Source organism: Heterocephalus glaber, unplaced genomic scaffold, assembly GCF_053883595.1.
Source record: "Heterocephalus glaber isolate CG9 unplaced genomic scaffold, H.glaber_assembly_v1.0 deba00000122, whole genome shotgun sequence".
Lineage (NCBI taxonomy): Eukaryota > Metazoa > Chordata > Mammalia > Rodentia > Bathyergidae > Heterocephalus > Heterocephalus glaber.
Window position 1 is genome coordinate 84916715 of NW_028258138.1, and position 144179 is coordinate 85060893.

The window sequence follows — 144179 nt, forward strand, 5'->3', positions numbered from 1 at the left end:
TTCTGTACTGGTTTGTCCTTCGCTGGATGCGTAGGTTTTTCTCATACCTTGGCTTTTGTGACGATGCCACAGTGAATAGGGCTGCGGGTGTCTGCCCGGGGCACAGCCGAGGCCACAAGAGACTGTGTGGGCCATGCAGTAGCTCTCCTTTTACGTTTCCTTAGAAACCTCCATAACGGCTGCCCGTTAGACACTCGGCCTTCTGCCCTTAACTTGGAGCTGAACCGATCCTCACTCCCACTGGCAAGGCCAGCAGTACCCTCGTTCTGCCCCTCACCAACACTGGTTATTCTTTGTCTTTGTGATAAGTAAGATCCTCTTTGACCCTAAGCTGAACAGCTGCATGCTTCAGCCACTTGTTTGCCAACTGCTGCTCTGCCAGGCACAGCATGGGCAGGACCAGCGCTGGAGACATGGCCACTGGCTGCAGTAGAAGCCCGCTGGCCAAGGGCCCGGCCTGGGGACAGCACGCACACTGCCACCTCCTGACCCACTTCCTTCCCTGCAGTCGGCAGGTGCCAGGCTGACGGGGGCAGCCACATGGGCTACCAGTCAGCCCGGGCGCCTCAGTGGTCCATACGTTGAGGTTCTCAGTGTATGTGAAAATGCCTAGCAGGGTTGCAAAGAGTTGGGCAATTTTTAATATTTACATTTAAAACTACTTTAGAAATACAGAAATACACGTATATAAAAACACAAGATAATTACAGAACCGATGAAAGTTTTTTGTTTTTTTTTTTGGTACTGGGGCTCGAACTCCAGACCTTGCGCTTGCGAGGCAGGTGGCAAACCACTGAGCTAAATCCCTGGCCTGATGAAAGTATTAAATGCAGTGTCCCAGATAATGGGTGAGGGTGTGTCTCCCTCCAGTAGTCTCCATGCGACCTCGACCCACACTCCGTTCACACTCAAGACACTCAGGCCTCACGGTCTCCTCAGCCTCCCGCAATGTTCATCACTGGATTCTTTCCTTAACCAGAAGCCCAGCACAGCGCCTGGTCCAACGTACTGCGATGTTATAAAGGAGGCAAAAAGACAATTTGCAAGCAACCAAAGGGATTTTCAGATGTAAGTTCAAGCCACAGTACTGTTGATTGTCACAGACATCATCTACTCTTACTTCCTTGTTTACTGATGAGAGGAGCTGTCTCCGAAGGCCTCAGAGACCAGAGGTTTTCTCAGTCAGTGTAAGGGATGTGTGCTGGGGCATCGGGGCTGCAGAGAGGGGAGGCCTTGCTGTAGGTGAGGTGGCCCTCAGCGTCGAGAGGCCTGGGCTCGGGCGGCAGACGCGGAGTCTCTTCCTCCCACAGAGCCACGCCCTGGAAGAAGAGCAGGGTGGGCTCCGTGGAAGGGACCCCGTGCCGGAGCGGACCCTGCGGTGGTATCAAAGAAACCAAGGCAGGGAGGTCACTTCTGAAATTCATCCTGAAGGACATTTTCTGGTTTTTGTGCTTCATACAAATGCTCGTGCCCAGTTGTGGTGTTGTTATGTACTAGAAAGCTAGGAATGGGTTACAAGAGGATCTCTATGCATTTTTACAAGAAAAAAGTATTGGCAGGATCCAACTCTCCTGTCCCTGGTATCCAGGTAACGGCCTGAAGGTTTTGTTGGCTTAGGGGAGCGGACCTGGCACCCACAGCTTTGGGAGCAACAGCAAAGAGATAGATGAGGCGCAGCCAGCCGGGCACACAGCAGGCTGAGCAGGAAGGCAGAGCCCCCGACACCCACACACTGTGCACCCCTCCAGGCCCGGGCTCCGTGGGAAGCACAGGGACAGAGGCTGCTGGAGCCCGCAAAAGCGGGGAGGCGGAGCCCAGCCGTGCCCCAGGTCCTGAACGCTGAGTTTCTAACCCAGACTCCGCACACCAGAGAGGTGGGGAGGGAAGGGACTGGTTTGTAAAGGACTTCTACTGACATGTAAGTTGTTGTCTTGTTTTCCCCCACAACTAGTATCACCAGCTTTCTTTTAAAATCTAACTCCAAATTTTGACCTTCTAGAGAAATGCAAAGAATTAATGAAGAAATAAAATTCTTAAGACAGCAACAGGAACGACTTAACAAGGAGGTTCATAGGTTTGTTTCTTATTTGATTTGGTAGCACTTAAAAACACTGTTAATCAGACAAATGTGTTACACAAAATCACACTGGGTTTCTTATGTAAAAACGTATTAGCTAGATGATCTGCAGAGAGGATTTCTATTAACAGTTCACCCAGGATTACACCTTACACTTTTTAATCCAAAACATCACCTACCCTACTAATTTAATTAGTAGCTGAACATTAGCATCATCTAATTTACAAAACACTGGGCTAATTTAACTTGTTTATTTTATAAATTGGACTATAAAAAGGAGAACTGCGGAGCATCAAGTCTAACCCACTTCCTCCCACACTTCCACATGCAGGGAGTAGGCATCAGATGAGCACAGCCCGCAGACAGGCCCTGGGGACAGGGCCTGGCCAGCCGCACTGCCACACCCCCGACAGCTCTGGGCTCAAGTGAGGTGCCACAAGTCACATGTCTCTCACTCCCTGTCACGGGGGAAGGCCCACCCGGCACTTCAGAATCTTACCTCACCCTGCACCAAAAGCCTCATCACTGGGCTGTCTCCTTCCCCGCCCCTACATCACGAGGTCTGATTCTGGGTGACTCCTAGAAGTTTCCAATATCGAGTCCACCTGGGCCAGGGTTTCCCACCATTGAGCATGTGCAGAAGGCTGCAGGGAGCTCCCTGGGGCTCCAAGCAGCATGCAGATGTTTCACATAATGGTGCACTGTGGGTTGGCATGAAGGGGAAACACGCATTGAACATGTAAATCCCGGGGGCTGTGAAGCAACAGGCTCACACTTTAGCTCCATCTGTCATCCTCCAAAAAGACTCATGGAGAGGAAAGGAGGGGAGGGATGACCGTGACAATACTGCAAAGCTTTGTGAACACCCTGAAACCTTGAGTGTACATGTCGGAAGGGTGAGTGTGACCATCTCAAAAAACCATTATTGAAAGGGGGCCCTAAAAGAGCGAGTTGGAAAATGGGTTGAATTTAACGAGATGAGATGAAACCCAGTCTGAGGAGAATGTGGGCCTCAAAGAGCCTGGAAGAGGTGCTGCTGAGAAAGGACAGCAGGTGGGTTTAGTCAGGCTGAACCGGACCTGAGGTGTAGGTGGTGGGGCAGACGGGAGGCACAGAGGGCAGGGAGCCAGAAGCAACCAGGTGAGGGCACTGAGCACCAGCTCCTGAGGGGCAGAGCACTGAGTGCGTCCTCAAAGGGGCACCAGACCGAACCCTCAGGGTCCCCAGGCTAAATACCGAAGAAACCCAGAAGGTCCCTGGCAGGGCTGAGCTCATCCAGACTTCTGCCTCAAGAAGGGGCATTTGGGATCTCCAGCAAATTGTCGTCTCTACCAGTTTCCTGGAAAAACTGCAATGAGATCAGCAGCACTCTACGATGCCCTCTTTCACCTCTCTCTCCCTCACCCATTTCATCAATGTTGAACCCTTGCCCCAAGCTCTTCCACTGCCTTGCCTGGCCTGCCACCTGGCCCTCACCCTGCTGCCCCTGCATGCAACTGCTTCCTAAACATTTCCTGGATGAGGTCTTGGACAGGAACCAGGACAGATTCCCTGACCCCAGCCTGGATGCACTCAGCCTAGCAAGCACCCGCCCCTACATCAGCCCTTCCTCCTCCTCTTTCTCCCTCTGTCCTTCCCTTGCTGGAGTCTTACTCCTCTCCCCCACCATGGCTCCTCGGAGTCCACACCAGAGAGCCTGGTGGGTAGTGTCAGAAGAGGGTGCCCCACTGCTGAGGTGAGAGCCACACAGCGGCCAGCCTCGTCCCAGTGCCTGGGTTCACATCGCCCACTCTCGGCTGTCTGAATGCTCCTGGCTGATAAAGTAGGATAAAAGTAGTCCCTACACCACATGGCTGTCGTGAGCGTCACTGAATTAATACATGCAGTGTGCTTACCAAATGCACAGCATGTTAAACTCTTCATAAATGTTGGTTACTCAATGATATAAGATAATGAGTTTGATTACCGATTTTCTTTATTCCCTGCTTAGACTCCAAACAAAGGCTACCAAGAAACCTTTCGAAGTTGAGAATGACTTTGAGAAGTTCCTGCATAAAGTGGTATGGGCCTTCCTGAAAGTACTTGAGAATTCTCTCTCTAGCTTCTCAGACAGGCCCGGCCATATTTCATCAGTAAGACATGGTCTCACCCAAATTACCACCTGCATATTTAAGACAAACTCTGCTTCACATCTTTGTGACAACTTCACACTCACTTTTTCCACTCCTTGCTTCTGGGCAGGGACAATTTATACAGCTAAAAACCTCATGTGTTCAGTTTGAATTGCGAATGAGTAGAAAATCACAGGTGACTGCAGCTGTATTTTACTTCTCACCAATACTGCAGAGGTGAGTCGGGGCCGACAGACAGGTGGAAGGAACGGTCCCGGTCCCTGCTCAGCAACAGGCAGAATGTGGTAAGGTCCCACGCAGGACTCGGGGTGAGGAGAGGAAGGAGGGACGACTCTTCCGTTTCTCTTCAGCCCCCTGGTTCTGGGTGGTCAATCGGCAGCAGTGCACAGCCCACTGTCAAAAACAAAGCCTGGCTCTCATTGCTGGTGCAGATCAGAATCGGGCCAGGAAGTGACAGAAAACATGAACCACTCAGGAGTTTTCTGTTAAACAGACTATTCTTTACTTCCACAAAAAAAGTACTTCTCCCATTGTTCTTGGTCTGCCGGGCCTGGACACACAGACACTGAGTGTAAGGATGCGCGACAGTGCGTGTGCGCCGTGGACCGCAAGAGTGGTGAGCGTGAGCGGCGAGTGTGAGTCCCGGGCACCTAGGGACTGAGGCCCGGGAGGCCACCTCTGCCCTCGTGAGGGCTGCGCTGCACGACTCGCAGTCTTGGGAGGATCTGCGGACTGAGACCCGAGTGCTGCACACACGCAGCCCGCAACCGGGCGTAAGCGCGGTGCCGGACTCCGAGCTCTTCCACAGGCGGCTCCAGACAGCAGTGAGTCTCACGCAGACCCCGCAGGCCCCGCCCCGCAGAGCCCTGGCTGCCCAACTCCACCCACCCTCCGGGGCTCCGCTCCAGCACCTTTCTGCAGGACGCTTTTCTACAGTGGCCCAGCCCTGTCCTTTCAGACCCCTTTGGAACCCCTCGTAATTCCTACCAATGGCAGGGTTAAAACATAGTTCTTCCCAAGTCACAAATCAAAATGAACAGAGCGCAGCCCTAGCTTAGAATCCACTGGGGGTGGAACCCAGGGCCGCGCGACTGCTGGGCAAGCCCTGCACCCTAGCTACATCCCCAGCCCTTTGTATTTTAGTTTGAGGCAGAGTCTCACTCAGTTACCCAGGCCATCCTTGAACATGCAAGCCTCCTGCACCAGCCTCCCAAGTCGCTGAGATCACAGGCGTGTGCTTGCAAATGTTTAGTCACATACTGTTAAATGTGTGAAAAAGGAATGCGGTGGTGAAAAACATTAAATGAAGTAACAGAGCAACAACGTGCCATTTCATAGTGATGCAGGTGTCTTAAAGAACTATATGCCAAGTACAAATCCTTTGTGGAAAATGACAAGGTATTAAAAAAATAAAGCATTATAAAGATTAAAAAGTCGGGCCTGGAATTATTGGGTTTAAAGACTTAAAATACTTGTCAGCAAGTTGCTTTACACTCTCTTGGGTGTCTGCCTTTGTGCTAAGAATGAAAACGCACCCAAAGTTGATTGAGATTAGACTTGCGGCTTCCTGGCAAAACTGTTGTTCTTTAGGAAACATTACAACCACCTTCGCCTCAGCCTCTCTGAAACAGACTTAGAGGATGAGACCCAACCTTTGAGTTGCACATTAATGAGCGAACACAATCACAGAAAACTGTGATCATTTTCTGGATATTTCAAGTCACAAAACCATTGCTCTACTACCTGGGTACTTCAGCCAAACACCAACACTTTTTGGCCTAAATCATCATATAGCTGAGGAAGGGTTCTTATAACCTATCCACAAGAGCAAGCCATTCATTCACCATCGCCACGAGGCCAGGCATTTTGCCCACTCTCAACAGATTCGCATGGGTGCTCACCAAAACCACTACCAAGCCCCGAGTCCACTGCACCACACAACTGCACACTGCCTTGCACCGGTGCACACACACAAACGAGCCCTGCCACACACACAGAAAGGGGGTGTGAGGCATGGGAGGGGATTCCCACAACACAAAGCCTCTCGGATTGGAGACGTGCGGAGAAGGGTCGGGTAGAGTGGGGAGAAAGTAAGTTCCATCAACAAACTGAATCTTCTGAAGTGTCATCTCATTAATTCCTTATTCTTCTATTAAGTGATAGAACCAAAGGAATGGAAAATGATATCACATGGTTTTTTAAAGGCTTTGAATGAGCCTTGAATTTTTTCCCTACATCTATCCTTTAAAGGTGGTCCTTACCATCTTGATAATTGGGGAATCTCATGTTTAAGTGTCTGAGGGCAGAAAAATCTATGAATCCTTAATCATGTATTATTTTCACAGCACACCAAGGCTCAAATGCACAGAGAATCTGTAGCAGCAGTAACCACAGAGGATTATAAGTCAGAGGAGGAAGAGCAGAATGTGAAGGGAAACCAAAAGTGAGCTCCATTCAAGAAAAACACACATGACTCAGTTGTATCCTCTTAACTGTAGCAGTATGTTTAATTCAAGTCCAGTCTGTGTATTAGTGTATTTCCCCATTCATCTTAAAATCCCAAACTAATAAATCTTAGTAAATCATCTGTCCAGCATCTCTGGCTCACATTGGTTTAAAAAAAAAAAATTTAAGATGGAAAAAATAATCATTATGAAGCATAGAGGGGTTTCAACCATTTTTTGGAAATGCATCGTGATAATAGCAACTGATCATCATAATATAAAACAGAGAGAGGATTAATTTACTGTGGCATAGGAAATCCTGCCAGGTCCTAAATGCCCTAAATAGTTTCTCGGAGTTTTGATATTGTTTAGGCCTCAAGGAAAACCAGAGCTCCGCCTCCAGGTTTGGTGGCGAACAGGCTGTGCTGCCCTGGGGCTGCACTGTGCTCGCTCCCCTGGTAGTAGGCTGCATGGACGCGGGCCAGGAAGCCAGGCAGCACGTCCTCTGGCACCAGTGACACCGTGCAGCCGCCCCAGCCTGCACCGGTGAGCCTCGAGCCCTGCGCCCCGGACGTCCTGCAAAGGGATAGGAACAGATTAGTGCAGGCACCATCGAGAGCCACTGCTTGATGCTTAGAGGACACACAGCCTGTCTTAGTTGAGGACATGGGGCTTGGGGTGCTGTCAGACAGTTTAGGGCATTAACAAGTGTCTGCTATTTCAGAAGGTGATTCTGAACATGATGCTTGCATCTAACGCTCGTCCCCCGTTCTGACTGCGAGTCCTAATGGTCAGGTGTCCTCTGTCTGCAGCGAAGCCCCTTGAGGACTTGTGTGCCAGACTGCGGGAAGCCAAGAAGAGGAATGAAAGGAAGGTGGGCCGCCAGGTCACAGTCACCGTGCACTGTCTGTACGCACAGGGCTTCCCTGGGGGGCTGCTTCAGCTACATCTGAAGGCTTCGTTGTGGCCCCCGGAGGAACCAGACCTCGAGCTGGGGTGGAGCCCAAGGTGTTAGAGGCCGTGGGTCCCCTTCTGAGCACACCAGAAAGAGAACTAGAGAGCCTAGATTTGCTCTGAATAACCCCATCAGCACAGAGCTTGTCATGAAACTCTAGGTAAGTGGCCTGGCTTAATCTCTAGGGGAAATTCTGCAAATCTTTCCCACACCTTCTCCAACTGTTTGACAAATAGATTCTGTTGCCAAGAGGAGAGGTGTCCGACTGGCACAGAAATGGCTGTGCCAGTGACCCCACCGGAGATCATTTTACTCACTATGGCCCACGCACAGCTGCAAACCTGAGCCAAACCAAAGTGAAAGGCCCCACATAACGTGCTAGGACCACTCTCTTTAAAAGATGCAATTTGCCTCAATAGCAGGAGTTAACATATACTTCCAATGAACCCGTCCTAATAAAATTTACTCCAGATTAGAAGCAGATTAAAAACTCCTTAACTAATTTAGTACCATTTTGTTCCTTTCTTCCACCAAAATGAGCTATTTTACTTCCCGGGAAATATCAAGAGAACATTAGCCCTGCTCTAGGATCTTATTTGTTTCCCTCAATGATATTCTTAATGCTTTCTTTTCATCATCTGTCCTATTTATTAAAATATGCCACTCACAGAAAACAGATGCTTAAAGAAAGATTCCTAATCTCTTCCTGTCCCTCAAACATCCAGCTTAATAGCTGAACTAAGCCCAAATTCCTATCATCCAGACTGAAAAATTCTGACCCTGAGATTCTGGAATTAGTATGAGTTCTTAGCTTGGCAGAGGGTTTGTTTAAGTTTTTTGTTTTGTTTTGTTTTCTTTTGTTTGAGACAGAGTCTCACTATGTAGCTCTGGGGCTGGCCTCGAACTCTCAGCCATCCTCCTGCCTCAGCCTCCTGGGTGCTGGGATTACAGGCCATGTTTAAGTTTGTTAATTGGGGGGAAAAGAGTTGTACTATATAGTCACATCAAAAACTATCTCCCGTGGTGGACAATTCATGGAGAAACTGAGATGTCTTTGAATCATCTTTAAAAGACCCTAAAATCTGGGCATCGAGGGCAACTGTGGCTTGGTCTGGAGAAGGACAAGGTGCCCTGTGACCCCATCTGTACCATTTTGTTGAACCCAGTTCACGGAGCCTTGATGACCTTCAGTGGACTAGTCAAGCTGTCTTACACTCCGTCATCTGAACAATCTTTTAAAGCAGTGGTTTCAAAACTGAACCTACAGCAAACGGAGGGCACTGTTTCTAGTCTAGTTGCAGTGCCCATAGGAATCGGGCCAAGCAGGCCGATTTTCCCGAGAGCCCACCAGTTTCCAAGTAAATGGGTTCACTCCAACCCCCAGATCTTCTCTCTCCTCACCCCACCTGCTGCTGCAAAGCAAAATGGTCTGCATGCATCGACCACATGGTCCAAACACCTTAGAGCTCCAATTCCCCACATGCAGCTGTTAGGAATAGCCCCACACACCCAGGGCAGAAGCCCTCCGAAGGTCCCTCAGGCCTACATCACCAAAACTCCCAAGAGACGCAAAATTGGGCAGCTCAGACCAGCCTGAGTCAGAAAAGTAACGTAGGTGACACAGGGTGGGTGCCAACCTTTCCACATTCAAAATGTTTCTGTGAGAGAACAGTGAAATGTTAGAAATACACCTCCTGAGCTATGGTACATCGGAGAGACAATGCACAAGTTACAAAAAACAGCCCTAAAACCCACCAAACTCCATGTTCTCGATTGTGCTGCCTGGGTTGGGGGTGTTGTCCCAGAATGTCCCAGGGGCAGAAGCAGCCTCTGCCTTACACAGCCAGGCAGATGGAAGATGAAGGCCATGGGGAGCTCCCTTTGGTCCTTTGTCACCAAAATGTATATTAATGGAATTAACTGTCCAGGCATCAAGAAAGCCTGCCTAAAATGTCCTACTCTTAAATGAACTGATTTGTCAGTAAAGCTTCTGAGCCGCAAAGGATGCAGGAGACCCAGAAAGACCCATCTGTTCTACAAACCAGGAAGAGGGAGGTGAGAAACTATGCCTTGTATTTCAGTACAATTTCAAAATAAGTAAATATTTATTTATTACAGGAATGGATATTAAATTGCTTCAGGAAGTTCTGAATTTAGGGGCAGATCATAGCCATCTCTCTAACTCCAGCTCTGCACAATTCCAGGCATCTGGTTCTAACAAATGGCTGCTGGATGATTATATTTGCCTTAAAATGTACAAGTATATGTTATACATACATATAAGCAGTTAGTAGTACATTCTTCACCTGGTAAGACTTTCAGCTCTGTTCTCTGGAAACTGGTGAGAATCTCAGGAAAAAATTCCTATGGCTTTCACAGTCAGGATAGAAACAACACATTCAGATTGCCTGAGATTCCAGAAATCACAGCATTCAAATACTGTTCAAACCAGAAAGAGTAAGAAAATGCGCTTACAGGTCTACTCTAGGAGTGGAAGCCACCAAAGGCTGCTGAAGGGCAGCTGCTCTCACCGAACCTCAGCAGTGGGACCCACAGAGAAGCGAGTCTTGTGGAACTCCTTGGCACTGTCCCTCTCTCGGCAAGGTAGCCGAGTGGCACTTCCGGCCACAGATAAGAGCACAGCTATGGACTTGTGCTCATCCTCCCTTGCAACCTGATCAGGAGAACGGGCCCAAGAGGACAAAGCCAAGAGAAGACTTCTGAGGAAGACACAGCAAACTAAATTTTGTAACTGTAGTTCGTTCATTAAAATTGTTATTTGTCCTCCTTAATAGCTTGGGCAATAATACAGCAATGAATCTTCTCTGATTTCAACAAGTGTCAAAACAGAACTAAAAGACATTAACTATTTTTACTTCAATAAATTTCAGGGAACTGGTAATAAATGAGTTGTCTCACATCTAACTCACTTGGTTTCAAAATTTTCTATGTTCCTCAGCAAATCTTTGAAATTTAGCCATTTCTTTAAACTTACCTTTTGTTTACTTGAAAGAGACTTTATAACTGGCCAAACATCAGTTTTTCCTTCATTATTTTGCTTCACATAAAATTCTAACATGAGTTTTTTTTTAAAAAGCAGCCCAACTATGAAAGTGTCATTTTTTTCTTGCTTCCTGGTCCTTGCTTGGGATTCGAAACTGATTTTCTCTTGCAGAGCAGGAAATGGCTCGGCTCCAAGCAACCAGCAAGCAGGAGCCATCCGTTCTTCTCTTCTGGTCTTCTCAGCCCTCTGAGTTGGCTTGCACAACCGAGGGAAGAGCTGCACTTGTCTCTACTGTCTTGGGTATTCCAGGCTTTCAAGTCCTTCTCCATCCACTCACTGACAGAGATATCTTTCCAGACAAATAGGTTCCAAGAAGCCTTCAGAGCCAACAGGAGTATCAAGATGCCACCGTGGATGAGGAGCAAGACTGCCCTGGACTGAGCTCCTCCTTGAGCTCATGTCACTGTCCTCCATCTGCTGTCTCCCAGGATGACCAACTTACTCAGGATGCCCAGCATGGGAGGCAAGACTGGAGGTGGTGTTGTTCTTGAACAAAGCAGCACCACACCAGTGGTTGAGTTCACAGCACCAGTGGTCCACATCAGGCCAGGCAGAGCCCCAACAACTCCTCCACCCACCAAGAGATGCTCACAGGGCTTCAGAAGGAACAGGGTGTGAGAGGGTCTCCACTGTGCTCCAAGCCTTTCCCATGCTTCCTACCCTCCACTCTTCCACCATCTGTCTTCCCAGATTTTAGCCACCCTGTGTTTTATCCCTACGATCTTTCACAGTCTCCTGAACCCATCCTTCTTGCCTTATCACTTCTCAAATATCCACATAAAAGACAGGGCCACTGCTTTTGATGCTGAGGTTAGACTTCAGTTTCCCACAATGTCCGACTGTCCACATGAGAACCACACAGGGAGGAAGGGCATCCTTGGCTGCTCTACTCCCTCCCAGCTGCTGTCCTGGGCCTGGCCTCTTTCACATGGGCTTTCCCAATGCCAACCAACCAGAAGATTGCAGGGTGTTATCTACTGGCCAGGGGGACAGCAAAGGAAACATAAATTATACATGAAGCTTAAGAACCAGGGAACTATTCTGGCCAACACTTGCAAGTTGCTAGAAGAGAATCTTTCAATACAGGAAATTCTGGCAATGGACTAAGTAGAAATTCACTGTGACACTCAGCAGCTGGTTTTCCAAACAAAACCACTATGGAAAGGGGGGTGGACCACCTTACACTGGACACAACTGGGTTTTTTTCTGAAAATTAAAACCATAGGTGAAACAATTTCATTTTTCTAGTCAGAAACACTTTGTCATCAAGAAAGGGCTTTCCCCAAACAAAGAGGGTTTTAAAATAAATAAAGGCGGGTTCAATGCCCCAAGTTCAGCACGTTCTGTGCACCCCACTGTACCCACGGCCCTGGCCAGCCTGCCGTGCTCCGTGCTGAAGCGCCGGCGATGACCGCTGAGGCTTCTCAGGGCAAGGCCTCAAGGCCGAGAGGGCCAGCTGGCTCTCGCGTGTGGCCGCATCGCGGTACAGGCTGGCAGAAGGGCAGGAGCAGCGAGGGCTGGGCTGGCACCAGCTCCTACGGCCCCATCCTGGGAACGGAACCGCTGGGGGTCCTTCGCCCCTGCCCTGCTCCATGATCCTATGACGCAGCAGGATGCTTCAGATGCAGAATCTGGAAGAACGGCTGCCAATGATGTGGCTTCCGGAGAAACGCGGCTTCTCGGCCACAGTCCCAGGAGTGCTCTGAGCCCTTTCTCCCACGCAGCCACTGCCTGGAATCTTCCTGCAAGGCCAGCCTGGCACCACTAACTCGTGCGGCGCGGCGCGGCGCGGCGCGGGCCCTTCCCTCCCGCAAGCAGAGTCCGCCGCAGCCTTCAGGGCCCTGTGCAACGGCCGCAGCTCCCCTGCCGACGCCTCGTCGCCTCACCGCCCATGGCCGAGCCACTTCCGGTGCCCTCTGTGCACTTCCGCCCTCCGCCTCTCGGCTGGCGCGCTTGAGGCTGACACTTGGGCTTTCTTCGAGGCTCCCCCACCTCACCCCACAAAGAGCGAGTGTGGCTGCCCTCCCGGGACAGGCTTTCTGGCAACCAGGGCGCACACTGACGTCCGTCCGCAGTCTCTCATCAGCGTTTGAGTCCGGACAGGCTGTGCGCCGCGTGCCCGCTCCCGGCTGCTAACCGTGGGCAGCTCCGCACCAGCTTCTGGCTGCTTCTGCGCTCGCCTGATTGCCCTCTCAGTTCTCCTGAGGTCAGCGCCATGCCTCTGGGGTGAGGGAGCCACTCTGCTGTCCCCATTCTGTCAGGGTTATAAGGAAGCTCTTTCCAGGTTTTGTGAAAGCATTTTACATGTCTGTCTCTCTCCACCATTTATCCACTGTGCTTTCTTCAGTCGCCTTTGCGCCCAAATTGCCTCAACCATCCCTGGAAGGCACGATGTACCTGCTTCTGAGTCTCCCATCCTGTCAAGCCTAAATCTACTAGGACACTTAGCAGGGCAGCAGCATGGTCATTAGAACATGAGCAAGGAATGGCAGAACCTGAGAAAAGCTGCCTTCCTGTCTCTTACAGTGTCGTGAAGAACTGACTCCAGCCAGGTGTGGTGGCACGCGCCTGTAATCTCAGCACTCGGGAGGACCGCAGTGAGTTCGAGGCCTGCCTGGGCTACATAGTGAGTTCAAGGGCAGCCTGGTAGCCATGACGAGACCCAGACTGGGCGCCTCATGATGGAATACAGCAGGGCTGGAATCCTCCCATCCTACAGCTGAGCAGCAGAGAACAAGACTGGCATGATACATGGAAGGCCCTCACAGAGGAAGAACAGAGGCATAAAAACAAGAACTGAGCTGTGTTCTGTGCATGGACCAACTCCCCAGAATATGTGTTGTTACTGTGTACTGCAAACATGCAGTCATAAAAATTGTAAAAGTAACATTTTTTCAATGTAGAAGACGAGGAAAGGGCTGCTCTTTCTGGCTTGGGTCAAGAGTGCTCCGTGGGGACCCCAAGGTCCCACCCCGCCCGGGCGCTGCTCACCGGCAAATGTCCACCAGCTGGTCCAGCTCGGGGCAGCTGCATTCATACAGGTCCCGGCAGCTGCGGTGGCTCTGGTTCATCAGCTCCCCCAGCTGCGCCACCGCATCCTCTGGGCTGTCCTCGCAGACCTTCCTGAACTGCAGCACCCGGGCCGCCTCGCTGTACACGTGCTTGGCCCGCTGGTAGAGCTTGAAGACAGGCACTGTGGGAAGAGGGAGGGAGCTCAGCAAGACATGGGAAGGACCTTCGGGGCCCCTTCATCCGCCTTCTCACCAACACCTTAGACCAGTGGTGGTGAACCTGTGACCCCCCGGGCTGTGGTGGGCTGTTTGTTACCACTGAAAGCTCTAAAAGCTTCACCATCACTGCCTTATATATGTTCACATGTTAATATACTTACCTATTTATATGCCCTCTTAAATACTGCATTATTATAATCTTAAAAAATAAGAGCCCAATAAAACTTGAAAATTAAATTTTTTTAACTTTTAAAAATTAACTAAAATGGGGAATAACAACTGGGATCTCATCATATTAAAAGCTTCTGCAACAGCAAAAGAAACCACAGAGTGAAGACATAATCCACAGAATGGGAAAGAAATTTTACCAATTATTCCTCAAAGGACTGATATTTAGAATACATAAAGAACTGAAAATAATCAACCCTCCCCCAAATTTAAAGACTCAATCCAAAAATGGGCAAGTGAAATGAACAGACATTTCTCAGATGAAGATGTACAAATAGCAAATAAATATATGAAAAAAATGTTCAACATCACTGGTCATTCAAGAGATGCAAATTAAAACAACACTGAGATTCCATTTCACTCTAGAAAGAATGACTATCATCAAGAAATCAACCAGGGGCAACCCACTTTCAGGTCCCCCTTCTGTCTCTCTTACACAAAAGCTATCTTTTTCTCAATAAATTTTCCTACTCTTAACCTCCATTGTTCCTAGAATTCATTCTTCCCAATTTTAGAGAACCCAAACTCGCATTTTGGATATCTAGCATGTTTGGGAGTTCCATCTCTTCCCCTTCTGGCACAGTGCTGCATGTGTCTCCCCAGCTCCACCTTAGCTGTTGGCTCCTAGTTTGAAATTTGCCAAGATAGTGATATAGGGTACCAAATAAGCAAAATAATCCAAACAAGGGAAATACAACTCCCAACCTGCTAAACATCCAAAACAATAGCTCTCTAAAATCAAAGAATGAATTCTAGGAACAGTGGAGATTAAGAGTAGGGAAAATTGGGCCAGGGATTTAGCTCAGTGGTGGTGCCGCCTGCTTCGCAAGTGCAAGGTCCTGAGTTTTATCCCCAGTACCAAAAAAAAAAAAATCAACCAATAACAAATGCTGGCAAGGCTGTGGGGGAAAAGGAACCCTTCTCTACTGTTGATGGGAGTGTAAATTGGCACAACCACTACAGAAATTAGTATGGAGAGTCCTCAAAAAACTAAAACTAGGGGTTCAATATGACCCAGCTATTCCCCTTCTTGTTATCTTCCTGAGTTAAAAGCATCATACCACAGTGACATATGCATTTATAGCAGCACAATTTGTAATAGTTAAATCTTGAGAACAGCCCAGATGCCCATCAATGGATAGACAAAGAAAATGTGTTTTTTATATACAATGGAGTACTACTTTGCCATAAAGAAGAATAAACTTAAGATATTTGGGGGTCAATGGAAGCACCTTAGAACCATACTTTTTAGTGAAATAAACAGTTTAATGTTTAAATATGGCATTGTTTCTCTTGTGTGAGAAACTGAAAGGGTAAATAAGGACCAAAATGGATGATAGATACTGGAAAGCAGGAAGACATTGTTCAAATGGGAAAGGGAACAAGGGAGTGGAAAGGAGAAAAGGAAGGAAGGGAAAGGGGGGGAAAGAGAATAGAAGGAAAAAAGTGAAAACAAAGCTTTTATAAAGGAGGGAAAGAAGGGCTGAAGGGGGAGGTGAATGGGAAAAAAAGAAGCAAGATATGTAATGTACAGGTGCAAATTCACTACCATGAATGTGATCATTATGTATATCAAAAGTATACCAATAAAATTAATTTTTTAAAAATTATCTAAAATGAGGAGGAGATGTATTTCTCAGGATCCTTCCAGCTCTAGATTCTGTAATTGAAGCTCCCTCCAAGCACCCATATCCCTTCAACACTCCACTGTGCTGTGTTACCTTCTGCACAGGGGATGCCAACAGTGACCCCGCACCATCTACACCTTCAGTTCTACACTCTGCCCCCACAGTCTTACCTGTGTGGGTCCCACCTATGGTTCCCCTTGCCATGGTTCCCCAGGATAGGGAACATCAGCAAGACTCTGAACTTCCCAAGGCAGACTTTCTGCAGGACTCTGTCCGCCTGGGTCTCCCTCTGGGTTCCTCTTCCAAAACTGTGATTCTTTCCTCAGAAGTACTTTTCCATTTTCTCAGAAGTACATTTCCATCTTCCATTTTACCTTCCAGGAAGCCCGAAATCTAACATTTCAGGTTCCAATGCTCCCCACAGAATCTCCTCAGGACTTTTAGAGGCAGTTAAAAGGCAGTCAAGGGTGGTGGAAGTGAATAGTCATCCATTAGGAACTGCATGTTGGTGTCTCCCTGAAGGAGGAAACAGTGAGGACCCTGGCACAGATAACTCTTTAACACAAAGATAGGAGCAAAAGGTGGCTTTTAATGATACCAGAGGCTCAGCAAGTGACTCCTGTCTGTCTCAAGAGCCCTGAATAGAAGTTTGCACTTCCTTATATATCTCTTTTTACATATACAAGGCTTAATTCCATTGGAGTTTCCCTGGGAATATAGCAAGCAGGATTTACACAAAGCAGAGCAGTGGAGAGGTAGGGAGCAAAGAGTTCTGGCAGGATTTTGAGTCCATTTTGCTCCTTTGGTGACAGATTACAGAAGTTGTCATGGCTGCTCAGGTACATTCTACAAAGAGCATAGTTACCTGGTTAACCCATAGCTGCCTAGTAACACAGTTAACCGATCCTTGCCTAATAACACAGCTAACCCATAGTTGCCCAATTCCATATGGAGGGGTGGTCTCCTCTCTCATCCCCCAAAACTTGTATGTTGAAACCCTAACCCTGGATAGGATAGTATTAGGCCCTGGGGATGAGTAGATTTGGCTGAAGTCATGAGAATGGATTCCCAGCATGCAGTTTAGTGTAAGAAGAGAGACTAGAGCTGCATTTCCCCACCATAGGAGGCTGCAACCCAGGCTTCTGCCACCCAAGAAGAGGAATTTTACCTGACACCAAAGCCGCAGGCACCTTGACCTTGAACCTTCAGCCTCCAGAGCCAGGAGAAAGAATGTGCTGTGACCTAAGCCACCCAACACCGTATGTTGTTTTTGTAAAAGTAGCCCAAACTAAACCACCATTCATAGGAACCATGTAAAAGCTTAGTGAAGTAAGGAAATGGCTCAATTCCCTACAAATTATTAATGAATTACAAGCTTTCTTTCAAAGGTTCTAAAGTGAGTCCTATGAGATATTAAATTTAACTACTTACATCAGTGAAATGATGCAAGGGTATGCAACCTTCACTATTCTCTTTCAAGGACGACCTATATTCAGTCACCAAATCTAATCACTCCTTTCCAACATATCTTGTAACAATCCCTCCCTCCCATCCTATCCAAATTTATACTTGCATTCTCTTTCCTACAGATGACTTCCGGTGACCTGCTAATTGATATCTCTGTGTCAGTCAGTGGCTCCCACCTGCAACCTCCCTGGTCACCACTGTCAGATGGAACTCCTAAAACAGCCGTGCTCAAATCACTCCCCAGGACCTTGGTGTCCACCCCGAGGTACACAACTGCCTGCAGTACCCCAGCACTCCTTGCTTCTTCAAGGACTTACTTAAGAGCCCCACAGGGAAATGGCGTTGGCTGCTTTCTGTGTGTCACAGTGTCACCTCTTTCTGAGGGCTCAGATTCCATTTCATGTCCTCCATGAAGCCATGAGGGGCTCCGCTGGAGTCAGTGTTTGGAGTGTGAATTCACCCCGCAGATGCAGTCCACGGCACGTATTTGGTGCTTGTCAAATCTCTCCATAGAAATTATTTCTCATACCTCTGCAGTTTTTGAGCAGCAAGAGACAGGACGCTGGACTTCTAGTCCCAAGCACCCAACCCTAGTACAACCTGGCCTGCAGCACCTCCGGCGCCTTATGATGGCTGTTTCCAGGTGACGATGACCTAGTGGGGCTTTATTTTTAACCACAGTTCAAGATCAAAACTATGCCCATTTGAGCACTGTTTAAAAGAAACAAATGAGGCTCCATTATTTCCCAGCTGGGGAAAGGGGACAGGAGGATTTCTTTTGCTATTAAATCTGCAACTGCTGACACTAAGTGTGAACGAAAAAATAAGAGTAATAAAAAGAGACAGAAATTACAAGCTAAGTGTAGGTGGAGAGAAACACACAACAACATGTTTTGTTCCATCAGTAGCCAGGTCGTGTGAACTGTTTTCACTGAAATAGGAACATGATTAACTTTAGGGCCTGGGTGTCAAAACACCCCAAGGGAACAGACTTGGCAGTCCTGGATCCTGGCATAGGCGGTGTACAAACTTGCGCAGAGGGAAGAATCTCCAAACGGGGACAAGGCGACCTGGGCGCACCTGACGTGGCTCATCTGAGCTGCACAAGATACATTGTGAAAGGAAAGAAAAGGACTTGGTAACAGTAGTTGAACAGTATTATTTTCTAAAACTTGAGTTTGAAGCAAAATGTTTAAAATACCAGCTGCAAGATTCCATGTGTTTTAGTTTTACTGTGGAACTACTTCACCTCCTACAATCACGGACCGAGTCACAAAATCAGACCGTGGGGAGGTGGAGGGCGGAGTACAGCTTCATTCTTGTAAAGCCCGTGGATACAGAAAGCGCCTGTTCCTGGAGCATGATAAAGCGGCTCCTTCCACGCTCAGCAAGCAACACTGTTGGGCGGACAAGTCACAGCACCATGCTCTGCGGGCAAACATCACTTCCAACCGACAGGGCGGTGCAGAAACATTAGATGCCATAAGCCCATCACTTTTATGAACAATTACTAACATTTTCCATATTTGCTTCAATAGACGGTTTGCTGCAGTATTTTCTAATCCCTTATGGATGACTTATATATCTCCTCCTGGAACATTTGTGTGCCTCTGTAAAATAAGAATACTTTTATACATACACACTGTACCATTATCACATCTAACACAATCACCATCGATTTCTTATAACAATAAGGAATAATAAATAATATAAGAAAATGAAGAATCCAGTGCACATTTAAACATTCCCAGTTTTCACCCAGTTTGCATTTCAGTTGGCTTACACTGAGATCCAAACAGAGTCCACACATTATATTTAATCATTATGTCCCCTATGTCTCTTTTACTCCAGAATGTGCAGTGGTCCCGGTATCACATCCAAGCCTCTTTCAGGGCCATATCCTGCAGTGAAAGTCAATCCCATCCCTTACGGAGGGTGTGCTTTTATTTTCCTGTAGGACTATGTGTTACTCTAGGATTAAAGGTTCTACAGTAGGAAGCGAGCAGGGAGATGCTTCCTATACACCTTAGCCCTGGTGCTCTGCTTGAGACTCTAGGATGTGCTGTGCAGACTACAGGGACCCCAGACCCCGGCAGTGTGCAAGTCTGCCCGGCCAGCTCGGATGGGAATGGCTCACATCCCCGGAATGGGAGTAACTCAGGAAGTAAGAGAAAGGGCAACAAGGGCATCTGTTTTCACTTGTGCTGCAGAGATCTTGCCAAAGGCCTCCGCTGACCTGGAGACCACCCTTCGAAGGGAAAGCAGCCGTGTGCTGGCTGGATATCACGAACTTGCTCCGGGCCCAGGACGCTGGCTCGAGACGCTGGCAACCCCTCAGGTCTCTGGTGTACAGATACCCAAAACCAAGGAAATCTGAAATGCTGTCCATAACAGCTTTGTTCCCTGTCCAGCTAACTCTATAACCAGATGCTCCATCTGTCTATAAGCTCTTATAATCCTCAGGAGCAATTCTTACATTAAAGGATGAAGGAGGCGGTCTCTTACTATGCTCACTGTATGGGTGATTACTTCCAAGGCAAATCTGACTTAAGAATCTAACACTAGATGCTATTTTCCTGCAACTACTGCTGGCCTGTCCTAGCCAAGGGAGCCTGAGACTTCAAAGCAGGATATACCACATAGATTTTGCAATGCTGGTTTTCTTCCATCTGAATCTTATAATCCCTGAATCTAACCCCAAAATCACAACACTGATTCAGAAATGTGAATGTTCACAGCCATATTCATTCAAACTGCAGAATAAAGACCTCACTTGGCTCTTGTATCACTTTCCTTGTATAATAACCTCTACTTGTCGGCTCTAACGTTTCCCTTCCCACTGGCTCTAACACTCATGGCCACCTTTTCTCAGCCATGGTGGGCTCCTGCCTTCATCGCTCTTCTGGACCCAGGAAATGTTCTTCCTGTCATGTCACGTGGCTGGCCCCTCCTTGCCATTCAGATCTCAGATGTCCCAGCTTCCAGGAGACCGTCCCTCATCTCAATCTAGAGCAGTGACCCCAGCCCACACGCATTCTCTCCATCCTACTTTATCTTCCCAGCACAGTACTATACAATATTTTCGTGGGTGTCAGTTTGCTCATTGGTTGTCCATCCCAGAGCGAAGGCCTGCTCCAGGACAGCCAGGGGTTCCTGCACCAGGGTATCTCCAGATACAGAGCCAGAAGGAGAGCAGCCTATAGCAGGGGCCCAATACATGTTTGCTCAATGAATGGTTCAGCTCTCTGTCCTTTTAACACAGCTGCACTGAAACTGGGGTGACAAACACTTGTGGGACAAGTGCAGTGGGAAGATAGAGGACTTAGCATTTTTGCAGTGTATATTACCGACATCTTCACCAATCAGTGGGGAGAATCTGCAGGCCATTAGTAAACTCCAGCATCCAAAGGGAACCCCAATGCCCATTATCACAGACCACCAATAATCATTTATAGTTTTGCTTCATCGATGTGATAGAAGAGAGATTTATAAAACAAATAAAATGTGTTTCAAATAAAAGTAAACCAGTTCATTTTTTTCTTTTTTGCAATCTCTATAGCAAAGGAGTGCCTACCTTCTTAAAGTAGATGGCTACAGAGCAATGGTGGTGAACCTCTGGCATGCATGCCATTTGTTTTTCTTTTAAGACAAAAGATGTTAATGTGTGAGTTTTTTTAATTAAAACCTCAGTATTCAGGTTTAATTGCAGTGTTGGCACTTTGCAAACTACAGTGGATTTGGGCATTCGTCTCTAAAAGGTTCGCCATCACTGGTACAGAGGTTGTGATCAGAGCCCATCTGTAATCAAGGACTCTAAGCCAGGACAGAATACTTGGTTGTTTCATTGGTTCTTTAGTGGGAAAGGCTGAGGAGAAACCTCTGGCAGATGAAATGGCCGGGCAGCCCTTTCTTCAAACAAGCTGTGAGGACAGAGGTCACCAGTAGGTGGAGGACGTGCCTGTTCAATCTCATAGGAGTCCACAGGTCTGGCTTCAATTCTGTGTGGAAGACCTAGTGGCCTCCACCTTATTACCTCATCTTCTACTGCAGTGAGGCCAGTAGAGCTGCCACCTAGCAACAGTCACCCAGTAGTTCTTCCTGAGCGCCTGCCCTGTGTCCCATGCCATGCTTCCAAATGACAGGAAAGACATTAAGGAGAATCCTCCACCTTAGCGAACTCAGTTAAACAGGTCAGACAAACCATGTGACCCACCAGGTGAGCAACCACAGCATTTGTCCAAGCGCTGGAAATGCCATGGTGCAGTAAGAACACAGGGCATGGTAGCAGAGGACCAGGACGAGGCATCACAGGAGAGGGGCTGAGCAGCCTCCACAGGAATCTGTTCTCGAGGCTGAGGCTTCACCACCCAGGCAAACGAACAACCAAGGGGCATCGCCAGCCTGAGCCACAAGACATCTTTACATCTGGAAGTTGTGCAAAGGAATCTGGATATCTGTTTTCCTTGAAAGACTGAGGGCCAGGTGGGTGGTGGGTGAGCAGCAGCTGCCCCTTGGGGACGGCACTGTACTGCATCCACATGGCCCTGCCGGCCCTGCCCACTGGCGCTCGGCGCCCACTCCACCCCCTCATCTGCCTGCTCCCCTCTAGCCTCTACATGGGGTGCTGGTTCCACACAGCTCCTGACTCCATGATTTGAGGTCACATGGCATGAGCCATTATAGCTGTGGCAACCAGACACCACCTCCTGTCTCCCGGTAGCCTCTAACCTTTGAGCCCTTTGGATGCTGGAAGACGGCTCTCATATCTTATGTCTGACACACACTGCTAAGATCCACATGTGCCAGTTTTAAAATGAGGGAACAAAATAATAAATCAGAGATGCTTCTGACTCTCAAGAAGCAAGAGTCTACTGAGAAAGAAAAGCCTGCAGTCTAAGAAGACCAGTGGTTCAGTGAGCTGATCAAAATGTGAGGTAGGAAGCAGAAAAGGCCTGAGAATGTAAGTTACAGGGACATAGGGTAGGAACAGGAATGAGGCGATCGGGAGCCATGAGGTGCTTTTGGGTCATCACATTACTTCAATGTGGCTGGAGCACAAGTGAGATGAAGACACGGAAGCAGCAGGGGACGTCATGAAAGAGGAAATGGAAGCCGCAGGCCGAGGTCAGATAACATGGCATTTAAGTTATGCTCTGTAAATAAATGGCTCCTGGCCTCGATGGGTTTATAGAAACTTTGGAAAAGTGAACACAAGCTATGGGCCCATCCCCCACTTGAGCACACAAATATCCACAAAGCCCGTGCAGGACAACACACACAGGGTCCATAAAGCTGTGGCTGGACCCAGGTTCAGACTTCAAGTTAGAGATGAGGAAGCACCACAGGCTTGGGCAATTACAGCAATCAGGGCTCTTGTCTATAACGATAGAAACGTACACCAACTCAAGTCAACAGGAACTTACTTTTCAAAGCACTAGGAGAATCTCCCAGGACTAGTGACACAATCCCGACCTCTATCGGGAGGTGAGAGAGACTGGAGGAGGTGGCCAGGAGCTGAGGGAAGCCGGCAGTGAGGAAGGTAGTCACTGTCCTTCCACAAGCAGAGACTAGACAGCACACCGGTACCTCAGATCTGCGCTTTTAGACATACACAACCCAGCAAGCAAGAGGAGCCGTGCCCTTCCCACATCCAGGTTTCAAGTGACCCAAGAGAAACAAAGGTGACCCCTAGCTTCCACCATGGAGCCAAGAGCCTCCCGTCCCCAGCCTCACCAGAGAGCACAGCAAGACCTCACTGAGAGGGGCCAGGCTCGGAAGTCAGCACCCGCCACCTGGCCCGCAGCAGCAGAGGTGACTCTGTGCAGCATCTCTGTCTTCTCCCCACATAAACCCAGCTTCCGCCCTCCTGCACAGGCTTATTCCTGTGAATGTACTCTGCGGAGTGCGTGCCCTTATTAAAAGAGGGCCCAGGACTCAGCGCAGTCACAGCACCCAGCCCAAGAGTGCGACGGGAGCAGGCGCCTCTCTCTGGGCCGGAAGTCTCTCCCTGTGGCCTCAGAGTGCAAACTGCACACAGGTTTGCAAACACAGGAGCATGTGCAGCATTGGTCTTCAGCCAATAAGCTACAGAGTGCTAAATGCTTTAGAAATCAGACTTAGTCTGGATGAAGACTTCATCTCAGGATAATAAATCAAAACCAAATAAATCAGTATGTTGGTCTGAGACAGGTGGAAAGTTTCATGATGGGAGAGTACAATTAATCATTCCAAGACACCCAGGCCCCTGCACCTTTCCCACTGTCAGGGTGAGGGGTGAGAAGCAGTTGTAGCTTTAGGCGCCTCGGCACAATCACGTAGCTGCACGCTACAGGCCAGTTCCTCTGCGAAACAGAAAGCTGGGCAGGCTAAGCCAAGCCTGGGTTTCCAAGAAGAGCCACCCTGGAGGAGGCCGGAAAATCACTTCAGATTCCACTCCGGGACCCTCCTGCTCCGTGAAGTTATAAGTTAAAAGTCCCTCTTCTGAGGCCCAGGCTCTTTGGAGGAGTTAAGCAGCACAATGGAAAACACTAAATAATCCTCACTGAAGCTGGACTGTGGTTTCAAATTTATTTTCCTACTAATAATATTTTTCATAAATGTGGAGTTTCTGAAATGGACAAACCCACAAAAAATAAACAACTGTTTGCAGCCACATTAGTATCCCATTCCCATGCTGCAAAGACCAAATTAAATTAGCATTTTTACATTTAAAGGGGGAAAAAATCTTTTACTACCTGCTTTTAAAAGAAAAACCACTGATGAAAAAAACATATATATGCATTTTCAACCAAACCACATTAATCCATGGAAAACTACATTCCAGCGGCATTTGTGACTTATTGAAAATCCACAGTTTAATGCCGTTTTGTCCACGGAGTAACAGCATGTTTATAGCTTCCCCTTCTCAGATTTCCAGAGAAGCAAGAGCTAGCACTGTCTGTTTCATAATAAATTTTTCTCCTCTGACCTTGAAACTGTTGTGATGGTTGCCCTCACCTGTACCCCACAGCCTGACAACCCCGGAAGCTGCTGTGAATGGCACAGGACAAGGCAGAGCCTGCTGCCCCCTCCTCTCCACTCTGGGTTCCACCTTCCTCATCTAGGTTCTCATCGCCCTGTGTGGGAACCACTGCACCACCCCGATCTGTTCTCCCCTCTCCAGCAGCCTGCCGCGGACGCTGCGCTGAACTTCCAAATCACCATTCTGATTGTGATTCCCAGATGTTTGGTTACATGTTAATTTACCATGTTTTCCACCATCTGACTGCTGCAGGCTCCTCAATGCACTCAACCCCCTGCCACCTCTTGCAGTGTGACTGGGATGTCCTGTCCCAGCACGGCCCTGAGAGTCCAGAAGGCAACCGATTCTGCAACCTTTTCCCGGGTCAGGGCGGGAAGAGTGACAGGGATGACTGGGAGGAAGGAAATCCTGAGGCCTCCTCTGAACCCCGCACGATGAGCACTAAGAAACAACACCCTAGGCTAGGGGTGTAGTTTGACCCCATCATGAAAGAAAGAACCAAAAAGGCAGAAAAAGAGCAAGAGAAGAAAAAAAGTAAACTATGTGAGGTATAATTGAAAAGTACAGTGAATGTTTACGTTTTTTAGAAAATTATTACAGTACAAGACACATGGCCACAAATCCCACTCAGAATCCTCCCCTCACTTCAACACTTATCCCATTCTTCTCATCACTTTCTTCAGCAGCTCTGGAGTCCTCTTTCCTGAGTGTCTTTAGTTGTGCTGTCACGGCTGCTTCAATGTCCCCAGTCAATTCAAAACACTGCCCTTTCGTGGTCAATTTTGACTGGGGAAGAGCCGGAAGTTGCACAGTGCCAAATCCAGTGAATAAGGTGAGTGAGGACGGTATGTTTTTACAAGCTTCCCTTTTCATTGGATGACAATCGGCAGCAACTGCATTCACCAATTATCTGATCACACTTCATAAAGACCCTCAGGAAAGAGGACTCCAGAACTGCTTCAGAAAGTAGCAAGGATGATGGGATGAGTGTGTTCAAAGTGAGGGGGGTGTGTTGAAGGGGATTCATGGCCATGTGTGTTTTACTGCAATGATCCCCACTGTACCAGTACTACACCTGAACTTTCCAACATTCAGTGAGGTATTAAGAAGATAAAAATGTTTCACTTTCACAAACATCTAACGATCCGTCCCAGTTCTCAAGGTGTTTGCAGTATAACTGGCAACACTCTGAAAAGATAAATGAGGATGCAGGTATGTTTTGGCATCCTGTGATCACACACACACACACACACACACACACACACACACGTGTGTGTGGCTCCTCGGGGACCAAGGTGGAAGAGAGAGCACACCGGCTGAGTGTGCTGTGGTTTCTTCAAATTTGTGTGCATGCGTGTGTCCATGAGCACGGTCAGTGCACACACATCAGCCTTTCTCCTTTCTCTCATCTCATCAAACGATTTTTCCTCTCTTCTTTTCTTTTCATCTTCCTCCTCTCTGCCCCTTTTCCCTTATAAGGTTAAGAATACAGAATAAAGTATTATAGCTTGTTATTTCTTCTGTCAATTATGTAGACTTTTATAGTCCTGCTTGGAACACTTTATACATTCTCAATTATGTTATATTGTGCCATCTTAAATCATGGTCTCTGGGTGTTTTTGCTGTCCCTTCAGTGGCCCTTGAGTGAATACAGGCCCATCTTTGTGGTTTCTCCCACTGCAGTCCTTCCTAAAGGCAATACAAAGAACCATCTTCCTCAAAAATTTTTTTAAAACTACACATTGCCTCTGCCCAGCATGTAGAGTGGTAGCCTGTTACATGCTCATCTGAAACATGCAGTGAATGGCCATCACTGCAACTGTCATGTGGTCAGAGCTGCTGTCCACACACATACAATGGGTTCTTGTTTTTCTTGTCATTGCTATTGACATGTGACAATGTCCTGCTGAAAGCCATAGACTCATCCCCGGAACAAAAAGCAACTGCCCAAAAGCTCCAACTGAGAAGTTCTTACTAGGAAACTTTCTCCTAAGTACTTCGAAAAAAAAAAAAATTAAGAGGCTATAGTAACCAAACAGCTAACATCAAAGATGCTTTTCTGGGCCGTGTCCTAAGACTATCACACTGACAGTCTGTGGCAAAGTGAACTCTTCAAGACGGAGAAGAAAGTGAGCAGCCACAGGACTAATATGGCTTTCACCAGACCAAGTGCAGATAAAATGCCAGGATGACAGAAATGTCAAAAGAGGTCACAGTACGTCTGTCTAATTCTTAAGTGACAATAACTTGGAATTTAGTCAAGAACAATAATCATTGCCCCAGATGTCTGGAAAGAAAAGGCAACTTCGCATTTTATATGAGAAAGTAAATTGGTTCCCATTGGTATCACGGATATTTGATGGGAAGAGACTCAGTACACTGCATGGAGAAGTATGGCTGTCATTAGGGCTGTTCCACATATTCACTTCCCCATCCCTGTGGTAAGGCTCCACCCCTTCAAAGCTCATCCCGCCCATATGATCTGCTTCAGTCAATCAAATCAGGGTGGAGTGATCTGGGTCACATGCTGGTACACTTTAAGAGCCAGTGAGCAATTAGCCACATCCCCTTCCTCTGGCCCACAGGACGACGGGGAGCACAATGGAGTGATATGGAGCCTCCCTCAAGCCTGGTCCCTGTGATCCTCAGACTGAACAGACCTCCTTGCTCCCTTCTTTTGGATATTCAGAGTAAACAAGAAATAAATTGTTGGGACAAGCCACTGAGACACTGGGATCATTACTGAACTAATATCCTCAAGCCCAAAAATAGACATTGACAAGTTTAGGAATGAGAACTTTCTGTCTGAACATACCCATACAGGAGAGAATCACTGCCCAAAAGAAAAGGATTTTTCTGGACTAAAAGTTACTTTATAGACAAAGGAAGCATTTGCTCGTATGGAAGCCTGAAAATTGAAAACAAAAGTAAAAGTAGCAAAAACGGAAAAGATGGCAAGAGGTTAGCTTCTGGGGGAGACAATGATGGTGGGAGAAAATGTCCCACTGATAAAGGGTCTCCGAAGAGCAGAGGGGTGCAGAGTAGACGAGGGGACATTGGCTGTCTTCCTGTCTGCAGAGGCCTCTTTCTACACAAAGCAGGGAGCCCTAAAATCCAGTCCCCAGCTGCAAGGGCCACAGCTCAATTCCCGAAGGGCAGCAATACGACCAGGATGATTTTAAGCAAAGGGAATGCTGAGTAATAGATCCTTGGATTTAAAATTACAGTTACAGTTATAAGCTCGGGGAGAATAAGCTTTCTGGGCCGGGGATTTAGCTCAGTGGTTCCTGCCTCGAAAGCTCGAGGCCCCGAGTTTGATCCCCAGTACCAAAAAAAACCACAATAAGCTTTCTTTTCCTGTTCCTCCTTGGGGTAGCTGAGAATGGCAGGGCCAGCAGCCAAGGAGCCACAGAACTGCAGGGCCAAGAAGGGGACAGGGATGGAACACAGCGGCCAGGGCAGGGGGCCCCAGGGCCACTGAGGCCGAAACCAAGGAGGCGGCTGGGGGGAAGATGCTGGAGGGCCAGGGTCCAGGACGCATCGGGGAGCGGGCAGATTAGTGTACCAAGGGTGACGGGAGACACTGGCTATGCTTCGAGGTCTAGTAGGGACACCCAGAACTGTCGCGGCACACGCATAGTACGACTTGTCTGCCAGCCTCGGGCCCAGGACCAGGACCAGGGCCACCGTTTCCTGTGGTTCGGGTACCACCCAGTACCCGACACGCACAGCCAGTGTGACCCCAACACACCAGTCCTCCGCTCTTCCTGCAGAAGGTGCGTGTTGAGGTGACACACATCACTCACATCTGGTAGAGGAAGGGGTAAACTCAAGAAGAAAGTAGCACTCCCAAGTCTTCTGAGATTTCAGTTTGGCCCATTTTCTCCTAGAAAATAGCGTAGGGCTCTTTACTGTTGGCCTGAACCTGCACATGGTGGCCAGACAGCTGAGAAGTCACTGAAAGCTGGTGGGTCCAGAGAAACACCGGGCTGACAGGGAAAGGAGTGGAGCTAAGAGAAAGCAAACTATCCCAGATGTGGCTTCCAAAACAACTGGAGTATGGTATCTTTCTGCCTGACAGAAAGAGTTATAATTTGATTTATTCTTTTATACTTTGTTCCATAACAATCTATTAATTTATTTCATCTTGTAAAAATGAAAACGACAGATAAAACCCAAGGATGCATTTTACTTGGCTTTATCACTGAAGTCCGTCACGCAGATTTTAAGGAGTTTGGCCCCACGAAGATCTATAAACCCTAGAAGGGTCTATAATTTCCCTTGGAGTGTCTTCTAGCTTTTTATGGAAAACTTTGTACAAAAATTCTTACAAGAACAACAACCAAGTCTGTTGAGAATGGCAGAGTTGGATGCTGAATGTCTACAAGCTATTTTAAAAATCAATTTCCTTAATATCTGAGAACAGTTCCCTGGACACTTATTTTACTGAACTGACCCTTCTTATATTGTAAACTGCCTTCATACTTTTCCATTGCATAAACACAAACCACACTTCCTAGGCTTAGCAGAGACACTCTATGAGCTCTGAAAAGCCCCGGCCCTTCCTTCCTTCGAGGGACTCTTCTACAATGCGACAGCTCACATGTAGCCAGCCTTCCTGGGTCATTCCTTAAATGCAGCGAGCTCTGAAAACTTCTCCTAAAACCAACATACCAGGATGAGAAACAGCCGAAAAGAAACTCTTTATCCTCAAAGTAACCGAAACCCTCATCACCTCTTTGGTCTGAGGAGAAAAACCAGAGCCAAGAAAAGCCAAAGTAAGTTATCGTCACAGGACTGCCAACACTGGCTTGTAAGAGGACAAGAGGAGAGGCCGAAGCCACGGAGAGCAAGGGATGAGCTGCAAGACCTGGATTCGTTGCTTTACTGTTATTTCTGGTTTTGAGGGTTTTTTCCCATCAACTCTAGATGTCTTCCTGAAAATCAGTCTGTTCCAGGTCCCTGTACTTGATTCCAAGGCCATGATCATCACAAATTCAAACAAATGTGCCAACAGCCAGCCAGCACTTCACCAGGAGATGGTCCCAGGCAAAGCTGGTCACACGAGCAATGACATGGCATCCAGGTCAGTGTAGTGCACCCCAGCCAGCCGGGCCACCCAGCCCGGACACTGGCAGAACGAATGCCCCCAGTACACTCCCTTTCACTGGCGCCCGGCCAACCCCTCTGCCCTTCTTCCCACTTCCGCCACAGGCTCCGTCCTCTGTGTCACCTTGACTCGGCTCCTGAGCTTGGTACCTGTGCCCCTTCCCCTCCCACGCCTGCGGGACCCCCGACCACACACTTTAACCCTTTCCCCCTGTAGGCAACAGCTGGCAAATAACCCTCCAGCTATTCCTTGCCAGTCCCTGGGGATGGATCATGGGCATTCTGAACATTTAAAGAACTTGGGGGTTTTATTCAGCTTGTGTTTCATTGGAATGGCCTGTGTGCATTTCTAAATGTAATTATCAGAAATTTGGAAGGAGAAAATAGTTGCGCACAGGCCTCGGGGAGTCCATCTGGCTTAGCAGAAGCTCCAAGCCACACTCTGACTGTGGCTATCTCTCCCTACACTGTCACCTCAGAACCAATGTCTCAGCTCACACTGGTGCACACATGAAGGCTGCCTCACGACGCACACTCATGTCCAGGAGAAGAAGCTAACTTTGGAGAAACGACAGCACCGGAGTCTCTATGTCCCTAAATGGCATGGGTTTCCACAATGGGAAAAGCAGTCCAAGTCAAAACCGAGTGTGCTGAGTGCAGGCACTTGGAACAAAGGGGCAGCGTCACCCTCCAGAGTCCCCTGCCTGGGCACTTCCATGTTTGCCTCCAATCTTCTACTTGGTTAAGAAGAGCATTTGCAAGCTGGGCGTGGTCCCAGCACTCATGAGGCTGAGGCAGGAGGATCACTGCAAGTTCATGGCCAGCCAGGGTTACATCATGAGACCTTGTCTCAAAAATACAAAAACCAAAAACAAAAATTTGGCTTAAGGTCTTTTTTTTTTTTTTGGTACCGGGATCAAACTCAGGTCCTTGCACTTGCACAGCAGGCAGCGAAACCACTGAGCTAAATCCCTGGCCCCTTGCTCAAGGGCTTAACCCAAACAAATAAAGATTCAGAAGGATTAAATTAAAGAGATAAAGATTTTGGTTCCTAAATTCCTGATGGACCTGTTGCTGGGGCTAGATGGTTCCAACTAGAAAGTAAACAGAGTAATGTTAATCTAGGCAACTCTAGAGTCCACAGACGAAGTGATGTTCATAATTTTTATTAACTCATTTATTCATGAAGTAAAAGGGGAAGACCTTTGAGGATAATTACAAAATGGATTCATTCATCCAACATAGATTTATGGAGTACAAATGGAACCTAAGTAATGATCAGAAGTCCAAGTGACGTGGCAGAGCATGTTTTAGGGAAGATGAAGTGGGCATCTTCTGCTATGACAAAGAAGGCCTTGTTCTTTGGGGGGAAAGAGTAAATATTTACATAGCAATACTCTTCCTGTGATCCCTAAAGAACGCTTTATATTTTCCAAGGTATTCTAGGAAGCTAACTTATTCCAAAACCTAAAAGCTGCTGAAATAAGGGGAGGAGCAAAAGGCAGCTGCAGAAAGGAAGGGACCTGGCCATAGTAAAAGGAAAGAGATTGTGAGCTAAGAGGTATATAAAAAGGTGAGAAATTCACTGAGTTTGTCAGAGAGGTAGCCGAAAAGGGGGTAAAGTCCTGAGAAAAGAACAGTGTCATTTTGTCTTATTTAAGAAAAGCTCTTGCTAAATTGCCCAGGAGGGCCTCAAGGTTGGCAATCCTCCTGCCTCAGCCTCCCAAGTGGCTGGAATGACAGGAGTGCACCAGCACACCCAGCTCTAGTGGTGCTGTTTGGGATTTATGGCCCAGAGGCAAGGCCAGGCTTCTAATTAACTCGCCTGGTCTGCCCACAGGTCTGTACAGGCTCGGCAGCTGGGCAGGATAGAACAGAGCACATAACCTGGCTTGACTTTCCTTCTACTTCTTTTTTCTTCCTCCCTCCTTCCTTCATTTCTTCCTTCCTTCCCAGACACAGGCACCCATCACTTCCAACAGAACTGTCCTTGCAGTCTTGACACCCACCACAACCCCGACCTCGGGCTTCGTTCCCGAGCTTGGAGCGAGGCCACAGTCTCCAGGCGGCGTCCATGGCGGCCGGTTCTCACTGCTCTGGGCCCCTGCCCTCCAGGCCTCTGCTCCAGGAGTCCCTGGGACTTCACTCGGGCTCCACTCTGCCTACAATGGCCTGCGCCCCCTTGGTCAGGGAAGACTGTGCCCCCCTGCTCCAGGCACCCAGCCATCTTCTCCCCCATCACTCCCCGTGTCATGGCAGGTGTGACCAACTGTGCACACCCCCCTTAGACGCAGAGTCACCGGAACACAGAGACCACGCATCCTTCTCAGCTTTGTATCCTAGCATTTGTCACAATACCCAATCCAAAGAAATCAGTGCATCTTTGCTTAATTAAAGAAATCAGATACCATCTTAGGTCAACAGAGAAAGGCTGTCCCTCTGGAAGCTCTTCCTATCCAATGCCACCCAACCTCTACGTCCAACAAGCATGTCACTAGCTCCTCGACACCAAGGTAGCAGCCCCCAGGACTTGGGAAGCCCTGCAGTGCTCAGGGGCTCTTGCCAACCTCATCTGATACTGACCATTCTCCACTCTGGACACGATTTCCAGAAACACCTACCTCCCTTCACTTCTCAGGCATGCAGTCCTCGCTTGCTCCTCTCAGCTCCGCACCTGCTGTCTTGTCTGCCTGGAATTCCTCCTGACTGCTGTCTGCCAGAACATTCTTGCTTATTATTTCTCTGGGGCCGATTGCTATCTTCTCAGTGAAGCCAGCTCTGACCTCTCCTTGCTGGTCTCCCAAGTGCTCATGGCTCCGTGGGCCCCTCCAGTACAGCAGTTGTCTTCTTTTGAGTACATCACACAATCACCTCGGAAGGGAGCTCTCCCATCACACCTACGTTCGTGGTGAATTTGAGGTAAACACTGCTCTACCACTTCTCTGGAGCAAGACTGGGCAAACCTTCTCCGCCAAGGGCCAGAGCGTATTCTAGGATTGGTAGGTTTTTCAGTCTCTGTCACAAGTACTCACCTCTCACCACAGTGCAAAAGCAACCATAGCAAATACATGGTTGTATTCTTGTGAAAGTTAATTGTACAAAACCAGGTGGAAAGTCTCCTTTGGGCCATAGTTCACTCGTCTCAGTTCTAGGGACTTCATCACAGTTCATCAAATCAAAATAGATCTGATAATGTGGGAAACTGAAACCTGACCTCTGCCCTCAAATTATTCCCTTATCCTGTGCCCAAATTGTCGGTAGTCTCAGTCTTTTCTTTTTTGGTATCAGGGATCGAACTCGGGTCCTCACACTTGCACAGCAGGCGGTGAAACCACTGAGCTAAATCCCCGGCCCAGTAGTCTCAGCCTTTAAGCAGTTACTCTTCAGACAATCCACAGTCAATACTCAATAACTGGTTGTAAGTCAGGAATCAGTGAGAAAGCAGTTAGGATTCCATTAGGCAGTAAGGACAGCCACCCCAAAATGGAATCGAGAAGCCCAGAAACACCTGGGTAGGCATCTTCTGGCTGTCTGGGACCTTTGAGAATGACCAGGCAGCCACTGGCTCAAGGGCACATGGGCTCTGCATGGCACTGCATGAGCAATGCACAGATTGGACCCTGAAAAGCATGTGGTCTCCTATGGGGTAGACAGCATATCATTTGTGCAATGGGCCAAGCTCCCTTCTAAACCCCTTAAAAGCCCCTAGACAGAGAGGCTCTATGGGTATCCGGCTCAGGACCCTCTCCCAGCCAGCAGGAGCTTTACCTCATTGCCTTTATATCTTTTAAATACATTTGCTTACACCCCACCTCCTCCAACCATGGTTTCATTCTTCATCATCAGTGGACACGACCCCAGTGTCCCAGTGTCTTAGTTACTTTTCTCTCATTGCTGAGACAAAATACCTGACACCCAAATTTAAAGGGAGAAAGGTTTATTTGGCTCACAGTGTGTAGAAGTTTCAGTCCATAATCAGCTGGCTCCAAGGCAGGGCGGCCTGGCAGAGGGGCTTTGCAGAGGAGAAACAGTTCATGGCAAGCAGAAGACAGCAAAAGCAAACAAGAAAGGGACAACCACAGCTCTTCCTGTCCCTTTTATTTTCTGTCCCAGCTACTTAGGGCAGGTAACAGTCACACCCTTAATCCCAGTGCCCTTTAACCTAGCAGTGCATCATGAGTCAATTCCAAGGTCACACACTCTAGATGCAGCCACCTCTGAAAAAGCCCCGCCTATGACTGCCTGAGGCTTTGGGGGACCTCTAGACACAGCCATGACATCCGGTTTCAGTGACAGAGCTGAGCTGAATGGGATGGACATAGAGCCCTAAGGCCGACGCCTCTGCAAAGCTCCCACCCCTAACCTGACTCTAAGGACAAATTAAACCTTAACTACATGCTCTTCACCCTAGTGCTGACCTCCTGAAAATAAGCAAGCTCTATTTCTATGATGAGCATCTACTCCAGGGCCCCATACTGTGCCTCCCACATATACCTGGCTTTCATCTCAGTTTCTGGTTTCATCAGTTATGAAAACAACACTGCCAAAAGAAGCAGGCAATTAGAAATAAGCTGCCAACAACAGTGGGCCACAAGGTTCACACTGAGCAGCAAGATGTCCAGGTGTTCCCAAGTGTTGGTCCACAGCACTCATCAGCACTGCTCCAACCCTGATCTTCACATATAGAGAACGTAATAATCAGAAAAATGGATGGGGGAAAATCAAGTTAGGAAAGGAGATGCTTGTTGAGTTCTGAACCTCTTGAGGGCAGGGATCATTCTTGTTCACCTTTGCACAGACAGAGTAAGTGACACATACTGAGAAGTGTTTGGTGACGATGAATGAATGAATTAGTGAAGCTGTGGCCTGAGATAATTAAGTCTGCCAAGTGCACGCATTGTCCAAATCCCCTCGAGTAGTCTTTAAAATAAGAAGTACCCAGAGGGAGTTGGAAACGCTTTCAGGTGTAAAAGGGAAGACACCCAGGACCTCCTTTCTCCAGCAGACTCACCGTCTCTAGTGTTTGCACTCAGGATTTGGGTTCGCAGTTCCTCCAGGCTGATTCCCAGGCACCTGCAGATCTCCTCGGGGCTGTAGGGCTCTGGGTGAAGGGCGTCGTCTGTGACCAACAGCATGTCTTCCAGGCTGATCCCTAGTTGGGCCTGCACCTCCTCCAGCCGAAGGACTTTGTCCCATTGCAGGCTTTTGTGCTTAGCCAGGAGCTACAAATGGAAATCAAGATAATGGTCAGTCTCCACTTCAGCATTTGATATGTGCCATTTTAACTAGCTGGATTCCATTTTTAGCTGTTTGGTCATTCTGTTTTGTTTCGTTTCCATTCAACCTGTCCAAATTCCCCACCATTGCTTGGCAATGCTTACTGGGTTCAGATGTTTGGAATTAAACATGCCAACATGCCCATATGACTCTCAGGCTAGTTGAGTACTGGTGCTGAAACACATACACACACACACACACACACACACACACACACACGCTTAACTAATACCCCCGCTGATTTTTCTTCCAGACAATACTTTTCCCTCGGGGCTATTTCTTGGAATAATTTCATCCTTTGCTCCCTATTCAGTCCACCCCCTTGCACATCCTTCTGTATCAAGTCTAGAGAAAACTACTTGAATCTCATGTGACCTGGATCCCCAATTTCATTAGAGCGCTTCCTGTTTACCACAAGCCTCTTTGAAAATGGCTAATGAGTTTAAGTGTCTGGGAGTTTGGAGTAAACTCCCAGATTTTAAATGAAAACCTCATTGGTGACCTTATGAAAAATCTCTTCATCAGGTCGCCAGTAGAAGCAGAGCTGTGTGTGTCTCTGCCCTCCAGAAAAAGCTTGGCTTCCAGTTGTGCCCTGAGGCAGCTCTACAAGCAGGGCAAAGCACTCACCAGCTCCATCCATGGGACCCCAGCCCAGATTCCTTCTGCTTCTCTTTCTCCCCAAACCACTGCCAACCCTCAGAACAGGTAACAATCAAAACTGCCGATTTCTCTTGCCCAGATCTAAACAATTCATTGCCTGGGTGTGAGGACAGCAGGTGCAAAAAGAAGTGAGCAAGGGAATGGGAAATTTGTCTTCAGGAAATGTGTGTCTGATTTGCTCTGCTATTATGCTGATGATCTGATTTTCTTTCCTTTCTACAGGAAGCAGGATTTACCAAAGACTGTTAAGATTTGGTTAGGAACACTCACTTCTAAAGAATGTTAATAACAACTTTTCACATTCATTAATTATCTTTTTAATATCCCTGGCTCATACATTTGAAAGAAGTTAATGATTTTAAGGCAGAGCTAAGAAAAGAGACAATAGAATTAGGTTTTCTGTTCAATTATTTTGCAGAACATGGTACCATGTTTAAAAGCAAGGACATGAGCTAAGACCTTTCTTCTGGCCTTGTTTGCTTAACTCATTTAGTTAATGTTGGTTAGCTGTACTGGGTTGATAGCTCTAAACTGACTTATTCATTCATTTACGGAATTCATTCATTCATGGTCTATACTGCAATGTATACAAAACTAATTTAAGAAAATTTATAAAGACATATGTAATATAAAACTAACAAAGAAATACAATATATCTTATATGGAAAGAAAGCTGAAGTCAATAACACTACAATAACACTTTCTAGTATAACATATCCAGAATGTAACAAAAATAATAAAATAAAATTGCTGTGTGATTTTAAAGGTATTTTTAAATTTCTCCTTATTTTCAACAACTCTGTGAGATAGGAAAAGAGAGTATAGTATTTTGCTCCATGTAGGAAATGAGAGGATAGTATTTTTCCAAGATCACCTAACTAGTAAATATCAGAGTTGGAAGTGGAATCCACAACCTACAGCTCTTTCCTTCTTCAAAGCCAGGTTCTCAGTCTCCCAGTGATGCTCATGAGTTCAAATCACCACCCAGGTCTTAAAATGTATTTCTAAGCATGAGCTAAGGTTTGTGCTAGGAGAGAACACTCCAATGACTAAAAACACTTTGACAAATGGATTCCTTCTGGGGGAAGAAAGGGAAAGGAAAACATCAGAGAACATCCCTCATGATAAAAGTGGGCACTTTCTTTTTCTATTAGTACACGTTTGTAGCACATAATGTTCACATTCCTTGTGTGAAGTTGCTGCATGTAAATGACACATCTTAATTCCTTCTTTCATCCTTTACCCCTTGCCTTGATCCCCCCCCTTCCTCTGTGAGAAGGATCTAGCTCCCTAGCTCCCTATATCTACCGTTCATTTTGCTCTTTATTTAGACTTTGGGCTCTAAGAGTCTTTCAGTCAGTTCGGCCCCACTGTCGCCCAGGGCCCACCTGGCCCGGAGCTGTGGTGCGCACAGCCCGCGTTGCCACGTGTCAGTGACATCAGCCCGTGCCGTCCACCAGAGCTGAGCAGCCTGAGCGTCAAATGCACCACACTGAGGGAGGAAAACAGGAAAGCCACTGAAGCCGTTAGAAATTTGGCTGAGGAAGCAGAAAGATGACTTGCAGATGAGGGAGGAGGGTGCCCAAGATTGCTGTTGCTCAAAGACAGAAATTCGTGAGGGAATCCTTCAGTGTGGCCCTGGTGCCTGGCCTACCTTACATGTGTGAGCAGGGCTGAGGCAGGGCACCTGGTCTTTTCGTCACAAGTTCCTCACTCAGAAGTGGGGTAGGAAATCAGAGAAAGAAGTTCTTTGGAACATTCCCCGTCTCCTTTTCACCCCAGGAAATACTGACTGCACTTCTGGGAGGTTCCTGTGCCACTTGGTGTGGACAGGACAGCAGACCACGAGTGCTTCGTTCACAGTCGTGGAAAGAAGCGTCAAGAAAAGGACTGGGAGCCTGACTCAGCTTGGCTTCTCTCAGAAGCAGTCCTGGAAATATTATTAGCCTTTGAGGACAAGGACACTGGCAAGCTGATGCTAAGAAGCTCTGGCAGAGAAGTGGAGAACAAGGCCAACAGGACACCAGTGATGTGGGCAGGCAAGGGGCCTACAGGTGTAAATTCGGATGTGGCCCACCCAGGGCCGGGGGAGCTGGGGCGCCCTTCACTCCAGCCTATCCTCACAGGCGGAAGCCGCTCCCCAGGGTATTAACTCCCTGGTCATCCCAAAACAAACTAAAATACCAAGTGCTCTCCTCCACCCAGGAAAAGGCCCCTGTCCAAGGCTGGCCGCAGATGCCAAGAAGATGTTGCAGGGAGAGTGCAAGGACAGGGACCCTAAGTCAGGAGCACCCACCAGAATCCGCCTTTCTGACTTTCTCCTTGCATTTAGGAGCATTAATCTGTCAACAGAAAAAGTACAAAGTCTTCTCGCCACAGGTCAGAGAAGGGGAAGGGGAAAAATTACTTCTAGAACAGCAATTCATTCCACAAGCTACTTTTCACACAACAAAAGCATCTGTGGTGTTGTTTCTGGTTATACAGTATAAATCACATATGCTTATTGTAAAATTTTCAAGCAACACATAGAAGTATGAAGTACAAAAAAAAAACACCCTAAAATAAATCATCTGTAATCATTCCAATGAGCTAACTACCCGCTGCCATTTTGATAACCCTCCTATCCCACATTTCTTTATGCAAACCTACACACATAGTTTGCCATAAATAGGGCCACAAATTGCTGCTTTTATTGTGGATACTTTCTCATCTTCCCCTTGTTCCAACTACAGAGCCCTTCCCCAGTATTCACCGTGGTTGGCTCTGCCATGACTGTGCACCATTCCTAACCACTACGAACACATTCACCACCTTGACCTTGCCCTATCTTAGTCATCTTTGTGGTCATGTTCTACAGAGTAGTTTTCAGGCCACAGAATCAGCCTGGCTGTGCAGAATGGACCTACTACAATCCTTCTTGACCTTAGCACATCCTCTCCTTCCTCCAAGGCAATCCTGAGCATTGTGCTCAGGATTCCATCCATGCCTGACTCCTAAGAGATATGTGGGAAAGAGCAGAGGCTAAACTGGCCTGCACTTCACTCTTTTAAACACTGTTTTTTTTGTTTTTGTTTTTGGTACCAGGGATCAAACTCAGGTCCTTGCACTTGCACAGCAGGTGGCGAAACCACTGAGCTAAATCCCCAGCCCTTAAAACACTGTTTTAAAAGATTTACCTTAATAAATCAGTTCCTTAGCACAAACAATCAACAAATGGGATCTCTTCTTATTAAAAGGCTTCTGCACAGCAAGAGAAACCACCAGCAGTGTGAAGAGACAACCCACAATGTGGGAAAAAAATCTTCACCTGCTCTTCCTCAGACAAAGGTCTACTATCTCGAATCTATAAAGAACTTAAAAAGATCAGACCTCCCAAATTTAAAGACCCAATCCAAAAATGAGCATCTGAAATGAACAGACATTTCTCAGACAAAGAAGTAGAAATAGCAAATAAATACATTAAAAAATGTTCAACATCACTGGTCATTCGAGAGATGCAAATGAAAACAATGCTGAGATTCCAGCTCACTCCAGAAACAATGGCTGCTATCATGACATCAACCAATAACAAATGCTGATGGGGCTGTGGGGAAAGAGGAACCCTGCTCCACTGCTGGTGGGAGTGTAGACTGGTGCAACCACTGTGGAAATCGGTATGGAGATACCTCAAAGAACTAGGACTGGAAATCCCATTTGACCCTGCTATTCCACTGCTGGGGATCTTCCCCAAAGAATTAAAAGAATCATACCACAGTGATATATGTGCACCCATGTTCATAGCAGCACAGTTTGTGATAGCTAAAACTTGGAAACAGCTCAAATGCCCATCAACTGGAGACTGGATAAAGAAAATGTGGTTTTTTTATAAAATGGAATACTACTCAGCCATAAAAAATGAGAAATTAGAGACATTTATAGCTAAGTGGATGCACATTGAGGCGATACTCTTAAGTGAAATAAATAGGACACACATGTGTAAATACCAAATAGTTTCTCTGGTGTGAGAAACTAAAAGTGTAAATAAGGACTAAATGTATAATAGGTCATGTGAAATAGGAAGAAAAGGGGAAAAGAGGAAGGAAGTGGGAGGGCTAGGGGAAAGGATAGAAGGGAATGGGATTAATATGAGAAAATGGAAAAATAGGAACAAAATCTTTGTAAATAGGGAGGAATGGAGGGGTTGAAGGGAGGGCTGGGCAAGGGTGAAAAATAAGAACCAAGAGAGACTATGCAAAGGTGCAAATTTCCAATGATGAATGTCATTATATTGTATACCTAAAATGTACCAACGATTAGAATGAATAATCGATAATGTAAAATAGGAAGAAAAGGTCCAAAGGGGTAGGGGTAGTGGGAGGGGCAGGGGAAAGGAAAGAAGGGAAAGGAAAAATGATGAGAAATGGAAAAAATGGAAATAAAGTCTTTGTAAATAGGGAAGGGTGGAGGGCGTGAAGGGAGGGCTAGGAATGGGGAAAAAATAAGAACCAAGATGCATTATGTAAAGGTACAATTCCCAATGAGAAATGTAATTGTGTTGTATACCTACAATGTACCAATAAAAGAATTTAATACAAAAAATAAATAAATGAATCAGTTCCTTTCCCCTCACTGGGACAAGATACCCAGCACCCACAACTTAAACTGGGGGAGGTTTAATTTGGCTCACAGTTCAAGGAATTCAGTACATGGTCCATGGCTCCAAAGCAAGAACATCATGGTTGAAGGGCATGGCAGAGGAAAGATGCTCACCCGGTGACAGTCAGGAAGCAGAGAGAGAGAAGAGGAGCCAGGAACGAGAATCCACCCTTCTAAGCTCCAGTTCCTAACAGCACATTCAGCTATAAACTCTTCAATGCACAAATCCACTGGTAAGCATAGTGCCCCAACAGTCCAATCACCTTCCACACATAGGAGACTTTTAAAGGAAATCTTAAATCCAAACCATACACTTGGCTTGAAATTCCCACTAGGTAAAATGAGGCATTCAGTGGCTACTTCACAAGCTATTGTGAAGACTAAATAATAACACAAACATGTAGCACTTTGCCTGGCCCAGAAGCCATACACTAGGAGAGTCAAGTTTCCTTCCCTCTTGACATTCTCCTGCCTCCCTAATGAGTTCTCTCATCTGACTCCTTTTTCTGTGCCTATAAACATATACAAATGTTTCCTTTCCTAAAAAATCCTTAGTCTCCATTTCTCCATGACTCCCAGTGGCCATACTCGCCTGTCTGGGCCTTCACTACTCAGTGACTATGGCTTCCCAAAGATTCTTATCTCCAAAACCACTGGCAAATCCATTGGTCTTCACTTAATCTTTAAGCCATCTTAATCTTTAAGGAATCAATGAGGAACTCAATTACCCAGTGATAAGCTGCTGTACTGAAAAATATGGGATGTGGAAAAAGTGCAGACAAAAACATTCTAGCTCATGAGGTCCTGGAAACCTTCTCATAGTAATGGTATCTAAGCCATGAGGAAAATGGCAACCTAGCCACAGAGGGCCTTGCATTCAAACCTCGCTAAGTCCACTGATAGCTTCCCTTCCCCTGATACTCTGAGACCTACTTCTTTTTTAATCAAGTACAAAGTTTCTGCTGCCAGAACAATGTTTCTAAAATTCCTTGCTAACCACATTAATGGTTCCTCACTATTTTCTGGACCAGCCCAGGTGATACTTAGCACAGCACTGAAGGCCCTGCCACAGTCTGGTTCCACAGAACACACCACCCATTCCCAACCTCTGCCTTGCAATCTGCACGCACCATTCTCTGAAAACTCCACCTAGAGTCTTGGCAGAGTGCGCTTCACTGAATCAACAGAAGGAGTGAAATGGGCTGCATTCTTGAGTACTTGTTTTTCCTCTGATGAAATTCAAGATTGCCAAAGCCCTGAAAATATTATGCCAACTCCTTATATTTTATCACCAGACAATGAACAGGTTCCATATTGACCACGAAGTGACAGAGTGAGTAATGAACAACTCCTGACCAGATCACCCTCTAAAGAATCACTATAAATTCTTCTTCGAGTGTCTGAGGACTACTCATTGCTTCACAAGTCACCACAAAGAGGTCAAGATATGCAAAAAGCAGCAGCATAATTTCTCTTCCCTATTTGACTTCCCATGATACTACTGACTTCACACATTGTCCCTTAATACAACTAAAGGATACTCTCTTTTATAAACATAAAATATTTCTGGAAAATTTTAAGCCACTAAGTATGTGTAAAATTTTGTGCTCATGAAAGATCCCTGGGTACTTTGTTAATTTAAGAACATAAAAATGCACCTCACTTTAAAGTATCATTTATGCAAGTAATAATTATAAATCTCTATTGAGTTTGCTTTGAAATGTTTTTAATTTTAGTTCAAATGCTCTATAAGACTCTGACTTTTCATGAATCTAAATCAATTAGTTTTTGAAAGCTCGTGGAGAGAGACAGAGACAAAGAGGCAGAGAGAGAAAGAAAACTTCAGAATAGAAGAAACTGTGAATATTAAAATGAAACAAATGAAAAGCACCTTAACTGGTTTAGTGTGCTTTCTTGTGCAAACTAGATATAAAATGCGCTCAATTTCAGAAAAGGATTTTTAAAGACTAAGAGGAGAGGAAAAAGAAATGTTATTCATTAGAATCTTGCCCCATGGAGTTGTTCTACCATCTCATTTTCAGAGCTACCCTGATTAGTTATTCCCCACTGACACTTTGTTAGGATTGTCTGGTAACAGAAGGTTTATCATACTGAGATAGGCTTCTTTTCCTTTTTTACATGGAATTTATTTCCTCATTTAATGAGACCATTTTCAAGAAAAAAATAAATTCATTCACATGTTGCCAAAAATGGAACACAGTACAGAGAAAACATGATTTAACAAAACCTCACCCTCTATTCCTAAGCAAAAGCATTTCCCTAACATCAACATCTCTGGGTGCAGCCCCTGTGAGCCATTTTAATTTATTTTCCTTTCGTACAGAACTTTGGATTCCAGTGATTTGCAGTAAGTAACACGGTGTACAAAACATTCTCCACTGTAACAGCCTTTCTCTTTTCTTTCTTCCACATTGTAAAAGAGAGAAAAATGTATAGTATTTAAAGAACTGTGTTTTATCTACATCAGTTGAGAGGAACATATGCCAAAAAGCCAAATTCAGATGCCAATTTCATGAGCAAAGTACCTCTAAAATGGGAGAGTACAGTTAAACTTGGAAGCCATCCTCAAGAATAGAAGGGTCTGGCGTGGATTAGGACCTCCAGCTACTAATGCTTCCAAAACAGATGCCCTTTGCGAGTTGACTCAAAAGATATTCCCCACATGTTGGTAACTGACTACTGAGGTTCAGCTCCACAGTTGTACGCCTTGTCTTTTTCTTTGAAAGACAGTAGTCATACCACAAAACCATTTCCACATCTCCTGCGTCTTTCAGCTCACCTGTGCAACTAGGAGAAGACACCTAATTACGTGATCAAACTTTAAGAACAATGTTGTGTATGTCTGTGGTCTCCTCAGGAAGACAACTCACTCATCAACCTCAAGACAAAAAGTCAACAAGAGTAAGCCCTCAAGCAAATAAGACACTAATCTCTTTCATCTCCTGAAAGGAAGTCTTTCCTCGAGGAGAAAACTTAATTTAACCCTTGTTATTGAAAAGTTTACTGCCCTACTTCTTCTCCATATATGTACTGATCTGATGCTGTGAAGACCTTAATGTTACATCTTTCTTCATAACCTTTAGAAATTATCTCAGTGACTAAATTCCAAATTTAAAACATGTGGATCTTGATTTTTAAAAACAAATGTATATCTCCAAGTTTTCCACAAACAATAACAAAACCTTTTATTTCTCTGGCTCATTGTATCTCTACCCTCCCCAGCTTCACAACCTCCTGGGGTGAAAGTAAGAAGAAAAGTGCTAAGTCAGTCACAAGAGCTAACTACACCTTACACATCTCCTCAGGGGCTAGGTCAGTGCTGAGCACACAGTAAGCACTTGTCATAAAAGTGTGTAATGGAGAAGAATAAATGAGACAGAGTAGGTGAAACAGGGAGAAATCATTCGTGTATTCAACAGATGCTTATCCTGTCCACTTCAGCCTAAGCACTACACCAAGCATTAGGCATATGAGAGTTAACAAGGTAGGGCTGGGGCATAGCTTAGTGGTACAGCACTTGCCTAGCGTGGACAAGGCCATGGATTCAATCCCTAGCACCACAATAAAAGAAAAGAAAATCTTAAAAGCTTGGAAAACGTTAACAAGATGGACACAATCTCAGCTCTCAAGTAAATGCAAATCTGAAAGAGAAGATGAACATTAAACAAATAACTGTGGTAAGTAGCAAAACTGAGAAATGCAGCTTCTATAAAGCATAAAGAGATCCCTACTGGATTAGTCCACTAATTGGTTTATCAGAGTTTTGGGTATGCATGGTACCACCCAAAATGCTTGTAGCCTCAATGGGATAAAAGGGAAAGAGAGGCTTGCTGCTGCTTGCTGCTGCCTGCCTACACTGCCATGGACTGTTTCTCCTCTGTGATGCCATGCTATCCTGCCTTGGAGCCAGTTGAGTAGGGACTGAAACCTCCACAAACTGAGTTGAAATAAAATTTCCTCCTTTAACTTGTGGGTTTTGGATATTTCCTCTTAGCAATGAGAAAGTAACTAAGAAAAAGGGTATGGGAGAAAGACTGAATTCAACTTGAACACGCTCAGTTTCATAGGTCCATGATTTAGAGAAGCAGAGATGATGAATATAAAGTCTGCAGCTCAGCCAAATATTTGGAGATGTTAACTAGGAATTCATCAGTAGAGAGGTGGATGCTGAAGCTATAAGAGGGCAAGAGATCAAGAGAGGAAAGAAGAAAAGAAAGAAAAACAGAAGGCCAGGGCCAACAGCTTGAAGAACCCGACATGTAGGGAGCCATGCAGATTTGGTGGCAGCTCTGAGGGACCAGATCTATTTCCAACATGAAACATGGGCTAAGAGCACTTTGGAAGTCAGTCAGCCCCAGCTGGGTAATGTGAGTTTGAGAGGAATAAAAAGATGAAACTGTTACTCAAGAGAAAATCGATTTCAAGCTGTGGTTGGTGAAGGTTGGGAAGTGAAGTCCATCAGCTAAGTAGGAAAGTGATCAAAAGAAGGTAGAAGAAAGTGCAGCAGTGCTCCTGACCCGGAATCTATTTCTCAGCCTCCAGCTTTAGTTTTCTCCAACTTCCTACTCCTGTCATGTGCCACTCTGGATCTGCCGTGACATTTAATGTCTGTGTGCCATTTCAGAGCATACGCTGACCACTTGATCACCCACTGACCACTGCCTATTCGGTATCCTCCTAACTTAACTCTCTGCTCCCTCTACCTATATGTCCTGAACCCTTGTAAACATCTTCATGCTGTTAGGTACACAACACTACTCCATGAGTACATCCTAAATAAATTATGACTTGACTGGCAAGGGTCTTCTAAGTGTGCAACAGAGAACTGCCAAGACCCCTTCTCTGGATTTCCCTACCAGGTGTGAAGACAATTTCTTTCTGGAGTCAGGGGAGTGAACCATATCTGTATTTCTGGATTGACCAGCAATAGCCCAGTACAAAAATCATGCCTCCGAAGAGACCAAGGCAGTGAAGCCGCCAAGATTTTTGTTGGACAAACAAGACCAGCTGTTGTCAATCCCGTCAGTTGCCCCCAACTGTCTTTCTCCACCTGTAGACTTGACCTATGGCCTGTGCTTCACAGATATAAACTGTACTCTTCTCCTTAGTGCCACTGTACAAGACTCAACTGAGAAGTCCATATAACTTCCAAAGAGCCGGGGGGCGGGAGCGGGGGGGCAGAGGACATATCCACACATCTATGGGTTTACCTGTTTCCCATCTTCAGAATCAGTTTACTTTGTACCCAAAGACCTTCCATGGGAATGTTGCTAACAGAATGTTGCCTTAAAATATGGGGGAAACTACAAACTAAGACAGAATAAGCAGAAGAAAGGACAAGAAAAAGCTACTTCCCATTTCCTGAGTTGCCATATTCGTACCTTTGCAGCCAGCCGACACTCCATTACCCGGATGTTGAAGTGGGAAGTCGCTGCCTTGTTCATTTCCACACAGCTGTTGGCAATCACAAACACTGCTCCACTGGGAAGCCTCACATCAGTTGCCCGGAGAGGACTAAATTCTATGAACTTGGCCTATTGGAAGACAAATGACAGATGAGATATGATTTGTAAAGATCTGAGAAATGTTCAAGCATTTATGCACTTATTTACCTTAACAAAATCTTCCTTCAAAATGCATTCATTCATTTAAATATTAAGTATGGCATCCAGGCACTGGAGATAGAATAATAACCAAGACACACAGCATCCTGCCCTCACAGAGCCTACAATCTGGTGTGAAAGACAGTAGACAGACAAATACAGCTCCAAGTTGTAAGTGTTGCGGTGGTAGAACAGGACAGGATGCTGAACAGAAACTTAGTTGAAGCACCTGATCAGATACAGCCTAGTAAGATCTCCTTTGAAAAAGGGAAATATGACCTGAATCCTAAAGGATAAGCGAGAATAGGGTTGACACAGGTTTTCTTTTCTCAAATAGGGTGTGGAGAAGAAGAAAGAGCATATGTGTGTCCACAGGCCACAATGTAGGGTGTTAATAGAGGTTTGACTATGGAATGAGGCTAGAGTTGGGCACCTGGGGAGGAAGTGGCAAGGGGCTGGGCTGGAGGGGTAAGCTGGGATAAGTGGAAAAGGTCTGCAGATCCAAGGAATGTGGGTGCGGTTCAGTCTCTACCCCTAGTTTACATGACCATCCAGACGCTTGCCATCATGCTTGTTTGTCAAGTCCAGTTCAAACACCCGGAGATTTTCCTTAGTATTAAACCATACACCCTTAGGCCTCAGGTCTTTGGCTCAAGGGAATCAACGACAAATATGCCTAATAAGAAGAAGCCCAGGTGTTCTTGGACTCCAATAGCCAAGTCTGTAGGAATGTGATGAAAAACTAAGAAAAGATCTTAAATAAATGTCTGTTTCTATTTTAGAAATGGGCAGTTTATGGGCAACAACCAAAACCTCTGCTCTGCCAAGAGGAGTTGGTGGCCAAAGGGAAGTGGTATCCAGCAAAAGAATTCACTCGTGGCTTACTGTGAACATTCTTTTTCCCACCACTGAAGCCCAAAAAATGTTGACAGAGAAAAATAATACCAAAGAGTAAATTATAAAATGAGGGGTTATGAATATACGTGGTAAGAGAGCTGACATTTGGGGTTAAACCCAACATGAGAGTATGAAAATGCCATGAGATAAAGTGATTGAGGATATGAGCAAGAAAGGAGGTCTCTATAACTAGGGAATGGAGAAATCTTAACAGTGAAGGCAGGAGAAAAAGAACTAGACACAGGAGAAAAAATAAACAAGGTATAATAGTGATCGCCTTGACTTACAAAGCAGTTGGGAAACAACATCCTACAACAGAGGTTATAACCACCATGCTGGGGATCCCAGAGCCTTCCCCTCCATGAGAACTGCACCCAGCGTCATTTCCAAACAGCTCTATGCCACCTACAGTTCCTTCTTCTGCAAGAAAGGATATGGACTGGTCCATGCCTCCTCCTTCGGTACCAACATAACGCTCGCTCTTGGCACAGATTTCTGCAAGCTCCACCTGAAAAGGGAAAAACTGATTTGTATTGTGAATGTCATCATAATCTATTCCTCATCTACCTCATTCCAGATATGACAAATAGGTCTGAATTCCAGGGACAATTCTATCAATTAATTGCAACTACCTATCAATCAGTTGCCATGTGTTAACAGGACTGCAGAGGTCTATAGAGCCAAATAGGAAAACATGCCAAGATCAGTTAAAAGGTCTTCGACAGGTATGGAATGAGATACTGACTATGCATGCTGTTTCTGACACCAGTAAAAGACTCCAGAGGCCGGGCAGTTTCTCTCATCTTTCTCTACTCCATCTCTCTCTAAACTGGTATCATTCATTTCTGCCTCAGCCTCCTTTGTTTCCCAACCCTGGACAAGTTCACAGTCTTCCCAAAGCCAAAGCGTGTTTCCAGTCCAAAAGTGACGTGACTCTCTGACATCTCCGTTAAATGTAAGAACAGAACTTCTCACCAGACACATCTTCCTCCGGCTAAGAGGAAAAGGCCCAACAGATGAACACAGTTCTAATCCAAACTGAAGACCTCAAAATATCTGTCCAAGAATCTTCAATGGCTCCCTATGGACAAATAATTTCAAACTCCTCAACCTGCATTTCAAAACCTTCCAAACTCTGGCATATGAAATGGTCTTATCTATCTACTCTTCCAGGTAGATATGTCTTCTTGATCATCTCAGACTCATTTATATAACCTGGTGTTGCTTCCTGTCCTCTTCTATGTAAGTCCTATTGCCACTCAATAGCTGGCTTACTGACCCCATGATACAGGCAAGTCACTGGGCTGCCACTCAATTCTTCCTTCATCCCGCAGTCTCCTACCATGGCATCTACTTTCTCTGAACCCCTACAACACTTGTAGTTAGTATCATCTATTTTGATTATTCATCCACGCACTCTTCATTCATTCTTCCAAGACTCTGAAGTTCTGAAACACTCACATAGTTTAGTCATCTCCTGCCTTGTTGGTTGGCAGTGCCTAATACCCACTTAGCATGGTACACGAGGTCTTTAATGACTTGGCCCTGGCTCTCCCACCGCTGGTCCCATAAACCTAAGCACCAGCTACAGGGAATGCTGAACAAATACTGCCAATCTTCCTCACCTCCCACTGCCTTTACAAGAACAATGTTCTGCCCTCCTCCACACCACTCGCACTAGTCAACAATGCAAGAACCACCTCCCTCTGCAACTCACACCACCACCCAAACTCATACCTGCCATATTACTCCTCCTCCACACGCCCTATTTATAATTGTCACCCTTTTTGAACCATGCTTCAAGTGTGGGTTTATCTGTCTCTTATTCTATCAAGCTCTAAGACCCCATGAAGCTCCTTGGCCGGAGCCCACTTACCCTCTGTAAGCTGACCCACAGTGTTTATTATTGTTCTTTGTGTCATGTCTCCATCCCATCTGTTTCCTCCAGAAAACTGAGTCCTTAAACCACAGATAAAGGACCCATTTGTGCCACCCTCTTCACACCAATGCCAAGCATGTAGTAAATACTCAATAAACACCCACTGTCCCCATTTGCTGAGAATAGCTTCCCGATACTTCAGGTGTCATATTTCTTGCTGGCCATGTGAATTCACTAACATTAACTTTGTCTTGTGATGTGAAGTAAACTTGGGATTGTGACATAAGGGGCACTGGACATGGCCCTGTGACCTGTCTGTAATAGGCACATTAAAAATAAATTAGTAACCAAAAGGTCAAAACCCTTGAATTTAAAATAAAGAGAAACAACACAGCCAGATGAAGCAGACCTGGCGCCCACCTAACTGTGACCCTGGGCCAGTGTGGAAAGACCACAGCCACACGGCCAGGTATGTGCCAAGAATGCTGAGTACCTCCTCTGAGCCTCCAAGACACCCGCTTATTGTCATTCTGCAGAGGAGGATGGTGAGGTGTAGACACAGGAAACGGAAGTGCAGGAGGCGGGACCTGAACTCGACCCATTAGACTCTAAGCCGGTGTTCTTCTCAGGCTGAACTCCATTACTTCCTCCAAAAGGGAGACAATGTAACCCATTTTTCACTCCATCAAAGGGGTGTGAGAAGACAAATGAGAATCACCCACACTTACATATTCTCCAGTTTAAGAATTAAAAAATAAGAACATTGAGGATTTTATGCTTATTAATTACTTTTTTTACAAAAAACACTCTTCATATGTGGTAACAATTGCGTACAATAACAGAAATAAGATGTTCATTTATCAAGACTATTTATCTGGACTGAATTCAGAGTGATCCCTTAAAGTCTCCCACAGCGTGGTGTCAAGGACAACTCATAAGAAGGAGGGAAGGAGGGAAGGAAGGAAGGAAGGAAGGAAGGAAGGAAGGAAGGAAGGAAGGAAGGAAGGAAGGATATCTCTAAACCTTGCTGTTACCTCTTATGCTGAATTCTGACACATCCACCCCTAACTGGACAGACAGACTCCAACAGCTCTACACGGTGCGGCTCACTGGTAAAGCATTTGCCTAGCATGCATGAGGGCCTGGGTTCAATCCCCAGAACTGGAAGAAGAAAGGGGGTGGGGACAGCTTTACATGGAGAGAACACAAAGAAAGTGAAAGATAAAAGAAAGGATGAGCCCATCTGCAGCCCCCAGAATGCTTTAGGAATTTTGAAGTAAAACCAGTACCAGATGTCTCCCCGCCCTCAGTTCAAGCCCTAACTCTCCTGCCTACCACTCTGTGGCCTTAGACAGATTGCTGCACTGTTTCGAGTTTTCATCTCTTCATGTACTATTAACACTAGTAATAGTACTAATAATGTGATTTAGTGCGTATTTCCCATCTGCTAGGTACTGTTTCAACTGCTTTCCCTGAATTATTTACTTTACATACAACTCTCTATAAAACAGGGCTCTCTCGGCTTTACAGATGAGGAATCTGATTCGGTTTTTAGATGAGACAAAGCTAGTAATTATACAGGTAAAATTCACACTCAAATTATCACACTGTATTACTATTCATCCACAACATGGGGGGAAATACCCACCTCCCAAGCCACAGAATTACTGTGATAATTCAAAGAATTAAAAACACTTCAAATGGGAGCAACTCACAGTGCTCTGAAGCACTATATGATTGTTAATTATTTTTACAAATGAATAGGAAATTATTTCAGAAAGCAGCTAAGTCTCTGGCCCAAAGTAATTATAATTATTCTGTAATATAGGACCATTTTTAAGTCTTTAGGGCAAGACAGAACTTAAGATTCTAGATGCACCTAGAGGGGCCAGTTCACCAAGGGAATAAGGAACCGTGAAGCAAAGAGAAAAGCGTGTGCCCCCTTTACAGACTTTCAGCCCAACCAAGGGACAGGGACGTCCCTCCCTCTAAACCAAGCCTGCCTGGAGTGAGAACTCCAACTGCAAGCCACCAACTGCCCTTCCCCTGACCTTCACCCCACTCCCAAAGGCAGGAAGCTCAGATGGTTAAGAGATGGGAAGAAACTAGAAACAAAAGTGGAGAAAAAAGTCTCCAACCCTATGTGAGGAAAACATGCTTTGGAGAGTCATCAGAAATCAGACCCACAGCCTAGGGCAGAGATGGCACAACTTGAACTCAGAGCACTGTTCATGGAGCGGCCCATGCAGTAGAGGATGGTGAGCAGAGAGGACGCCTGCTACCCTGGCAGATGGGAGCCGACACAGGGCCTGCCCATGCCTCTTCTGTCCCTGGGGGACCCTGGAAACGGAGCCCTAAGATATCCTCTGAGTCAGACAGTCACTGGCAAAGGCAGAGTCAGCACCCCTCGAGTCTTAGATTAGGCAAAATCTCAGCGGATGCCCCGAGTAAGAGGAGCTGCCAAAACTCATGAAGGACGTGTGCGGAGACGCGGCCCTTGGGACGCTGACCACAGGAAAGGCAGAGCGATCAGGGACCCCAAGGACAGTCATCGTACCCGGCACTGCGGAGCGGGGGCGCTTCTCCTCCTCCGCTCCCCCCAACACGCGCACGCACACGCACGCACGCGCACACACAACAACTAAAAAGGTGTTTAGGGTGCCGGGAATTTGGCTCAGTGGTTCCGGCGCCTGCCTCGCAAGCGCAAGGTCCCGAGTCCGATCCCCCGTAACAAAAAAAAAGGTGTTTAAGCCCTTTCCGTGTTGTTCTGTTTTCTTTTCTTTTCATTTTGTTTCTTTTCTGGCAGTGTTGTGGATGGAACCCGGGGGTGCTCTATGCAGCAACCGAGCTACATCCCACCTTTTTTTTTTTTTTTGAGACAGGTTCATTAAGCTGTCCGGGCTGTAGCCCTGAGCTTGTGATCCTCTTGCTTCAGCCTCCCATGTAGCTGGGATTACAGGCTGGCGCTGCCGCCCAGCTCAGCGACGTGTTTTGTTCTGCATGTACACCAAGCACACCAAGGCAGGCGCCCAGCCACCACCAAGCTAGCCTGGCTCGCTCGCACGCGCGCTCTCTCTCTCTCCCCCTCTCCCTCTCTCTCTTCTTCCAAAATACTAATCTGACAATCATCAGCGAAGACACTATGACTACATGAGAAACTGTGCCGGTGTCTGTGGGCAGCCAACAGTGTTTCTTCTGACTTCCACCCACCAGGCAGTTAGGAGAGACCTGACATTGTCCACGGACCTCCTTTAGCTACTGAAGATATTTAACGAGTGAGTCTCCCCCAGCAGCCTGCAAAGGAACCACAAGCCACAGGGATCCCCACGTTAAACTGCTCCCCCATTTGCCGGATGCTGAGCCTCCGGGTAAAAGGAGACATAGCAGAGTTAGATGTAGCAGTCACTGAACAGGTCTGAAGACCCATGCATGGGCTGCCTAGCTAAGCCTGAATATTTATACAAACAGTAACAATAAAGACTCGAGGTATTAACACCTCGAGTTCACCTGTGTCTAGCAGTGTTCCGATGAGACTGTCAAAAGGAGAACTACACAGGAAGGAAGATGCACCTCTTCAAGTGAGTGAACCGGGCCTGTGGGAACCCTAACTACACAGACCACGGCTGAGACAGAACCAGGCCGCCCCTGCCGGCCACTCCAAGTGCGAGTGGCGAGAAACAGCCCTGTTCGTTCATTTCACTGCAGCATGCCAATCTTTTCAATCGGGTCCTGTGCCTAGGTAAACAGACCAGCCTCTGCCCTCAAGGAGCTCATGATGCTATTGTCCTCGAGTGAACGAGTCTTCAAAAGGAAACTGCTGTGCAAGACAGCTTCTGTCTGCCACTGCAGGGCTGTGCGCCACCTACCTGTCCCCTGCTGCCCACCCCCCCACAGGATGAACCACATCCTAACACTCCTGCACACTCTGCTTCCATGGGGCTCCCCAAAAGGGGGTCCCTGGGAGGAACTGGGGCGGGAGAGGGGTGGGCCCGGGATACTCCTGCCAAGGGCAGTTCACTCTCAGGGTGACATGATGCAGCTTCTGCCAGGCCTGGATCCCAGTACCCGCCGGGCCATTGTGGTTGAGCGTGCTGTTTGTCTGCTGATTAGGCTGGGTATATTTGGGGAAGGTGAAAGGTTAATGGCACTTGTGACTTTTCTCCCCTGGAAATATTTCCTCTATATCCTCCTCCTACAGCCCTTCTCCACCCTACCTTCCAAAATGCCTGCCTGCCCTGTAGGTGGGGCTGCTTTCAAGTTCCTCTTGGAATCGGCCCACCCGTGAGCGAGCTTCCAGCCAGGCTGGTCCCAAGGTGAATCTAAAGGAGACCAAAGCAGACTCACTTTGTTTGGCAACATAGCCGATGACTGAGCTCCAACTTGCAGATGCTTTGGAGAAAAATTATTATTATTATAAAAAGTCTGCCTCATTTAAAAAAGAGAGAGAGACTATTATTTCTGCTTCATACCTCTAATTCAAAGAGATGTAACTCAAAGGAACTAGGAACATTTACTTTTTTTGCTTCAAGGGAAAGTTGTCTAAGGACGACGGCAGCCAATTTCCAAAGTAAGCACAGCAGATACACCCTGATGGTTAAGGCTGAAAAGTTCCAGGAAGGAGATTAGTACAGGAAAGAAAGGAAGGGGTTCAAATAGAAAACTAGAAAGGAACTAGAGAGAAATGGGGGGTTCCTCAAAACTCACTCTGAAAACCTTGCTAAAATCTAGAACCGCGAAGAAGCCCATCTTCAGCCCTTGCGAGTGACAACATCACAGAGGACAAAGTGGACCCTCTGTCTGCGAACCCTGGGGAGAGCAGGGTCCAGTAAGCCCGGGGAGACACGGCCTCCAGCACTCTCCAAGCTGCTCAATCAGGGCAGAAGCGCCTTCCACACTCAACACGCAAGAGGCAGATGCCACACGTCAGGCACAACCTGCAGCCTCTGGGGACAGACCCAGGACCCAAGAGGAGACCTTTGGCACCAAGGCACGATGCAGCATTGCCCATGGAATCTTTGGGGCTGCAGACACAAGGAGACCCTGAGGAGACACTCAGCTCAGGCTTCTCCGATGCCACAGTCGCTGCCTCTCCTGGGTGAGGAGGGACCTTGCTGGTACCTGATACCTCTCAGCTTTCTCGAAATGATGTACAAGCGTGTGTGGCAGAACTGTGACCACACCGACATGAATCTAATAGGACAGAGGACATACACGCTGCTGCCCCTCCTATGGTCTCCCTGAAGCGTCACCTCACCTGAGATGGGTTAGAGGTCACCATCTCGGCCCCGCCCACACCTGCTGGTCCTGACCTGTAGCTGAACAAGAGCCCCAGGCACCGAGCGTGCACAAGAAGCTGAAACACTCTAAGCTATTTCTTGCACTGAGTCTTTCTTGATAAATTAAGCAGACAGGAAAGAATCATATGGGGAAAAAGAGAAGGAAGCTAACAAACGTCAAATACCTTTTAAGGGCAGACGTGCTGTCTTATTTGCTCTCAGAAGCAACCCTGAAATGCCAACACTGTAATTGCTATTGCGTTGAGAAGGAAACTGAGGCTCAAAAAGCTCAATAAACTAAGCTAAGACTCAAAGCCACCCTGGCTCCAAAGTCCCCGAGGTGGCCTTGTGGCTCTGCTTCATGGGACAGAGGTTGTGCCAGGCTCTGGGCCTAGTGAGCTGCTGGTCCATCATTTGTGCACGTGCAGATGCAACCTCCTTTGCAGCAGTAGGAGCGAGGAAGCAGTCGTTTCTGAGTCATCACAGCCTTATCTTCTCCTCAGCTTAAATAAAAGAAAAACCCATCTCTCTGAATGGTTGGGAACTGGGAGATCTTTCCCATTTTCCATCTTCAAACACAAGCCTCAACTTGTCCTTCCCAAAGAGCCCGATGCTCGTCACTGGCCCACAACCCAAGGCTATCACAGTATGAGGCTGACGTCTGTGGCTTAGTAACAATCACAGCAAGCCAAGCGTGGTGGCACACGCCTGTGATCCCAGCACTCCGGGAGGCTGAGGCAGGAGGATTGTAAATCAAGCCCAGCCTGGCAGCTTAGCAATTTAGTAAGACCTGTCTCAAAATAAAAAGCAAAGGGTTGGGGATGTGGCTCAGTGCAAAGGCCCTGGGGTTCAATCTTCAGTGCAGCAAAATAATAATAATAATAACAACAATAGCAGTTTATACATTGCCCTAGATATTATTCTAAGCACTTTTCATGTATTACAATTTCAAATTCATGAGAGAGGTTTTTGATTACTGAATGGACTTTAGCAGCTTGGCCCTATGTTTTTAAGCACCATACTATCCATGTACTCCTAACAGGGAGGGGCTTCAGGGCTGGACCAGGAACCAAAATTCAGGAGGCCCCAAAGCCTCCCCTTCTTACTTGTCTCTCACTAGCACAAGTAACTGAATCCCTTTCAGTGTTCAAATTCTAAAGGAAAAAAAGAGGGGTTCATGGGAGGGAAGCAGACACACATACCAAGTTAACTTATCGGGAAGAGGGAGAGAGAAGCGCCCAAAATAAAAAGTGCTTGTGGGAAGAAAGCAGGAGACAGAAACCTGGCCAGAAGGATGGAATCAGACAGGAATACAACCCGAGTCACTGCTGCTAAATACCAGCGGGGCCTCCAACGCCTGCGGTAAAGGCTGCTGTCGCTTCCTTGGCTGGCGGGTCTCTTATTTTTGCTCTGACCTTCTGAAAACGCTAAGTAATGATGACAATAATGGATGGGTGGCAGGCCTACTCTCTGCGGTTTGGCCAGGCCATCTTGGAACTGCCCGCCCGTGCCCATGGGGCCCTCCCACCCCGGGGGGCAGGGGCTCCAACCTAACTGTGTTTGGGGCAGCCCTGTCCCAGCTCATACTTCAGAACCAAACTGCTGGCATCTGACTGTCACCCAACTTGGACCCTCTGGAAGAAGGTAGAAATGAGGGCATTCAGCAACTAATCATTGTGTTCCCCCAGCATAGCAATAATTCCCATTAACACCTGGTAACTTTCCTAGTATGGACCTGGTAATACAGATACAGTACAGACACAAAGCAAAGAGAAAACACAAGTCATCATCAAACACATAACTCAGTAGACATGTCTGTCTAGGGGAAAGAGTCCATGTAACAGCCAGTTCACAGCCAGTTCAGAGACGTTGACAAGAAGTAGGAGAATCTTTAGGATCAGGAAATGGCAACAGTGTTCAAAGAGTTGATGCAGGAAACCAGTTGGTTTTACTGAGCTGTGTGCAAATGTCATAGCCAGAACATCTCCTGCAGGTCACTGTTAGACACAGTGGTGTGAAATTGGTTTCCGGGTGGCTGCATGGGTTATGTTCCTTCCTGCTATGGTTGGTCCCCATCAGAACTCCTGATGAGGCTTGGTCCCCAGTGTAAGCGTACTGAGTTGGTAAGACCTTGAAGAGAAAGGCATTCACAGTTGTGAGGGACTCCCCATTTTGAACTCTTTAGCATCCAGAACCATGTGCTAAATAAACCTCTTGTCTTTACATAGTATTTAGTCTCTGATATTCTGGTATAGCAAAGGAAAGCATACCAAGTCAATTATGTCTGTTCTCTAAAGAATCCACGTGAGAAACTTACTCTAAAGTTAGCACGCTGGGATATTATCTCTTCCAAAGAACTGAAATGATTCCTCGGTTTTGATAATGAGACCTATGTAACTTTGCATGTTTCCCTTTTTAAACTGGCTTCCAGGAACCTCAGTAAACAGGATTAAACAAAACTGTTATGTTAAGTGATTAGTAGTATATTTTCATTCCTCTTTCCTTGGCCTTGGTTTTCTACTTCTAATTTATTAAGTTTATTAAGTATATATTTTTGATTGCATAATTCCGAGACTTTTCTCTAAAGAAAGATGAGAAGCTGGTACAAGTAAAAGGAAAAACTTGAGACACAACAGGCATGAGGTGAAGTCATGTTGACAGAGGTGATGATGGAGGTAAGTGTGGTGGCGCACGCCTGTGATCCCAGATTCTCGGAGGCTGAGGCAGGAGGAGCACAAATTCAAGGCCAGCCTGGGCAGTTTGGTGACTTAGGATGACGCTGTCTTAAAAACTAAAAGAAAGGGGAAGAGTGAGGATGTAGCTCAGTGTGAAGGGTTCAATCCCTAGTACTGCAAAACCACTGGGGGAAGGAGGATGGTAAGCTATTTTCCCTTGCCAGCAAGAATCTTAATGTTTTGCATTTGCATATGAAAACATATTACAGTCACTGGAGCTCAAGGAATATTCAAACATTCAAACAATTTTTGTTCTATTTGGCTCTTCTAAAAATGGAGCTATTCACACCATTACACAGAGCTGTGGTTTGGGTATGGTTGTCTCCAGAGGGTGGTGTGCTGCAGGACTGGTCTCCAGTGTAGCAGTTGTGAAACTGGAAATCTTGAAGGAGCTAGGCCAGGGAGTATTTAGGTCTTGGGGTGCAGCCTTGGGAGACATCGATGTAGTTCTCTCCAGACCCTGGTCAGTCCCTTGACAGTGGTTGTCAGGGAAGCACCAATGGCCCGGCATCTCTGGCTGCCTGTGCCACTATGTGGCCTCACGCATGCGCTCCCAACAGACTGCGTGTGCCCCTCGCGCATGCGCTCCCAGCACGGTGCATGCGACACCTGGAAGTCCCTCATCAGAGCGGAGCCTATGCTGAGGTCCTGCTCTTGAACCTGTAGAACTGAGAATAAAACTCTTCTTTACAGACCCTGCCTCTGGTATTACAACAGAAACGGGAAGAGACACTTATCATGCTTTCCCAGCCTCCACGATCATCCCTGGATAGGATACAAGGGACGGAAAGAGGGTCGCTGCTTGTCACTTATAGCTTGCTGATTGCTGCCTTCTGCCTGCCCTGCCTTGCCATGGTCTGTTTCTCCTCTGATGCCTTCTGCCATGCCACCCTGCCTTAGAGCCAGCCAACTGTGAACTGAAACCTCTACAAACCGTGAACCAAAATAAACCTTTCCTCCTTTAACTGGGTATTGGAGAAAAGTAACTAAAACAAGCAGTGTTCTGGTTGTGCTGTGTTTCTCTCTGCTGTGGTTTTTGCCAACGCTCTAACATCTGCATTCATTCAACAATTGAGTATGAAGTACCGACCACCAGGAAGGCATTCCTGTAGTTCCTCAGGCTACCGAGGGGGAGAAAACAGACCAGAATGCCAGAGCCTCAGAATGCTATACCCACCTCAGCTTTCAGTGCCCCATCTCCAGGATTAAACTCCAAGGGATACTCTTCTGGGAAACTTTTCCTGCCTCCTGGAACCCAAGTTCCTTACCGTCACACTGCACTGTATCATAAAACACTCTTACAAGTCTCGCACATAACCAGTGCACAGTGGACATTAGCTCTGATTACTGGGCAACCAGAAATCGATGTGCCCACATTAGGGTTTTATATCTGTCAAGTTCTCTGCCATGCTCCCGTCCCAAAATGTCTGCTCGAAAGTCATCCCAGCTGACAGGCTTTCCCTCGCCTCCCTAAATATCTGAAAGCCTGAGCTCTTCCCCACCCCACACACTGCTGCTTCTTCAAGGCCGTGGCCACCCTGCATTATCTGTCTGCTTATTTGATTTTGGTTTCCCTTCCCAACTCCTGTGTGAATTCCATGAGAGAAGGTGTCATTTCACCCCGTTTCGCCCAGTGCCTAGGACAGGGCCTGGCACATAGTCAGTCCTTTATAAAAATGCTGCAGAATCACATGAGAGCAAATGTAGTTTCCTTGCACTGTAGCATTTTAAGAAGGTACAAAGATTTTTGTTTTTCAAAGCCAAGGGCACTCGACCACTAAAGTACAACCCCAGTCTCTTTTATTTTTTATTTGGAGGCAGGGTCTTGCTAAGTTGCCCAACCAGGATTTAAATTTGGCAATCCTCCTTCCTCAGCCTCCCAAAGTGACAGGATTACAGGCAAATATCTCCACACCTGCCTCAGAGATTTTTTGTTTGTTTTTCTTTTTTGAGATACGGTCTCACAATGTAGTTCAGGCTGGCCTTGAACTCACTGCGCAATCCTCCTGCCTCAGCCTCCCAAGTGCTGAGAATACAGGTGTGTACCACTTACCCCTGGCTCAAAGATTTTATTGTAATCACAATACTCAGAGTGATAGCAAGGCCAATGTTCAGTTGTTAAAATTATAGATCATTTGAATTTTAACACATTTTAAAATTCTTTAATATTCTATAATGAGAGTACCTTCCTTTTATAATAATAAAAACAACTTTTAAGGACTGTATAGTAATTCCGGAAGAGATCAAGGAAATCTGGGAGTTATTAAGAAATGTATTTGTATGCATTTAAGATGGTGTGCTGTTTCCTATTTGCACTCATGGCTTTGAACAGCCCCATCTTGTGACCTAGGCTTCAAGACTCAAACTCACACTTGAAAACTGTTTTCTCATTGCCATTATTTTAGGTCAAAATTTATGATTTTTAACTATAACACTTTAATTGGAAATACGTAATTGATTTTAAATTCCTGGTCAACAACAACAAAAATATCTGCTCTACTATACTTTATAACAGCTATATAATGCCTCTCCTTTCTCCAAAGAAGAAAAAATTAGAAATTAGAATATAAAACTGAAAGAGCGTGAGTCCTCACACTCAAGGAGATTATAATTAAGGGTACAAGAGAGGTTTTCCTACCCATCGAGGGTTCTGGCACCTTCAGGACCTCCTCCGCACATGGTAGCCAACCCTGTATCTCATTCCATTCCCATCTGCCTGTGTAGTGACTCCTTACCTGACAGTGTAAGACATGGGGGATAAAATTCAGAAAGTTCAAGTGTGGGGCCCATGAAAGACAGACTTTATCAGTACCATTACGATAACAGATCTACTAAGTCACCTGTTTGGAGCCTATTACCAGCTAGAAGGAAGGCAGCACCTGGCACAAGGGCTAAAGCTAAGGACACCATTTTAACCACCAGTGTGGCACAGATACCAGACTAATCACAGGAGAGGAGAGGGAGATACTGGTGGATCAGTCCTACCTGAAACAGAACTCCTCGATAAATGTGGATAAGTGATTAAATCCTCTGGATTCAGCCTAATTATACAATGATAACATTTCAAGTTGTTAAGTTAAAAAAATTATTATCACTATTACTATTAATGTTATCACCAGGAAAATATCATGTTACAAATGAGACTTCCTTTTTTAGTTCAATTAGACCCAGACTGTCTGATCTAAATCAGTTCTGATTTGGGTCACTGGGGATTCAAAGATTTTTAAAAGGATAGTCTCTGTGATTGAAAGCCTTATATTAGCCCTGAATTAGTCAGCTTTTCTGTTCGTGGGACAAGGCACTCACAACTTAAAGGAGGAGAGGTTTCATTTGGTTTATGGTTCAGAGGATTCAGTCCATGGTTGGCTGGCTCCAAAGCAGAAACATTATGGTGGAAAGGCTTGATGAAAGAAAGCTGCTCAACTCATGGCAGCCAGGAAGCATGGTGGCAGGAAAGAGAGGAGCTAGGGAGAAGAATACATCCTTCCAGGTCATACCCCCAGAGACCCACCTCCAGCCAGGCCCTACTTCCTAACAGCGCATTCCGCTGTGCACTCATCCGTGGATCAATCCACTGATGAGTACAGTGCCCCCGCCATGATCTAGTCACTTTCCAAAAGCCACACCTCTGAACACATGAGACTTTTGAGGGACATTCTAGATCTAAACCATAATAGCCCTAGAGGGAAACATGTCTGCAAAACAAAATGAGAAGTTAGAGGCCATAGTGCTGTCCTATAGCAAATGCTTTAGTCAAGGAGGGAGAACTCCATCTTACAGCTCCAGATTTAAGACACAGCCCCATAAGAGCTCACCAAGTGTCGCAGTGGTCCTGAGTGAGCAAACACATGTGAATGGTTCTGGCCCCAACAAACCAGCTACTCCTTGCCTGTTTTTTCTTTACTAACTGCATGACCAGAGAAACCTAAAAAGATCAAATGACATCCTGACTTCTATCAACACCACCCACCTGTAAAGAAAAAAAAGGTTCACACACATAAGAAAGCACGCAGATGACAGGCAGCCGTGCACCCATGTCAGGGTGCTCTTAAGACCACCTGTTCTTGTGGAAGCTCTGGCACACACCCGACATTCATCCAGACAGGCTGTGGGGTCATTCCTACAGTTATATATACTGCTGATCAACTTCTTTTAATCTAGCATAAAGCTTCAAAGAATTAACCCCGTGTAGGATAAACCCCTTAAAAGATTACAATAATTAGAGATAAAGAGACATATAAATATTTGTGAGACAAACCAAATTCGTGTTGCCTGGTATTCTCCTTGGACTCTGCCCATGTCATTACACTGAAATGTGATATATACAAACCCTGGATCGCTGTGAGTGAAGCATGTGACCTATGCCCACAGTGACAGTTTAAAATTACATTTGCTTTGGTTATTTTTATGTCAGACATCTCAAACAGTTTATTCCAAGCTTAGTACATTTTGTTTCCTAAACAAAGCAATGGAGGAAAGCATAAAAATAGTTAAATAACAATGAAGAATTTTCATTCTTTGAAAAATCTTGAGAAGTTGTGACTTTTTAGTTATCGGTATTTTCATTCATTCCACTAATATGCATTGAGCCTTGTATAAATTAAAATTTAGTAGAATACAGTATTTCTGTCACTTTTGATCAATTTCCCATACCTGTTGTAACAGAACGCTCACCTTTATAAAAGGGAATTTATATCACATACCTAAATATAGGTATTCTTTTGCATAGGTGGCATCTAATTATCTTGTATATACTTATCTTTGTACTTATTTCTACTTATCTTAGTATTAAAAAATAAGAATAACAAGTACAACTGGAGAAACAGAAGCCATATGATATGATTCACTGAGGACATTCATTATAGTATTCTTGGGGAGAAGTTAGTCTCAATCCAGTAATAAGGCAACCATCCGACAACTTCGAAAATGAGGAAATTCGACAAAAAAAAAAGCCTGTATTCTTTAAAAAATGTCAACATCATCAAAGACAAAAAAGGCTGAGGAATTGTGCTAGAATAAAGGATACTACAGAAACATGAAAATTAAATCAATGATTGCTCCCCAAATAAATTTTGTATCAGAAAAAATTTAAAAGACAGAAAAAGAAAACAAAAGAAAATAGCTGGAAAGGGTGCTATTATTGGGGCAATTGGGCAATCTGAGTGTGGCCTGCATATTAGGTAATAACAGAGCACTAATGTTAAACTTCCAAACATTGCGGCTATGCTCAAGGGTGCTTGCTCTGAGGAGATGCACACTAAAGTATTTAGGAGTGATGTTTGCAATTGCCTCTCAAATGGTTCAGGAAAAAAGTAGAAGGATAAAGCAAATGCAACAAAATGTTTATGGTATTCATTGCCTGTCCTTGAACAATTTAGGTATGTTTGAAATTTTCTCATAATAAAAATTTAAATTCTATATTGCCAAGCCATTTAATTGTGTTTGTCCATAGGGATATGTAAATGGGAGCCCGGAACAGAAAAATACAAGAGGAAGACAGCGAGATTTAACATCGTGAACAAGTAACAGTTTTATCCCAAACACTGAAGCAAATCAATGAAAACTTCCAGGTATAAAGGTATTCTGGGGGCTAGGGATTTAGCTCAGTGGTTTCGGCGCCTGCTGCACAAGCGCAAGGACCCGAGTTCGATCCCTGGTACCAAATAAATAAATAAATAAATAAATAAATAAAGGTATTCTGCATTAAAGCACAGGTTTCTATTAAGTATTCCTAAAGGAAATTTACATATTTTTAATTTTTCTGGTAAAATTTTTGCTTTATCATCACATATTTCTTTCCAGGTTTTACACAATTTTTATCACTAAATTTAAGACTCACATCCTTAATCGAAGGAACAAAATATTTATAAAATCTGACAACAATCATATTTTAGTCATGAAAAGAAACATAAATAAAACCTATACAAATTATAAAAATTAATAGGAGCCTTGTCATCTCTTTCCAGGGAAGAGTCCTTCACAGGGTCCAATGTCCTGATTGCTTGAATTTTTGTATATAACTTACAAAGCAGTAACATAATTTTATCAGAAGAAGAATCACAAATCAGTTCTTCTCTGAATATCCCCTAACCACAGGAATCATGACCAATTTTACCTTCCCTGTGACTTACTTAAATTGTAGGAGATTATAGGCTTTGATGACCACACATACAGTCCACAGGCTCTGCTTCCACTTGATTTAAATAAACACAGTCCAAATTAACAAGTGGTTAATAGCCCAGCATGGCTTCTGATGTGGGATATTACCCAAGACCTTTGAAACAATCCTATTTTATTTGCATACTTCGAAAAATTAAATCAGCATATTGATCAAAGAGTAACCTGGGTGGCGCTCATTAAAATCTGTCATTTGAAAGTCATACCCAAACATGCCAAGCTCTCCTGTGTGCTGAGGCCAGACTGACACTGACACAAAACAGGGCACACGGTGTTCACGAGAGTTTTCTAAACTCCTGTTCATCGTGAGAAATGAAACCCAAGAGGATTTCGATAGAGTAGTCCACCCATGTGGAATGAATTTTAGAAAATGTTAATTTTGCCACTCAGAATCCTAGAAAACAAATCCTTCCTACTCTGAAAGACTCATTCCTTAAGAGATTAATTTTTGAAGACAGTTAAAAAGAAAAGCAGTAGAAAGCCTGGCTTTCACATTACTCACTGCAGTAATTTATTATGGAATCTCTTGTCACACAGTGGAATGATTGCTAGGGACATATGATGGAGTTGTGAGATAAGAAAGAAAAACATACAGTGTACCGTACTGGAAAACAGAATAAGATTTTTATCATGAGAATTAGGCAGCCCGAGACAGTTGGCAGTATCTGTGCACCTAACGCTAGCGAGCAGCAAAGGTCTGGAACTCTCAAGCCAGCTGCAGGAGAGAAGCTTCACAATCCAGTGTTTTACTACACAATGATTTGATTGGAAAACCCAAGAGGCACAATTTTCCCTGTTTGATTTTGGCTTTTTCCCCTGGATGCTAATGCTATAACCTAATAATGCTGGCCTTTGACGCCCTGGGCTGCGTGGGAAATGGTACTCCTGCCGCTGATGTTCAATTATAAAGCAGAACCCCCCCATGAAAACTGGGAAACACGACAGAGTTTGGAAACCCACTAGATTCCAGTTCAGAAACACAGAAAGCTTCCTGCATCACCATTCCTGCTGACTCTTTCATCGCCTAACCTCCGAAGTCCCACGGGAAGGAGATAGAAGCCTGCCACTGTCCCGAGGCTCTCTGCGGAACCAGGAACACCTCCAAAGATGGGGGCTGAGAATTTAGTTCAGCAGCACCATGCCTGCCTCGAAAGCACAAGGTCCTCAGTTCAATCCCCAGCACCACAAAACAACAACAACAACAACAAAGAGTATTGCCAGTCCCCTCCAGAGGAAAACTCTGCAAACTAGCAGAGTGGATTTGATCAGAGAAGAAGGTTCAAAATAGCTACTAAATGTTTAGAATGCGCTTAGGATTAAACGTCACTTCCTACACCCTCGTGTTATTAGCTACCTAGAGCAGTGCTCGATGTTGTGATTTTAAATTGGGAATATTTTCTCACCCAAGCTTCTCTTCCTTTCATTCTCCGTCCTCATAAGATAACCAAGAGCAGCCTTTGCCTAGGTCACCCTTCATCACTGTGAGGCTTTGTCCTCCTCAAGTGAGCCAACTCTGAGCAACAGCACTCTGCCCGTGCACTCCATCAGGAGACAAGCTCCTTGCCTGCTCCATAGCTGCAGCCCCAAATCCAGAGCCATAAACAGCACTGAATAAAGGAACAAAGAAAAGCAAAGTTCTTTTTACTGCCCAGTCCCTTCTGGTGCATGGTAATCCTGAATCTCAGGATTAGAAGGAAAAGCAAAAGGCTTCCAGTGACATTAGCCTATTCGTTTCCCAGTGGTGCAGAAATGCCCATCTGCAGAGGGAATCTACCTTTTAATAACTGGAGTGGGAACTGCAGATTGCTGGCATCATCATCCTCTCATTATAACAGTATTCTCCTGATGATAAACATCATTACAACTCACTAGGAGTTAGGCCCTGCACTTCAGACACGTTACACTTACAAGCCAACCAGGGGAATATTACTGTCCCAACTTTAAGATAAAGAAACATATTGGAGAGATTGAGTGACACACATGAGATGACAGCTCTTGAGGCAATGAGCCAGGAGACCAGGCCTTGCTGGACTCCTGAGCCCTGCTTTTCCCACCATTCTGTGCTACGGATCCGTAGCTTCCAATACGTAACTCCCTTTAATTCTACCCTGCACTCTTCATCCCCAAGACGAGCAGTTTCCCTATCTCTTGATCCTTTACCAATTCTGCTGTAATTAAAATTAGGAAGTTATAAGTGCAAGGACCCGAGTTCGATCCCCGGTACCAAAAAAAAAGAATTAGGAAGTTATACCTATACAATCAAACCCTAATTAATCCCCAATAGTGCATCTAAAATATCTGGTATATTCAATAACAAAGGAAAACTTAATCTGTAAAAACTGTTTTCGCTTGGTCACTGATTTGAGGGATATGTAGATAAAATACTATTAAATTACTTTTATATACCTATACTATTCATTAGATAAGTGCAAATATTACAGGCACTAACTTCACCAAAATGTTTCAAAAATATATTATTGTTTTAGCATCACCTCTTGGCATTATCAGCTAAGATTTCACTCCTTCGTACCTTCATAATCATCAAAGGTCTCAGAATAATTGAGTTGGAAAAAGTCACAATATGCTAGCTAAAAGGCTCCCCCACTCTGAGAAAGTATATACTTACAAATACTTACAAATTACTCAATGTGCTTTTAAGAAAGCTACTAAAATTTTCATAGAAAAATACTCAAAAGAGAACATAAAAATTATAAAGACTAAAATTAAATTTCAGAAACAGAAAAATCAGATAAATTAAACTTTCTAAGACTATTTTTTCAAAGATAATAAATACAACCATTTCAAGGGATGTGGGTATTTGCAAATTAGGTCAACATAATTAGTTTTTTATTGTTGCAAAACATTTTAATGAATGCATATCAGTTATAAATGCCATTAAAGCTGATAGTAGTGGCATACTCAAGTGTTAAACTTCCAGCATTATATTGATGTGGAAATATATTTACTGAATTTAAATTTCATTAACTTGAAGACTGTACATTTAAGACAGAAAGCATTTCTAACCATCTGAATATTCCCTAGGTATTTGAGGTGATGCATATGTTAACCAACTTTAATTTAATTATTCCACAGAGTATTCATAAGTGCACTTAGTGTTAAGAGGCAGGAAATAGGCAGCGCAGCTTTAAACCTCTTCAGTGATTTATCATGTACAGTATTTCAGTCTGTCCTCGGAGCCACAGGATGCTGGTTTCCCTCTCAGCACTCACACCCTCACTTTTTGGTCTTCTTGTGCTCTCCTCCCTTTTTATTTCTTCATTTATTTTAATTAAAACTAGGAGCACACAGCCGAGAAATAAAAATATGTGTGGTCAATGCAAGTGCATGGTTGCCCTAGTATCTCCATCTAGTGGGCACTGAGATTATAAAATTCAGTTTAGCCAGTCAATTCCTAATTGTTCAGCATATTAAGCCAAATCATGGTGAGCAAGGAAAACAGGAGAAAGGTAGCAGGTGTTTTCCTGGGGATGGAATCAACAATGTTCATGTGACATTGCTGCATTACTAACAAGTACTTTAAACGCAGTGTTTCAATCTTGTTAAAAATTGAATATAGTTTTTCTGTGTTTTTGTTTTGTTTCCAATTAGATCTAGAATCTTGAAAACTCCATGAAGACTTCATATATAAACATGATTTTATTATTATGTAATTCAAAAAAGTATACAGTGGACTCTCAAGTTATGACTGGCCTGATACGTGAACAACTTGGCTTATGACTGGGATTTTAGTTTTAACTTACAAACAAAGTCTTGAGTTATGGCCCAAATGCTGGCCGCTTGTGCTTCCACATGGTCTCAGATACAGATTTAACCCTTAAAGAGCTCTGGAAGGATCATTACAGCATCCTTTCCTGTGTGAGGTTAATTGAAAAATCCTGGGCCGGTGTCTCTCTGAGGACACTGAGATCTGCCTGGAAGAAAGTGTGGCCTAAAATTACACAGGAGAGAGACTCTGAAGGCAACTGACCAACTTGAGTTACAACCGGGCCTCGGAAACAAACTGAGTTCATAAGTCAAGGGTCCACTGTAGTCTTAAGTGTTGTTTTACCGCTTAGATCACAGACTCTTAAGTAAAATGGGCTTCAAAGACTACTAACGGTCCAAGTTTGTTTGTTTTACTAGTGAGGAAACTGAGACCCAGAGACAGTAAGAGACATCCCTTCACTCATAGAACCAGAGGATAACAGAGCCAGAATTCAGACAGGCAAGCATGGCGCCCCTGAGCTATATCCCTGACCCTACTGCTTCATTTTAAAGATGCCCATAAGAAAATGATACAATCATCTCATTTTTCAGGGGAACAAATTTTTAAGGTTACTATTTGCTGGACTGGCTGCACTTGCTTTATTCTTAGAGGATATATGTGCCCTTCAAGAGTAAAGTCAACCACACTATCAATTACCTGTGGCTCCCCAAGCCCTGCAAGGGCTAAATGAACCCACCCAGGCCCCTCCAAAGGTTTGTGTAGTTTTATTGTTGATGATGCTTGATGTTCTTAGGCCTTAAGGGGAAGTGGGGGCGACAAAAGTGAGATTTGTCATGTTTGTCTGATACAACACGTAGTCCAGAGTTCCACACAGGTGGTCCCGTAGCTAGACTGCAGGGAGTCGCTGGTCTAAGAGGTTGGCAGTCCTATCTCACTGTATCTAGTCCTGTGGGCTGGCACATGAATTATGGTCCAGTTCTCTGAAATTTTCCAAGTGCTAAACAGACACTAGGTCACGTTATTCACGATTCAAAAGTATATATCATACTACAAAGATGCAATCAGAAATATACTCCTGTTTACAACACAAATCTGTCACGATCGTGATTCCTCTGTGTAAACTTCTGAGGATACAAGGACAAACAGGCAGGAGACCAAAGAGCCTTGGGGCCCTCTCAAAGGAGAAGCCGGCTTATTCCCAAGAAATCCCAACTGTGATCCTTGAGCCTAGCAAGTTGTTTTGAAAGTACACCCTTTACTTCAAATAAAATGAAAGGATGTAGAGTATTTTCAAGGCAAGGAGAATAACATTGAACACACATACAATGATATCAAATGTATCTACTTCGATACAACCAAAGTGGCATGTGCTTCAGAATTACTACTTTAAAAGAAGAAAAGTTGGTTTGAAGAGAGGTGAGATTTGCACCATCTGGTAGACTAGTAGTTAACATATCAAGAATTCTCAAGGTAATGAAAAGGTGACTGAGGAATGTTCCAGGAGAAAATGAGCCAAGTAGATACACAGTCAAATCAAAAAAGGCAAACAATCAATAAGAGACACGAAAGAGGGACTCAGGCCCCTAAGAGCGACCCCCCGTGTGATGGTTCACTTGGGTTGTCAGTGTGAATGGCTGGGGAGGTGCACAGGAGATGCAAAGCACTCTGGGAGGGCCTGGATGGGCCTTGGAGTGTGACCCTGGGCACTACGCCTGCTCCCTGTGCCTTTCCTCTCTGAGAAGTTAAAGGAAGTCCTAATCTCACTCTCACTTTAGAAAGAGAAAACTGAAGCATAGGGAAGGCATCAAAAGTTACAGATAGGGGGCCAGGGATTTAGCTCAGTGGTTCCAGCACCTGCCTCACAAGTGCAAGGATCTGAGTTCGATATCCGGTACCAAAAAAAAAAAAAAAAGTTACAGATAAAACTGTAAACAAGGGGAACAAGGCCTCGGTGGCCTTTCCTCACCCGCCTTACACTACAGAAATAACAGGAGGGCCCCATGCCTCTGGGAACCAGGAGGCTGTGGAACAGACAACAGCATTCTGAGTTTGATGGGAGGATTACCGATCCTTATCTCTTAGTTATTTTCAGTGTGCACAATAAATACAGTAGCTAAGAGCTATGGACATAGGTGGTGTACTTAATATCACCTGCATTGTTTCGGTTAATTCTTTAAATACTGGGTATTTCACTTTATTGCTGGGTGCAAATCAAAATTTGGAGGCCTTATTGTGCAGTGACTTTTTAATGATAAGGACCTACAAATCACAACAAAATTCAGAATACAGCCAGGCATACACATGCTTTTGCAGCAGTAGTCATTTCATTTGCAACCGCTTGGAGACAGTGACCCATACGCCTTCAGTCTGCTGTTCCTTAATTAGTCTGGTTTGCCTTCGTTTATGCTAAAGGTAAACATGTATTTAGCCCAGGGAAGGAAATGGAAAAAAAACAAAGGTGACCTAAACAATCCTTGCAGAACAAGACTTCTAATCTCCAATCAACTAGCTCAGTCACATCGCCCAAGTGAACTCAAATAATTCAAAATCATTAAGTAAAAGATTCAGTCCCCAATCCTATACTTAAAAAAAAAAAAATTACAGCCAGAGATACAAATACCATCCCACATAAGTGAGGAGGAAAAGGGGGGTTCTTTTGCAATCAATAAAATTATGTAAATGGTTTTGTATTTACATTATTAACTTAAAATTTAAGACATTTAAACACAGGCCACCCAAGGCTAACACCAAAGCTTCCTGGTTTTTGTACCAGTGAGCACATGGCTTTAGTCCATGTTCACCACTTAATTAAGAGATTCTTTTCAAAGACTGCATTCTGGATTTACCAACTTCTTAGAAGCCAGCTGCTGCAGTTCATTAGCAGGCAACATCTGGCTGGAATGTCTTAAACTACTATTTTCCTTAACTATTATATGGATGAGGTTTCTGTTATTCCAAGCAAACTGAAACAATGCCCTTGTATGGACTTCTAAACATAATAATTAGTGACAGTGCAAATTGGTTTCTGATTTTTCTTATACAGTGTAGCAGACTGCTATTAAAACATTCAAATTATACTTTAAACTTTGTGTAACTGTGAGATTCTTTTACAGTTTACAGTGTAGACATGGCTTTACTTTTCAAGCACAAGGTCTCATTCTGAAGGCCAAGAAATATTTCACTTAAATTTAGCTATATTAAAAAAATAAAATAAAATTATATCCTTAAACTTTCTCAACTAAACAGCCTTTATAAACCCAGGAAGGTGAAACCTTGGACCTCTTTGGCTCAGGACCTTGAATGTTCCACTTATTCTACCTCTGTACCCTGAAGCAGTATGAATTTCAAACCTCGAAAACTCTCCTCTGAAGAGAGTATTAACCCATGTCTACACAACTCATTTGCCCCTGAAATTGCGTTAACTAAATCTGCTCAGGGACTTGAGCAACTAGAACACATCCCTGTAGTCAAATAAGCTCTTCAGAGAATTCCACGAGGCTGTGTGAGAGAGAATCCCTCAGCCTCTGCTGTCTGGTAACCCGGCAGTCTGGCCCCGAGGCCCACTGGAGCACGCCCTGGGCCCCTCTCTGGCCTTTGTGGAGACACAGCCTTCCCTTCCTTTCCAATGCACTTAGGCTGTGCCACTTACTGGGAATCCACTCTGCTTAACTCACCGAGGAGCCATTCTTCAACCCTACTCCCCACGCACATATAAAGCACTCCACACCTTGCGCGAGATGGATGCTCGCTTAACGAGTTTTCTGTTAGAGATCCATGCCGGCCACTTCACCTCCACAAGGGCGTTGAACAAGTCTTCGCTGGTCTAACCTGTGCCGCCCTTGCCACTGCGGAGTGTAGACGGACAGTGCGCCTTCCTCCAGAGGAACAGCCTGCATAACTCAGGTCTTGCCTGTCAAAGACCGTCTGTCACACGTAGGGTGACAGCCAAAGAAGACCCCGCACGACAGGGCCACAGACCTCCCCCACGCGGCACCTCACTCCCCACACCCCAGCACCCGGCCGCAGGGACCCCGCTCTTCCTGCCAGCAGACATAGCCCTAGGGGAAGTTGTGCGGTACGTTCATTTGTATGATTAAACACGCTGACCATTACCTATCTCCTTCCATCGCCACCAACATGGGAATGGCATGGTCTTGTGCACTGCGTGTGTCTAGTGCCTAGAATAACACCTGGCATGGAGCGGGAGCTCTAGAAATGTCACCAAATCGCTGCCTCTAGGATTTGGGGCATCTGTACTGCGGCTGTAAAGCCTGACTTCTCTGGAAGCACCCCTGGAAAACCCAGAATATTCACGCCTTCCAGTCCTACCACCCCAGCTTCCCAGTGAGGGAACAGGATTCTGGACGCCAACTTCGACATCCCCAGCTTCCTCAGTGCACTGCAGCCCTCAGAGGAAGGTTTTCTGCATAGCCCACATTCTGAGTCCCCACTCACATCACTGTGTTGGTGACAAAATGCCGAAGACGTTCACACACAGCGTCTCCCCATCCCACATTCCCGATGGCCATTTCAGCCTTCCTGGATCAACACAATAAACACAATTCGGGAATTCTCCTCCCCTGGCATCAGAGAGGGGAGGAGTTCAATCCTATCCTCCATTGGTTTTTGGGTTTTTTGAGACAAGATCTTGCTAAGTCACCAGCTGCCCAGCGTGGGCTCTAACTTTCCATCCTTCTGCCTCAGTCTCCTACAGTGCTGGGCTTGCAGGCATGTGCCACCAGTCCAACCCTATGCTCTGCTCCTGCAAAGTGGGTCTTTGAATATCACTTGCTCAGCCTTTGATATCATAAATTCAGTATCTATAACCCACCTCAGCCCGGCAGAGGGAGGAGTTCTGGGGAGAAACCAGGCCAGCACGCTGTCCTGCCTAAGGCCTGCGGCTCACTGACCCTGTTTCCACAGTCAGTCAGCGATCTGTGATATCCTGAGAGGCGCTTTGTCCTTCTTCCTGGGGCTCCAAGGACAACTCCAGGAACAGATTAAAAACCAGAAACAGTCTAGGGCAGAGATGGCGAACCTTTTAGAGACCAAGTGCCAAACTGCAACCGAAAACCCATTTATTTATCGCAAAGTGTCAACACTGCTATGAAACCTGAATACTGAGGTTTTGGTTTAGAAAAAACAACTGTACACTAACATATTTTGTTTTAAAAGAAAATCACAATAACACACGTGAACATTGGTTTACCACCACTGGTCTAGAGCAACCTGAATCTGAAAACAGAATCCTGGCTCCCCTGCAGAACACCCCAGTGACTACCATTCTCTTGATGAGACACTTCTGGACTTTTGATACTAAAAACTTCATAGAATGTTAGGATCTCTCAATAATAGGTTTTTGGAAAGCTATTTATGCAGTAAAATATACATTCACATCCTAAAACCTCCATACAGCATCGTTAACGAAACAGTAAGCAAAGTTCAGGGATGCAAGGCGTCAAGAGAGAGAAGAGGCACAGGAATCAGTACACAAAGGAACTACTTGTTTACAACCTCATCGGGGCCAGAGATTTAGCTCAGTGGTGCTGCCACTTGCCTGGCAAGCGCATTGTCCCAAGTTTGATCCCAAGTACCAAAAAAAGAGAAGACAACCTTACTAGTTGATAGGCAAGAAAACTGGTGTGTTTTTCATATGACTTGTGTGTTACTCAGAAGAAATTTTATTGTGTTTTTATAACATTGTGGGAAATATGAGGTTTTTAATTGAGGAACAATGGATTACACTTTTTCCTATTTAAAATAATCAGAAATAGGCCCCTGCTTGATGATTTCGTGCAGATGGTCTGATTTTTGGAATGTACTGCTGCCATGAAATAGAAGATGCCTATGCTTTCTTGGACTCTCTCACCCAAACCCATCAGCATGCCTCTCCCCGGGCCTTTCCGAAGGGTCACAATGCTCCAGCCTGGACTGAGTCCCTCCTGGTCCCTCAGCTTCCGGTTCCCCTAATGTGGTCACCAGGGCCCAGTTACTTTTCTCTCTCTGTCCTATCTTTTCCTTTATTTTAGTAAGGATGTATGCATACAGTCTATAAAAACAAATGGAGCTAAAAGCCTAGAGCAACAATAAAAGCAGTCCCAGCCCTCGCCCAGTGTACACAGACAGACGCTTCCAACTCTGCTTTTGCTTTGAATTGCCAATAATCGAGGACGCTACCTTCTGCTGGCTCCACTCTAGACTCATCTGTTGCTCCCAGGTGACGTAAGTGGGGATTCTGGTGTCTTACAGACTGACACTTTACCCTAGCCCTCCCATCTTGCCCAAAGCTATGCAAAAAAAAAAAAAAAATTGGTTTAACACTTTATTTGGTGTGTTAATTACCAAGACCATTGTTCATATATGAGCCAAACACTGGAAAATGATTGATTTTCCCTCTGGTACAAGTTTTTAAATTTTCCCTATATATAACAATTGCCTGGCTCCCTCAAGTGTATCGTGCATTTGTGCTGGGCTTTCCGTTAGCCACTGCTCTGGAAATACCGGGTTCCTCTGTCCTATACTGGACTTGCCATTCCCTGGCTCCCCAGCAGCTTCTTTCCTGGGTTAGCCCCTAGTTCTGGTGGGCCACAGCCTCCCAGTTTTTATGCTCTGCATGTTGAAAACATTTTATTCTATCCTCATTTGATTAGCTCATTTAAACAGATATGCTAAGCTGAAATTCACTGGCATTTTGAAGACATTTTTCCATTGCCCTCTGTCTCCCATCGGTATCTTTGAAAAAATTAGTTTTCATTCCTGATCCTTGATTTTGCTCTTTCCCTTCTTTTCTCTTGCCCTCTCCATTGGCTTTTCTATGGACACTTGAGTTTCAAACATTCCAGATGATTTGCTTTGATTCAGCCTTCTTCGTTTATTATGCAAACACCCATGGGACCTTACAATCTGAGGGTTCACAGCCTCACTTTTAAGAAATACTGTTTTTTAAAAATGAATTTTCTAACTACTGTTTTGTTTGTCCTAACTAGTTGGAAATTTTCTGTAACTGATCCATAAACTCTTCTCTCATTGTCCATCTCTCTTCTCCTACTTTTTGAATTGGTTCTTCCAATCCTTTTATAGAATTTTTGTTTTGGCTATCATATTTTTAATATCCACAGATTCTATCTATTGTCTATTCTTTTTTATTTTTTTAAATCACATTCCGTTCTTTTTCTAAGGATTAACATCTTTCATCTCTCTGAGAACATCGTGTCTTCTTTAAAGTATTCTTCTAGTCTCAGCATTGTCTCTGTTTCCTCTGGTTTTCCTTTGTTTCTTGCATTTTGGAGGCTTTCTTCTAATATTTGATTATGGTTTGATGCCCTGTTATTTTTAGGAGTGAGTCACTAAGAGGCTGATTAGAAGCTTTGAAAACGGGTTTCTAATAGGGCCACGGAGTAGCTGAAGAGTTCTATGGGAGAGGGGTCGGCAGAGGCGAGTATCTGCAGGTTTTCCCTCGGGGACAGGGACGGCTGTACTTAAACTTCGAAGGCTTAAACAACAATTCCTGCAGCAATCCTCAGGGGTGCAGCAAGCGAGGCTGCCAGCTGGAGCTGCCCAGCAGGAGGGAGCTGGGAATGACACTGCTGGACACAGCACGTCCATGAATCCCCAGGTTCCAAACCTATTTCTTGTTCTGTCTCTTGTGCTGGGGACCCACTGCTCCCAAGTTCAGAAGGTCTCCGCCGGTTTCTCAAAGACTCTTGCACAGAGGTGGAAAAGTGGTCCCAGGTACCAGAGGGTTTTGAAAGTCTAACTAATCGTCGTGGAGACTCCAGAGGGAACCCGTCCACCCACCACCCGGCTCTCCCTCAGCCTCCTGGAGCCAGGCAGTGAGTCAGCTGTGTCCGCCTCCATGCCCTTCCACAAGCACTTGGATTTGACCTTTCCCGTTCTGCCGAGTCATGCACTACCCTCCATGCAGTTTCCATCTTTGTGTCCTGCGGCTCACAGTTATTTATGTCTCCTTGGTTTATCAAAGACAGAGTTCATACTTCCTTTTTTTAATACTCTCTGTTGTTTGGGGTGATTTTTAAGAATAGATTGAGAGACAGAGGAAGAGCAAATGTGTCTTTATTTAGACATTTTGAAACCAGAAGTCTCCAGCCTTTTCTTTTTCATGAGTCTTTGTTGCACCATACTCTTTAGTAAAATTCTGATTCATAATTTCTGGCTTCTGGGTTGTATTTGTAACCAGCCTTTGTTTTGCTGGTTCCAGACATGTGGCATTTAGTTTATTAATGAATTAACAATTTCCACATTTGCTTATCACATCCCATTTGCAGTGACTACTGTCTGCATGAATAGGACATACTGAATGTAAAATAATTGGGAGAGCGTTGGTCACCAACCTCTGGTAGTGCTTGGACTCCTGGCTCACAGGCTGCTTGCCCCTCATCTGTCCCCTGCCCCTCCACCCTGGCCCCTCTCCTCCGAGGGGGATGACTCCGGGGACAAGTCCCCCCACCCCGCATACCATCTCCTCCCTGCGCTTCTTTTTCCCCTGTCCTGCTGGGTTCCTAGCAATGCTGCTCTCTAACCCCAGCTCCTAGAGTGCAGCAGCTTCCAGCATCACAAGGGCTCCTTCCCAGTTGCTACCTTCGACCCTGCACCTCTGTAGATAATTTCCCTATTAAACTTTCTTCCATTGTGTGCTATGTGCCATTTATTTCCTACCAGGGCACTTACTGACACATCAATCGGAAAAAAGATCATTTTCAACTAGTTCATCTGAAATCTCTACAGTTCTTGGGCTTTTTTTTTTTTTTTTGAGACAGGTTTTCACTATGTAGTTCAGGTTGGCCTTAAACTCACTAGATAGCCCAGGCTGGCCTTGAACTCATGGCAATCCCCCTGCCTCAGCCTCCTGAGTGCTGGGCTCTGATTTTTACAAGAGTCACATAGACAGTTGGCACCTAATTAAAGACTGTGCTGCTTACAGGCTTCCCTTCAGTCAAGACTCTGTTTTACTGAGGCGAGGCTGGGGGGCAGACTGCTTTCCACATAATGACGCTGCCCTCCTATAAGTGGGTCAGACCAGCAGAGAAGCCCGGATACACATATTGTGCTCTGTGCTACAGCCACTCGCATCACACACTACCAGTAAAGACATATTTGCTTCTTTTTCCTTGAAAAGCAGACAGTCAGAACTAATTCCAAAAGTTCTTCATCTTCCCTTTCTTTCTTTCTTTCTTTTTTTTCTTTTTCTGAGACAGAGTCTCATTATGGAGCCCAGGCTGGTCTCAAACTGGTGGCAATCCTCCTGCCTCAGCCTCCTGAGTGCTGGTATTACAGTCCTGGGCCGCCACACCTGGCTACTTCTTTTTCTTCAGACTTAACATATTAAAGGAAAAAAATAAATTTCATCAATCCCCCCATTAACAAAGAAATGAAGTCCTGTACTTCAGACTTCCCTCCAAATATCCAATTACCACTTTTTTCATGCACTGCCGATTTTTTTTTTTTTTTGGTACCGGGGATCAAACTCAGGTCCTTGCGCTTGAGCTGACTTTTTTAATCTAATAAACTTTTCTATTTCCTCACCTTTCACGGACTGTTCATCATATTCCTATCTCAAATTGTTCTAGCCAAAGGGTTGTTTCATTTTGTTTCCTTTTTGAGGCAGAGGGTGACTGAAACCAGAGGCTTCAACTGAGCTACATTCCCAGATCCCTTTCAGTTTTTATTTTGAGACAGGGTCTTGCTAAGTTACTAAGTTGCCCAACTGGGACTCAATCCTGTGATCCTCCTGCCTCAGCCTCCCAGAGTGCTGGAACTCCAGGCGTGTACCACCATACTCAGCTGTGTTCTTGCCCAAGTTTTGTTCAACTTTTGTATTGCTATATCAAAGGCTTTGTCTTACTTAACCACTTGGCAGCAACTGGCAACACTGCCATTTGTTTCGTGAAGCATCTCTTCCTTGCTTTGCTGTTGTGCATGCCTCTGGTTTCCCCACTATTTCTTGGACTACTCCTCAGTCTCTTCAGTAGAATATCCTCTTCCGCCCAAGCCTCGCAGGTTCAACTTACTGGGGTTCTGTGCTGGTCTCCCTAATCTTCCCATCTATACATCACCCCTGGGTGGTCTCATCCATTCCTATGGCTTCAAAAGCCGATTTCATATACAACGGTTCTCAAACGAACCATCTCAGACCCAGAACTCTCTCCTGACCTCCACAAATTTTTTTAAAACTAAATACTAGAAGACTCCATCAGGATGACTGTGGATTCCTGACACACAGTATTTCAGCTTCCCCTCAAACCACATTTCCATCTACACTCCTTATTCCAATGAATCACACCAAGCCAAAGACTAGACGATAACCCTTGATTCTTTGCTATTCCCATTCCCCACACTCAGTAATGCCCGAGCCCTACTGATTCCAAGGGCTACCTTGGATCCATTATCCAATTCTCTCCATTCTTACTGCCTCCCCCAGATCAAATCATGTCCACAGTTTATACTGTTATCCTCAAATGCAGACTTTATAATACAACCAGCAGGATCTCTCTCCCTACAGATACAATCATGGTACTCTGCTTCTGAAAGCCTGAGTTGGCTTCCTACCAGTGTTAAGATGAAGCCTGAAGTCTTCACCATGGTTTACAAGGCCCGGTGTCTCAGCTCTTACTGTTACCCTACTACTGTATGCTCCCCAACAAGCCCTTGGAGTTCCTCCAACAAGCCATCATTCTTACTCTAAATATTTCCACAGTCTGTTCCCGCCACCTGACAGCATGCTTACCTGACGTTATCAGTGGGACACCATCAGTATTTCTGACTAACAAACATCTACAACTCCCTGAATAACTCAGTGTCTCAGCGTGGACATGCAGGGCTTTCTAAATGAGGGTTAGATCCACTCCGATGGCATACTTCATTCTATTATAATTGCCTGTTTATTCACCTGTGTTCCCCTGTTAGATCATTACTGGAGAGGGTTAAGAGTTAACATATTCAGGGGCCCGGAATGTAGCTCCCTGTCGCCCTACCTGCCTGGTAAGCACAAGGTCCTGAGTTCGATCCCTAGTATCAGGAAAAACCAGAATACGCCTATTATTACTCCAAAGTTGCCACCAAATAAACAAGGGTGGAATGATGAATATGCAAATGAACAAACCATCAGATAACAAGTTCCCTTTCTCTTCTTAAAATAACAAGTGCGTTATCATGCCCCTCAAGTAAGCCACCGCTCACAAAGTGTTCACTAATGTATACTCGCACCTGACAACTCAAGGAGATTTCTTCCTGAGCCTTTATACTTTCTCCTTCATTTCTCCCTTTCTCCCCACATACAAAAGTTTCAAAGTGAAAGTTGAAGCATGCTTCAAAGAGCCACGCATGTGGTTGACTTTTTCAGAATCTGCCTCATGCCCAGTCTACTCCAAAACCATCCGTCAACTTGGTAGTTTACATACTTGGGGTACACAGAACCCATGGTGACGTTTTATTTGAACCAGAGCATTAATTAAAGCTGAGCACACCTGCTCTGAAACGCAAACTCAGAGATTTACGTGAACTTGTAAAGTTAAGACTTGCTGAATCTCTTGTAGGGTTTGTATTTCCTTTAAATAAGCATTTCCTCTTCCCGATGCAATATTTTTTTAAGTTTATTTCAGTGACTAACCTACTGACATAAACAGATATGCTGCTCGTGCTTTATTACCTGCTCTTTATCCTTTTTACCCACTGCTTGTCAAATATTTAATTTAAGGTTGAGGGTGAAAATAAGCAGGCCCAACCATGCGGCCTAGAATTTCTTACTCTAAATTTAACTTGTTAATGAAGTCATCTCTTCAAAAAGATGCCTTTGCAGTCAAGGTCCACTTAATTCAAGACCATTTTAATACAGTGATACAGAGCTCTGTTCACGCGTGATGTGGAGGCCATGGGCCACCTGATGCAACCACAGTAACGCATCACAGCCGGACCTCCTCAGTTACCGAGCTCACTCCCATATGCAGCCCTGTTAGTCAAACAACATTTTCATTCAAGGGAGACACCCTGCTTTTGAGCTTGAGGTGCTCGTGCCTTCAGAAGGGACACTTTGGGTTTGCTTATCAGGGCTAGTTACCTTGGACAGCCTCATGCCCAGGACTGTGAGGGTCACTAAGCCAGCACAGCAGACCAAAGCGCTGGAGCTGGACAGGCCGGAACTTGGCGGGATAGTTCCATCCACCAGGCAGTTCATCCCAGTCGGGTCACAGAGACCAAAGTGCTCCTGAGGACGTAAGAGAAGGCAGCGATCGTAAGCTCAGTGTCAGATTCCAGGGGTAGCAAAACCTCCTTCCATCCCTTAGGTAACAAAAGCCATCAGCAAACTTCTTACACTATCTATGGACACTAGTTGTGCAATTCAATTTAGTGGAGATTACATACGATACCTGATTTAACAGCTTTTACCCAAAAGGTAAGGTGATCTGGAAATAACTTTTACTCTGTTGGACACAAAGCTAGTTATCCCTTTCTAAAAATCATTTTAAATGTTTTTTCTTGATAATCATTGATTTGAACAAATATGCAAAAATGTAAAGCCATTTTAATTCAACTTGCCACACAGCAAGACAAGAAATACACACTTATGAGCGAGGTAGGTAAACCTCAGCACCAGCCCCTGATACAGTATGATCAAAGTGGAATCCTAGGGCCAGGGATTTAGCTCAGTGGTTTCACCGCCTGCTGCGCAAGCACAAGAACCCGAGTTCAATCCCCAGTACGAAAACAAAAGTGGAACCCTAAGCAGGGGCTTCTCTCCATGGAGCATGTTGCTCCCAAAAGTTCCAAACTTTCTCAATTTTGCATTAGTTACAGAAAAACCTAAGCACTAGGAGATGTAGAGACTTTTCCGAGATCACACATAGAGGGCTGGGAATAGGCCCAGGCTCTGGTTCCCAGTAGAGAACTTCTCCTCTGCTGCAGTTAGAAACCTGGGCCAGCAGCTGTCACCGTGATTTAATGTAAGTCAGCTATCTGAGGAAATCCAGGGGTTTTTTTACTAGAGTTTACAGATACAATTTAGCCATATGGTAGCTATAAAGACTGCCACATTAGAACTCAGCCACAAATGTCCATGCAGACTCCAAACAAGGCAGGGAAACACTATTTCTACAGGTAAGTAAACCCAAATACACAATCAGGGTCTGATTTAAAGATAGAAAGCTCCAGTATACTTACATGGATACCAAAGGCTAGGATGCTTTGAACAATATCATGTTATAACCTTTGTAGTTTAGAATTAAAAATAAATTCAAGACTACCTCCTCCTCAGGAAGTACCATCATCTGCACAAAGTATTCAAACAACTCAAGACCAAAGTATGAATTACTATTATATTACTTAATTATGTATTTCATCAGACATATTATTCTAGGGAGAAATTTCAATAAACCAGTTAGAATAACCGAGTAACAACAGAACTCTACAAATAAAAGACTGGTTTGTTCCCTTAATTTCTGTCCTTTTATCTTAGTTGGCAAAATCTGTATACCACAAAAGAAAAGATTCATTCAGATGTATTTCTCTTCTTGATTTCAGTCATCTAAAAATTTCCTTCCAGAAATACAAACAAATTAGAAGCTGAGACATGGCTGCTGCCAATCCCCTTTCATACAGAACGTCAGGCAGCTTGTTTAAAACAGTAATCCTGGGATGATACTGTACATTTCACTAGAAACTGGTCCATAGGGTGCCCCGAACGTGCATCGTACTTACAAACTTAGCATGCAATGTTTAAATTGAAACATACAACACTCGAAAAATGCAAGTGGGTTGTGCAGATTCTGTGACAGCTCTGTCCCAAGGGAAAACATGTTCAATTTCCTCTAAGCAGATTACCCTCTGAAACTTTCTAATATCTGAATTTGAAGGTTTCTGAACAGGATAACATTTAAATTACTTTTTGCCAAAAGTTCATCGTACAAACCTACTCTTTGCACATAAATTGTCCAACTAAAGAGGATGGCTTAAAGCCCTAAAAGGCTCAAAAGCAACACAAAATGATGTGCATTATTCGGGTCACTTTATCCATGTACTACAAAAAAGCATCTTGTTATAAGGAAGATCAAATTGCCTTTTCAAGGCAAATGCTTCCAAATACTGTGATTCCCACAAATGCATATGACAAGCCAGATGATTTGAAGATTTAAACCCTGCCAATAACTTTTCCCAGAAGTTGTTACCATGTGTCTGGGCTGGGAGAAAGACACACAGGAAAGAGAGAGATGAATTAGGAACCCTAAGGCCAGAGCTGCACAGTTAGAGCACCAGACTGCACATCAGAAATAATTCTGTTGCATTTCTGTCGTAGATATGTCCCTGAGTCCTAGATTATTCACAGCAATGTTTCAGGTAGGGCCACAAGGTAGTCAGGGACATGAGCTCTCTAAAACACACGTAAGTTTGTTTGCTTTTGACCCACGAAGGCAAAATCCACCTTTTCATGTCCTTTACCTATGATTCTACACATAGTCACTCTATCCAAAATACTTACTGGAAAATAAAAGTACCTCTAAAACAGAAAATACTCATTTTTTCTTGTCCTTCATGCTGATCTAATTATGAGAGAAAGTGGAAATATTTCATCTTCCTGTTCTTCTATGTGACATTAGAGATTTTCAAGGTAGCTATTCAATGCTTCTGTGGAACTACTTGCACTGATGTATTTTATCACATCTTCTTCTAACCCCACCTGAAGTAGCAGTGACATAGTAGTTACCACACACTTAAAGCCCAGTATCGCTGAGCACGGTGTCATTCTTACAACAACTCGTCGTTAGGATAGCAGTGACGTTGTTTACAGACAGATCTGAGACTTAGGATACTGTAGCACAGTGGGGTAAGGTCTAGATCTGAACCCGGAGCTGGCCGACTCTAAATGCTACTACAGCCTGCTCCCAAATATCCCAAGAACAAAATGTAAGTAATATCACTAGGCTGTATCAACAGTAAACATGAGCAAAAAATCAAAAAACCAGAGTTTGTCAGCTGCGCCTAATTTATGAACAGCCAGCTATCTGCAAGATCCTGACTGCCCCCTGTGGATAGTACCCACAGACCGTCATTTCTTCCCCACCGTCTGAATCATAAGCCAGCAAAATACAAGAGAAACAGCAGTCAGTACTGAAAGGAGACAAAAATGACATAGCAAACAAAATAAAGCTGACATAATACACACCTTCTAAAGCAATTTACCTGAATTCCTTTAAATCCACACAGGAAATAGTTGTGCCACAGAAGCTTGGTTTTGTCAATCTGAATGTTGTTGACACTAGTACTGAAGTCCCTGCAAAAGACGAGACGCGAGTCATCAAAGCCAGGCCGTGAACTGCGCGATTAGTGGCTGACTGCTGCCATCTAGTGCCGAGACCGTTACCCTGCCACTCTCCTGTCTTGACTTCCAGCACAGGTTCTTCGCAGTGTACCCAGAGCAATGAACACCTCCCGCTACAAAAGGAAGGTGTGATAGCTTCAGCGACTAATCCACTGCTAGCTGGCCCGTTGTGTTTCCTAAACTACATGTTTCAGCAGAATCTACAAGCATTTTCTCTCCCACATGGGCCCTTGTTAAGCTTGGCCCTCTGCGGGCTGCAGTCTGGCAGAGCCCAGCTCAACAGGGGTCCTCACTGCCTTCCTTCCCCACTCTCTCCTCCCATCCACTCCAATCACCTCATGCTTTGCGAAAAAGAAGTAGGGAGCAAGCCAATTATTCTAATGGATTATCAAAAACAAAATTCTCTGAGTTGTGCTCATATAAATTAACAAATGAGTAAATAGCTAAATGAAGGAAAAGAGAAAGCACTTATGGTGAAACTCCAACTAACAGATGTAGAAGAAACAGTACATTCTGTAACTGTTTCAAAAAATAAATCAATAGATGCTAAAATTGGAGAATAGAAATGTGATTTTAAAAAAAAGAAATGTGGAAATCAGTGTGGAGACACCTGAAAGAACTAGGACTAGAGGTCCCATTTGACCCAGCTATTCCCCTGCTGGGGATCTTCCCCAAAGAATTAAAAGAATCATAGCACAGCGATATATGTGCACCCATGTTCATAGCAACACAGTTTGTAATAGCTAAAGCTTGGAAACAGCCCAAATGCCCATCAGCTGGAGACTGGATAAAGAAAATGTGGTTTTTCTATAAAATGAAGTACTACTCAGCCATAAAGAACGAGAAACTAGAGACATTTATAGCTAAATGAATTCATATTGAGGACATACTCTTAAGTGAAGTAAATAAGACACACATGTGTAAATACCAAATAGTTTCTCTAGTGTGAGAAACTGAGAGTGTAAATAAGGACTAAAAGGATTAATATCTAATAATTGATAATTTGAAATAGGAAAAGGTCCAAAGGGGTAGGGGTGGTGGGAGGAGATGGGGAAAGGAAAAAAAGGAAAGGAAAACTTATGAGAAAAGAAAAAAATGGAAACGAAATCTATGTAAATAGGGAAGGGTGGAGGGAGTGAAGGGCACACAGGTAATGGGGAAAAAATAAGAACCAAGATTCATCATGTACAGGTACAAGCACCCAATGATAAATATAAATGTATTGTATACCTAAAATGTACCAATAAAAGAATTTAAGCAAAAAAAAAAAAAAAAAGAAATGTGATGAGAAAAAAGATGTTTACATAGACTTTAAGTATTTATCCCAGAAAATCCGTACTTACTGATTGCAAAGAGAGAAAAACAGTAACTTTATGGTGGAAAAATCTGGCAGACCCCATTATAATCAAATAATCAAAATTAATATCGCCAATAAAGGGGCCTTGTGTGTGTCCTTCATATAATCAATCCACTGAGGACACGTCCATGGACATGTGTGAATTCTTTGTACTGTTTTCACAAATTCTTTGTAAATGAAAAAATACTTCAAAATGAAAAATAGGTAAATGGGTAGACAGATAGATAAACTCCTAAATCAGCCAAAGGATAAAATATGTGAATTGGGCAAGGGTTAACAGGAAAGGGGGAAAATGAAACAATATTCCCCGACTTGACTCCTCTTCGTATGATTTACTAAGTAGCTACTATGTGCCAGTCATTGAAATAGGCACCTTCGATGCATTGTCTTAACTCATTAATATAAATACATCATCCCCTCAAAAAATATTTAATTCCTGACAACTTCAGTGTATAAGGCATGCAGAATAAAATAAAAGCAAGAGGAAAAGGACTTGTCTTTGAAGAGTTTGTAATCTTACCAAGATGACACGAACACAATCATTAGCCAACAGTAGAAACGTCAAGTGATGGGGTGTCTCATCAGAGACGGGATGTGAGGCTGCAGGGGTATTATCTCTGGAGAGGACACGTGTGCAGGGAGCTCAGGAAGGTTGTGTGCTTCTCCCAAGAGACAGCCTGACTCCAGCTCACGAGCTCTTTATTCTATTACCACCCACAGAAGTTAAAATATGTTACCCACCGCTAACAAGCGGTCACAGAATTTGGAAGCAGGTGTGTTCATAAACCTGGTGGGTTCTATTGCTGACCAGTAGGAGACCTTGAAGGTCATGAAGGAAAATAAAAACAGGATGGGAGGGAATGTGTTAGGAAAAGATAAAGAGGCAAGTTGCTTTAGTATGCGGAGCTAGATGAGCAACATTAAGGGAAGAAGTAAAAAGTCCCAACTTCAAGAACTGGAGGTATAGCTTAGGTCGGCTGTAAACACTGCTCTTTACCTATTTCTGTTCATTCCAGCATCCTTATCTTGCACTCTGCTTAGTCTTTTCCAGAGGTTCAAAAACGGGCATTTTCCTACCAGCCCACCTCCCTGCACTGCAACACCCATCAGCTCTCTCCACTCCTGCTCCCATGCTGCAGAAGTCTGAGGGTACACTGCTAAAAATGAGCAGACATGATCCCCTGCACTGATACTTTCTCCTTACACACCTCATTCATTCACTTGGTCTTTCCAGTGCCTACCCTGTTGTACGCAGTACTGGGCAGACCATGCACAGTAACAATAGCATCAATAATGTGAAACACTCACAGATTTGACAAAATATGTACAAGGCATGGATCCTGAAAATAAGAAAATATTTCTGAGAGTGAAGAAGTCCTAAATAAATGCAGAGATAGGCTATGTCCGTAGATTGGAAGATTCAATACTGTTAAGATCCAATTCTCCTCAAAATAATCTATATATCTATATATCCTGTAAAATCCCAACCAAAATCCTGGCATAGACAGTGAGTAGCTGATTCTAAAATTTAAAAGGAAGTGCAAAGCCCATTAGAATAGCCAAAACCTCTCTGAAAAGGATAACATCAGGGGAATTACACTGACTTCAGGACTTCTTATGAAGCTAGTTATCAGATAGTATGATCATGGCATAAAGACAGACAAAGAGATCAATAAAATAATGTCCAGAAATAGACTCTCACATTGATCTATCTTTATGCTAATAAAAGGTGGGAAATAATTGAAGAGCTACATGCAAAAAAAAAAATCTCAACTCTTGTCTTACGCCACATACAAAAACTGAACTCAAAATGGATCATGGGCCTGGGCATAGGTGCTAAAACTATATGACTTCTAGAAGGAAATACGGGGAGGGAATTTCAGTGATCTTGGGTTTGTAGTCAAAAAGTAAAAGCTGTGAAAGAAGAAAAGTTTACAGCATGTCATCAAATTAAAAACTTTCTTTCCTCAAAAGGCACTATAGAAAGTGAAAATCCAAACCACAGACTGGATGAAAATATTTGCAAAACATATATCTGACAAAGGACTTTTACCTCTCTATGAAATTGACTCAGGTTACTTGACAAAGCGTAAGAACTAGAAACATCTGTTATGCATCAGCTAGACTCTGTCTTTTACTGAGGCCAAGGCATTGGAGAAGAGAAGCAATTGTCCCTACAGTCACAGAGCTGATAGTTTACTGAGGTATACAGTAAATAAAACAGGTAAGATGATGCAGCATGGTAAGATGCTCTGGCTGGAGAATTAGAGGTCCCATAGTAACACAGGAGCAACACCAGACCTGACTTTGCTGGAGATGGTTACCACAGAAGATGGTAGGTACCCTCTGGGTCATTTTCATCTTTGAATTGCCCAATATCTAAGACAATGTCTAGCACATAGGAAGTCTTTTGTAAATGTTCCTTAAATGAATAAACAAATATTGAATAGTGACCTTAAATGCTTTTAAACATCAGCTGTGAAGTATCAACAAATTACATGATTTACTGTAGGTTTCATATTTTCTAAGGAGTTCATTTAAGTAAAAGCACACTACCACACCTTCACACACACACACACACACACACACACACACACATCACATACATTAGCATCCTCAATACTCACGGATACAAGGGATTTGTATTGGCCAGTTGGAGAATGTATGTCTCCACAGGTTCCACAGCTATTAACATATCTTGTTCTACAGCCATAGGAAGAACGGAATAGCCACAGTAATCTATATGCTCGCCTAGAAAAAAAAAGCAATTTTTATCACTACTAGCATATGAAACAATAGAAATTCAATCAAGTTAACATAAAAGAAAAACTCGATCAGAAGCCAGGATTTTACAGAAAATAAAAGTGTGGACAGGGAATTACTTGATTTTCTTTTTACTCCAGACATCTGGGCCAGGAACTGCTAGCCATACATATATTAGTGTCTATTAATTTTTGGACTTCTTTTAACCTTCACCTTTTTTCCCTATTTCTAATGATCATTTTCAAAATTTTTGCCATGTGAGTAGTCATATGAGCATCAAGCAAACTAATGTCTCCTTCCACTGTTGCTGTTTTATTAACTTTTAAAAATAGGAACAATTGAGCCTTAAGTACACTCTCCCTCATATTAAGGTTAGCAATTAGATCAGCACTGATATGTCATGTGTAGTGTGCTACGCAGAGCTAGGAAAAAGAAAAGGAAGCTAGAAAAAGATATATAATCTGCACTTTCAATGTATAAGCAAATATAAGGAACAAACTATTCTCTTCATTCTACTTCCTCTACAATTCACCAGTAGGAATTCTTTTCTTATTATACTTTAATGCAAGTTACCATTTAAATTCAATGTTGTTATTCATAAAGGCTGAAACACAAAATAACAAATTCAACCAAATGGGCTAAGCACGCTCATTTATTTCCCTAGTACATAGTTTTATATCTCATTGTTCCTATGGCAGAAATTAATCAACTAGAAAACATAAAATTAATAGAAGACAATTCAACTGTATAATTATATTTTTATTCTGAATATTAGAAGGAACAAGTCTTTTGTTTTATTTACACTGATACGCTCCTAAAAACGAAATAATAAAGTTTTTTTTTAAAGATTAACAATGATTGATGGACAACCAGTTTTCAAAATTATCTTTCTCCCCAACTATCTTTAAGAAGACAATAATAAAAATTAGTAGAAAACACACACTGAGGCAAGCAGACACCTGGGAGGAACTCATTCTTCAGGGGAGACTGCCCGCCACTGCATGGTCTGAGCCTTCCGAGAATGAACAATTCCTCCCTTTGTCAAAACTGATGAGGGGTGGGATTTAGCTCCGTGGTTCCGCCATCTGCCTCAAAAGCACTAGGACCCGAGTTCGATTCCCGGTACAAATCAAAAAAACTGATGAAACAAAACCGCCTGGGTAGGGGTCAGAAAGGAGCAGAAACTGTTGGCAAGGAAGAATAACAAAGCTATTCCATCCTCAGTATTTTAAAAGAAACCCAAACAATGCTTGTAACCAAGGCTGGCATTGATTTCATCCCATGCACTAATCAACCGCATTAGAATCACTGGCAAACCTGCCTCCCACTTTTTTTTTTTTTTTGGTACCAGGATCAAACTCAGGACCTTGCACTTGGGAGGCAGGCACCGGAACCACTGAGCTAAATCTCCGGCCCAACCTCCCACTTTTCTCATCAGAAAAGAGTCAACAAATCTACTAGAATAAGAATTCTTTACCAGGAAAACCCTGCTCCCAAGCCCAGGTGAAGCTTGGCCTGGTCTTGGCGGCCCTCGGTGACAGGGAAGGTAACCTCCTCTCGCTCTGCATTTCCAGGCCCTTTTCCCGCGCTTGTGTTCTTCACTCCCGTCCATGACTCACCACCGCTCTACTCCTCTGTAGACCTCAGCACCAGGTTCTAGCCCCGTCTCCATCCCAAGCCCACTGGAACCTGGAGAACATCCGGGTGACCCACCTCACCCGGGGCCCAGCATCCCAATCCTTTGGTCTTCAAAGAACCTGAACTCTGTGCGCCTGCGTCTATCTTAGGGCCTTGAGACAGCCAATAAAGACAGCAGATAGACCTTCTTGTCGCCCCAATCTTCTCTACCCATGAAACTGGGGCTCCAAATCTCATCCTTTTTACTAAAATTTCCCATTCTGCTCTCTCCATTCACTCTATCCCACTGTGACTCCCCATTTGCTATGCTAAAACACCCTATATTTCTTAAGTCCTCTATTATTTGCTTCATAATAAAACAAGATTGTTTGAGTTGATAAGTTAAACTGGATGGTGAATACATGGAAGCTCTGTACACTACTGCAATTACTATTTTATGTTTTCATTTTCCATGGTAAAACAGGATTTTTAAATCCTCCTTTGACCTTGGACCTCCTTTGACTCCTTTCTGGGCCCCTCATCCCATTTTCTCTCGATAAAACTTGTTAACACTAGAAGTCACCAATTACAATTTTCCCAAAGAGGCTTCTCCAGCCTCCTTCAAGTCTGGGTTGGGTAACATTCCAGTAACTGAGGGCCAGGGATTTAGCTTAGTGGTGCCGTTGCCTGCCTCAAAAACACAAGGTTCTGAGTTTGATCCCCGGTAACAAAAAATGATAGAAAATTTTAAAAATTTTTTTAAACATTCCTGTAACTGCTACTGTAGCCTGTACATTCCTGACAAGTAACATTTAAAAAATATTTCCGCTGTACGTATCTTTGTTCACATGGAACTTTACATGGATGTGAAATAAGTAAATGACATAAACAAGAGGCTGCTCTTATTGGGCCCTTTGCATGGCTGGCAGCCTAAGTGGTCAGCACCTGCGCCAGCTCCAACCAAATCCTAGGGCTCTGCAGGTCAGTCAGGAGGCAAGGGCAGCACGGTGCTAAGAATACCACTGCATTTGCCATTGGACTGTTCATCCTGGGAGGGTGGGGACCGTGCCTTCTTAGTCTTACCATAGGAAATACACAACAGGGCCAGAGGGATTTAGCTCAGTGGTTCCGCCACCTGCCTTGCAAGCACAAGGACCTGAGTTCGATCCCTGGTACAAAAAAAGAGAAAGAGATACACAACAAATTCAACAAATAGAAGAATAACCCAAAGACCTCCTTCTGGCAAGATCTTGTGGGTCTTTTTCTATGTTCCATTCAACTTGTTTATACCACATGAAATATGCTTTTTTGATACGGTGTTTTCCTTGGCTTTCAAAATATCATCTGTGATCATTCATTTCAGCTGCAGCTGGACTTGGTTAAGAGGCACCTAGATAGATGATAAAGTACAATTTCTGCGTACATCTGGAAAGAAACTGGCATGTGTAGACTCTGTCATATTGGTTCTCTTTCTCTGGCTGATACACCATTCTTTCCCGGTCTTCCTCCTCCTCGTCCGTCCTTTTATCCTTACTCTCTCTTCAGGACCAGCTTGCTCTGCTCACCCATTAAATGAGCCTGCTGCCAAGGCAGCAGTCTGCTCTTCTACATTCAGTTTCCCTAAACAGCTGATCTATTCCAAGGGCTTCAATTTCTAGCTATGTGCCATCGATCCAGATCTATACTATCTCTCAGTGAGCATCAGAAACACATATCCAGATGCCTTTCTTGGAATCCAAAGTCATTTCAAACTATAAAATAGATGTATAAGCTCCATCTCCTCTAGCAGGATTCCTGTCTTAGAAAACAGTACCCCGTTGTCCAATATGGAGTTCATCACTCAATCCCTGCAGTTAGACACCTTGTGGCAGAGAACTAGAAGGCAGATCCAATACCTTTCGCTGCTTAGTTCCTTAGCATTGCCTCTGATCTAGTTCAGGGTTCCACTGGGGCCAATATTTAGAAAGTAGTAAGGATTTCACTGTTAAAACAAGAGATCATGAAAGAAGACACAAATAAATTGTTTTTGAAAATTTCAGACTCTAGGCCCCCTTTATGGAAAGGTTAACCTCTTGGGTAGATAAGTTATTATGCAAACAAAAACAGCAGGTATTTGAAAACAGTACTCAAGACAATAACTAAATATGTACACAGAGAGGAGGAATAAAAAGCACTTTCACTTCTTCCTCAGCAAAGTATGTGTTACATAAAGGTCTAAGGTTTGTTTTGGTGGCAAACTTTTTTTGTGTGTGTGGTACCGGTGATTGAACCCGGGTCCTTGCGCTTGGGAGGCAGGTGGCAGAATCACTGAGCTAAATCCCCGGCCCAGTAAATATTTTTATATGGAGAATTTTTTTAATTCTTCCAACTTCTTTCCAAAATGGGTGTTAAAAATTGGCTGCAGAGGGGCCAGGAATTTAGCTCAGTGATTTTGTCGCCTGCTGTGCAAGCGCAAGGACCTGAGTTAGATTCCTGGTACCAAAAAAAAAAAAAAATTGGCTGCAGGACAAAGTGATTCATTGAGTCTACCAAAAAAGTGGGGGTTTTTTATTACAAAGAAGAAAAAAACTTACTCAAGGCTGATTCTGATATGACTGATTTCCTAAAATATCCTTCAAACAGAGTGCAAAACCAGCCTGCAGTTTGGTAAAGCAGTTTCCAAAGGCCAAATCCTGCATTTATTGCACAAAGCAAATGATCTTGCTTAATGCAAAAACAAACTTCATGGTGCACCATGTCAAGGAACGCGTGGACACCACCACTTTCAGGCCAACTTCTGCAGCAGAGTCTTTTGAACAGGATCCTAAAGATGGGGAGACACTGGGCTGGGGATTTAGCTCAGTGGTTCCACCACCTGCCTTGCAAGTGCAAGGTCCCAAGTTTGATCCCCGGTACCAAAAAAAAAAAAAATTGGGAGACATTGGGTGGGCATGGACTGGATGTAGGGTAGAGGTATTCTCTTCCTCACCTCTGGGCAGCCAAAGCCGACACTTACAGCAGCCAGCATGGCCTAACAAGATGTCCTGGAACATGGAAAGGCTCTGCATCTGCACTATCTAACACACTATTGAAAGGTGGTAGGAACAAGTGAGTTTAAGCTTTATTTCACTATAATTAATTATATTTAAATAGTCACACGTTACTACTGGCTCCTAAAACAGACAGTATAAACATATATCTTCAGCCAATGCAAAAATCATCATTTGTGTCTTCTAAGAAGGGACAGTAAATGTCATCATGCACAATATCCTCAGCAACGTCTCCATAATAACCTTGACAATGGATCTCAAAAAATTATAGATAGGCAAGGTACAAGTTGTTGAACAACTCCATATGAAATACACAGGAAAGAGGCCAGGGATTTAGCTCAGTGGTTCCACCACCTGCCTCACAAGCGCCAGGTCCCAAGTTCAATCCCCAGTACCGAAAGGAAGGAAGGAAAGAAGGAAGGAAGGAAGGAAGGAAGGAAGGAAGGAAGGAAGGAAGGAAGGAAGGAAGGAAGGAAGGCGGGCAGGCGGGCAGGCGGGCAGGCAGACAGACACAGGCTTCTGAAAGCCACCTTACTCTAGAATAAATTTAGAAGCTAGCAAAATAGGTTCCACATGGCTTTAAAATAATGCTTCAGGGCCAGGGATTTAGCTCAGTGGTTTTGCCACCTGCCTCGCAAGCTCAAGGACCCGAGTTCGATCCCCAGCACCAAAAAAATAAAATAAAATAATGCTTCATAAATAACATTTGTCTCAACAAGTCTTGTTGAAAATTCAAATAACCTTGCTGAGAAAAGTACAAGCAAATAAATTCAATAGCCTTTTGTGGAAAACACACAATTTAAATCCCATGAAAGGAATTCATTGTCTAGCCTACCTACTTTGCCTTTCTACCTGGGGAAAAAAAAAACTCTCACCAGAAATAATCAAATGATAAAATGATTAATGCTGTTCTCACTTAATGTTTCCTTTTAATCAAACTGCTGGCTGTAATGAAAACTGAAAATAACTCACATGCCATGAAAGAAAACTATTAAGCAAATTATAGAATAACAACTTTTGCTATTCAACAGGTTGAAGTTATTAAAATAATAATTACGACTTACATAGAAACAGAAGAAAATATTTATGATATATTAAATGAAAGAAAATAAAAATGGTATGTAATCTAACTTAAACTATATCAATTACTATATGCATAGGAGATGGACAGAAAAATGCTGCGCATTACTGTTAAACAGCTGTAATTTACTATTAAACTGTAGTACAACTCAAAGATTTCCACAGGAGAAACCAAAGAAAGGATAAATTCACCTAAAAAACTTGAAAAACTTGGACCACACTTTTAAAATCAAGGAATTAGAAGGTCAGGATTCCCCTAACCCAGTAAGTGTGAAGCCATCAAAATTTCTCACTGCAGTCTTAAAATGTAACCTGTGGTTGGGCTGGAGATTTAGCTCAATGGCACCACGCCTGCCTGGCAAGCACAAGGTCCTGAGTTTGATCCCCGGTACCAGAAAAAAAAATGTAACCTGTGGCATCCTCTAAAAATCAATATGAACTATTGGATTTCCAAAACTATATAGATTTAGAAAACAAATGGAGAAAATTAATATTATTGAATGGATTGGAAAAGATGAAAGTAAAGTGTGTCCCTTATATAGCAGTGTGTCTTCATGAGATATTTTCACCAAATATGTGAAATATTCTGTATGAAGGAAAAATTAAGAAAGCAATATACTAGCAAAAATTTGGATCTTACTAAAAGAGAAAAGGAATTTAAGAGAAGAAAGTTTTGAAATACCTATTATGTTGACTCTTCCTGGTGCTCGAACATAAAACTTGGGAATGGATCCAAACTTAGACTTAAACATCTCCTTTAGCTTCAGCAATCTGAAAACAAGAGTAGAATCTTTCAGATTACACATGGGAAAGCCCACAAGGGCCTGAGTGTATAGTCCAGTGGTAGAGTCTTGCTTACCTGCACAAGGCCCTAGGTTCAATCCTCAGCACCGCAGGGGAGGGAGGGGAGAAAGCAAGCAAGCCCGTAAGACACACGTACACACACACACACACACACACACACACATTTCATATAACCGCCACTTCCAATTATTCCAAGACAAAGAAGAAGAAAACTCCAAACTCTTCTCATGACAATTCTACCCCAGAAACCCTAGGACAATCCCAGGACAAACAGTATTGTTACCTCAAAAATCATACAATAGTACAGCTAAGCCCACTGAAGAATTAAAAAGTTAACACTTCTGCCACTGGCCTCGAAAGCGCAAGGTCCCGAGTTCAACCCCCGGTACCAAAAAAAAAAAAAGTAAACACTGACGCATCCAACAGAAAAATCTATTTGCCTCAATTATAACGTGTATAATTTTTCAATGGAGGGTACCAATGGGACTGGATTAAGACCCATCCTAAAGGAACATGACCTCATCTTAATCCGATTACAAGGATGTAATCCAAATCTGCAAGGATGCTAATCCCAATCCAGCCACATTCTAAGGCTCAACTGGACATGAACTGGGAGAAGAGGGGGTTCACAGCTTTCAAGCCCACACAGGGAGTCCAGAGCAAACTAGGTTGGGTATAAGGAGGCCGCGGTTGTAATTCTCATGGGGCTCCTGCTTCAGTGCCAAAATTCAGCACATCAGTTTCCCTTGGCCTACATTCCCTAAAACTCCAGAAATCAAGCTAGATATTCTGCTCGCGTTCCTTCCAGGTCCGAACTTCTTCTAGCAGACTCAATAATGTGATACTGTCAAATCACCTTGAGTCAACCCTGTGCCATCCATTGTTTATACTGCGGGATTACAATATCCCACATTGTATTGTGTCTAAGTAATAATATCAACACAGTGCACAATTATTAAAGCCACCCATATTCAGCAAGTAAGTAATTAACTGGTCTCAGGGACTAATTAGTTGTAAGAAGTGGAAACCCACACACACAAAAAAAAAAAAGTTCAAGGAAAAGGACCCGGGATGTAGCTCAGTGGTGCCGCCGCCTGCTTCACAAGCACAAGGTCCCAAGTTCGATCCCCAGTACCAAAAAAAAAAAAGTTCAAGGAAAAAAATGGAAATTTATTATAATGATAAAAGATATGTTGAATATGGTCAGAAGTTACTCAGGCAGGAAATTAGACCATCACCAGCAACTTTGCTTATACTGGTGTCTTTGCCTCTCGGTTTTGCTACCCCACTCTCTCATCCCTCCAAAGGGACAAGAGCTCTTTGCATGCTGCATGCCTACGTTACCTTCTTGGTTCTGCTTCTCCATACCTTCAGTTTCATGACCTATGGCTGCACTGCACAAGACTTAATAGCTCTAGTGTCCCATACTATCTGTCTCATACATCTCTAGAGCCTTCACTTCAAATTCTCAAAAAGTATAAGATGTTGGGTAGAGTTTAGGTTTGGTACCCATCATGGTGCAATCATGTGTAGTCAGAGGGTCTGGTCATTTGGTACAAATAACGTCACTAACTGTAGTTACATATTGTGATCACCTGGGACCACTCCTCCAGTCGAGGATATGAATGACAACACGAGGTCTCAGAGGAGACAATAACTGCTATCTCCAGCACATCATTCAAGGAACATTTACTGGTTGGGTATGGTGGCACACGCCAGTGATCTCAGCACTCGGGAGCCTGAGGAAGGAGGATCACTGTGAGTTCAAGGCCAGCCTAGGCTACTTAGTGAGTTCAGGGCCAGCCCGTGCTACATAGTGAGACCTTCTCTCAAAAAACCAAAAAAACAATCAAAATCCAGAATTTGTACAAGGAAAGAAAGTATAAACATCAGAGTATAAATTAATGAAATGGACACTAAAAAATAATACAAAGAATCAATGAATCGAAGAGCTGGTTCTTTGAAAGAATATACAAAACAGACAAATCCCTAGCCAATCTTACCAAAAAAATGAAAGACCCAAATAAATGCAATTAGAAAAAAAATAAATGCAGTTAGAAATGAAAAAGGCTAAATCACAAAGGACTCTGCCAAAATTCCGAAGACCATTAGTAACTACTTTGAGAACCTATACTCTAATAAAATGGAGAATTCAAAAGGAATGGATAGACTTCTAGATATATATGAACTACCAAGATGAACCAAGAAGATATAAAAATCCTGAATTCAATATCAGGCAATGAAATTGAAGAAGTAAGAATAATAATAATAATAATCACCAACTGAGAAAAACCCAGATCCCAATGAATTCACTGCCAAGTTGTATAAGACCTGTAGAGATCTGATGCCAATACTCCTCAAACTCTTTAATGAAATTGAAAGGACAGAAATACTCCCAAACTCATTCCTGGAAGCCAGCATTACCCACATTCCAAAACCAGACTAATATCCAACCAAAAAAGAGAACTACAAGCCAATCTCTTTTTTTTTTTTTTTTTGGTACCAGGGATCGAACTTGGGACCTTGCTCTTTCGAGGCAGGCGCCGGAACCACTGAGCTAAATCCCTGGCCCCAGCAAGTGGAACACGCCAAATCAGCCCAAGCCCCGGCAACAATCCACTGGACACCCCCCCTCCCCCGCTCCTCTGTACAGGCACCTGGTTCCACACTACAAAGACACAGAGGACACCGGACCACCAGACCACGGTACTGAGTCCCGCCGCTCCTGGCCCAGAGGTAGGGGCTTCTGAGCCACCGTCTCACTGCTCCTGGTCCAGAGGAAGGGGCTTCCTGGCCACCACCCCTCCCGCTGCTCCCAGCCCACAGGAAAGGGCTTTTGGGCCACCATCCCTACTCCCGCTCCTGGCCCCTGTCCCACCTCTCCCAGCTCAGAGGAGGTAATCCGTGCAGGCGCCAACAGCACCACCACCCCCCCCAGTCGAAATGAGAAAACACATAAATAAGTCTCAAAACCAGACTTCCAGATCACCTACAGCAACCTCAAAGGGAAATGAGATGGAACACTCTGATACTCAACCACCTGGACCCACGGAACTGGCAACAAAAGGGGATCTGGAAAAAATGAAATCAGAAATAATTTCTCAGATAACATGAGAAATTGTGCTCCTAGTGCAAGACATGATTAATAAATCCAGAGAGGAGCTGAGGAACATGATGGAATCCCAACATAGGAAACAAATGGAATCCATAAAACAGATGCAAATACATTTCCAGGACATGAAAAACTCCACTGAAAGTCTACACAGCAGAATGAGCCAATGTTAGGACAGAATTTCAGATGTAGAAGATAAGACTGCAATTAAGGACCAGGAAAAGAAAAATTGCTTCAAAATTATAAGGGAACATGAGAAATCAATCCAGCAGCTGCTAGATGATGCAAAGAAGAATAACATAAGACTGACTGGAGTCAATGAAGAAACAGGAGAGAGTACAGATGACATAAAAAAACTCTTCACAGAAATAATGGCAGAAAACTTCCCAAGCAGGGGAAAAGAGCTTGACATACAGGTAAGTGAGGCATATGGGACTCCAAATAGCCTTGATCAAAAAAAATCTACACATAGGCATAAGATTCCAGAAACTCAACAGAAGAACAAAGTTCTACAAGCAGTCAGAGAAAAGAAACAAATCACATACAAAGGAAAGCCCATCAGAATCACAGCAGACTTCTCAACACAAACCATCAAGGCAAGAAGAGCTTGGAGTGACATATTCCAAGCCCTAAAAGAAAACAGCCTCCAACCCAGATTGATGTACCCTGCAAAACTATCTTTCAAAATGGATGGAGAAATAAGATACTTTCATGACAAACAGCACCTTAGGAACTTCGTGAATACCAAACCAGCACTCCAAAGAATTTTACACAATAGCCTAGGAACTGTCTGTTGAGGATCACAACCACAGGAAGCAAAGTAGAATGAACCCATCTGGCATGACAAGAAATTAAATGGAAAGGGGGAGAACCCAACAAAAAGAAAAAGTCATGGCAATGACAAGTCAATACGTTTCAGTTATAACCATCAATGTTAATGGTCTCAATTCACCAATCAAAAGAAATAGACTGGCAGAATGGGTCAAGAAGCAAAATCCAACAATATGCTGCATACAGGAAACACTTAATTCAAAAGGAAACTCATAGACTGAAAGTTAAAGGGTGGAAAACAGTACTCCATGCAACAGGAACCCGAAAAAAAGCAGGAGTAGCTATCCTCTTGGCAGATCAAGTAGATTTCAAACCAACACTGGTTAAGAGAGACGAAGAAGGACACTACATCCTTGTAAAGGGAAGAATCCAAGAGGAAGAGATGACAATCATAAATATCTATGCACCAAACAGTAGTGCGCCCAGCTATATAAAACAAATACTAACGGACATGAAAAGTCATATATGCACTAATACAATTGTAGTGGGGGACCTCAACACCCCACTGTCACAAAAAGATAGATCAACTAGACAAAAAATAAGCAATGAAATACTAGAACTCAATCGAACTCTTGAACAAATGAACGTAACAGATGTTTACAGAGTCTTCCACCCCACAAAATCAGAATACATATTCTTCTCAGCTGCACATGGGTCATTCTCCAAACTAGACCACATAAAAATAGGGATGGAACCACTTCTTAAGAGATGAATCTGAGCATTCCAGAAAATAATATGCTTCTGTCTAATCATAAGTAACATGCTTACTATTGCATGAGACTATATTACAGAGTTGTTTTCCTTTGCACTATTAGAAGGTTTCTATTCACATAGTTCTTCCCAACTCAGGTGACAGCAAAAGAGTTGTCTGGTCTCTTAAAGGTGAAATGTCTTGCAAATGTTAGCAGATGCATTTTGAGGCTTATGACAGGTTTTACTATATCTTTAAAGTAAACAAGTGACAGCAATATACAAATAACTTAACTTAAGCAGTGGACATTGGTTCCAGAAGGGGGGAAAAGGAACGTTTGAAAACACAGTGGAACTTCATAAAATATACACATCAACAGGGTGCCCAACTCTCCAGTGAGCCTTTCCACCTGGACCAGAGGCAGAACAACAGCTAAAACCTCAATGGTCCGGTGATGCTGTGATGCTCCAGAACAAGACCGCACCAGCTGAAGACATCCCTGGAGGAACAAAATCTTCACCTGTATAGTTCCTCATTGCTCTAGGATTTTTGCTGCAGCTGCTCTCTGAGCATCTGTTACATTTGTTTCTCCCGATGTACTGAACTCTCTGTCCTGAGTAGTCTGTTACATTTGTTTCTCCTCATGTCCTGAATAAAAGGGGGCAAGCTTGGAGGGGGCGGGGAGGGGAGGGCGGTGCGGTTCGTCTTTGTTTCCCAGAGGAGCACTGATCAGGCCCAAAGCTCAGCTTCTTCTCTAAGTCTCATTTTTTTCCATCTTTTCTGTCTAATAAATTAATTCATCTTTTGCTGTTGTGGCTCGCAGGAGGCTATGAATTACTACAGAGGTTCTAGTAACGTCCCCTTTGCCTGTTCCCTACATCTATCTCTCCTTTTAAAACTCCAATTATTCTTTTTTTTTTCCAAATCTTGGGGGTTTTTTTCATTAAGTTTATTGGTACATTTTAGGTATACAAAAGTTACATTCGTCATTGAGATCTTGTACCTTTACATGATGTATCTTGATTCTTATTTTTTCACCAATCCCCTGCCCTCCCTTCACCCCCTCCTCCCTTCTTTATTTACATAGACTTTGTTTCCATTTTTTCCTCTTCTCATATTTTTTCTTTCCCCTTCTTTCCTTTCCTCTACCCCTCCCACTTCCCCTACTCCTTTAGACTTTTTCTTCCTATTTCACATTATCAATTATACATTTTGAATCTTATTTACACTTTTAGTTTTTCAAACCAGAGAAACTATTTGGTATTTACACGTGTCCTATTTATTTCACTTAAAAGTATGGCCTCAATGTGCATCCACTTAGCTATAAATGTCTCTAGTTTCTCATTCTTTATGGCTGAGTAATACTCCATTTTGTAAAAAAAAACCCATCTTTTTATCCAGTCTCCAGTTGATGGGCAATTGGGCTGTTTCCAAGTTTTAGCTATTACAGACTGTGCCACTGTAAACATGGGTGCATATATATCACTGTGGTGTGATTCTTTTAATACTTTTGGGAAGATACACAGCAGAGGAATAGCTGGGTCAAATGGGACTTCTAATCCTAGTTGTTTGAGATATCTCCATATTGATTTCCATAGTGGCTGCACCAGTCTGCACTCCCATCAACAATGAACAAGGGTTCCTTGCTCCTCACGACCCTGCCAACATTTGTTATTGGTTGATTTCTTGATAGCAGCCATTCTTTCTGTGGTGAGGTGGAATCTCAGTGTTGTTTTCATCTGCATCTCTTGAATGACCAGTGTTGTTGACCATTTTTTCATATGTTAATTTGCTTTCACATGTTCTTTGTCTGAGAAATGTCTGTTCATTTCAGATGCCCATTTTTGAATTGAGCCTTTATATTTAGGGGGGTCTGATTTTTTTTACGCTCTTTATATATCCAAGATAGTAGTCCTTTGAGGAACAGCTGATAAAAAATTTTTCCCACATTGTAGGTTGTCTCTTAGCTCTTGGTGGTTTCTCTTGCAGTGCAGAAGCTTTTTAATAAGATGAGATTCCAGTTGTTGATTCTTTGTGCTCAAACTCCAATTATTCTTTAGTCTGCCTGATATTGTTTCCTATGGCACCAAAGTTTTGTGCCTCTATTTCCTCTTTGTTCTTATGAGAAAGATTTAGTTTAGATCTCCAGGTTCACTGGTCTTTTCTTCTGCAGTGTCTAACATGTAAAATTTTAATTTCTGTTGTATCTTGTATTTCTCATTTACATCTTATAATTTCATCATTATGCTCATATTTTCTTCTGTAGCTTTGAATTTATGGAGCATTATATTACCTATTTATATGTCATATCTGTTAATTATTGCACTCTTATAACTTCTGGTTCTCTATTGTCTGACATTCTTCAGGCCATAAGTTGAACTTTTGTGCTTGCACTTCAGTCTAGCAATTTCCCATTGGATGGCATTTTATGAGTATTGCATTGGTGAGTATTCCTTTTTGTTATAGCTCCCTAAAAAATATTGGTTATTTTTCTTCTGGATAGAAACTAAATAACTTGTAGATCAATTTGATCCTTTCAAGTATTATTTTAAAATTATTTTAAATTGGGCATGGGGAAATCTAATGTGAGGGTTAATTTATAGCTAAAGTAGTTTATAGTTAAAAGCCTTTCTCAGGTTGCTATGGTATGGCCTGTGTATTAAAGTGGGAACTTTATCTTTGTCATTCTGTGATTCTGGGAATTGTCCACCTTATAACAAGGCTTTCCCGGACTTTATGTACTTTTTTTTTCTTGTTACCCTCCTTTCTTCATATCTTACCATTCACATAAGCTATTTCTGTGTCAGAAATACTGTTCCAAGGGAAATTGTTTATTTTTTGTATTGGTAATTATCAGTAAGTATGGAAAATCAGCCACGTCCCTATTCACTGTTTTTCTCTCAGTTCATTTTGATTTCCTCCTTTTTGTCTTTGGCCCACGTGTTCTCCCTCTGTATAGTTGCAGGTGAAGTTTACAACTCAGAATAGACCTACAAAATAAAGTCATTTGGTGGTAGGAATGTAGCTTATTGGTAGAGTGCTTATCTCTCATATACCAAGTCCAGAATAGATCCACACAACTCGAGGAAAAAGTACAACATTTTCTGCTTCTTTGAATTTTTAAAATTAATCTTTATGTTATATAAATTTCATTTGTACTTCCTTTTCCAGATTTTTTGTTTGTCTTTTTTTTTTGGTACCGGGAATCGAACTCTGGACTTGTGCTTGCAAGGCAGGTGCCGGAACCACTGAGCTAAATCCCCAGCCCAAGATTTTTGATATTTCTCCTTATATTGTTACTTTATTTCATATTCCTTATATTTCATATTGTTCCTAAATATTGTCTCCACCAACTAGTAAGTAATAGATTAATTGAAAATAGAGAAAAATGTATCAATCTGACCCTTCAGGGCTGTAATAGATCTTTTCAATGTGAATCTTGAGTCTATCCATTCATTCCATCTACTCTGATATATTATAATAGTTTTCATTTTCTAGATTAGAAAATTAAAAGCTACATATTCTGTTAAAATTCACAATAAAATGATGTTAATTTTTTCATTTACTTTTTTTTTTGGTACCAGGGATTGAACTCTGGTCCTTGCACTTGTGCAGCAGGTGGTGAAACCACTGAGCTAAATCCCTGGCTAATTTTTTAATGTTTAGCAAGTAATATCTGCAATTTGTTTTAAAATAATCATTTTTAAAAGCAAAAATGTAAAAGCACTATAAGTTATAAAACTTTATAGATATAGAAGAAACTAAAACCCAAACAATAAAAAAGAGCAAATTATCCCATTACTAAGATAAAATTGTTGTTAAAATTATTTTTTTATATATATATATATATATATTCAGGTTATTTAAATAAATATATGTATAAACCACATACATGGAAGCGTCTAAGTTATATGTCATTTTATGTATGTATATGTCATTTTGCATATTTTAATACATAATATAAATTTGTGTACATTATTAGCAATTTACAATCAATGTATTTTAAAATCTGTGTAATGCTTCATTCCATAAATAAAGTGAAGTTATTTAATATTTCTCCTATTAAAAATAAATAAATAAATAAATAAATCCCTGGCCCCTACAAGCCAATCTCTTTAATGAACGTAGATGCAAAAATCTTCAACATGATACTGACAAACAGAATGTAACAAATCATCAAAAAGATCACACACCATGACCAAGTAGGTTTCATCCCAGGGATGCAAGGATGGTTCAACACACACAAATTCATAAATGTAATACACCACATAAACAGAAGCAAGGACAAAAACTACATGATCATTTCAGTTGATGCAGAAAAAGCTTTTAACAAAATCCAACATCCATTTATGATAGAAACCCTGAAGAAAAACAATTATACAAGGACCTTATCTCAATCTGATAAAAGCCATTTATGACAACCCAATGGCCAGCATCATATTAAATGGAAAGGAGCTGAAAGCTTTCCTTCCAAACTCAAGACAAGACAAAGTTGTCCACTACCACCATTCCTGGTCAATAAGTTATTAAAACATTAGAGCAATCAGGCAAGACAAAGAAATAAAAGGGATATTTATAGGAAAGGAAGAAGTCAAATTAGCATTATTTGCAGATGACACAATCTTCTACACATAAGAATTTTAAAGAATTAGAATTGTTTTCTAGAATTAATAATCAAATTCAGTAACATAGTAGGATACAAAATCAACACACAAAAACCAAAGACTACACACCAATAATAAACCCACCAAGAAAAAAATTAGGGAAACAATACTTTTCACAATAGCATCAAGGAAAATTAAATACTTAGGAATTAACATAACCAAAAAAGTGATACTATACTCTGATACAAGATATCAAGAGGGAATCAGAAAATGGCAATATCCCTTGTGTCTGGATAGTCAGGGCCAACAGAGTCAACACAGCCATACTTCCAAAACTGATATACACATTTTATGCACTCCAAATCAAAATAGCAATAGCACTCCTCGCAAAATTAGAAAAAAACAATCCTAAAATGCATATGAAGCCAGAAGAGACCTAGAATAGCACACGCAATCCTGGGCAACAAGGGCAAGGCTGGAGGCATCACAATCCTGCACTCCGGGTTATACCACCCTGATGAAAACAGTACAGTAACTGGACGTAAGTGTCACACCCCTATAATCCTGGCACTCAGGAGGCTGAGGCAGGAGGACTGCTCTGAGTTCAAGGCCAGCCTGAGCTACCTAGTGAGACCCTGTCTCAAAAAACAAGCAACAACCAAAAAAGATAGTATCACTTTGTATTTTTGTCAAGTAAATAAATGTTTGCATATGAAAAAATAAACACCTCGCTGATTAAAAAAATTGTTTCCAATTGCAAAATACTAGAAACAACCTAAACACTCTTACATAGGACGATGCTTATATAAATCATGGCCTATTTATGAAACAGGGGGTGAAACTACAAAGGAAAATATAGTTTCTAGAAATCCTTATCAAGTGATTTCCAGAATATTTTGCTAAAACAAAAAGGCAAAGTGCTTTACCCGCTGAGACAGCCTGGGGATGGTGAGCCTCCCAGTAGCAAAGAGCAAGACCGGCCCCAGATCTTCAAAGCAGAGATCCTTCAGTAGCAGATTCCAGAGCTGGGGCAGAAGCGTCCTGCGTATAACCCGGACCATCTTGTGGGGCCGTACAGAGTCAGGACAGTGAACTGACTGCCCAAACAGCACAGCTGAGCGCCGAAATAATAGTGGTAGCAGATCACAACCCACTGAATAAAATCAGTATCTGAGTCCACCATGGTACTCCCGTACAGTAAATATAAAAAGTGCTAGGACATCCCAAATGCCTAACTAGCACAGTAATATCTGATTTAAGCAAGAATCGTCAGTGGATGCTAAAACCAGTAATACCCTTCAAGCTATTTTCCCCCGTGGTGTGGCTTGAGTCCAGCGCCTCGCACATAGGACGAAAGCACTCCACTACTGAGCTCCACCTCACCGCCAAAGATATTTAGTTTCAGAAAGGAAAATAGTAATTTTACAATGGGTAAACCAGGCAGACACCTCCTGTATCAAGCAGTGCAGCTCACCAGCTTTGGTAATGGGGCAGATAGATATTATGTGCCTCTTCATATGATACACTGAGAAAATAAAATCACTTTTCCGTATTTCTACCCAAACTGCATACACTGAATGTAATCACGAAGAAACATACTCTCTGAAAGGAGAAGTTGTTAAAAGTACAGTCATGACTCTAAACCAGATAGAAAAGGAGCTGTATGCTAAAGATTTTATTTCCTTAGCAACAGAAATAATAAAATGTGATAGCCAATCAGATAGTGTCCAAAGCACTACCCATAGATAGTCAAATGGAATGGTTGACATGCATTTAAAAATAGATACTAAAAGCCAGGTGTGGCGGTACACGCCTATATTTCCAACACTTGGGAGGCTGAGTTGGGAGGAGCTCTGTGAGTTTGAGGGCAGCCTGGGTTACATAATGAGTTCAGACTAAACTAAATAGCAAGACCTTGTCTCCAAAAATAAATAAATAAATAAATAAATAAATAAATAAATAACTAGTTATTACCCAAGAAGTAACAATAAATTTGCATTCTGCCAGAATGTTCTATGGACAAGAATCACTTGCATTGGTATCAGTCTTCTGTGACCTAGAGTTGTGAAACAGCCAGAGTACAGTAAAGGTCTCAAAGTCAACACAGGAAGCAGATAACCTGCAAAGGTATTCAAGACAGCATATGCTTTTTTTCGAAAATAACCAGAGATCTTTTGGTTCATTTCCAAGTTTTTCACGATTTTTCCCTACAACCCAAACAGAGGGATATTCTATAAAACTGGCCATGAAACACACAGACAGAACCCTTCTGCAATTAAAAATGGATTAAGGAGACAATAAATGCAGCATCCACACTGAATTGGGTCCTGACACTGGACATACACAGTCTCGTGCCAAGTAACAATGTTTGAATCAGCAGCAAACCGATACGTGACAGCACACTCTTGAGACTATCCTGCCCGATGAAGTCCCAGCAGCCTTTGTGAGTACTCTCTGACACTCGTGTGAGGAAAGTGCCCTCAGAACATGCTCCCGTCCTTATGTGACGCCCAACTACATATTTTGCTGTGTTGGACATCAGTGGACTAACTAAACCTCACTCAAAAAACAAAAACAAACAAAACAAAGCCTCCCTGGGAAGAGCGTGGAAGATGGGTTGTAGAAAGAGGAAATCTAATAGGCATTCGTGGCAGAGATAGAGGTGAGTGAAATTAAATTAAGGTGATAGTTAAAATGTGGAAGCCACAGGGATTGATGACCAATCAGATGTGAGAAAGAGGGATGTCGCTATGGTAAATCCTAGTTTTCTGGCTTGGCCAATTCTCTAGCTTCCAGATGGGGCTGGTTCTGCCTATTACAACCATGTAATGCACTGATTAAATTCAAATTCTCTTGAATTTTAATCCTTACTAATTTACCTTTATAAGCACTGCAAACTACAGTGAAATATTAGCATCACGATTAGAATGTGTCTCTTAAAATGTGATTTAATGAAATAATTTTCATTCACCAAACTTTCCGTCATATCCCAGGCTACCTTGGGAGTTTCCGGTTCCTGTCTTCTTACAACCAACCACTCCACAGCACACAGGCTTACTAAGTGACTTCACCTACCTTTGAAACTCAAATGTATGGGGCTACAAAAGGGGACAAGGAAAGGATTTTTCTTTTAGAGAGCATGGAAGTACACGGGGTTTTTCTAAACTTCATACCTAATCCTCTGATAATTAAGTAATGCCAAAATTGGCAAGTAGCAGCTGTACTTGTACCTCTGGGCTAGACACAGACAAGATTGTCTTAATGCAGTCCCTGCACCCATGACCAGAAAGTACAAGGAGCATTTCAGTACGAATCAGTGAGTCCTTGCGAAGATCATACCATTAAAAGGGGAAACTGGCCCAAGAATCACACACAGCACAAACTTCTGAGTCTGGAGCTCTAGTTGTTGTGGGGATTTTTTAACAGCATTTATTCAAAATGTCCAGCATGACCAACTCTATAGAGACAGAAAGTATATTAATAGTTGCTTATGGGTCAGAACAGGAAAGGGAAACCAGAGTGAAAGCTAAAGAATGCTTGTTTCTTCTAGAGTGAAGATTTTCCAAATTTGATTATGGTTTGTTGTAGATGGCTTTTATCAGGTTGAGATAAAGACCATCTATACCAATTTTCTGAAGGATTTTTATCATGAATGAATGGGTATTGGACCTTGTCAAATGCTTTTTCTGCATCCACTGAAAAGATCATATGGTTTTTGTCCTTCGCTCTGTTAATATAGTGTATTACATGTATTGATTTATGTACATTGAACCATCCCTGTATCCCTAGGATGAATCCTACTTGGTCATGGTGCATAACCTTCTTGATGATTTGCTGCATTCTGTTTGACAGAATCTTACTGAGGATTTTTGCATCTATATTCATTAGGGAGATTGGCCTGTAATTCTCTTTTTTGGTTGGATCCTTCTCTGGTTTTGTTATCAGGGTAATCCTTGCTTCCAGGAATGACCAAATTTGATTATGGTGATAGATGTGCAACACTTTGAAAATACTATCACTTCATTCCAAACTTTAAATGGGTGTTACAATAAAGCTGTTACAAAAGATAATAATCCAACAATTTAAAACTTAATTCCAAAGCAAAGAAAGAGATACCACTACAAAGTAAGCTAGAACAGTGGAATTTGAAGTCTTATGGCTTGGAAACAAGCATGAGTGGAATGCAAAAAGAAAATATTAGCACTTCTATTTCTATTTTCTTTTTATATAAAAGAATAGAAAAAGAAATTATCTGACTAAAATGTGCGATGTGGCTGGCTACCATCTGCATTTTGAGGAAAGACCAAGAGTTCTTCAAGGAGACAGGCTCATGTCCAGGGGCCTCCGAGAACTGCAACCTGTGACCGATCCAGATCTGCACTATCTGGATTTAACAAAATGCAGCCCTCCTGACCACTATGTGGCTTCAAAAGATTCCTAAAAGTAAAACACCTTTTGGAGCTAATGATTTCGGCGCACACATAGATGAAAAACAAAAACAAAAAGCAGAGCTTATTCGACTAGTATGATCTGTTCCGTGGCTAGCACAGAACAATAAATATTTACATTAGACGTTCGTTGCATGAATATATACTCAAAAAAATCACAAAAGGTGAGAAAGAATGCTAAGGAAAATTTTCACTTTTAGTGCATGTACCAGTATTTGTTACCATCATCTCCCTACTGTGCAGTAGAAACTGATCTTTATAAATAAAATCCTATAAAATAGAAACACTTGACATTTCTCAATGCTCATGTTTTACGTCCTGAAAGGACTAAACTGTTACAAGGGGCTGGATTTATTTTCATATAACAAATTCCTTGTGATCTTATTTCAAGCATGCCTAATAACGCGTCCTAATTCATGTGAATATACAGTACAGTGTGAGGGTCCTAGCACTATGCAAGGACCTCCAGAGAATATGTGAAAATTTCCAAAGATATTCCGAAATAGTCTAACACTACTGGTCTCTATAACAAGAAACTGTTTCTCTCTAGTAACTAAACACACACTGTTTGTTGGCTTAAGCCTGCTAGAACACTTTCAAGTTGAAGTCCAATACTGTGAATTGACACATGATGGTAATAAGCCAGGAAGTAGAAAGAGTTTAGACTTGATACTAGAGGGGTTAAAAAAAAAAATTTAAACAAGAAAGTGGGAAAGAGGCCAAGCACAGCAAGCCTTGGGCTACTGTAGCAAGTGAAAGACCACATTCAGTGAGATTTTGGCTCAATAAATCAGCGCAGACTTTTTAGAGTGGTTGTAATTTTTTTTAAATCCTGCACAAGCCACCACTGAATTATCTGTTATTCTGTAGCTGGGTATCAGCAACAAACTAATTCCCTGAGGGACAGTTTGGAGATTCTGGATCTTTTTTTAAGATGTAAAAGCCAGAGAGCTTTTCGTATGTTTGTTTTCTGTGGAAAGCCAGGAGACTCAAAAGCAGTGCCAACTGCATCCAGAGGAGGAGGAGCTCCAGGTGGAGCTAGCGTGTTTACTGAGGCCGGGTGGAAAGCGCGATCCAAAGCCTCTGGCGAGAAAGGCGGAGAAACCCCGCGGCCGAGCGGTCTCCGTGGGAGCAGGCGGGGTGCGCAGGGCCGTGCCCGGAGAGTCCTGGGGACCAAGCTGCGCCCTGAGGGGGCAGCGAAGCCGCCAGCCTCGGGTCCCCGCCCGGCCCTGAGGTGCCCACGCGCGGTGCTGCCGTCCCCACCTGGGATGTTCGGCCACCTGGATTGGGCGCGTGGCCGGGCCCTCTGCTGCCATCGCGCCCCGATCCTTCCTCCTCCCGCGCCGCAGGGACGGGACGACCCGGCTCCCGGCGACCTCCAGCCGCCTCTTCCGGGCCACACGACGCCCGCCTGCGGAAATCCTGCAGCCCGCGAACGGCCGCCCCGCCCTCCTCCGGCCGGGAGACTCAGTACCCCGCGGCGTCACCTCGGTCCTCGGGCGCCTTTTTAACTAGGGTTCTGTTTTGGTTTTTCCTTTAATGTCTAGCAGCTACCCTCAGAAGTACACTGAAATGTTTAGCTCTGGCTTCTTCTCACGTGCAGCATCTCCCAAACACTTGCGCTTCTAGAAGCCAGGCAGTGGCAGGCCTTCTCGTAACACAACTCACAGTGAAAAGAAGGAAGCCTGTCTTCAGCCTGCAGGCATCCTTAGCATCCCTCGGTCCACCCTTCATCTTCCTGTCACCCGGAGAAATCCCAGACGTCCTACCGCCCCTACCACGTTACCTAGTGTTACTGCTCACCGTTCTCAAAATTATCAAAGTTGGGCCGGGGATTTAGCTCAGTGGTTCCGGCGCCTGCCTCCGAGTTCGATCCCCGGTACCAAAAAAAAGGAAAAAAAATTATGGTGTATCAAAATTATCAAAGTTGCCCCCCAATAGCTATGTATTTCCTCAGGCATGTGTTGTCTGTCTCTCCACTCTGCCATCGCGATCACCAGTTGTGAGCAACCCGAGAGTAGCCGCAGTGCATTCCTGGCACCAGAACAGAGCCTCGCAGGTCAGTTTCAATAAACAGGCAAGACGGAGAAACTGAATGAAAGGGTCACACTGATCACTGTAGCAAAACTCAGATTAAAATTCAGGTTTATTAACTCTCAGTCTTGTACACTTTGTACCTCAGAGTACTAAGATCAAACCCAAGTGAAGACAGCAAGCAAAACAACTACTACAAGAGTCTCCAGTTAAGGAAATGTGGGCCAACCTGCTTGTATTAGTCTGTTTTCTGTTGCTATTACATAACTTCGGGTGTATACTGATAAAGAAAGGAGGTTTATTCAGGTCACAGTTTTAGAGCCAGCCCCCATCTACACCTAAACTATAGCAAAGCCAAAGACACCAGCGTAGTAACACAACTTAGATTTAGTAAGTTGCTACCTCAAAGTTGATCATTCTTCACGCATATGTCAGGAGATGGGGTGTCTTAGTTACTTTCTCACCACTGGGAAAAAATATCTGCCACCCACAAGTTAAAGAAGGAGAGGTTTATTTTGGCTCACAGATTATAGAGGTTTTAGTTGTCTGGTTCCAAGACATGGTGGCATGGCAGAGGGGCATGGCAGAGGAGAAACAGTCCATAGCATAGCAGACAGGAGGCAACCAGGGATCAAGGAAGAAGGAAGGAGACTGACCCTTCCAGGCCACACCCCCTGTGACCCACCTCTTCCCACCAGGCTTCATCTCCCAACATCACGCCCAGCTATAAACCCATCAGTGGACTAATTCAGTGTCACACACCTATGATCCAGTCACCTCCTCAAACTCCCACTTGTAAGTGCATGAGGCTTTGGGGGAGACATCTAGACATAAACCGTAACATGGGGGAAGAGGAAATAAAAGATAAAGTCACAATACCAGAGTATAGCCAAAGGGTGGAAGCCCCTTAGCACTTCTTGAGTTACTACTGTAAATGGCACATCATGGAAGCAAAGCTATTCTGGCCTCAAGACTGCTTTCTCACTGCTATGGTTCAGATTTCAAATGTTCCTTGGAGGCCAAGTGTCAAAGGCTAGGTCAGCATCATGTGGTGGGGAACCTTTAGGAGGCGGGATGTTAGGTGGTTAGGGTCATGTCCCTGAAGAGGGTGTTAGAACTTCAGCATCTCCCCACCTCTCTCTTTGCTCCTCAGTTGCCATGAGGTGAGCTCCTATGCTCCATCACAATGTTCTGCCCCTCTGCAGACCCAAAAAATGCAGCCAACTGACCGTGAACTTGAATCTCTGAAACCGTGATCTGAAATAAACCATCCTTTTTTATAAGTTGACTCAGGTATTTTGTCACAGCAAATGAAAGCTGACTGACATACTCACTAGTATTCTTTCCCTCCTAATCATCTGCTTTTATTGAACCCAAAAAAATTCCAGTATGATGGTAATTGTGGTTTCATATTGAGTAAAAGATGGCATCCTTATCACTTCTTGTAAATAGGTTTGAATCAGGAGAGAATATAATGAAGAAATTTAAAATTTTAGGAACACCAATAAATACTTTTAAAACATCATTTTTATTCAGCTCTTTCTCATATACCTTTTTGATGAACTGAAAAATAATCAAATTTTGAAGCTTTGAAAATATTGTTTCTTTAAAAATAGTACAAAATAAACTCATTTTATACAGGGCTTTTAAAAATAGGCACAATGACTGTGGAAACTCTGTTTCATAAAATACTTCTCATTGAGTGAAGAATATTTGATGACCAAATGTTAACTTTGCTAAATGAAAGCTAATGGCAAATCATCAGTGTGGTTGTTGGATACATTTCCACTGTAGTCTCATTGCTGATGCAGATTGGAAGGCATATTATAGAACAAATGTCCAAAAATCCTTTTTTGAAATGACTGGCCCCAAGTAAAAGAATATGGTGGAGCTGGAATTCAAACCGAGGCTTCCGGACTCCTAAGCCACAAGTCATACTGCGTCTGAATGTGTGACCTTTGATGCAACCTCAGGTAAATGGGCCTAAAGACAACTTACTGAATAATAAGTAATTCTTGTGTGGTTGTTTTTTTTTTTGGTACCAGGGATCGAACTCAGGACCTTGTGCTTGCGAGGCAGGCAGTGGAACCACTGAGCTAAATCCCCGGCATTAATAAGTAATTCTTACTCCACAATTGAAGTGTATACATTATCATTTTCATAAAGTATTCCCCTTAAAATGACCTGTTCTCAAATTACTAGAGAACACCAAACATACAAAACAAAACAAAAAAACTAACACTACTGTCTTATCCGATCTTCCTTATGCCTGATATCCTGCTAAGTAAACAATTTACGTCCTATATTATTATCTCTGTATGGGGTAGAAAAACATTTCATTTTCAATTTTAAAAAGGTACTAGTGAAACTTACCATTTAAATTGTACAGTATTTTTATGTTCACAAATCTCAAATCTCTCTTTTTTTGCAAGTAGGCACAATTATAATAAGATTTAGACTCAAATTATAAACTAACAAGTGGTACATCATGATGGATTCTTTTTTTTCCCCTCAGTACCAGGGATCAAACTCAGGACCTTGTGCTTTCCAGGCAGGTGCGGCACCACTGAACTACATCCCTGCCTCCAAAGATAGATTCTTTAAAAAAACCTAATACTCTAACTTGAAATTGTTTTTCTTCCAAAGATATTAGTATCTCTGCAGAGAAAACATTCTACCAAACCAAATACAAACAAACAAACACCAAAAGGAAACAAACAACAATGAAAGCGCTGCCAAATAAGAGTAAAAACAGGAGTGCTGAAGTCATGCAGACCTGGTGGAGAGCCAGGTCTCACCTTCCATCACTTTTCAGGAAGTTTCTTCAGGAAGCCTGTGTCTACCTGGGAACTATCTAAGACCACACAGAGACAGATCCTTCACCTGAAATGTCATTTCCTGGTTTGGGGAGCACAGAGTTCAGGGACTAATTGTGGGTATTTCCCAGCATGGTGATTTTTTTCCAGCTCTGGGGATTGAACCTGTAGGACCTCATCCGCATGCTGGGCAAGTAACTCAGCTATGCTATGCACCACGTTTCAGCCCTTTTTATTTTATATTTTGAGACAGCGGTTCATTAAGTTGCCCAGGCTGGTCTTGACCTGGTGATCCTCCTGCCTCGTCCTCCCCAACGGCTGGGATTACAGGGGTATGCCACCAAACCCAGCAGTAAATAACATATTATACTTCTTTAATGCTTTCTTTATAATGATGCTATATTCATTGTTATTATTATTATTATTATTATTTGTTATTGTTGTTGTTTGAAACAGTCTTACTATGTAGTTCAGGCTGGCCTCGAACTCACACTGATCCTCTTGCCTCAGCCTCCCACGAGCTGGGATTACAGGTGTGTGCCACTGCATCCAGCATGCATGCATATATATATATATATATATATATATATATCTTCTTCGTGGAGAGGCATGAATAACCCCCCTTCTCCCACATCAGGATGAAGTGAGCCAGCACTGAGTGGAATGTGCAAGGACACCCTCTTCTGAACCTCCTCTTCCACTAGTTTTCCTACATAGTCTCGTTGCCTCTCCACCATGCAGTACCCTTTATTTATTAAGCCCCTAAATGCAACTGCTGTTTTTCTCACTTGACTCCTTTTAAATGAGAGCTTTCGCCTCCTCCGCGCAGCTTTTCCTTATTTCTCAGAATCTTCACTGCAGTTTTCTTTATCCTGATCCGCGCTGCCTCACTCCCTGCCCCCCAATTAAGGATTTGGTTTGAGACCACACAGCTCTGGGCCCTGGGTTAGTTACTAGTACTACTGCTGCTGCATTAGGTCTAAGATGTATTTTTATGAATTGATCAGAGAATTAATAATTTTTAACAAAGGTTTCTGTACAGAACACAACATACTTCGATGTTATGGATTATTTTGGCTATCTCAATTGTCTTCCTAGAAAAACAAATCCTTAAATTATGTTTGTCACCTAAGATCTCTAGCAAATGTAATCCGAAAAATGAAAAGATAAGAATTGTAGGGGACAGGGGAAGGGGACATTACCAGAACCTCTGCAGTGAGTCCTGGTCTCCTGCGAGCCACGGCAGCACACGGCGAATTACAGGAAAGGTAGAAAAATGAGACTGAGAAGCTGAGCTTTGGGTCTGATCAGTGCTGCTCTGGGCAGCAAAAACAAAAGCCCCCAGCTTACCACACCTTTTATTCAGTACATCGGGAGAAACAAATGTAACAAATGACTTGCAGAGAGTTCAATAGTTCACATTGGGATAAACAAGGTGTAACAGAAGGCTTGCAGAGAGTTCAGTACATCTCCGGCAAACAAGATGTTAACAGTCCAAGAACAACGAGGAACTGAGCAGATGTTTGTTCTCCCAGGATGTTTCTTGTCCTGGAGAATCACAGCATCACTGGATCACTGAAGTCTCGGTTGTGACCGGAGGCCAAACTGGAGTTATTCTGTAGCTGGGCTGTAGGCAAGAGAACTAGGCTAACCAAACGATTTTTCCCTAGAATTATGCAGCATTGCTCCCAACAAAGAATCATTTAATAATCAACTCCTTGTCGAGATAGGCAACACTGGATGGTTATAACAGATAAAATGAGGAAAATATTGTCTAGTTTGAGCATCCTTGGTAATACACTCTGTTCTTAGGTCAAGAAATAAAGGGAAAAATCATAATTTTAAATTGCCACAATTTGGCCAGCCTACTGCACATGAAAAACTAATTTTAAAATCAATCCCTCTAAATTTTTATCAGATTTCATTTTAATAATGGAATGGATCCAAAATGCAGAGTTTGCACCTGCTTTTAAAAGCCACTCATTTGTTTACTTACCTAGTTTTAATTTGCCATAATTGCAGGAAATTGGGGGGCTTTTTGGTACCAGAGATTGAACTCAGGACTTGCGAGGCAGGTGCATGGCTGTATTCTTTGTGCCTGGAGTAGAGTTTAAAATACAGTAGTCCAAGTAAACATCGGTAAATGAATGAGTGATGATAGAGCAATGAATGGAACCTGGAATGCTAATGCAAGAGAAGCCGACAATCCATAAACACAAAAATCACTAAATAATTAATGTAATTTGGATAGTCATAAAGATAACAAACCAGTTTAGAAGAATGACTAGCGGGAAAATTGAGGTGGTTTTTGAAATCTTCCACCGGATAAAGTCGGTATTTTTATATCCCTTTCATGGGGGAGAGGCTGGAGACCTGCCTAGAGTCACAAAGCAGCCCTCCAGGTCCTGATTAGGTTCATTAATTTATCCCTTCATTAAACATCCCTGAGTGCCAGCCAGATACTCAGCCAGAGTCTACAAAACCAGAGACACAGCGCCTGCCTTCAGGGACCTTTCTGTCCTGGACCTGCGATGCCCAACAGCAGCAACTGCTTGCTGTCTCTAGTTGGAACTGAGACTTGCTGTTGTTGTGCCCAGATCGTGAAGTCCCCAAAGACCACCAAGGAGCCGATTCCGATGTAAACACACGAGGGTTGATTATTCAAGCTCGAGCAGGGGCACTCAACCGTCACCGACGCAGCGGATCAGGATTGAGAGCCCCGAATTCCAAACCAGCAGGGTTTTTATTGTGGCTACCGCAAGGTTTGGGGATGTTCCATTTAGCAGTTACATGATTGGTTAATATTTAGCAAGCATGGGGTGTACATGGGGGGGGGGGCGGTTGAGGGGTGGCTCCATGTAGAGTTTATGGGAAAAAGGAACAATCAGCACATTGACAGAATGTTCTACAGATAATGGGCCAGGGAGCATCTGTTTTCTGGGCAGACAGAGGATTGAGTTAGGAGCTGTGTCTCTTTTTTTATCTGTTGTCCCACAGCAAGGACATTTTATCATTATTTTATGGGCACAAAGGAGACTAGGGGAATAGTTGACTTCAGTGAAGTGGAATTTATGTCAAGGCCACTTCACTGTCTTATTTTAAGATGGAGTCAAACTTTAAAATGGAGTTAGTTAGGTCTCACACTGTGCTCTAAATGTATCTGGGTTTTGGAGACTTCATGTGAAAAAATAAAATAATTGAATACATTTTGTTATATTTGAAATGATATTTTGGATATATTAGATACAATATATTATTATTAATTTCATGCTTCTTTTTATTCTTTTTGAAGTGGCTCTTTTGAAGTTTCTAGTTACATATTTGGCTTGCATTGTAGATTCAGATTCAGTAGATCTCACTCAAGAGTCTGTACTTCTACAAATCTCAATCCTTCCCCAGTTGAGTCTCAGATGATTCTGTGAGTCTCTAGAGGATCCAGCTCGGCTGCACCCTGACTGTCTAGCTACAGAAATTGTGGAATAGTAAATGTACTACTTTATGCTGCTAAGTTTAGGGTAATATTGTTCTGTAGCAATGGATACTAATATAAATGCATAGTGATGATGTTTGCATTATATGGTATGTGCACACATTTTTAAGAAATTCTCAAATTGTTTCCCTAAATGGTTTTACTGATTTTTGTATCCTTCAGCAGTGTGGAAATCTGGAGTGATAAATACGCCCACTATCTTGGTATAGTGATGGTTTCAAACGTGTACACATAAATCAAAATTCATGAAATTGTCCACTTTAAGTAGGTGTAGCTTAATGTCCCTTAATATGGCTCATAAATTATATCTCAATAAAGCTGTAAATTAAAGTAAATTTTCAAACATCAGATCTACTTTGAACAGAGCACCAGATCACACCAATGCACCCTGTTAAGACAAAATTTTTCAATTATTTCCTACTGAATAGTTGATGTAAAGACAAATAATATTTTAATTGCATAAAGAATTCATAACAGGCTAAGTAAACAAGGTAACATTGGAATGGACTTTTATAAAAAGAAAAATATTTTGATGTGTAGAGTTAGATATAAGCCCATTCCCTGCATAGAAAGATTACTTCACTAATGCTTTTATTTATTCAACCAATACACATTAACATCTGCCTGCCCAAGGAGTGTTCTGAGGACTGGGAAGGCTTTTTCAACTGCTCTGAGCAAACTTTCAGACTGGGATTAACCAATTTGAGTATGGCCAAGGAAAAATTATGCTCAAAATTTAGTTTGTCTTTTCCTACTGTTTCTAGTCACCCACTTAATTGAATATTCTCTCATTTTAGAGAAAGGCACTACATTGAAACACAGCAAATTATGTAAATAAATGTCATGTAAATCAGCATGCACTTTTATACATGTGGTCAGTATGTACATGGTTAATAGATATTTCCAGAATTGCTAACTTGAATAAAAGCAAACATAAACATATGATTAAATAAATTTCAACAACAATATCTTCTATTACTCCTCTTCTATCGCCTTCTTTTCCTCCTTCTCCTCTCTTCCTCCACCTCCTTCTGTTTCTTTGTGTGGTAGTGGGGATTGAACTCAAGGCCTTCACACTAAACTACATACCCAGTTCTTTTTTTTTTGGTACCGGGGATCAAACTTGGGACCTTGCGCTTTCGGGGGCAGCCAGTGGAACCACTGAGCTAAATCCCCAGCCAGCAGACTTTTTTTTTTTTTTTTTTTTTTTTTTTTGTATTTTGAGACAAGGTCTCCCCAAGCCACTAAGTTGCTGGGCTTGAACTTGGGACCCTCCTGCCTCAGCCTCCTGGAGTACTGGAATGATAAGCATGCACCACCATGCCTGGCTATAAATAAGCTTCTTAACTACCTCAGGATTCTACATGCTTTTTTTGAGTATTTATGAATTATTGGTAACAATGTTATTTATTGGTCTAACTTATGAGAGCAGGAAGTGTTGTTAATTATTATGCTGGATCAACAGTAACAAACCAGCTCTTTCCCAGGCAAACTGGGACATACAGTCAATCACCACAGTTCCAGGGATGTTTGTTTTAAAGTCACAAGTACAGATTCCTGAGCCCCAACCCAGAACTACTGAATCAGAACCTCTAGTGTGGAATGTGGGAAGCATTGGTCTCTACGGTGGTATTATTAAATGTTCCTCCAGTTCTAAAATTTTATGTTTAATAGAGGAATTTTGAATATTAGGACATTGTTACTTTTATATGTAATGGTGATTTTATGATTGCATAGAATATGCATAGCTGCATTAGGTGTGATATATCATTTCTGCATCTTCCTTCCAATTGATTCAGGGAATATATATATATATATACACACACAATTAAAGCTAATTGTATACGTGTGTCCACAGTACTATTCTTTGAGCTTTATCTGTGTAATTTCTCTTATTTATTTATTTATTTGGTACCGGGGATCGAACTGGGATCCTTGGCCACAGCAGGCGGCCAAACCACTGAGCTAAATCCCTGGCCCTGTGTAATTTCTCTTAATAAGATGCTGGCAGGAAAAAAGCTATTAGGAAAACTATCTGTGTTATTCTATAGTACAACAGGTGAGAATCAGGTGAGAATATTATTGTTACATACACAACTTATAAGCACTATAACGAAATAAGCGTCAATTCAAGTGATTACTCAAAAAGTCCTGTGATTCTTCTTTGGCTTTTTCCTCTGAAAAGATAAGTGTCAATGCTATTTTTCAGCATTCTAAATGTATAGTAATAAATTACGTTGCACAGGAAGACAGCATTAAACAATCATTGTCAGGGGCATACTGTTTATCGCAAGTGCAAGGTCCTGAGTTCAATCCCCGGTACCACAAAAAAAAAAAAAAAAAAGCATCCTGTCTATACGTATTGATCTATGCTGCTACATTAATTAGGTGCAAAAATAATCCAGAATATATCTATGCTATTCCTACCCAACATTTGTGAATTTAAATGAACAGAACTGGAATTTTATATGGAAAATGCTACCTATTTGAAAGCAGTTCTCCCCTTTGTTTCAATTTTATTTTTCTCTTTATTTACAATTCTGCTGGTGATTTTGCGCGACGATAATGCATTTTTTAAAAATCAGTCATTAACCTTAATTTGATCCCAAGGACAGTAAAGGTCAGTTTATTATTCGTTGAGCAACTGAATAAGACTGAAGGCACTGCTAGAGACAGATGCATACTTAATTGGGAATATCCACAGAATTGTTTTCTCAACTACAAATATAGCTAGCATTACGCGTAAACTGACGCCGAGACGTGCAGGCTAAGCGCACATAGCGATGGCAGAGATAGGACTATCTGTCATGTAGGAAGGGCATGTCCGCCTTTTCTCAGCTAAAAGTATCTGGGCCTAGGCTGCCCTTTCCTTTCATCCGAACGGCATGATGGCTCCAGAGTCTCACACTCGGGAGGAGACAGTTCCCTTACCTAGGAGGGTGGCACCTGCTCCGCAAGAGCGCAAGACTTTCTAAGCAGTGAGCCGCCGCACCCAACTTCCCAGTTGCTATGTTTAGTTGCTAAGGCGCCGATGGTCTCGCAGGAAGAGCGGTGCGGTGCACTCCCTTTTAGCGTCGTACCAAAACCTCTCTGTTCTCGGCGCATTGGTTCCGGGAGGGAAACTCGGCAGTTTAATCTAGGGGAAGGCTGGGAGAAACTGGCAGCGACGCCTCCGAGGCGCGGAGGATTGTGGGAGGAGGTCGTCTCCGATTTCCCCTCCCCCTCCCCCTCCCGGCCAAGATGTCTGACATGGAGGATGATTTCATGTGCGATGATGAGGAGGACTACGACCTGGTGAGGCTTCCGGGGACGGAACTGTGGGGCTGGAGATGGTGTCTGGCTTTCGGGACCAAGCTGAGTGGGCCGCGGCCCCTCGGCGTGGGCGTGCGGCCCTCCAGCGTCCCCGGGGCAGTGACAGGACGGCTCTGCCTGCTCGGCTTCCCGCACGGCCGGGCCCGCGCCTCGGCTGGGGGGGGGGGGGACGGCGGGGGTCCGGGGCCCGCGCCTCGGCTGGGGGGGGGGGGAGGCGGTGGCCTCAGAGCGCAGGTAGCGGGAAAGAGGTGGACTCACGACCCGTTCAGTCCTCCGAGAGAAAAGCTTTTTGTTATCGTTGCTCTTGGGGGCCACGAAGGGGCTGAACCAATGGCTTTTCTACGATCTAAGAGATTTTCCAGTATGCAAAGTTTAAAACAATAGCATAGAAATAAATGAGTGTACCCACTAAGGTTCAAGGTTTAGTATAAGAATGGATTTATATGCTTAAAAAGCTTAACCCACGTTTCTGGTTGCTATTCAGAAACACCTGTGGGTACTAAGAAAAATTATCTTGCCCCAGAATTAGCGTCAGGTTTCTTTATTTGGGGGGTGTTTTGTTTAGTTCTTGTATGTGATGGGGGTAATGCTGCCGTTATGGGAAAGTTGTGTAGTAGATGTTTGGGGAAATTTGCTCCTCTTTTATTTTTATTTTACCGGCCAGAGCAGAGAGTCTCAAGCTACTGTATTAATATATTTTGAGTTAGTATGTAAGTTGGTTGTATCGGAGAATCCATAAGTAATTTCTCGTTTTTTACATTCTTTAAAGAAGGCACATTTTGTAAAAAGGGGGTGAGGAAATGCTTGCTGCTACTCAGAAGTCATAATAGAGATTTGTAAGTTTTGAAGTTAAATGTGGGTTCCGTCTAACTTAATTTTTGAAGACTAAGCCACTTGTAGGCAATACTTTCAGTTAAAAATGTGTTACTTGTGGTATCTAGGCATTTTTATTACATGTTTACATTATAGGTGATGAAGTGTTTCTTGAAAATGTGTTTGTAGCTTTAGTTGGTGTTTTAAAATATTTCTACCCATCTCTTTAAGCAATAGTCTTATTAATACACAATTTATTAGCACTATGATTAACTTGAAAGTGTTCATTAAAACTGCAGAGTAGGGCACTGAGAATCTTTGTTGTGCCTTGAAATACACAATAATTTTTGTAAAAATTTTAGTTAAATATGTTTTAAGTGGCTAAGTTCCTCCTGCCTTCTTTGTACCTATCCTACATGCATAGTATAATAAAGCTGAATATATGGTTGTTTTAGCTTTGAAAAAAAAATTACGAGTTTGGATTACTACATAATTAAATGAAGTTTTGGGTGTTTCCCTTCCTCAGTATTCTGTTTAATACCTCTTCCTCTCCCTTGTCTTTCTCTCATGTAGATTCAGTCCAGATTCATAATCATGTCAACTAGTAGAAGCTGTTATACTTAACAGTTAAAACTTTTAGTTGAGGGCCAGGGATTTAGCTCAGTGGTTTTGCCGCCTGCTATGCAAGTGCAAGGACCTGAGTTCGATCCCCCGTACCAAAAAAAAAAAAATTTTTAGTTGAATAAAGTTTCTTTAGTAATTTATTCTTCACTTTCTAGTAAATTTCCTTCAATCATTCTGTGTTTTAGAAATAAAAGATTAAGGGTCACCATTTCATGTTGACAGTAATAATAATTTTGCCTGGATCCTTTTTTCGGTTTCTTCATATTCAGAAAGTCTTCAGAATTGACTTGCTACCTTATGGAGATTGCTTTAAAAATGTATTGTTTGGGCCAGGGATTTAGCTCGGTGGTTCCGCCACCTGCCTTGCCAAGTGCAAGGTCCCGAGTTTGATCACCGGTACCAAAAAATAAAAATAAAAATGTATTGTTTGCTGGAAAACTCTCACTTCATTTTAGTTAAAATATTGACTATGCTATGAATGTTTGTGATCACAGTGATGATCAGCATATTTTATAGTTATCCATTGATAATCTTTTTTTTTGAGACAAGGTCTCACTCTGTGATTCAGGCTGGCCTTGAACTCACTATGTAGACCAGGCAGACCTCAAACTCACAGCAGTCCTCCTGTGTCAACCTCCAGAGTACTAGGATTACAGGGATGCACCACCACAGCCGGCACCACTGATAAATTTTAGCATCCTAAGTCCCTTTTTTTTTTTTCTCGTCCAATCTATTGGAAATAGGTAGTTAAGATCTTGTTTGAAGGATTAAAAATCCGTTTCTCTACTGTTTTTATCCAAGAAAGTAAATGATTAATACCCAAGATCTAAAAGAAAAATCAACACTCCTGGTTGAAAAGAAGAAACAAAGACAGAAGAAATACAATATACTTGACCTCTTATTTCTAAGATCTTTTTGAATTTTATTGTAGGCAAAACCAGGCATTTTCTAAGGATAGAAACATGTGACAGGGAATGTAGAAGTAGGAGATGGTACATGTAAATGCCTTTTAATCTAGTGTGAATGTTACAGATTTATAGGTTATTTGCTGATCTAATACAACGTAGTAACTGTACCACCATTAAGTCAGTAAGGCAGTTGATAAGTTATCTGTTGTAATTAAACAAGCCATGGTAACGTGAAGCAACTTTGTACTTACAATATTTTTAGAAAAGATTTAAGACAGACTAACTTCATACCAAAAATGATTCTTTATGTGTTCACTTGGGCAGCACATATACCGAAAAAGTTATTCTTTAGTAAGACCTTTTATATGGGCAGGATATTCTTTATTTGAATAGTTACATTTTACTACTTTTGTCTGCTTTTTGGAGGGGAGATGGGAAGTGAGCCTTACCTACAGGAAATGTTACAGAAGCTCTTGTCGCTGGCGTAATGAGGGCCATCACCAGAGCTCTGCACACAGTGAACACGTAGCCACTGTACATGTCAAATTTAAAATACCTGCTGCGCAAGCGCAAGGACCCGAGTTCGATCCCCGGTACCAAAAAAAAAAAAAAAAAAAAAAACCTATGTCTAGGGCTGGGAATTTAACTCAGTGGTTCCACCACCTGCTTCGCAACCATAAAGTCCCGAATTCGATCCCCAGTACCAAAAAAAAAAAAAAAAAAAAAAAAAAAGAAACAAATAAAATACCTATGACTGGGCTGGGAATTCAGCCCAGTGGTTCTGCCGCCTGCCTCACAAGCGCAAGGTCCCGAGTTCGATCCCAGGTACCAAAAAAAAAAATTGTCTGTGCTACCCCAATTTATTTAGATGGGAAAAGTATTGGGAAAATGTCCTGAAATAAATTATTGCTGACTTTAATTTTTATAAGTTGTTTATTTCTTGCAAACTTATGTACTTTCTTGCTGGGAGCGGATGCAAATGATGCAAGGTAAAAATGATAAAGAAAAGAGTATTTGGGTCTTAGGAAGCCAAATGGTAATTCTGTTGCTGCTCAAGTTTTAGGGTTACTCTTAGGGGCTTGAAGCATGTCTAACTGAGCTTTTTAAAATAAGTAATACAATAAAATAGAATAAGTAATACAGGGCCGGGGATTTAGCTCAGTGGTTTCTCTGCCTGCTGCACAAGCGCAAGGACCTGAGTTCGATCCCCGGTACCAAATAAATGAATAAAATAAAATGAGTAATACATACACATTATTTATCAGAAAATGTACATACATACATTAAAATTTCCTTTCCACTTGTTCCTCAAGTTCCCCCATTAAGTAATCAAATATACATCTTTATCCCTCTCATTTTTTTACCGCCATATAGTATTTTATTTATATAATGTTGTACACATTGCTTTTTAATTTATCTTAGAGATTACAGAGAAGTGTCCAAGAGCATAAGGTGGGCCATTAAACTGGATGGTGCTGTTTTTGGTTAAAAATACCTGACTTCTATTAAAAGTTTTCTTGAGAATTTCAGAAGCATTACTATAATCCTTGTCAGTATCATTGGAATAATGATGCTACCTTTTAAAGCTACTAGCTGAAAGAAAAACTTTTGATTTGGATTGTATGCTTTGATGAACTTTCAAAAAGGCCTGGTGGTTATGTCATTGGCATGGTTATATAATGAAATTAGTGTGTTTTAAACCGGGATAACCTAAGTAAGTTATGGGAAACACCTCCTACATCCTAAGAGTGAAGTAAAGTTATATAAATGTAAGTAACAAATTTAATCATTATTTTATAAGCATAAATAAATTTAATAAAATAAATTTGAAACTTTTCATAGTGACTTAAATCTATAAACTGAAAATCCAACAAAGTATGTACTTGTGCATTACTTCCTGGGATGGATGTGTGGACCTCAGTGGGAGATAGAAACTTCGCATGGATTTCAACCCCGAAATCTGACAGGCGACAAGCAGGGCAAATCTGTGGGAGAGTCAGAACTGGGCCTGAAAAAGAGTCTGATGACTGTTACGACATCTCGTTGGAAAATTTGATTGGAAGACTGAAAGTTTAGGACAAATAAAAGAGCATTCTGATATTACACTGTAGATAACAAATTAGGACCCATTACTGTAACTTGAATGAATTTTTTAAAGTTTGGATAACTTTATGAATAAGCCACAATAGCAACTTAGGATTTGTGTTATTTATAGTGCCTAGTGTCTTGTAAAGCCTCTAGAGGTGCTGAAGTCTCTTGGAACCATTGTTAATGATGAGTGTTCCATTCTTAAAGTATATTTCTTAGGACCTGAATTGACAAGAAATACAAGTGAGTAGAGGACTTATAGAACTAACCCTGCTCAGCAGGGGCTGCATTCCAGCATGTAGTCAGAATTGACCCCGGCTGTTTTATGTTGTTGTTTTGGATATTAACCCATTTATCCTTTCAATTAAACATCCGTTCAGCATTCTGAAATGTCCCATGCTCTAGGAATGCAAAATATGAGTAAGAAAATTCTTGCTTTTAAGAAATTGACAGCGTTATGAGAGAGGAGTGGAAACAACATCCACAAAACAAAACCCTATGTTAAATATATGCCATATAGAGACATGATTGGCTAGAAAAATTGAGTTTGCTAAGAAGAGTTGGAGGCTCACAAAGGTAAGCCTTTAATGAATCCACCCCGCAGGAGTGTCAGGGCCAGGGAGTACCACGGGAGAGAAGCAGGAAGGTGTTTCGAAGGGATGTGATTTAGAATTCCTAGCAGAAAAACTAGTTTGTGCCAAAGTAGAGATCTAAAATTACATAGCATATTTGAGGAAAGGAGAATAGACGGATGTGGATGGATCACAAATTGTTTTGGGGAGATGTCAGGACCTGAGTTATTATATAACTAGGTTAAAACTATTACTAAACTTTATTTAGGTTTTAATCCCTTTTACGGTGTTCAAGTGCTTGCTTATTTTACATATATTGCTTAAATTATTTGTTTTTTGAAGCATTATTCATATATTGATTTAAAATTTCAGTTTCTTTCCTATCTAAAACATTTTACTTAAACTTTACAAATTGTTATCCAATTGATACGAGTTTATGCAATTTAGCAATACTAAGATGTTTCTTCCATATTCCCTGTTTTTTTCTATATTCCATTTTGATTAATGGCACCTTATGTTACTAGTCCACTAGTATTTATTATAGGTAACTTTATATTCCTTCATCTTGTGCCCGTACGATAGGTCTGTTTTATTCTACACCCTTGACGTCATTTAATATCTTCTGTTTTTTAGTTTGAGACTTTTCCTTTCACCTCCTGATACTTAGAATGAGGCCTCTACTGCCTATCTTTGTGTGGTGTTGTGTTGTGCTGTGTGCTTTTAAAGGCAGGGTCTGTGTGTGTGGTTCAGGCTGACTTCGAACCCTGGGGCCCGTGCCGGCCTTGCGTTCACTCGGACTTCCCGCCCCAGCCTCCGCGGTGCTCAGGTCCCAGGCCAGTGCCACCAGGCCCAGCAGACCTGGCCTTACTCTTGTTGCCAGAGACCTCTTCCTAAAACACAAAACTGACTATTTCCTTGTAAAATCTTTGCTTTGTAGCTTTCCCTTGGATCTTAGCTCCTCGCAAGTCTTATGTTGTCCTGTTCCTCTGCCCGATACCAGTTCGTCTCCAACTCTGTACATGTGTCCTGTGCTTCACCCAAATTACTCATGAGCCTTCCACACGTGTAATACTGTATCATGCTTCCTTGCCTTTGCACATGCTGTCTGCTTTATTTCAGCTGCCCTTCTTTGTCACTGGCAACTCCTATTTGTACTTAGGAGTATGTTCACATCTGCGTTGCATATCTGTCTCTTAATAGGCCCTGAGTGCTTTCATAGATCTGGAGGGGAAGACTGTTCATTTGCATTTCTGTGCACAGTGCTCAGTTGCTGGCATAAGTAGTTCTGTTATATAATGACATCTGGGTCAGTGATAAACTGCATATGTGACAGGGCATCCATAAAGTATACCCCCTAGTGATGTAGTTAATATCTGTCTTCATTTGTACATGTCCAATTCATGATGTTCACAAAATGAGGAAGTTGTCTAATGACACATTCAGAATGTGTCCCCATTGTTAAGACGCAGATAATAAAAGTATTTAAACAGTAGAATAGTTCTTCTAAAGACTTTTTACATACCATCAGTTCTTTACATAATGCCTGTATAATAACTGAAGAAAAATTTGCTGTCTACACAGATTGTGTTGATCATCTGACTGACTGAACTGCAAAAGACAGCATAGTGGGGTGAGCGTGGTGTACCAGACCATAATGGGGACAGCCTTTCATAAGGCAGTTGGTAGCGCATCAGTTGTGGCAACTGTACACGTTAGTGGAGACATCTAATAGTTCAGTTTCACTTATGCAAAAAAAATACTTTATTCTTAAATAATATGACAAACCAAAAAGGTAGTGTTGAGGACTAGATTGAGTCCTTGTGATTTTTGGAGAGTTATACTACTTAGGATTGAGCAGTCTCATTATTGTGCGATCTGTCAGACCCCAGAAGTTGGAGGGAACTGGTCTTGTACACCATCTGTGGTACCCTGGTACTCCCCATGAATTGGTTCCCGGAGGTGCAGCGGTCGCCGAGTACCACACATTGTTTTGGCTGGAAAGGGCAGTCAACACCAGTGGTGAGTGTGGGACAAATCTCACACCAAAACGCATCCAGTACTAAATTCGAGTTTCAAGCAGCACCAAGGTATGACTGCAGCTGGTATTAGTGAGTAGATGAGAAGGCATGGTATGAGACATGGCAGGAAATGTAAAGGATCCTGTTTTCAACAATATTATAATTGGTTTGCTAAGTTCCAGCCCTTCAATTCATAGAATACTTTCAGTTTCCCTTTTGCTGGGAAACTTTGTAATTGGAATCCTGTTGCTGCTATGTGTACCTCTCGACTTCTTTTCTCTTCCCACACCCTGGCCTAGTTGGTTTTTTCTAATCTACTTTGAGCCAAGACACCAGAATTAAATGGACTTTGAATGACAGTCTAAATGCTTAGGCTTCATGATAAATGTAAATCAGAAATATTTTTCATTCACTTCCAGGTTCAGGGCTGCATTCTGAAGGTTTGGGTTGCAGAGACGTGATTTCTAGTTCAGCAAGCTATTTCTGTGTTTTATTAACAATATTTAATGAGGCTTTCAAAATGTCTTTGCTATAACTTAGATATAAGGATCTGGAAATGTTTATGTTTGTTCCAAGTTAGTAAGACAGAGAACTGATTTCCAAAAGGGTGAGTAGGTTTCATAGTCTTCCATGAGGAGAGATGGCCCTTCTGCTGAGATCTGGAATGCTGTGCCCTGGTGAGCCAGGTGGAGAGAGGGAAAGAGAAGGCAGCACCCTGTCTCCAAGTGAGGGAAGGCAGCATGGCTGAGGCAGAGTGGGTGAGGGGAGCATGTTAGGAGACAAGGCTGAACTCCTGGGAGCCAGGTCTTTATGATTTTGAACTCAATTTTGAGTAATGGAACGCCACTTTTGAGGAGAGGAGATAACTTAGATTTCATAAAGATTATTGTGGCTGATTACCATGAAAAGATTGGAACTTGAAGCTTAAAAAGCAGAATGTGAAGGCTGCTGAAGTCCGTGGAGAGATGGAGGTGGCCCGGTAGGAAAGCATGTGGGGGGGGCTAAGGATGAGGTGGATGGAGTGGAGGCGTGTTTTAAAGGTGGCTAGTAAGGAGCTTTCGTGTTCCCACAGCATAACTGCTTTTACTTCTTCACTTGCTTGCCATTGTTTGTGCATTGAGTTGAGTGTGTGGTTCTCCGTGCACTCTCTTTTGGCACATTTATCTTTGAAAACTGAGCTTCAAATCCCTCACTACTATAGATAGCATCAGTAGTCACTGTGTATAAAGATGAATTATTGTTGTTTTGTAGTTTTATCAGTTTCAAACCTGGATTACAAGGGTTAAGAAGTAAGGCCGGGCATGGTGGTGCACACCTGTAATCCTAGCACTTGGGAGGCTGAGGCAAGAGGATCTCTGGAAGTTCGAGGCCAGCCTGGGCTACACAGTGAGGACCCCCACCCCCCACCCCAAACAAACAAGGGTTAAGAAGTGAATGAGTCATTACTCACAGTTTGATCTTGTCCCTAAAGAAGTGTTCCACAGATTTTCATGTTAAAGATAATGAATGCCAGGTCCTAAGTCTAGGACTCAGGCCACTCCTGTCCTCACACAAAGGAATGATTTCCCTCCAGAGGGCACACATTACAAAGCCACTGTTTGGATTATTGAAAAAGTCATCTTGTGTTGGTGTATTTTGAACTTTCTAAATAAACACTTCCTATGCTCAGTGTGACTTTCTTCACTCTTCTGCCTTTATGAGACCTTATAGAATTTTCTATAAATATCTCTTGGGAAGAAGTTAACTGTATTTGGATTGGATTTAGAAATAACTTGTGATACTGTTCTCTTGTATCTCCCCTCCTAACCCAGTATTATTCTTAATTTGACACAAATGCACCCCTTTGTAAAGGCTTATAGCTGAGGAGGAAATAATCTTTATCTGGTGGCTTCCTAAAGTAATTTTCATTATGCCACAATCTATGTGTATTTTGTAATCACTAATAAATTGACTATTTAAACTATTTAAAAGTTATACTGCTCCACATTCATAGTTGTTTTATCTCAATTTTCCCTTTACTGTTTTTCACTAAAAACTGAATTTATATGATGGGAAAATCTCGTAAAATTATGTAAATTCATTTGTTGTAAAGTTATATTCCATTAATATAAACAGCTATTGTTATCTGAAATGTGCATAAAATCAATAGTCTTATTAACGTGCAATTACTTTTAGCATTAGAGTTACCACCCTAATGAGTTAGGCCTTGTTAGACTAATGAAATTTTAAATTAAGGTGTAGAAAAAATTGCATAATAGAATGAATAAATGGTTAATAATTGCATCACATTTACATTAGATTTTTCTCATGGCTTCAGTGACGGAGAAAAGGCTAACTAACCACTGTCAAACTGGAGATCATTAACTCGTACTGTAGTTTGTATTTTACCTGTGTGTTCAGAGTTGTTTTGTTTTTGTGTAAATGTATGGTTTCCCATCCCTACTGGATTGATTTCACAGTGCAATGTGTGGGTTTATTTTTTTCTCACTTAATGTTTCTTTCTAACATGCAGGAATACTCTGAAGACAGTAATTCTGAGCCAAATGTGGATTTGGAAAATCAGTACTACAATTCCAAAGCGCTAAAAGAAGATGACCCAAAAGCAGCTTTAAGCAGCTTCCAAAAGGTTTATTTTTTTCAGTTGATTTTGTGCCTTAAAGTTTATATTTTTAATGATGTATCAAACCAAACTAAGCCCAGAGTGATCTTCTCTCAGAAATGTGTTTGGAATAATTAGTGATGATCCTGTAAGGTTTTACTCTGCAGCATGAGCATACGTTTGTAAGGCTGATGTTTTTTCCAGTCAGACATCCTTCACAGTAGCACACTCACATGCTGACAGGAGAACCAATGTAATGGTCGATATGCGTTATATTTCCTTTTGGGGCAGGTTACACTGATTTCTTAATTTAGGATATATTTTTGGATTGTTCTTACCTGGCAGACAGGACTAGGTACTGGCTATTGGAGTGAAGTAGTAATGCTTAATCTTTTGGTTAAAGAACTTCAAAATAAGCTCATTTATCCCTAAAAAATGTATTTTAAGACTTGTTGTTTTTAAACTTTATTTTTAAAAACCCTAAGAAGTGGTGGAATTATTGGGGAAATTCTTTATGAATATGAGGTTAAATTAAAAACTTAGGAAAAAAAATTAAAACTTAGACACTGTTGTCATTAGAAAATAAATGTGTTAATATTAAACTAAAATTTTTTCCCCTTTTTAGGTTTTGGAACTTGAAGGTGAAAAAGGAGAATGGGGATTTAAAGCACTGAAACAAATGATTAAAATTAATTTCAAGTTGGTAAGATTTATTTTGAGGAGAAGTACAATAGTAATGAGAGAATTCTGTGGGTTTAAAATCTCATTGCAACAAAATGCTATTATATCTACTTCTCTACAGTAGTTCTATTGATGTTTCCATTTTATTCAGTGTTGTAGTTAGGACTACAATTCTACTGATTTTTAAAAATTGTATGAGCTGTCCAAATTTTCTTTTAAGAAATTATTTGCTGTATTTAAATTAATGACCTGGAAGGTTATGAAAAATGTAAAGGACAGAAATTCTTTTTTTTGGTACCAGGGATGGAACTCAGGACCTTGCGCCTGCAAGGAGGCAGTGGAACCACTGAGCTAAATCCCCGGCCCCAGAAATTCTTGATTAAATGATCTTAGTGACATTAGCGGTTCACTATTCAATGCTTAAGTTTCTATGAATTGACGCACCAAGAGTTCCTATAAAAATCTAGCTTGGCCAGATATCATGAGTCACATCTATAATGCCAGCACTCTGGGAGTCTGAGGCAGTAAGATCACAGGGTCAAGGCCAGCCTGGGCAACTTAGTGATTCAGCAAGGCCTTTTCTCAAAAATAAAAGGGCTGGCCAGGGATTTAGTTCAGTGGTTTCACCACCTGCTGTGCAAGCGCAAGGACCTGAGTTTGATCCCCAGTACCAAAAAATAAAAGGGCTGGGTGTGTAACTCAGTGCACAGGCCCTGGGTTCAATCCTTAGTACCAAAAAAATTTTATCTTAACTACCAGGACTGGTTTAGTTCTTTAGTCCATTTAAACAGTATGCTGCCTTAAGACTTGGTATGTTAACTTTCCATTACTGTGATAAAACACCTGAGAGAATCACCTAAAAGGAAGAAAAGTTTATTTTGGCTCACAATTTCCGGGGTGTCCGTCCATCATCAGTTAACTCTGGCCAGGCAGAACATCCTGGCGGAAGCATGTGATGGAGCAAACTGCTCACTGGAGGGCAGCCAGGAAGCAAGAAAGAGAACAGAAGAGGCTGAGGTCCCTGTGTCCCATTGAGGGGCACGTCCTCAGGGAGCGAGCTTCCTTAAAAGGGCCCCGTCCCCTGACCAGTCCCCCCAGCTCCCATGGACATCTCCAGCTGGGCACCAAGCACTTGGCTTGGCCATTTTACCCTGAACAGAGATGGGAAGGGAAAGGGTTGTTTGGGTTTTGTGTTGTTTCATCTACTTTCGTTATCTTTTTGTTGGCTCAAGAGTTGTTTCAGCTTCTATTCTTTCCCTCTCATTTTCTAGTTGGATTCAGAATAGGACTTATCACTATGTTGTTGTTTTAGGCAATAGAAAATTAGAAGGGTTCATTATCAACTGCTCTATGTATTCACCATTGCAGATAAAACCAGTTTGCCTAGGGCTGGGGATTTAGCCCAGTGGTTCTGCCGACCCAAGTTTGATCCCGGTACCAAAAAAAAAACCAGTTTGCCTAATTTCTCTCAATCTCTAATTCAATAACATAATTTTTGAAAAATGAGTTTTAATGTATAGCATAGAGAGATCAATTCAGAACTATTAAGTTTTTGCTAAAAATGTTATTCTGTACCAAGATACAGATGAGTTAGGCAGTCATTATCTCATCTCCTTCTACTTGTAAGATGTGCTCTGTACCTTGAGTTTTGGCAACTCATGTTACTTGTTTGTTCTCCTGGGAAACCTGTATTTTTAGGGACAAAAATAGTTTGAAATATGTAGCTATCTATCATTTGTTAATTCCTCACCCTAATAAACACACGTGGTCAGTTAGTTGAGTAAAAAAGCATTTCTACCTGCCAGAGCTCCATCTCACTGACTCAAAGACAAGAGCTCAGCAAAAGGAGGGCTGCTAGCAATGAGAGCTGTGGGTACCAGGTACAGGTCTAAGGTTAGGCTCAAACTGGCTTACCTGACACGCAGGAATGATGAGCCTCCTCCCCAGTAGTCAACTGCCCAACATTTCACTGCTGCTCTTTCTTTCTTCAGGTCTTTCATGTTTCCAGAATAACCCACAGTGGTGTAAAGAGTAATGCAGGGAATTGCAGCACTACCACTGGAATTGAGTAGATTCTCACGTGGCAGGACTCAACATGAGATGCCCCTGGGCCTGAAGACATTCTTCCACTTCACGTGTTTATGTAGAGCCAGCTAGTTTTGTGCAGAAAATATGTAACTCTTGCTGGAGAGTTTCCTAGTGAAGGGGTAAATCTTTAGGGAAGGATGTCACTGATAATCTGGATAGCTGGTACCTGAGACACGTGAAAATTGAATTTTATTTACATCTTTTGGTCTGTGAATATATTAGTAGTTTTTATGATTGAAGTAAATGTGTTGTGCAGTGAAGAATAATATCCAAACTGGAAAATACAGAAGTGCACTTGTGTTGTAGACTAACTTCATAAATATAGTTTGTATATCTGAGTAATTTAGTCATTTCAGATTTAAGGTAACATGTCTGCAGTATTCCTGCCATGTGTAGTTCCTCTTTTTATAAAAGTACGTTGTAAGGCCCCGGGGTTGTAGCTCAGTGGTGCCGCCGCCTGCCTCCCAAGCGCAAGGTCCTGAGTTCAATCCCTGGTACCTAAATAAATAAATAATAAAAGTGAATTACACAAACTATGTTGCAATTTGGTAGTAGTATATACTGTACCTTAATCATGTGTGCATATTTTAATGAATAATATGTATTTAATGGTTTCTTCTTCCCTCACAGACAAACTTTCCAGAAATGATGAATAGGTATAAACAACTTTTGACCTATATTCGGAGTGCAGTCACGAGAAATTATTCTGAAAAATCCATTAATTCTATTCTTGATTATATCTCCACTTCTAAACAGGTTAGACTCAGTTTTTTCCTCTTGGTACTGTTAGTGTAGTATCTACTGGTTATACAGGGTAATGGGTGAATGGGTGTCACATGCTTTGGTCATCTCCATTCTGCCCCACCCCACCCGCGTGCCCCCGCCCTGTGAAGAACTTTGTACCTCAGAAGAAAAGACCTGGACGTTCTATTAAAGCAACTATGGTAGTCATTAGTGTGCTTCAAAATAATGCAGTGTACAGTTTTCTTAATGGTAGTACTAATGATATAATATGAAGAGGTAATAAAACTCCAGCTAATCTCTTAAAATTTTATCTTGAGATGCTAAAATAATCTGCAGACAACTTCTGTAGACTTACATGTAGACTCCCATAGACTTCCACTCCTGGCTCCTTTTATTTTGTTTTGCTTTGATTTTTCTGCAGCACAGGAGATCATGCCTAGGGCCTCTTGCATGCTAGGCAAGCACACTACCACTGTGCTGTGCCCCTAAATCTCATAATTCCTTCTGACACACTGCACTTCCACTTTGCCTAGCCATCATGGGGGTTTGTACCGAGCATTGAACCACAAGTGACTCCTGTGGTTTTGATGAGGTGAAGGTCCTTGAGCAGATTGTGTAGTCCTCTCAGTTCTTAGTTTCACTCAGTGAATGCCCCTACGAAGGATGGGGTGATGATGTTGAGAAAGGAAGGGCTGACAATGAAAGAAACTGAGGTGACACTAGGAGTAATAGTGCTTTCGTTGTTTTAGTTTTGGGTCATTAAGAAAAGCAGTGAAGGGCCAGGGATTTAGCTCAGTGGTTTTGCCACCTGCTGCTCAAGCGCAAGGATAAAAAACATAGTCCCAAGTTTTAGCTTTCCTACTCTTGAGCACAAGATGTACTGTATCACTTAGCATTTTTTACAAAGCTTTTTTTTTTTTTTTTTGGTACTGAGGATCAAACTCGGGACCTTGCACTTGCGTGGCAGGCGCCAGAACCACTGAGCTAAATCCCCGGCCCTCACTTAGCATTTTTTAGAACATTTGATACTCCTAGTAAAAGTGTTCTCATAAACAGCCTCTCATTTCCTGGCTTTCTAATAGGTGTCATTTTTTTATTTCTTGAAGTAGTTTATTTCTGTTCTTCATATTGAAAACATCAGGTGGCTTTTTAATGTCAGTTGGGAATAAAGAAGGTAAACTTAGATGTTTTGTTGGAGCATTAGCTCTTAGTTCTAGAAATAAGTTCTATATTGTGGGGCTTTTCTTAAGTGGCAAAATGTTTTCCAGGTCTCACAAACAGGCATCATCAAAACATTTTTCCACCATTTATAAATGCTGTGCCACATGTTGAAGGAGGGGAATAAAGTCATTTTAAAACTTGAAGATTACATACTTCTCTGTGCTATTATATGTAAAGTGTTAGCCTTCTGAAAGTAAGAATAGATGGAAGGTGGGTGTCACTCTGACTTACCCCATAAGACATCAGCAGTCGTGAAGAAAGAGCCAGCCTTTCCTGGAAGCATCAGACCGCCCTAAGCACAGGCTCCTCTTTCCCTGTGATCTCATTAAGCAGAGATTGAAAGAACCAGATATTCAGAGGCAGAGCCAGAAGTAGACAAGCAAGGTGAGCAGAGGAGCTTTTCGCAGTATGAAACGAATAGTGATTTCCATGGAAAAGTCACACTGGGATTAGTGAATTGGTGATTGAACACAACCAAAAATAACTAGACTTTTCTTTCCATCTGGCTCCAGGGTTTACTGGTGGCTTAAAAGCTATGAAGTCCAGCTGGGGATTTAGCTCAGTGGTTTCGCTGCCTGCTGTGCAAGTGCAAGGACCCAAGTTCGATCCCTGGTACCAAAAAAAAACAAGCTATGAAGTCCAATAAATTAGTTACCTTTTGACAGAAAAAGTTTGAGGAAAGTAGCTTATTCCTTATGTCTCCAGCACATTGCTCATTGTTTGCCACATAGTAGGTACCAGTTAAGGGATGAGTTTATAAGGTATACACTGTTAGAAGCAGCACAGCCCATCATTTACTTCTGTTAAAGTAAAATGAGTTTTTGGACTGGGAAGGACAGGCGGATATATATTATTACAGCATAAGAATTTATGACGATATACTTCATGTAGGAAAATGTTTTATGGGTTTTATAAAACAAACATGCAAACAGATCTTGCCACGTGTAAGTTTAATCTGTGTTAATTAATCTTTTGAACTGTAGAAGAGATTTGGTAAGATACAAATAGTGTATCTTAAGTGTATTAAAGTTCAAAGATGCACTTTTAGTTTGTTCAAATTAACTTTATTAACAGGTCCAAATTTGCTGTTTACAATTATAGAATTCTGATTTTTTATGTCAGATGGATTTACTGCAGGAATTCTATGAAACAACACTGGAAGCTTTGAAAGATGCTAAGAATGACAGGCTGTGGTTTAAGACAAACACAAAGGTAACAGCTGCATTTTTTTCCTCTTAGAGAGTGGGTGGGTTTCCTTAATAAACTATTTCCTAAGCATACACACCTTTTCCTGGTGAAATCTGTTTTGACTGTAATAAGTTTGCTTTTTTACAGCTTGGAAAATTATATTTAGAACGAGAGGAATATGGAAAGCTTCAAAAAATTTTACGCCAGTTACATCAGTCCTGCCAGGTAACGTTCCCGTCTTGCTATTTATTTAAAAAGAAAAGAATGTGAAATACATTTGAAATATAGTCTGGAAGTGTTTTTGTTCAAGCATTATCCCAAAAATAAAACTTGAGAAATAAGTTTGTAAAATACTAATTTTTTCTGAGTATCACATTTCTTCTTAGTGCTAATTTCCATTCTCATCCTTTGTGGAATGAGTTGTGGCTATTTAATAAACAGGTGAGACATGATACTTAGTACAAATAAGCCTTGGTATTTAGTTGTTCACACTAAGAAAATAGAGCAAGAATGTTATAAACATGTACAGTAAGGATATTTTATATTCTAACTAATGAATCCCATGGCAGCACTGTCCAGTAGACCTAACATCCACTGTATCTATGCTGTCCAGTGGGATAGCTCTAGCTCCGTGTAAGCACAAGCATGTGAAATGTGGCTAGTGTGGTGGGGATACTGAGTTTTTAATTGTATATAATTAATTTAAATTTGAATAGCAATATGGTCAGGAAAGCATAACTTTTTTTTTTTTTTGGTACCGGGGATCAAACTTGAGACCTTACCCTTGTGAGGCAGGCGGCAGAACCACTGAGCTAAATCCCCGGCCCCCCACAACTCTTTTAACCAGGCTCTTAATTTATATTTGATTTTATCCTCAAATAAATAGTTTGTTATTAAAATTTATATAGAAATACTATTTGAAATATTTTTAGCCCTTTAATGCTAAATTCTAGTGATGTGTATGTCATTTTGTGAGTGGGAGAAAGGATCCAGAAACTGAATTTTAATTTATTAATTTTGCTTTAGTAGTTTTGTTATCTACGTTTTCTTCAGTCTGATAAATGAATAGCCATGGGTTCAGTTCCATGTGACACAGAAATGGTAGAGAAATCATTTTTGAATGGAGAAGGGACTTTCAAACCTCTGGATAAGTTTTCCCTGATATCTTTAGGAAAACAGGAAAAATACTATCTGGATAGTAAATTGCATTTGGTGTAGTACTTAGTATTTTGATGGAGTTATGTTGAGACGTATTACAATCTGGATATTTTTACTCTGGTTATGACTCATTAGTGAATAAACAGAATTTTAAGTTAAAAGACTCAGTAAACAATAAATTTTGATTTAGTTTATGTCAGTGTTTGGTTATGTTTGTCTGACTCTAGACCATAATGCTATTTTTTATGCCTCACATTTTGTGGGCTGTTGGTCATCTTTTAATGTCAAGTTTAGATGCCACCACATTTGTGATTCCTTTTACATCCCCTGGGGGGTTAGTTCCTTTCTCTTCTGTTCTCATAGTGGAAGCATTGGTTTATGCTTCAGTTGGAATCATCGTCGTTTATGTTGAAATTTGCTAACACATGAGACTTATACTAGATTGTGAAATTTTTTGAGATGAGGAACTGTAGCTTATTTAACTTAGTATTTCCCTAGAGGCCCTTAGGAAATGATTGAATAAGTGAATCTAAAACAATTAGGGAATAAAAATAAGTGAATCTGTGACAATTTGGGGAAGACCATACATAAATCTCCTACTTAAAAACATAAACAACAAAACATTTTAGACCTACAAAATAGTCCAGCCATGTTTTTCTTATTCGTTAACTAGAAAGAAAAGGATGCCTATATATTGGCCATTAAAAGCAGTGTGAGTGGGCCAGAGACTTAGCTCTGTGGTTCCACCGCCTGCCTCGAAAGCACATGGACCCGACTTCGATCTCTGGTACCAAAAAAAAAAAACGCAGTGTGAGTGAGCTAGTTCCCAATTAAAATTTTAGTGCATTTTCACACAGAAGTGGTATTATAAATATAAGGTTCCCAGACCAATTCGAATAAAAATGACCAGGTTGTCTCTAAATTCTCTTTCCTAACTAAAGTATTTGCTTTCCTAGACTGATGATGGAGAAGATGACCTGAAAAAAGGTACACAGTTACTAGAAATATATGCCTTGGAAATTCAAATGTACACAGCACAGAAAAATAACAAAAAACTGAAAGCGCTCTATGAGCAATCGCTTCACATCAAGTCCGCCATCCCGCACCCGCTGATCATGGGCGTCATCAGAGGCAAGTGGGCTGTGGAGAGAGTGGGCAGTGGCACAGGGAGGCAGCAGGTGCGCTTCATCTGGCTCAGCGACACCGAGTGCCTCGTTTTACAGTGTGGAAGTTGGCGAAGTGGCCACCTTAGAGAAAAAGTAGGGTCCATTTGTGTCTTGTGAAAGTTTCGCAGTAAAGATGTTTTTAGCAAATTCGCGTTCTCAGAAGTTCTGTTCCTGAGATGTAATGATGTGTATGAAACTACATTCTGCTTCAGCTGAGGGTAAGGATTTGCCAGTCACCATTTGGCTGTTGTTCAGGGCAAAGCCTGTTTTTTTCTTTTTCTTTTTTCTGGTACTGGGAGTTGAACTCGGGACCTTGCACTTGCCAGGCAGGCACGGCGCCACTGAGCTATCCCCGGCCCCAAACCCTGCTTTTAAGAATTGAAATGTATGCTCGGAGGCTAGTGCTATTCAAGTTAATAGACTTTAAAGACTGAAAGCTGATAAAATGATTTTTACTTGGTTTCTGTAAAGTAGTCAGTCTTGTTGTTACAGAACTAAAAGTGCTTTTTTCCTTGTGTTTTATTCTGTGCAGAATGTGGTGGTAAGATGCACTTGAGAGAAGGTGAATTTGAAAAGGCACACACGGATTTTTTTGAAGCCTTCAAGAATTATGATGAATCAGGAAGTCCAAGACGAACTACTTGTTTAAAATACTTGGTCTTAGCAAACATGCTAATGAAATCGGGGATCAATCCATTTGACTCACAGGAGGTGTGTGTGTTTCACTTGTTAATTTCTCTTGTCAGCTATCTTCTATAAGATTAAGTAGTAGTCTTTCTTTTTGCATATACAAAGCTAAACTTTCTCTTTTTTTTACTGTGTTTAGGCTAAGCCGTACAAAAATGATCCAGAAATTCTAGCAATGACAAATTTAGTAAGGTAAGATTTTATATTTCAGTTAAGGTAAATTTCTTTAAAGTGGTCCCTAAGGGGAGAGAGAAAACGTCTCAGGATTCAGTTAATATGCAGCGTTTATTCTTTTGTATTTTTGTATGAGATACACAGAAGTGCATAAAATTTTTATTTTCTGAAAGTTATGCTGTTGGTCACAGATTTTTTTTTTAAAGTCACCAATTTTGTAAAGTAGTCACTGTTTGGTTTTTTATTATCTATGTATTTTTTATGTATATGCCTATGCCTGCTATTTTTCAATGGAAAACTAATTGTAAATTAGTCTTCAAGCATTTACAGTTTTTTGCCTCTCTCAGACTTAACCCAAAATAAAATTATTAAGGGCTCAAAAAAAGTTAATTTCCCGTGGAAAAAGACCACAGAAACATATTATTTTACTCAGGTACTGTATCAATGACAAAATGAAAATAACATTTTAAAACACCCACCACCACCACCACCACCCCCGGCTTGGTTCTGCCACCTACCTCTCAAGCACAAGGTCCCAAGTTCGATCCCCGGTACAAAAAAAGAAAAAGAAAATGTCCCCTGCCTACTTAAGGTGGACGGTTAGGAGGCAGATGGGTCATACTGGTAAGAGACTCAAGGAGTTACTGAATACTTTTGTGGAAAAGATGTGAGTAGTGATGATTAGCAACTGAAGAACCTGCCATAATTAGTTAATAATAGTAAATAAAATTCTAGAAAATAAGACCAAACAGCTGGGCACAGTGATACACACCTGTGATTCCAGCACTCTGGGAGGCTCCCAGCCTGGGAGACTGGTGAAACCCTGTCTCAAACCCCAGTTCAGACAAGAGGACTGGGGATATAGCTCAATGCCATGTCCCTGGGTTCAAGTTCCACTACCACAAAAATACTGAACGAGAAACCTAGAAGAGCAGAGGAGAAAAATCATTGAACAAGAGGAACATTCCTTTGGGCTAGGAACAAATGGAGCTCTAGGTTTTGTAGGTTTTTTTCTTTGTAGAAAGTGTAAGAAATTACTGTATCAGGTTCTGTTTTAGGTTGTGTGTGCTCAGTTGACAAAAGCTGGAAAAATAGGGAGATAGGGCGGGTGTTTTTACAGGTATATGTAGATAAAATAACATGTTTTTTAAAACCTCGTTTTAAAAATAGTATTTGACTATAAATTATGAGTCACCTATATGTACACTTTATATACTTGGAGAAAGTAGCTTATTTCATGATAATAAGATCCTTTTTAAAGTAACATTATTTACTTTGCTTTTTATTTGGCTATGACTTTTATAAGTTATTAGATTTTTTTTAAAACCTTAATTTTAGCCACAGAAAAATAACAATCAGGTTTGGGATTTTGTTGTTTTGTTTTTTGAACTGTGAGTGTTTAGAGGACAAAACCTCTTAAGAAATCAGTTCTTTCACTGTTCATTACTTTAACCTATTTTAGTATGTTTATTGAACCAGATTGATTTAGTTATAAAACACTATGCCTCTATCTTTATTTCGAGCAGTTTTTTTCACCTACATTGGGCCACTACTCTAAGAGCTGATTTGGTTAGGCATTAACTTGAAAATACTTTTTCAATGTTTTGTTCATAACTAAATTGCTAAGCAGCAATCTAAACTTTTAAACCTCTTAAAGAAATACTGAGGAAAAGTTTTGCCCTAGACATTAGTATTTTATATAAATTAAATTGGTTAATGACTGTATATTAAGATAGATTAAAGGACCAATGTATCAGACCTTTAAAAAGTAGTAATTGTATTTATATGTTTACTGTATTTAATTAACCATTTACCCCAGTGAAGCCTCTGTGTTGGAACTCAGGAGCTTATTTTAATGGTAAATTTGTACCCAGAGAAGTGACACATGATGTCCACAGTGTTGTCTAAGATTTATAATTATTTTAAAATTTTATTGATAGGGAAGATATCCCATAGTTAAAAATAAATGGATGCAGGGCCGGGGATTTAGCTCAGTGGTTTCGCTGCCTGCTGCACAAGTGCAAGGACCTGAGTTCGATCCCCGGTACCAAAAACAAAAAAAATAATAATAAAAATAAAAAATAAATGGATGCAAATATAAGATAAAAAGTGTGTGAGCAAATGTTTGCCCTACTTGAATATATCCTCCTGTAGTATGTTACAGTAATGAGTTGAGGTAGGTAAGAAGTAATGCTTCCTAATTTTATCTTCCTAGTCAGTTGCCAGCAGACTAGAGGAAAATAATTCCTGTTGAAGCAGTGAATCACCTGCCCCTAACACGAAGTTACATTGCGACCCAAGAGATGGAAGCGCAGCAGAGGGCCTGCAGTGGTTGATGATATGTCTTACGTAGAAAGCAGACAGTGGTGCCGTGTCCAGAAGGTTGGCTCTTCCTTCTCAGCACCGTTAGCAACCCCAGTAGCTCCGGAAAGTTACTTCAAGAGTAGATATTCGATACCTCAAAGCTACGGATGTAGAGCTCCCTGGCCTGCAGCAGGGGACCCATCTCTCCTTCACCATGTGCGCTCTTGTGCCACTAATCATGTGCCACTGATGTTTCTGCAGAATAGTTCAGTGGAATTTTAAGGCCGAAGGGCCTTGAGAAGCAGATGTTCTTTTGAAAAGTGTTGGCAGTTGCTGGTAGCTTTCTAGAAGATAAAAGTTAGGAAGCTGCACTCTCTGGATAACCTTCAGAGAGGATATGCTTTCTTATTTGAAAGATAAAGCCAAACTCCTTCGTGTAGTAGTGTGCGTGAAGCCTGGTTTCTTTCATTAAGAACAGTTAGGAATTAAATTTACTATTTAATTTGAAAACATCAAGCATTAAATAGTTGCTAAATGTTCTGTTATCAACTTAAAATAAGATTTTGACATTATTTTGATTAGCTATGTGTAAATACCCCAAACAAGATTCATTTACTCTTTCTGAAATAAAATTACTAATTGGGAAGGCTTTTATTGTTTGGGTGCTAGGGATTGGACTAAGGGACTCATGCATGTTAACCATATGCTCTCCCATTAAATGACATCCCCAGCTCAGATTTTTTTTTTTTTTTTTTTTTTTTGGTCAGAAGAATGTGTACGTGTTTAATTCTGATTTCCATGATCAAACAGTAATGTAATTTAGACTTTGCATATGAATATTGAGACAGGCTCTGGGTTATCTAATTTAATATATGATTTCTCCAAAAAATTTTTACTTTTTTTCTGTTAGTGCCTATCAGAATAATGACATCACTGAATTCGAAAAGATTCTGAAAACAAATCACAGCAACATCATGGATGATCCTTTCATAAGAGAACACATTGAAGGTACATTCTTTTTGCTAACCAAATTCTCTGAGTTTCTTTTCCACTGTCAGACAAAAGCTTCTTAATAGAATTAAGCTGTTATTGCAAAGTTCAGGAATGTTTCTTAGTGCTCTCATGGGCTAGTTTGCCTCTTAAAATTATAAAACTTTGAAAGAAATCATTAGCCAATTTCATGCCAGTATACTCACATGTGCCACGCCTCCCACTGCACAACCTGCCTCATTCTGGAAACTTGAATCCAGGGCTTTTGTGCTGAGCTACAACCCCAGCTCTTTTTTATTAACTAATTTTGAATCGGGGTCTCCCTAAGTCACTGAATTGCCCAGGCTGGGCTTGAATTTATAACCCTTCTGCCTCAGTCTCACAGAGTTGTGGGGTTACAGACAGGCCTGTGCCATTACACCCGGCTGTCAGGTTCTTTGATAATACCTATTTTGTTTGAGATGGTGTCCTCTTTTATGTTCTTCTAATTAAGGTATTGGTCCATTTTCTTGATGCTTAGGCTCAGCATTAATTTTTAAGGTTTATTTGCCCAAAAGCTTTGAAAATATCCTACTGTAGATAATGCTGAGATGCATTTATTACAGAAGATAAGTAAAATTGGAAAGGTTTCATACCAATAAGTTAATGAGATTTTTAATAAAGTCTGTTGAATTACCAGAGACAAAAATCCTCTTTTGTTCTGGGGCCTTTCCAGCTCCAGGGTTCCACCTGTATTGAGCTGTTTGAAGGTATAGTTAGAGACCATTTGGAACAACTCCCTTAATACTTGGATTCCAGAGGCATTGGGAGAATTTGAAGAACACTCTAGAACTAATATTCTGTTCTTTCCTTTCTATCTCTTTAATTCTACAGACTTCTTCTTTTAAGTTGTCATGTGAACCTAATGACACTGCACTTCATAGTTAAATAGAAAAACCAAAGCTTTGTCCATGAACTCCAGTATAGTTTTTAAAAATGAAAACTACAGTTTTATGTAAATAAGATGGGGGCAATTATAAAAGCAATGTATAAAATATACTGTAGGTTTCTAAAGAGCGTAAAACAAGGAACTTGGCTAGTGTAAATCAGCACTTCTGAAACAATGTTAACTATTGAGGGACTGGTAGGCAGTGGGCTGTTGCTGAGAAAGCGGGATGGTATTTTAGTAGAGTCACAACAAAAGCAAAATCGGGTGGGAAAAAGAAACTATGAAGGGCCTCTAATCACGTTGTGCATGCATTAGACCCAAACACCTGTCTGCTTATAAAACAGAGAGATAGACTTTGAGATTATTAGGATAGTGTAGAAGTGTATGATTCATAAGAACAAACTATTAAATACATATGTATTGATCTTTGTCTTTTTTTTCAGAGCTTTTACGAAACATCAGAACACAAGTGCTCATAAAGCTAATTAAGCCTTACACAAGAATACATATTCCTTTTATTTCTAAGGTATTTATGGCTTTTAATGATGTTTGTGCTTTGTACTTACAGAGACAGTAGAGACAGTATCCCTGTCTTCCTTTGAAAAGAGTAACTGACTTGGAAACAGTGTATAATATTAAATTAAGTATAACCTAAGGCCTTTACTTTTTTTTTCTTTATTTTTCTTTTGCGGCACCAGGGATCAAACTCAGGAGCTTGCACTTGTGAGGGAGGTGTGGTGCCACTGAGCTAAATCCCTGGCACCCTAAGGGCTTTCCTTTTAGTGTGAATTTTTCTGTGTTTGGGGGGCATAAATTTGAATTCGCAGAAAAGAGCTTTAACCTTGTAGAAGAGAAACTGGTAATCTTTAAAATTCTGAAGATTTTTCCAGCCTCATGAGAAAATGGTAGAAGAAAGTAGTGGCTCAAATATATCATTATTGAAGGACCACCCTCAACAGTAAAATTGTAGTAGGAATATACTTCAAATTACAAAGTTAAATCTTTGTTAGGCCTAAGTTTTAGAGGATGTTTTGAATTGATAATATATTTGTTCAAAAATCTCTTTTACTAATATTCCTTTAAGTGGTGGAAATGAGTTTAAAATCAGCCTGATTATATAAAGTCATGAAATCTTTAAAAATGTTAAATGGTAGAATTATAATGACTCTTCTGTCTTAGGAGTTAAATATAGATGTAGCTGATGTGGAAAGCTTGCTGGTGCAGTGCATATTGGATAAGTAAGTACTTTCCCTTTTTAAATCAGATGTTTGGGAACATAAATTTTGAATTACATGACAGAGGTAGTTGAGTATGATTTTTTTTAAAAGAAGCACTCTGTGGCTGTGATTTTTCTGTTAGAAGAGATGTTTGTGTATACATGATGATTTTTGATCAGTGAGTGAGCATGTTAAGTACATAATCTCCGAAAAAGTTCTAAATGTTTGCCGAACGCTTCATTCAGTGTATGACTGATGTGTAGCAAGGAAATTATTGAATGAATAATGGTTTTTTTATGTTTTTAAGTATAGGGTATTTGGCAAAAGTAATTTTGAAATTTTATCTCTTAAACAGAACATTATTTAAAGCCTCATGACACTTGGCCTTGATTAATTAGGTAAATCTATGCCTGGTGATTCTTTCTCTGAAAAGGATGAAAAGTAGCTGATTTTTAACTAACACTAAATGTCTTTTTTTCCTACACTCACCAGCACACTCCCACCCCACCCTTTGAGACAGGGCCTCATTAAATTCCCCCCGCTGGGTCCCAACTTGCAGTCTTCCTGTACAAGCCTGCTCAGAGTACTGGGGTTATGGGCATGTGTCACTGTGCCCAGCTAAACCCACTATTTTTAACGTAGGCCACAGCCTTTTCATTTTGCATTTATTTTGTACCGTGAGTGTGTTATGCAGTGGCAGGGCAGGGTCTATGCCTAGTAAAGTCATTTGTACACACATTTTCTTTATTTACTCCAGCACTATCCACGGCCGAATTGATCAAGTCAACCAGCTCCTGGAATTGGACCATCAGAAGAGGGGCGGTGCACGGTATTCTGCACTAGATAAGTGGACCAACCAGCTGAACTCTCTCAACCAGGCTGTCGTCAGCAAGCTGGCCTGAGGAGACCAAGCTCCTGCAGACCTGCTTACGTGCAGAGACGCAACCCTTAGAGAACTGGGGTGGCAAAACGACTGTCGGTTGATGTGTCCTGAAAATGACTGGAGTTACGGCAGAAGTGCTATTTGATCAACTGGTTTGTGTTTTGCTGCTGCATTTATCCCAAGAAAAACAGCTTTAATCTCCAGAAGAAAACCAAAATACCACGGGATTTATGCTGTATCAACATCTTGCCCTAAACATACAACATCATAGTAATTTGTCATGGGCAACATGACCGGAGAGAAGATTTTGTCATGATTTTAAATATACTGACACGCTACTGTTGGTTAAATTTAAACATGTTTTACCTGCAGAAATCCTCTCACAAATAACCTGCAATAACTTGAAATGCATACCCTTTTGAACACTTCCTTTTCTCATGTATAAATGAAAATGTTTGCTGCATTTTGCAAAATGTCAATTCTCCAGAAATGTGTCCATATATTTCTGTACCTGCAGTGTAGTAAAGGTTTAGATGAAACCCCGTAACTATAGTGGCATACTGTCACTTAGGTTTCAAGCAGCAAAATAAACAGTGCAGCTCAGAAATTGTAGTTTGGTTCTTGATGTGTTTTTATTACATTTGGGGTTGTTTTGTTTTTTAGTATCTTAGAAATTTCAAATTACTTTATCTTCAGTTAATGATTAAAAAACTTGTAAGCAAATAAGTTATTTGTTTTCAGGATTTTTAAAGTAGTCTTTATTGATAAGGAGAACTGCTTTCTAACAAAACACTTACCTTTGACAGTGATGCTTTAAAGGAATAAAATTCTTTTTTTAAGAATGGCATTCCTTTTAAAAAGAATAGTTTCAATCTCAGAATGTCACTTTAAACAAATATGCCAGAACGTAGACAGCTAAATGAATGTTACCCTGCGTAGCGATCGTGCTGGAAGGTTGTTTCAGTGCCAGCAATCTACCATTGCCCAAAACCTCCTGGGTTTGCTCTCAGAGAATTGCATTCAAGATTAATTTAAGAAACACATACTTGTAACTTTTTGATTATACCTTGTTTTCTAAAAACAGCATTGCCACATTTGCTTTTAGTTACCATCATTTGGCGCCAGGTGACAGTTTCCAAAAATTAATTTTGAGGCAGTGCAGGAAATGTGTACCTGGCTTTGAGGGCAGCCCAGCAAGAGTCTGCAAGGCGGTGTGTGCAGTGGTGGAGCGGCTGAGCGCAAGCTGCGGCCTTCCAAGGTGCCTGCCTCCAAGGGCTCAGCTCCTCTGACTGGACTGAGTTTCGGACGTATTTCATTTTGGAACAAATTCACAGTATTTTGTAGTGTCAAAGGTGAGAACTAAGGTTAGCATAATTTCTTTGGTTTTTCTATTGCTTGTTATGCAAAAAGTCAGTGGCGGTTCAGAAGGAAGACTGTTGCACCTGGAGAGTGACAACCAAGAATTTTTGATCATTAAAACAGATTTTATAAACAGTGGATGGAGCATGGACTTAAAACAAGGCATGCTTATTCGGTTTTGTCAAAATTTTACAAAAATATGATATATATT

At 42.5% G+C, this 144179-nt stretch overlaps 2 protein-coding genes across 6 annotated transcripts; one reads left to right on the forward strand and one right to left on the reverse strand.

Moving 5' to 3' along the window:
• Nucleotides 1-2063: 2063 nt before the first annotated feature.
• On the reverse strand, nucleotides 2064-107327 carry Galk2 (galactokinase 2). 4 transcript variants are annotated; one of them, XM_087180964.1, is made up of 11 exons: nucleotides 107170-107327; nucleotides 92099-92187; nucleotides 88391-88476; nucleotides 85555-85678; nucleotides 81432-81522; nucleotides 78316-78462; nucleotides 46858-46956; nucleotides 45330-45482; nucleotides 34367-34577; nucleotides 13664-13865; nucleotides 6688-7229 (listed from the first exon to the last, which is right to left on the reverse strand). In XM_087180964.1, exons 4-11 carry the CDS (start codon nucleotides 85638-85640, stop codon nucleotides 7022-7024), a joined length of 1197 nt encoding a protein of 398 aa, XP_087037090.1. In that variant the 5' UTR covers nucleotides 85641-85678; nucleotides 88391-88476; nucleotides 92099-92187; nucleotides 107170-107327; the 3' UTR covers nucleotides 6688-7021. The 4 variants fall into 4 exon arrangements, with proteins under 4 accessions (XP_087037094.1, XP_087037090.1, XP_004835489.1 ...); XM_087180968.1 differs by lacking the exons at nucleotides 6688-7229; nucleotides 88391-88476 and adding an exon at nucleotides 2064-4602; XM_004835432.3 differs by lacking the exon at nucleotides 88391-88476.
• Nucleotides 107328-117347: 10020 nt separating this feature from the next.
• Cops2 (COP9 signalosome subunit 2) lies at nucleotides 117348-143221 on the forward strand. 2 transcript variants are annotated; one of them, XM_004835435.4, is made up of 13 exons: nucleotides 117348-117540; nucleotides 127094-127207; nucleotides 127806-127883; nucleotides 130580-130705; nucleotides 133037-133126; nucleotides 133250-133327; nucleotides 135217-135391; nucleotides 135959-136137; nucleotides 136253-136305; nucleotides 139502-139599; nucleotides 140953-141035; nucleotides 141689-141747; nucleotides 142484-143221. In XM_004835435.4, the coding sequence occupies exons 1-13, from the start codon at nucleotides 117487-117489 to the stop codon at nucleotides 142626-142628; spliced, it is 1332 nt and encodes a 443-aa protein (XP_004835492.1). In that variant the 5' UTR covers nucleotides 117348-117486; the 3' UTR covers nucleotides 142629-143221. The 2 variants fall into 2 exon arrangements, with proteins under 2 accessions (XP_004835492.1, XP_004835491.1); XM_004835434.4 differs by having other exon boundaries at nucleotides 117360-117540; nucleotides 133016-133126.
• Nucleotides 143222-144179: the final 958 nt, after the last annotated feature.

Bases quoted from the DNA above. Each gene is read 5' to 3' on its own strand.
- Galk2 (XM_004835432.3), bottom strand. From the start codon at position 107,222: ATGGCAGCAGAGGGCCCGGCCACGCGCCCAATCCAGGTGGCCGAACAT. The intron at 78,463-81,431 runs GTAAATTGCTTT...TTACGTCCTCAG, and splicing joins GTGGATTTAAAGGAATTCAG to GAGCACTTTGGTCTCTGTGA. The intron at 46,957-78,315 runs GTAACTAGCCCT...TTCCCTTTTCAG, and splicing joins TGGGCATGAGGCTGTCCAAG to GTGGAGCTTGCAGAAATCTG.
- Cops2 (XM_004835434.4), top strand. From the start codon at position 117,487: ATGTCTGACATGGAGGATGATTTCATGTGCGATGATGAGGAGGACTAC. The intron at 127,208-127,805 runs GTTTATTTTTTT...TCCCCTTTTTAG, and splicing joins CTTTAAGCAGCTTCCAAAAG to GTTTTGGAACTTGAAGGTGA. The intron at 136,306-139,501 runs GTAAGATTTTAT...TTTTTCTGTTAG, and splicing joins GCAATGACAAATTTAGTAAG to TGCCTATCAGAATAATGACA.